Source organism: Salvia splendens, chromosome 2 (genome assembly GCF_004379255.2).
Source record: "Salvia splendens isolate huo1 chromosome 2, SspV2, whole genome shotgun sequence".
NCBI classification, from domain to species: domain Eukaryota; kingdom Viridiplantae; phylum Streptophyta; class Magnoliopsida; order Lamiales; family Lamiaceae; genus Salvia; species Salvia splendens.
The window spans coordinates 6,567,225-6,685,895 of NC_056033.1; the positions used below are offsets into that span (position 1 = coordinate 6,567,225).

Here is a 118,671-nt window from a genome sequence, read left to right on the forward strand (position 1 = left end):
AAGTATTTCAGTTTCCACTATCTCTCATCACATTCGTTAAATATGCATGTGGCAAAATAAGACATTAACGGAATGAGTATAAGTCAATAAAAATAGTAATAACACCAAGATATTCATATTTGTTAATTTTATCATGGTTGTTCACCGAACAACACAAGTCTAAATTATCAAGCAAGAGAGTTCTTGTAGAATTATTAACATTGATAAGTTTCAAGCTATTGCTATGCAAGCATATTATTGGTTTTAATGTCCATTTCTTTAAAACTTAGTAGTATTAGTTAAATTTGGATTCAAATTTTGATTTAACTTGAGTGAATAAGTATAAATTAATATATACAATACTTTACTTTTATTGAAATGGATTGAATTTTCAAAGTCGATGTTATACTCCTATACTCTAGTTCAACATGTACTTACCTAAGAACTATGTAGTACATAGTAGTACTCCTTACTTACCTAAGACGAAGTACAATTTTCAAAATTGCTTTCATTTTTAACAAACGTTCAGGTATATTATTTATGTGGTTCCCTCCATTTTAAATTACGACATCCATAGTCAAAGACTATTCAAAATCTGTCACCCTAATAAAAACATTCAAGTCGATAATAGTTGGTTGGCTGAAAAATCACATTGCAAATTTTCAAACTCAAAAGTCATTATCCTAAGACTGAAAAATCACATTGCAAATTTTCAAACTCAAAAGTCACTGTCCTAAGAGCATCCACAGTGGTTATAGCCCAGCAATAGCTTAGCCACAAACTTCTCCTGCCACATCATCAATACTAAAAATCCTCCTGCCACATCAGAAATAGCTCAGCCATAGCCTAACCATATCATAAATAGCACAGCCACATCACTAATAACACAATATACGGAATTTAATTTACGAGACAGTCCCCTGCGTCACCTGCGTCGCCGGTACGCCCCCCGGCGTCCCCTGCGTCGCCAAACCTCCCCCAGTATCATCTGCATATTGGGTGCCTAACCCCGCATCGCCGGGAACCCCCCCGGCGGACTCCCTCCGGTCGGCATCCCAGGTAGCATCTGCTGCCACGGGTACATGTTGTAGTACCCGGGCATCTGATTCCATCCGCCTCCAACGGGGATTGGGGGAGTTTGAGAACCGCTCGTCCCTGAACTAGGCTCGTTGTTCAGATCCATTTCTCGGTGTTGATCTTGTACAGAAATTAAGATAGAGAGAGTACTCATTAATACAAGTGGTGCGAATGAAAATGAAGTGCAAATCGCGTATATATAGTGTTTCAAAAATTAAAAATAAAAAATCCGATGGGCTATGCGTTGGGCGATCCAGGCGCTGCAATGGAGCCGAGCGGATCGCCCAGCGCATAAGCCCAGCGGATTTTGACCGCCTAGCGCTAGGCGAAATTGATTTCCGGAAAACCGCTCGGCGGTTTTCGGCTCCTCCAATGGTTCGCCTAGCGCCCGCCTAGCGCCGGCGCTCGGCTAGGCGGTGCGCTAAGCGCCATTGTGGATGCTCTAAACATTCACACCCAATTATGTAATCCTAGATTGGACTAGATAATTATTATAGAATTATTTGGATTGGATTAATTACATATATATAAAAACTCAATTTGAAGTTTTTAACCAATTAGGACCCGTTTTATAGGTGATAAACCAAGGTTAAGGTTGGTGAGACCCACCACAATCCAATGTTTGATACAATTTTTCAGCCTGGATAAATGCAATCCAAGGCCCGAAAAAAATTGCGGCGGCCCGCCAGGCCCGCGTGAATAGTGCCCGTTTTCACTATTGGGCTTAGTTAATGTGACCCACAAAATTTGTGGGTTTATTTTATCCTCTTGTGGGTTTATTTTATCCTACATAAATCCTACATTTGGCCCGAAAATTTTATCCTATATTAATCCTCTTGCTATAACCCACTCACTCTATAAAACGGGTCCTAGCGTTTACTCTTTTTATCAAAAGATAGATTCATGGATTTGGATAACCATTGACCAATCTGAAAATATCATTTAACAAAAGATGATTAATCGTAGGACAATTAGCTTAGATTGTTGGACCTATTAATACAATCGATCTAATAAGGCCATAAACCCTGATAACAAAATAAGAAAATTATAAAATTTTAAAAAAAGGTTTTTATAAGAGACTCAGAATTGCAGAAAAAAGGAAAAATCTCAGTCTCAGACATTCGCTGATTTTACATAATTTAATATTAAATTCACTTATTTTTAAAATATAGGAACAAGACATACAATTTCATCAAATTAATAGTACTCCATATTTTTATAATTTGCATTATTATTTAATAATGGATATTGGTGATTAACTGATTAATTAAAAATGTTTTTGTTTATCAGTTAATGTAACTAATTACCTTAGTATTATTAAAAACTGAGATTAACTGATGTAATAATGCACTATTTCTAAATAATCAGTAATTTAAAGTTTTATACGAATTCTTTTTAATTAAAAATAGAACCGTAATCTATTGAGTTACCAGCACACAATCCGAAATACTATGTAGCTTCTGCGTATGAATAAGTATAAAAACCAGAAAATTAAATATAATCAAAACATATTTTTAAAATAGCCTCAGAATTGCAGAATATAATCAAGGGAAATCTCAGTCCCGAAAGATGATGTAATTTGAAACTGATTTCATGATACGAACCTCTATTATTATTATTTAGTTTAGATATTATAGGGATTTAGCATATCTTTTTCTATATCTTTGTTTTCTTGTTCATTAAGTCAGTAGCATTATAAATAGGATAGACTGTTATCTTATTTATTCATTCAATCAATATATGAAATATTCATTCTTTTGGCTCAATTGAGTAGCAAACAAGAAACATCTCCTAAGGTTGCCGACGAGGCTGATCTCGCGCTCAACCGCCCCTTTTTGCCGTCCAAGTCACGACCCAACGTTGGGCGCTCGACAACGACGACATCTCGTTTCTTGATTTTGTGTGGAAATCGACGTTAAGGAGGACGGTCCTTAACAACTGGTGCTTTCATTGAGAGCTGACCCTCCCACCATCTCGAACCGAAGCTACACCGCTGCCCTACGGAAAACATTCCGCGCACAGCAACTGCTTTGGTTGTCGAGTCCCGCCTGTCCGCCGAGCTCTAGCCGCAGGACAACACTACTTCTGCAACGCCGACGGTCCCGCGTGCCGCGTCGAAATCAGACGATCATCATCCACCACAGCCACGCCTCAGTCCGTCAACATGTCATACGACTACGCCGGCTATCGACGTCGTCAATACGACTTCCCTCAGGTCACACAGCCATTCCGTCCCTACCAGCCGGCCCAACCTCGCCGTGTAACCAGTTGGGACCCTCCGAGCAGCCGGGTGGAAGTACTTCATCCGCCGTCGTGGCCTGATCCAGAATCACCATACGTCTCACACCACTTGGATCCACCTGATCGTCGCCCACGGCCGAGATACCAGCCCATCGGGTACCGCGATCGCGCGCAAGACGCCTGGCCCCGACACCGCGGTGGCTACGTCGAGAGGGGTAGCCACCTATCTGATCGCGGAGATCATCAGACCCAATTAGGATTTGATCGCTACCCGCCAACCGCAACGCAGCGGCACCGCCCAACGTGCTGGGACCCACCGGCTCAACAGCAGGACCGCGGCTATCCGACCGTTGACCGGCCCCGACGCTCGGAGACGTGCTGGGACCGACCTCGCCCTCGGGAGGAGGTTCGAGCGCGAGTCCAGCCCGCCTCCCACCTGCCCCGCTACTCCACCGAAAAGCCAACGCGGGACCTGTACAATCAGCCCGCGCGTGTGACCAGTCAAACTCCAGAGCAGCCACGCCTGCCGCTAATACGGGTCTCCCAGGCGGAGAAGTCAGAACGGTCCAGGTTGGGTCTCTGCTGGCACTGTCCCGAGAAATGGGTGATGAGACATGTGTGTAAACAACGCATTCTATGTTATGCGGATGATGGGGAGGAGTTTGAGGAGAACATTCAAGATGAGAATTTAGCCAAAGAGAAAACTGATAATACTCCCACGATAGTATTCGGTGATGATGTTCCCAATGACGTTATCGATGTTCACAATGATGGCGTCTCTCTTGATGTTCCAAACAATGAGTCCCCTGGAGAGTTCGTCAAGAACAAAGGGATGGTCAAGAACGACAATGAGTCACCGCAAGTGCTCATTGGGGTATATGATGAGAAGATTGGTGAAAATGAGAGACATTGCTAGAAGATAAAGAGGAGGATGGTTCTATTGGTGAAGTGGAGAAGATAATCGCCTCACTCAATGTTGTTCAAGGGTCATCCAAAAATGTTGTTAGAAATTGTTGGGGCTAAAAAGGAGATGGTGCTTACACCGATTTGCCCGTAATTGCTTGTGTCTATGTGGATTTGAATGTCAGTGATGTTTCAAGTATGAATCATCGATCAACATCGCTCGACAAAGATGCAAGGTTGATCCCTCCGAGTAATGACATGCCATGCTTGGGCATTCTGGGAGGCGTGGACAAACTTTTCGATTTGACAAGGAATTTTTCCGACAAAGTTGGGTCTCCTTTGTTGATTTTTTATGAAAGTGAAGAAGGGAGACGTTCATCTGTTCGGTGTGTGTTTGATCCAGGAGGAGATGCCTCGCTTAAGCGTCTGCTTTCAACTCTCCTTTTTGCTTCGTGGTTCTCACCTTGAGGACAAAGTAGATTTTAACCGTGGGGGAGTTGATACGAACCTCTATTATTATTATTTAGTTTAGATATTATAGGGATTTAGCATATCTTTCTCTATATCTTTGTTTTCTTGTTTATTAAGTCAGTAGCATTATAAATAGGATAGACTGTTATTTTTTTATTCATTTAATCAATATATGAAATATTCATTCTTTTAGCTCAATTGAGTAGCAAACAAAAAACATCTCCTAAGATTGCCGACGAGGCTGATCTCGCGCTCAACCGCCCCTTTTTGCCGTCCAAGTCACGACCCAACGTTGGGCGCTCGACAACGACGACATCTCGTTTCTTGATTTTGTGTGGAAATCGACGTTAAGGAGGACAGTCCTTAACAACTCTATCGTATTTATAATGCTACTGACTTAATGAACAAGAAAATAAAAATATAGAAAAAGATATGTTAAATCCCTATAATATCTAAACTAAATAATAATAATAGAGGTCCGTATCATTTCATCACAGGCAATCAATAAATCAAATTTCAGAAAATGAAAAAGAATGTTTTTCTCATGGCCAGTCCCAAGAGGTAATGGCGGCAACCCGCTCCACAAGGCGACAGGATATGACAACGCTCGGCTACGGAAATCTCCGGCGAGGCCGGAAATCTCGACAGAGCACAAGCTTGTTCTAGCGACGAATCACACTGAGTTATACGAATATGGAGAATTATTCGCCCCAATTTTCAATAAACGTCGCAAAATCAAGTTCAAATTAAATACTAAAAGTAAATCGATTGGAGAAAAGGAACCATCAGAGACCAAAATTTATCCACAGAAGCTTTGAGCTGATGTACGGTCCGCATCATGGTTTGAACTTCCTTTTAGAAGAAGATCGCATCATTTGGCTCCAAGTCACTTAAAAACACAAGCAATAGATCTGAAAACTCATTTGAAATGAAAATAGAGGAAAGAATTTATGACTCAGAAATTGTATCTTTAAATGTAAGTGAATTAAATAATAATTTTAATAAAATTTGTAATTATCTTTGGACTATTTTTTCTGATTATATTGCGATTAGTTAATGAAACGACATTCGTGTGACGTTGACGTGAATTAAAACATAGTCTCACACCAACACAAAATGATGCAGTAAGTTGCAAACTGCAAACTGCAATACAATAGCATGATGCAGTATTATTTGTTGGAGGTTACAGAAAAACATGAATCAATTGATTTTTAAGGGAGAACATGTGTAGCATATAATTGCGCAGTGTAGAGTTTGGGCAAGAGTGGGTCTCGCTAATGAGTGGGGGCAGACGCAGAAAATTATTATAGTAAGGGCTATATATTCTAAATTTTGTATGAGATAATACTTTTCCTATATTTTTCTTGTTTTGATCAGGGGTTTTTGTACTTCATTTTACACAAAAATATCAACAAAATCATAATGTTATATGCTAAAATAATAGTAATTAAAAAATGTTAGTTTGGGAAGGGCTTAAGCCCTTCCTTAAGCATATGTGTGTCTGTCCATGCTAATGAGTTAAAGTTGGCGAAACCGATACATATCATACTCGTCTAGATGGATCATATAAATTGAACAATGACAAAGTTACAAAATATGAATATGAACTTGCCGTATCATGAGGAGTATTGCCTGATTTAATTGGTGAGTGGATGGTTAATTACGCACTGCACTAAGAAGATGCTCGGTGGTGCAAATTTAAATGGTGAGCCATTTTATGATGGCTAGAGTTGGCTTTCTTGAATGGGATATTAGGCATAAATGGAGAATAAAGAGGTAGTGTATTTGATAATTTGATTATGTTTTATTACTGCAGAGACTCCCCTCTTTATATATGGATGAATACATGTGTAATTAAGGTACAAGATCAATCAAGTATCAATCTATGATATAATATCAATCAATTATCAATCTTCCTATTCTATTCTTGGAGCATAATTGTGGTCCATAATTGCCTTTATTCTTTGATATCTTTCCTTTCTCAACATTCCCCCTCAAGTTGAGTGGTGGGGTCTCCAAAGCTCAACTTGCCAAGTACGTTCATGAGGCTTCTTGAATTGACTGCCTTGGTGAGGATGTCGGCTAACTGTTCTTCGGACCGGACAAATGGTAGCTCCACAACTCCATTCACCAACTTTTCCTTGATGAAGTGTCTGTCGACTTCCACATGTTTTGTCCTATCGTGCTGGACCGGGTTCTCGGATATGCAAATTGTTGTCTTGTTGTCACAGTACAGTTGACTCTTGTCTTGTGTGAACCCAATTTCATCCTTCAATCTTCTAAGCCATAAAATCTCCATTAATCCACTTCTTATCCCTCGGAATTCGGCTTCAGCGCTTGACAATGCCACCACCTTTTGTTTCTTACTTCTCCATGTTACTAGATTACCTTCGACAAACGTGAAGTATCCGGCTGTTGATTTTCGATCGATTGGATTACTTGCCCAATCAGCATCGGTGAATCCATAAATTCCTCGGTGTCTATTCATTTTGAACATTATACCATGTCCAACTGTTCCTTTGAGATATCGCACGATCCTCAAAGCAGCTTCAAAGTGATCTTTTTGCGGTCGATGCATGAATTGGCTCACTACTCCTACTGCATACGCAATGTCTGGTCTAGTATGAGACAGGTAGATGAGTTTCCCCACCAGGCGCCGGTACTTGCCTTGATCTGCTAACTCGGCTTTCTCATAGATCTGCAGCCCATGGTTCACTAATATTGGCGTGTCGGCGGGTTTGCAATCAATCAAGCTTGTCTCCGCTAGAATATCCAGGATGTACTTCTTTTGTCTCAAGAAGATTTCTCATTCGGACCGTAGTACTTCTATCCCTAAGAAGTATTTGAGATTCCCCAAATTTTTCATTTCGAACTCTTGAAATAAGCTCCCCTTTAGTCTTTCTATTTCTTCCGTATCATCTCCCGTGATAATCATATAATCTACATAGATGATCAGACACGTGATTTTGTCCTCTCGCTTCTTCAAGAACAGAGTGTGATCGGATTGGCTTTGCCGAAATCCATATTTGGTCATGGCTTATTTGAATCTCCCAAACCAAACTCTTGGGGATTGTTTAATTCCGTAGAGGGTCTTCTTAAGACGACATCCATCCCCTTTTTCAAATCCCTCCGAGAATCCGAGGGGGCTTCCATGTACACCTCTTTTTTTAGTTCCCCATGTAGAAATGCGTTTGTTACATCAAATTGGTGAAGTGGTCAGTCCCTATTTGCGGTGACAGAGAGTAGCACTCGAATGGTATTCATTTTTGCTACTGGTGAGAAAGTTTCATCATAGTCAACTCCGTAAGTCTGTGTGTAGCCCTTGGCGACTAGTCGTGCTTTGTATCTTTCTATAGATCCATCTTGCCTTCATTTGATAGTGAACACCCACTTACATCCAACTGCTTTCTTTCCGTCTGGGATTTTGCATTTCTCCCATGTGCCGTTTCTTTCTAAGGCTCCAATTTCTTTCATCATCGCCTCTCGCCAGTGTTTGTGTCTCCATGCTTCTTCCACAGTACATGGAATCTCCTCTTCTTCATATAGGTCGGCCTCAAATGCGTGTGCCATCTCTGAGAGGTGTCCCTTAGTCAAGTTCACAACCGAGTACTTAGCTTTTCTGCTGATGATGTCGGGGCTATATCGTTTTGGTGGAACTCCTCTATTGGCCCTTGGAGGAAGTTTGTACCCTCCGAGTCCTTCGTTGATCTGTTCTTCCAATAGATCACAAATGTCTGACTCACATTGTGAGACTGTTTCAGCCTCATTATCTGTCTCAAGGTCAGCTTCGCCAACGCATACCAAATCAGTAGAAGTTTGAGGAGTACATACATGGGATACCAGTAGGGGATCTTCTTGGATGGTGTCACTGTTTGGTGCGGACTGTATTTCTTCTGCAACTTCTTCTTCTATTGGACCTTGAGTCGATGGGCTCGCTGAGCTATTCTGGGCCACTAACCAGCTTAGTGGTTCACTCTGACACTCCCCCTGGCCGCTAAGTTGGTTAAAGAAATAGTCTGTCTCAAGGAAATCGTAGTTCATAGTGGTGAACAAGTGATTGATTTTAGGGTCGAAACATCTATACCCCTTCTGTGAGATCCCATACCCCACGAAGGCACATTTTATAGCACAGGGGGCTAGTTTGTTTCGCTCATGTTTTGGGATGTGTACAAAGACTGAGCAACCGAAAACTCGAGGCTGTAAGGTCAAAGGTAATGGTATGTGGGCTAGTGTAGATAGAACTTGCATGGGTGTTTGCAGGTCAAGGGTTCTAGACGATAATCGGTTTGTCAGATAGACAGAGGCAGCAACAGCTTCGGGCCAGAAGTGTTTGGGGGTATTAGACTCAATAAGCATTGCTCTAGCCATTTATAGGAGGGTGCGGTTTTTCCTTTCTGATACGCCATTTTGTTATGGGGTGTATGGACATGTGGTTTGGTGGACAAGGCCTTTATCGTGGCAGAAAGTTTTCATTTTTGAGTTGACAAATTCCCCCCATTGTCCGAACGAAGAGTCTTTATGTTTTTCTGAAATTGGGTTTGAACTAGTGCATGAAAGTGACTAAAGTGTTCAAAAACTTCATTTTTCTGTTTCATAAAGTAGACCCAGGTCATACGGGTATAATCATCTATAAGGAGGAGAAAATATTTGAACCCTTGCCCCTCCACAGTAGGAGAGGGACCCCACACATCAGAATGAACTAGTGAAAAAAGAGAATCAACCCGGGTATTGTTTGATTTATATGAATGTCTATGGCTCTTGGCCAACATACAGGTTTCACAGTACATATCTTGACTAAATTTGGGAAAAAGGATTTTTAAATAACCTGTGGAAGGATGTCCCGAACGTCGATGCCAGAGCCAGGCCTCCCTATCAGTAGTTCCATGAGTTAGCAAAGCGGTTCCTCGTTGTGCTATTTCATCCACATAATACAGTCCGTCCCGTTCAGTGCCACGTCCAATAATTTCCCCTATCCTGATATCTCGTAACAGACAGAAAGTCGGTTGCATCAGCAAGGTGCAATTTAATTCTTTCGTCACGTGACTGATGGATAATAGTTTATGTGACATAGAAGGAACATATAAACAATTAGACAATGTAAGAGTCGATGACACTTTGACTGTTCATGCTCCTTTAAAAGGTGTAAATTCGCCACTGGCAGTTTGAATGCGGCTTTTCGGTGCCCTATGTATATTGGATATATCAGAGATATCATAAGTAATCGTGTCAGTGGCTCCACAATCAAAAATCCACTTGTCATTTTCTCTTTAGAGGAAATGTTCAAGGCATAGGATGCGGGTAAGTTTTCAAGTAGCTGGAAGCGATTTTTACAAGGTAAAGGGCCTGTTTCGAGATTTTCCCTAAGTCTAGGGGTTTTATTTGTAAATTTCTGTAGTGGAGTGGCCTGGTTGCAATATCTGGAAGTGTGGGGTTTAGTTTGCAAGTTTCGGGGTGTGATGTGTAATTCCCCAGGTTTTGGGGGTTCCTTTTTAGAGAGTATGAAAGGAGAAGGGTTTGAGAACAATTTCTCATACTCAAACCCTAATGTACCTGCCGTTTCCTCATTTTCCATCGACGAAATCGCTCCGTCTCCTCCTCTGGCGATGGTTGCGACTCTGGTTATTGCACCTCCTGTTTCCGAGTTGCCGCCTCGGTGGTTAGCAGCTCCCACGTTGCTCCCGATGACGGCGACCGGTTCTCCTCCGCCTATCGCCGCTACTGCTCGGCCATTTCCTCTTGATGGGGCTGGCGGTGGTTTGGTCTTCTTCTCCTGCCACCACTCCGGGTATCCATGAATTTCGAAGCAAGTCTCACGGCTATGCTTCTTTTTCCCACAATGAGAGCATATAAGTCTCGATTTGTCTTCTTCGGTCCGTTTGTTCTACCCACCGCCATTTCCACCGTCGCTCCATTGAGGATGGCTTCGATGCTGCCATTGATTGGTCACGGCCAGGACTGGTCCGATCCCTTGTGTGCTGGAGTCCTCCGTCTGGAGAACACTTGATCGAACGTCTTCTCGCCGGAGAATGGCATACGCCGCTTCGGCTGGGGGAAGTGGCTCTGTTCTCAGGATTTCCTTCTTGATGTTTTCGTATTTGCTATTTATGGAGACTAATAGCTGGAATAGCCTCTGCTCTTGTTTCTCTGTGTTGTATATGCCTATGTCTTCTGCGTATTTCATCGGATTTGGATGCCTTCGATCTATGGAGATCCATAGATCGTTTAGTTTGGTCCAGATCTCCTCCAGTGGCTCCTCCTTTTGCTTTAATGATTGCCTTTGCATACAGGTCGTATACTTGGATCTTGTCACTCCCACTGGCATATGTGACTTCGATGTTTACCCAGATGTCCCTGGCTGTTGGATATCGAGTCAATCGACTCACTAGCCTTGGTTCTACATTCTGAGTTAGCCATGTGATTACACAATGGTCCGCTTGTTGCCACCTTCCGAAAGCAGGATCGGTTTTTGCTGGGGGGTGGGACTCCAGTAATGTGAGACATCATCCCCCTTCCGCCAATTGCCGCTTTCATAAGGATAGACCGTTGGGGATAGTTGTCGCCATTTAGTCTTTCTGCAATAACTAGTGGCGAGGAGTCGATTCTGTATGGTGTTGGATCTGGAGTTATGGGATTTGTTATTTGGTTCTGGTTTTGTGCGATACTCACACGCATGAATTCGGCAAACATTCGAGCAAATTGCTCTGTTTCCGTTGGTTTTGGTGGTTCGTCTGACATGGTTTTGTTTTTCAGGGTCTGCCGGATTTTGGCTGGAAGGTCTGAGATTGGTCCGAGACAGTGATGAGACTACTCTGAGTCTCACCCCCGCTCTGTATCATCTTGAATGAGATATTAGGCATAATTGGAGAATAAAGAGGTAGTGTATTTGATTATTTGATGATGTTTTATTACTGCAGAGACTCCCTCTTTATATAGGGATGAATACATGTGTAATTAAGGTACAAGATCAATCAAGTATCAATCTATGATATAGTATCAATCAATTATCAATCTTCCAAGAATAATCTATGATATAGTATCAATCAATTATCAATCTTCCTACTCTATTCTTGGAGCATAATTGTGGTACATAATTGCCTTTATTCTTTGATATCTTTCCTTTCTCAGCAGGCTTGACAAAATAGGGCTTTAGTAGATTCTTGTGTAAAGTGATTACATGAAAGATGTTCATATACTTGCGAGAAACTGATCTTAGTATTTTGTGACTTACCAAAAATATTAAAATATTATGCATAGAGAATTGAGTGTTTGACAAGACGCTAAGAGACACGATTGATTGTTAAATGACGATTGAGGATGACTCATATCCATATGTGCACATATGATCGTGATAGAACTCTTGGGCGATGACATCACATCCTCTTCATAACAAAAAGTAAGAAGTTTGTACTTATAGTAAAATAGAAGAATTTATTTGTAAATGATTGTTAGTTCGAAGGACACATGAATTAGTTTTTGTCCCACTGTTTTCATGTCAATTGACTAGATTTTTCAAAACGAAAGCAGCGTATTCCATAACCTTTTTAGTTATTACCTAGTTACCATACTCTATAAATATTTTAAACTTCGTATTCAAGTAGTTATTTATAGTTTATAATAGTAAAATCTCTCTCCCCTCCGCCTCATATTGTTTACACTTTTCATTTTGTCATGTTTGGTTGTCGGGATTCTGTCTGGAAAAGTAATCTGATTTCTTAAAATTTAAATTCTTGTGTTTATTTCGGTGTTTAATCAATCTGGGAAAGTAGTCAGAATCCCGAAAACAATGAAAGTTAGTACATCTTTACAGAATTTTGAATCTTAACTTTTCTTAGCTATTCATTTTCCTAGTTTTGGGATTCTTACATATTTAATGCAATATAATAATATTATTATTATTTATTAATTACAATGTTATAAAAATAATTTAAAATTATAAATCATATTGAATTTCAGTATAATAAATAACTATAATTAAAATTATCATCATTGTAACTATGTTATTATAATATTTATATAATTGTTATTATCATAATAATAATAATAATTAATTTATTAAATAATTAAAATATAATTATAAAATATAAATTATATAATAATAAATACTAATTAATCATAAAATCATAATGAAATTTTAAATTATAAAATTTATTTAATTATAATATCAGTAAATTTTAATACTAATAATAATAATTAATTTATTATTATTATTATTATTTTCATTTATGATTATAACACTCCAAGTAACTATAATTATAATTATATTATTATATATTGTGATGGATGAACCATATTTAAACTACCCATCGTAATAATAAATATAATAATATAATTATTATCATTTATATTAATAATTTATTAAATTTTTTGTTATTATTTTTTTAATAAATTAAATAATAATAAGCATATTTTTAGTTTGGTGTTTAAATCAAATATGTATAAAATTTAAAATCATGATATTTTTCAAACACGGTAAAGTAAAGTTATTGAGAATCATATTCTCGGGATTCATTTTCCTAGGAATCATTTTCCTTACCAACTTTACTTTCCCGTCAACCAAACATGGGTTGTTCATTTGGAATTAATTTTTTAAGTATAATAGTTATTTTAAGTGTAATGAGAGATCACTTAATAATGGAATACTTAATTAACTCTAATCTATTGATTAAATACCCTAATTCTTACTTAAAATATAAATAATGTAAGTAGTTTGGGATGAGCCAAAATAGAAAAGTGCAACAAACATCTACCTTTCCTAATTCTACCATTAAATATGAAATCGTTCCATCATTAATTAATATATTACTCCTATTAATTTAACTAATATACCATCAGTGACTACCGGTCTAATCATACGTTCAATATGGTATATTAGTCATTTTATGAAATACTCCTTTATATGAAACTATGTCAAGACTGTCTTATTTACCAAAGCAACATCATAAAATTCCTATATTGACATTATTTTGCCTTTAAGCACGAAAACACTATCTCAAATTAACTACAATCTTATTGCAGCAAAAAAGACGATTCCTTCGCCTTGACAGCCCCCACACTCCGGTTCGACATCATGTGAGAGAGTTAAATCAGGGTACGCAATAGTCCGTTTAGGGGGAGGCCTAACCCACTGGCTGCCAGAAGCCCATTTTCCAAAGCCTCAATCTTATATCCACGTATATAGGCAAAATGATTAAATTTTAAATCACACTTGTGTAGTAGATGAAACCATGCATGATTGCGTTCTTATGCAAACACAACTATAATTTATTACTACTATGTTATAATGATGTTCTTAATTTGTTGCAATTAGGGGTTAGTATTCGGGTTTCGGTTCAGTTTTTTGCCAAAACCTAATTTAGTTCAAAACCCAAATCGAATCGAACCCGAAAAAAATGAAAAACCGAAACCGAAACCGAAAACCGAACTTGAAAAACTGGAAAAACCGAATAAATCGAACAACCCAAAAAAATTGAAAAAAACATACTCCAACCGAAAATCTAAGAATATATTAAAAGAATATATATATATATATATATATATATAAATAAAATAAAATGGATAATATATATGATATATATTAGTATGTAGTAGAATATATTAAAAGAATATATATATATATATATAATATAATATATTAAATTAATAGAATATATATATATATATATAATTCGATTTTTCAGTCTTTTTCTTCGTCCGAACCGAAAAATCAAAATTTTTGTATTTTCAAAACCGAACCGAACCGAACCGAAAACCCCTAAAAAACCGAACCGAATTTCAATTTGTCCATTTGATTCGATTCAGATATTCGGTTTCTGGTTTTTTTGCTCACCCCTAGTTTCAATTATAATTTAATTTTTAAGAGTAAATAGTACTAGGTGAATAACAAGTTAAGTTCAATGTAACTAAGTGATAGAACTTTTAGCCACATATTAAGTACACGTAATTGATACAAGGATATGTAAAAGATTAAAGGCCCATTTTGGTCCTTAACATATTGTGATTTTTTGATTTTGGTCCAAAACATTATCTTTTGAATTATTCGGTCCCTCACAAATAAAAACGAGTCACATTTGGTCCATTTTGGACGGTTCCGTCAAAAATTTGACGGTTAATGAATTTTAATTACATTTTGACCGGATTAAGTTAATAAATATATTTTATTAATGTCTAATATCTAATTAACCAAAATCTAATAAATTTATTTTGAATTTTGGAATGGGTGTTTTTATCAAACACTTGGTGTGCAACAAAGTTTGTACCACTTCTTCTTGCTCTCACCATTCCAAAGAAAACACAAAGTGTTCCACCACTCCAGATTGTTCACAACAGCACTACAGTTAAGCTGATTGTTCACCATTCCAGATTTTTCATCATCTCAAACTTCATTACTTCAATTACTTAAATTTTATTTAGAATAAATGTAAAATGAAAATACAGAAAATGAATTAATCAAATACTCTGAAATACTCCAACCCCTCCTTCGCCCTCCCATAAGTCATGGCCGCCGCCCTCCTCCTCTCGGCGCCACCAGCCTCATGCACCTCGCCTACAACCTCATCCCCATCGCCGTCTTCCTCGGTATCTAGCTCGCCCAGGGCCTCTCCTTCGCCATCACCGCCGTCAAATACATCAAATCCGAGCAAAACTTCGCCAAATCCAAATCCGCCGGCGAATGCCCCTAGCTCGGCCTCGACGGGCTCATCCTAGCCCTGGCCTGCGCCTCCTTCATCCTCCTTATTAACGGCTCTGGCAACGAAACCGAGTAGAAACCAACCAAGTCGATGACATCGAAATCGATTGACCAAATCGAAGGAAAAGTAGAAAAATCCCAAATTCATCACACCAATTCCATCCGCATTCCTTATTTTTTTTACCTCAAGCAATCAATCACTTCAAATTCGGTCCATTAGAAATCAATTTAATCAAAATCTTGAAGCATTCACGGAAGGAAAGAGTTCATAAAAGGCACAATTTCACTGATGATGAACTTGAGTCACTGTAATACTAGGGTTCTTCGTTGCGTCGCTGAAAGGGGAAGAAGGAAGAAGATGAAAGAGAAATAAAAGTGCTTATATACTTTATTGCGTGCCTGAAAGAGAAAGAAGGAGAAGGAGGAAGGAATAAGATGAATTGTTTATTTTCTAAATAATTAAAAAATGTAATCAATATACATAATTGGGTCAAAATTGGCTTAACAGTCGTTGACCGTTTATTTATCACGGCGCCGTCCATTTTGGACTGATTTTAGCCCGATTTCAAATGTGAGGGAACGAATAATTCAAAAGATAATGTTTTGGACCAAAATAAAAAAATTGCAATATGTTAAAGACCAAAATGAGTCTTTAGTCTATGTAAAATAGACTTTCGTCCTTCTGTCCTAGTATAAAGAGTCTGCAGCCGATTATTGCTGATGTCCTAAAATAATTTAAAAATGAGTAATCTGTTAATTTGAAAATTTAAACTATATACTATTGGGGAATTTAATTTAATCATACTAATTGAGACGAGATTTTATAATGATAAGGTGTCTTTAAAGTTCAAACTATTTAGTTGTGAATTTAATTTAATCATTTTTTAAAGAAGGCGGTGATATGCATTTATTAAATCTCTCACAATAGTCGTATTCGATATTTTTAGTCAATAGGTTTTTGTGGGTTAATTTCTCGGATCCCTAATCCCACTATATAGAAACCTTCTTTCACTCGCCCCGCCACCGCCGCCTTCTCACCGCCGATAGTAGCGCCGCCCCTCACGCGCTCCCGGCTCACTGCCGCGGTAAGCCTCTATTTACGATTTTACCAGTTAAGTGTAGATATTTCAGATTGTGTAGAAGAACTCGAATTCGCTGGTTGGCTTTACTGTTTTGCGGGTATTATTTGAAACACATTCACTTCAAGATTTTTCTTAGTTTATGTTATTACCGTTGATTTCTTATTCCTTCGTCAATGTTGTTTGATTCCGAGTATATACGTTCTAATATTGCCCAATCCAGGGTTTATGAAATTGCTGATTTTTATTTATTGTTTGGTAAATATGTCATTTGCTTTTGTGGTTGGAATGTTTGGTTTGTGACGAGTTATTGATTGAAGGTTTTGTTGTTGTTGTGATATAGGGAACCTTGTTAACTGTGCAAGATGGCTCATCCAGGTGGCGGTGCCGAAGCCCGTGCACGGTTCAAGCAGTATGAGTACAGAGCAAACTCAAGTCTTGTCCTTACGACAGACTCTCGACCTCGTGACACCCATGAGCCAACTGGGGAACCAGAGTCATTATGGGGTAAGATTGACCCTAAATCCTTTGGTGACCGAGCGTACAGAGATAAACCTCCTGAGCTGGAGGAGAAGCTTAAGAAATCTAAGAAGAAGAAGGAGCGGGAGCCTACACTTGATGCTGCTCCCCCGAGGAGCAAGAAGAGGCGTCTCCAGGAGGAGAGTGTCCTCAATTCCTCGGACGAAGGTGTTTACCAGCCCAAGACAAAGGAAACAAGAGCTGCCTATGAAGCCATGCTCAGTGTTATTCAGCAACAATTGGGTGGACAGCCCTTGAACATTGTCAGTGGTGCTGCTGATGAGATTTTGGCTGTTCTCAAGAATGAGACATTCAAGAATCCCGAAAAGAAAAAGGAGATTGAGAAGTTGTTGAACCCCATACCTAACTCTACTTTCGATGATCTAGTTTCCCTTGGGAAACGTATTACTGATTACCATGATGGTGGTGATGCTGGTGATACTGCCGTTAATGGAGATGATGGCCTTGACGACGATGTTGGTGTTGCAGTTGAATTTGAGGAGAATGAAGAGGAGCAGGAGGAGAGTGATCTGGATATGGTACCCGAGGATGAAGAGGAGGATGATGATGTAGCTGAAGTAGATGGTTCTGGGGCCATGCAGATGGGTGGGATTGATGATGATGAGGAACATGAAGCTATGGAGGGAATGGCATTGAATGTGCAGGATATTGATGCATATTGGCTTCAGAGGAAGATCTCACAGGCTTATGACCAAAATATTGATCCGCAACAGAGTCAAAAACTAGCTGAAGAGGTTCTTAAAATCCTTGCTGAAGGTGATGATCGTGAAGTTGAGACCAAGCTGGTGGTGCATCTACAATTTGATAAGTTTAAACTTATCAAATTTCTTTTGTGTAACCGGTTGAAAGTAGTGTGGTGCACCCGCCTTGCAAGGGCTGAAGACCAAGAGAAGAGAAAGGAGATTGAAGAAGAAATGATTGCTTTAGGGCCAGATCATGCTGCCATCCTGGAGCAGTTGCATGCCACTAGAGCGACTGCCAAGGAGAGGCAAAAGAACGTGGAGAAAAGCATTAGGGTGGAGGCTCGCCGACTTAAGGATGAAACTGGTGGAGACGGTGGCCGTGAGCGTCAGGATCTGGTTGACAGAGATGCTGATGGTGGTTGGTTGAAGGGGCAGCGACAACTTCTTGACCTTGACGACCTTGTCTTCCAACAAGGTGGCCTGCTGATGGCCAACAAAAAATGTGAGCTCCCAGTGGGTTCTTATAGAAATCATAAGAAAGGCTATGAAGAAGTTCATGTGCCAGCTTTGAAGCCCAAGCCTTTGGCTGATAACGAAAAGCTTGTGAAGATATCCGACCTGCCCGACTGGGCACAACCTGCCTTTCGTGGTATGAGCCAGTTGAACCGGGTCCAGAGTAAGGTTTATGATTCTGCACTATTTTCACCAGAAAATATCTTGTTATGTGCTCCTACTGGGGCTGGGAAAACAAATGTTGCTATGCTTACCATACTTCAGCAAATTGGTCTGAATAGGAATAGTGATGGGTCTATTGATCATAGCAATTACAAGATTGTGTATGTTGCACCTATGAAGGCTCTGGTGGCTGAGGTTGTAGGCAACCTTTCTAATCGCCTGGAGCCATATGGTGTCAAAGTTAGAGAACTAAGTGGAGATCAGTCACTGACTCGTCAGCAGATTGATGAAACTCAGATCATAGTGACGACCCCTGAGAAGTGGGATATTATTACTAGGAAATCGGGTGATCGCACTTACACACAGCTTGTAAAACTCTTGATTATTGATGAGATCCATCTTCTTCACGATAATAGAGGTCCCGTGCTTGAAAGTATAATTGCAAGAACTGTTCGTCAAATTGAAACCACCAAAGAGCACATTCGGCTTGTTGGGTTATCTGCCACACTTCCAAATTATGAAGATGTTGCAATATTTTTACGAGTTAAACTAGACAAGGGGCTGTTCCACTTTGATAATAGCTATCGTCCTGTTCCTTTGGCTCAGCAGTATGTCGGGATTACAGTTAAGAAACCTTTGCAAAGATTTCAATTGATGAATGATGTTTGCTATGAGAAGGTGATCAATGTCGCTGGAAAGCATCAGGTGTTAATCTTTGTGCACTCGCGGAAAGAGACGACGAAAACTGCTCGCGCAATTCGTGACACGGCCCTTGCTAACGATACTCTGAGTAAATTCTTGAAGGAGGATAGTGCAAGTCGAGAAATTCTCCAGTCTCATACAGAGCTAGTTAAGAGCAGTGATCTTAAGGACCTATTACCTTATGGGTTTGCGATCCATAATGCTGGGATGGTTAGAGCTGATCGCCAAATTGTTGAAGAGCTTTTTGCAGATGGGCATGTGCAGGTCCTGGTCTCCACTGCAACTCTAGCTTGGGGTGTTAATTTGCCTGCTCATACTGTTATTATCAAAGGTACTCAAATTTACAATCCTGAAAAAGGAGCATGGACTGAGTTGAGTCCTCTAGATGTCATGCAGATGCTTGGCCGTGCCGGAAGGCCTCAATATGACACTTATGGTGAAGGAATAATTATAACTGGGCATAGTGAGTTGCAATATTATCTATCATTGATGAATCAACAGCTACCTATTGAAAGCCAGTTTATTTCAAAATTGGCTGATCAGTTGAATGCAGAAATTGTCCTTGGTAGCGTACAGAATGCTAGAGAAGCATGCAAATGGCTCTCATACACTTACCTTTTTGTTCGAATGGTGCGTAATCCTACGCTTTATGGTTTGGCAGCTGATGTTCTGAACACAGATGAAACCTTGGAGGAAAGGAGAGCTGATCTGGTAAGCTTTAACATACTCTTTTCTTATCTCTAATATTTTGTTTTGCAATGTGTATTATATGGCCATTTATTTTGAGCTTAATAGAAAACTTAAATGCAGATTGCACCTTTTGTAGATAGGATAGGATATGATATCCTTGTTTTGCCTTTTCTGATTGCTCCTTTTTTTGGGTGGTAGACAAGACTCAGGAGGTTGAGGCCTTGTACTTTTGTTTCTCTAATTTGAGTTGTAGCAGTTTACTAAGATACTTGTCTTAGGAGGTGATGTGTATGAGGTTATAATACTATGTTAGCAAATCAATCATTTGAACTTGATGATAGTGTAATCATTATTGGGTCCAATAATAATATTTTACATGAATGAGGCATACTGCACTTGCCAATTGGTTGTGGTTTTGGTATTATTTACAGATCTATAGGCTCCCAGTGTCCTCCACTGTGGACCAAAGAATAAAAAGATAGTGTTACCTTGTTGAATTCTGCATGGTTCATTATGATTTACCTCAATAATATTCAGTATAGGGTTATTTGGTCTGTTGAACTTGTAAGGATGGCTTTTTGACCTGTTGATAATGTTTCCCCCTTTTCAGATTCATTCAGCTGCAACGGTACTGGACAAGAATAATCTGGTGAAGTATGACAGAAAAAGTGGATACTTCCAGGTCACTGACTTGGGTCGCATTGCTAGCTATTACTATATAACCCATGGGACTATCTCAACATATAATGAGCATTTGAAGCCCACGATGGGTGATATTGAGCTTTGTCGTCTGTTCTCCCTCAGTGAAGAGTTCAAGTATGTCTCTGTGAGACAAGATGAGAAGATGGAGCTGGTCAAGCTTTTAGACCGTGTCCCAATACCAATCAAAGAGAGTCTTGAGGAACCTAGTGCCAAAATTAATGTTCTTCTTCAAGCTTATATTTCCCAGTTGAAGCTTGAAGGACTATCATTGACATCTGATATGGTTTATATCACTCAGGTATACCTCTTTTCTTTCTTTACATTTCGTGTGTTTTAAACAGGGATGATCATCTTGTGCTTCTGTCAGTTACTAGTTCTAACTAACTTTTGATTGCTTTGCAGAGTGCTGGACGTCTGATGCGAGCCCTATTTGAGATAGTAGTAAAAAGGGGATGGGCACAATTGGCGGAGAAGGCCCTAAAACTGTGTAAAATGATAGGCAAGAGAATGTGGAGCGTGCAGACACCACTTCGTCAATTCCATGGTATTCCAAATGAAATCTTGATGAAGTTGGAAAAGAAAGATTTGTCCTGGGAAAGGTACTATGATCTCTCTTCGCAGGAGATCGGAGAACTTATCCGTTTCCCTAAAATGGGAAGAACACTTCATAGATGCATTCATCAGTTCCCAAAACTTAACATGGTTGCACATGTTCAGCCCATTACTCGCTCTATTTTGAAGGTTGAACTGACAATTACACCGGATTTCCAGTGGGATGACAAGATCCATGGCTATGTGGAGCCCTTTTGGATCATTATTGAGGATAATGATGGGGAGCATATTCTTCATCATGAATATTTTATGTTGAAGAAACAGTATATAGATGACGATCACACGCTTAGTTTCACTGTTCCTATACATGAACCACTACCTCCACAATATTTCATCAATGTTGTGTCTGATAGGTGGCTAGGGTCACAGACTGTTCTCCCGGTTTCTTTCAGACACCTCATTTTGCCAGAGAAATATCCTCCTCCAACTGAGTTACTTGATTTGCAGCCCCTACCTGTTACAGCACTGAGGAATCCAGCTTATGAGTCCCTCTATCACCAGTTCAAGCATTTCAATCCTGTCCAAACCCAGGTCTTCACTGTCTTGTATAACTCAGATGACAATGTGCTGGTTGCTGCACCGACTGGCAGTGGGAAGACCATATGTGCCGAGTTTGCTATTTTGAGAAATCATCAAAAGGGACCTGAAAGTACCCTGCGGGCTGTCTATATTGCACCTATTGAAGCTCTTGCAAAGGAAAGGTATCAGGATTGGAAGAAAAAATTTGGAGAGGGTCTTGGAATGAGGGTGGTTGAATTAACTGGGGAGACTGCAACAGACTTGAAACTTCTCGAGAAAGGTCAAATAATCATAAGCACTCCTGAGAAATGGGATGCTTTATCTCGACGGTGGAAACAAAGGAAGCATGTTCAGCAGGTTAGTGTGTTCATTGTTGATGAACTTCATTTGATTGGGGGTCAAGGTGGGCCAATCCTGGAGGTCATCGTCTCTAGGATGAGGTACATTGCTAGTCAGCTGGAGAACAAGATTCGCATTGTTGCCCTGTCAAGTTCTCTTGCAAATGCCAAGGATTTGGGAGAATGGATTGGCGCTACATCCCACGGTCTTTTCAATTTCCCTCCAACTGTTAGGCCCGTACCTTTGGAAATTCACATCCAGGGCGTTGACATTACAAATTTTGAAGCAAGGATGCAAGCCATGACAAAACCTACCTATACAGCAATTGTGCAGCATGCTAAGAATGGGAAACCTGCCATTGTATTTGTTCCTACGAGGAAGCATGCCCGTATGACTGCAGTGGACTTGATGACATATTCAAGTGTGGATAGTGAACAAAAACCATTATTCTTATTACAGTCTTCAGAAGAGTTGGATCCTTTTGTTGCCAACATTAAGGAACCTATGTTGAAGGAGACTATTCAGTTTGGTGTGGGTTATTTGCATGAAGGCCTAAGCAGTACAGATCAGGATATAGTGAAGACATTGTTTGAGACAGGTTGCATCCAAGTCTGTGTGATGAGCAGTACAATGTGCTGGGGAGTCCCTCTGTCGGCTCATCTGGTGGTGGTTATGGGAACACAGTACTATGATGGCAGAGAAAATGCCCATAGTGATTATCCAGTCACTGATTTACTGCAGATGATGGGTCATGCCAGTCGACCGCTTGTAGATAATTCTGGAAAATGTGTCATCCTTTGTCATGCACCGCGCAAGGATTATTACAAGAAGTTCCTCTATGAAGCTTTCCCGGTTGAAAGCCATTTGCATCATTATCTGCACGATAATCTAAACGCTGAGGTGGTGGTCGGGGTCATACAAAACAAGCAGGATGCGGTGGACTACCTCACTTGGACATTTATCTACCGAAGGCTGACTCAGAACCCAAACTATTACAATCTCCAAGGTGTTAGTCACAGGCATCTCTCAGATCACCTGTCTGAGCTCGTGGAGAGCACCATCAGTGATCTTGAAGCGAGTAAATGTGTTGAAGTCGAGGATGACTTTTTACTGGCTCCTGCAAATCTTGGCCTGATTGCTTCTTATTACTATATTAGTTACACAACAATTGAGCGCTTCAGCTCTTCTCTGACTTCTAAAACAAAGATGAAGGGTCTCTTGGAAATCCTGGCTTCAGCCTCGGAGTATGAGCAGCTTCCAATAAGACCTGGAGAAGAAGAGTTGATAAGAAGGTTAATCCATCATCAACGCTTCTCCTTTGAAAATCCCAAGTACACGGATCCAAATGTCAAAGCAAATGCTCTACTGCAAGCCCATTTCTCCAGGCAGACAATTGGAGGAGATTTGTCTTCTGACCAGCAGGAGGTGCTTATCTATGCAAGCAGGCTTCTTCAGGCCATGGTTGATGTAATTTCAAGCAATGGCTGGCTTAGCCTGGCCCTCCTTGCCATGGAAGTAAGTCAGATGGTAACTCAGGGAATGTGGGAGCGTGATTCTATGCTTCTGCAACTTCCTCACTTCACCAAGGAATTGGCTAAGCGGTGCCAGGAAAATCCTGGGAAAAATATTGAGACAATCTTCGATCTGTTGGAAATGGAGGATGATGAGAGGCGGGAGCTATTGCAAATCTCTGATACACAGCTGATGGACATTGCTCGGTTCTGTAATCGCTTCCCTAACATTGATCTGACCTATGATGTGCTGAACAGTGAGAACGCCACAAGTGGAGAGAAGGTTTATGTACAAGTCAATCTCGAACGGGATCTCGAAGGAAGAACTGAGGCAGGACCTGTTGACGCCCCCAGATATCCTAAAGCAAAAGAAGAGGGATGGTGGTTGGTGGTTGGTGATACCAAAACTAATCAGTTGCTCGCTATCAAAAGGGTGACTTTCCAGAGGAAGTCCAGGGTGAAACTCGACTTTGATGCACCTGCCGAACCTGGAAAAAAGACATACACACTATATTTTATGTGTGATTCTTATCTAGGTTGTGATCAAGAGTATAACTTCACTGTGGATGTCAAGGAAGCAGGATCTCTTGAAGAAGATGAATAGATGATGGTTCTTCCCCTGTTGGACATGGCTTCATCCTGTAAGCCCTCAATTCTTTACTAGTTTTGTGTTTCATATACACTTACAATCCTGTGAAAATCTCATCTCTTAACTTGTACATCAACCAATCTTAGTCACGTTGCATATAGAGGAAGTCGAAATCTGAGATCAGTTTCATATGCTTAGTGATTATGCTAGGCATTAACAGAATATCAACATCGCTTGATTCTTTGTTATGTTCTGCAGACGTGGTTGTAGCGGCGCATTGAATATGTTTAGATGGTGATGGAACCGCAGGCAGCTGTTGGAAGCCGCTGAAACTCAACTGAGTCTTACCTTGTGCACTTTTTTGTTTGTTTGAACTCGGATGGATAAGCAAACTTGTATGTATTATTCGGTTCTCCATTTGCTCTGTAACAAATTAGTAATCTGCTTTTGGCTTAGCCACTGGAGATATATATTAATGGAAACCAAGCTAGGGGGGAATCTATGCTCTACTGTTAGTCTAGACATAGTCTCACTATCAGAAATAGACCAGTTTATTCATACCTCTTTATTTGTCTCTTCGGTCGATAAGAGTGTCCACTATGGTATAGCTGCGGCTATAGCCCCCGCCGGGGTGGTCTCGGGGCTATTATAGTGGGGGCAACTTCCGCCCCGAGGCGGACGACAAAATTTGGGGCGGACGGCCATGCGGTGACTTTGGGGCGAGGACGCGCCTAATCCGGGGCGGACGCGGCAAATAGGCAGGGCTGCTATAGTGGTGCGGTGCTCGGCGCGCCGGTGGACGGAGATTTTTTTAATTCAATTTAATTCACCTATAAATATACCCCATTCCATTCATTATTTTCACACTATTCCAACTCTTCACCACTCAAACTTTTTCTCACTAGAATTTGTGGTCAGAAATGGACAATTTGTGGAAAGACACGTAGAATGCTCTGATTCAACAGGTGCAACACCAGGCCGCCCAGGAGGATGCGGCGCGCTTGGCGGAGGAGGCGGAGGCTGGGATCCCTCGTGTGATTACTCTTCGGCGGACCATCCAACGAGATCACGTTGGTGCGCACCAGCATCTAATGACTGATTACTTTGTAGATAACCCCCGTTTCGCTGATATGCGCATGACCACATCACATACCACACTCCAGGCCGATTTGATTGAAGAAATGTGGGCACGTAGGGGAGGTGGCGGCGCAATGTGAACACCTTTGTGATTTGCACTAGATTAAATTTCCGTTGTATAATTTTTCCTATACTTTAATACGACGAAAATTTAGTGTTTAATTTTAATTTCTTCACTATAGTCGTTTTCTTCTAATTACGTATAGTCCGATAAATTTATTCATAATTGTTTGAAACATTAAAATAAAAATTGATTATAAAATTTTGGGGCTATTGGACAAAACAACTGGGGTTATGGACAAAAACTGGGGCGGGGTTATTTGGTGTCCGCCTTATAGTGGACACCCTAAGAGTGTCCACTATGGGACCGGCGCGCCTATAGCCCCGGCGGGGCGGTCCCGGGGCGGACGAGGAAATGGGGGCGGTAGGCGGCGAACGGGCATTCGGCGAAACGAGGGCGAGGATGCGCCGGACGTCCTTTCGCCGCGGCTATAGGCGCGCCAGCTGTCCTCGGTGGATTTTTTAATATTTTTTAATTACCTCTATAAATACCACTCTCAACCACCTATTTTTTCACCATTTTCACACAATCCATCCATTCACTATCTACACTTTCACTCTCTAAAAATGCACGGTGGAGACGACGAATCACCCGACTCGTAGGAATCGGGCTATGGCGGCAATCCTTCACGGCCGTTGGCCGGCTATCATTCACAGCCATCGGGATATGACGGTTATCCTTCTCGGCCGTCGGGATAGGACGACTATCCTTCTCAGCCGTCCGGATACGGCAGGGCTCCGTCCTAGCCGTGGAGTTGGAGTCAATCTCCCCCGCCGTGGGCATCTAGTCCAAACCTTCCTCCATCTCAGTCGTGGAGGTCTTCTCCAACGCCCCCCATCTTTTTCAGCGGAATTTGAGTCGCTCCGCATTTGGAGATTACAGACCCAACCTCGACGCACTTAACCAGCCGCGTCTGGAGTCCCCTTTCCAATCCAGCCAATCTCCTTTCACCGAAGCAGATCAAGACGCACTGGATACTATGATGGGTCTGCTCACTTCCGGCGTCCCGGATACGCCGGCAGCACAGGTGGAAATGCACGTTCCGACCCGAGGCTCTGGCAAGGGCGCGGGCGGTGGCCGCAATGGCGGCACCCGTGGCGGCGGTGGCTCCGGTGGCGGCTCAGGCAACGGCGTCGACAGTGGCGGTGGCGAGGGCAGTGGCGTAGGCGGTAGCGGTGGCTCTGGCTCCAGACGGAGCAAGCTCTACACCAAAGCGGAGTCCATTGCCGTGGCGAGGGCGTGGGATGCCATCACATCGGACCTCGTAGTGGGCACCGATCAAACCGAGGGGAGCTTTTGGAGGCGCGTCATGATGGCGTACGACGAGTCCAAACCCGACGGCGCCGTAAAGCGCAACCCATAACAGATCCACAAAAAGTGGGGTAGGATTCTGCTGGGTACCAAGCGGTTCGCGTGCATATACCAGAACAACCTTCTCCACGCTGAGAGTGGCCGAAGCGAAACTGACGTGAGGGCCTTGTCGCTGGGCCAATACAACACGGAGGGCTGGCCGAAGTTCACAATGTGGGAGGAGTATCGAATCCTCGCGGATTGTCCGAAATTCAAGGCCATCTGCGCGCAAGAGGTCAATACAGCTCATGGGCCGAAGCGTACAAGGCACAACCTTGCCGGGGACTACAGCAGCGGAAGCGGCTCGCACGAGTTCGAGCAGCCCGACGAGCAAGTCGAAGAGCCAGCCGCTACACACACTAGGCGAGGACGGCCCCCGGGACAACATGCCTCTATCCGCAGCGCCAGAGGGGCTAGAAGGGCCTCCCGCCTATCGTCGGCCGCGTCTGGATCTCACATCCCCTAGCCCGCCCCAATCCCACAGCACATGGTGCAAGTTCCCCACGAGGTCTTGAGGGATAACATAGATTTGCAGTTGATGCCACAACTGCAGGACGTATGCAGCAAATACGTAGCCACCGATGACCCGTACGTCAGGAACATCTACAAGAAGCTCATCACTCGGATTGAGCGTCGGCTAGGGTTGGCTGATGATGCTCCTGGGGAAACCGCAGCCGACAGCAGCGAGGGAGGAAGAGGAGGAGAAGAAGAAGAAGAAGAAGACGACGAGGAAGCCGACTCGGTGTCGGAGTTTTTAGTTGTATTTTATTTTAAATATTCATTGTACTATAATTTTACCCTTTTGCAATACAACGAATATTCGGCCCCAATTACCTCGTTTTCTAATTATTTACACTGCGATGATTTTAATTATACTTGATTGAAACTAAAATCATTTTAAAATGAAATTTGATTATAAATTTGGGGGCCATTGGAAGTGTCCACTATAGTGACGGAACAAAATTTTTGGGCTATGGATAAAAAAACTGGGGTTATGAACAAAAACTGGGGCGGGACTAAGTGGACACCCTAAAGTGCCATATATTTATAGTTTTCGCGGCGGACGGAGAAAGTACTAGTATATACTCCCTCCGTTCCATTGTAGTGGGGGCATTTCTTTTCGGCACGGAGATTAAGAAAGTAGAGAGATGAAGAGAGAATAAAATAAGAGAGAGTAAAGTAAGTGAGAAGAAATGTGTTAACTTTTACTAAAAAGGGAAATGACTCCACTACTATGGAACGTACCAAAATGGCAAAATGACTCCACTACTATGGAACGGAGGGAGTAATAAATAGGGTGATTGTCACATCGATTTCTTACTCAATTCTTGTTTTTTACATGAATTCTGACTGCATCAACTTTCAATTATCATAAAAAACAGAATATTGAAAATTTATTTATTTAGACCCAAATTTCTTAAATATTTGTATAAGTTCGAACCTGTTATTAGTAGCCAACTAAATTAGTTTTATAATTATACTGAATTTATGGAGTTATTAGTTGTGAGGCAATTGCTTGATTTCATTCTAAGTAATGAATTGATATTTAGTTGCACATAAATTTTAGCAGTAGGATGTTTATACTAACCGAATATTTTTATATGACATACTATTGTGTATTATAACTCTTTAATGTATATACTTAATTTTCTTAGTTTTTAGTGGAATTATTATAGTATAGTAGTAGAATTATTTGTATTTATTACTATAATTTAAATAATATACTCCATCCAGTAACATAACTCCCAATAGACGACGATGCAACGGTGTCGTTTGAGGATAAACCATTCATTTGATTTCTTCTCCATCATTCTGAACACAGTAATCTGGAGAAAACTTCCCCTCCAGAATGAAAGCAATCACCCTAAACTGCCATCACTGCGTGCGATCGCGCTCTGCTGTTTCAATAATTCCCCCAGCTATGCGCTTTATTACTTCGTCCTTCCCGTTTAGTCCTTCCTCACTTCGGAATATTCCTCAAGTTCCCCTCGTTGCATTTGCAAAGAAGAAGAACTCTGGCTCGGAGCCAGTTTTGAGTCCTTCTATTACTGAAGAAGTATTTATGGATGACGACTTAGAAGAAGACATTCTGCTTGATGGTATTTATTTATTCTTCGTTTTAATCAATACTAGTAGTATAAGTGATAACCCCTATTTTTTTTGGCAAATTTATTTCATTTTGTGAATGTTAAGTAAAAGTTACTCTGTTGCATATATGTTGTGTTGAAAGAATTGCTTGTAACTGTGAATGTTGGAAGATTATTGATTTATGCAACGAATATTTATTGTTTAAAGGGTAAACTCTATTTTTTAGATTCATTTAGTCTGTATTTAGCTGGGTTTAGGGTGAAGAAATTGGTCTCGATTTTGTTTGTATTTGTGAAACTTATGGAATTCGAAAGAGTTCATATTTATGTTACTATATCATATATTATTGATTTGATAAATGCTGTTTTCTCTAGCAATGACACGTTACATAGTTTACATCTACTCTTGATCGTGCAGATGAGTTACTAGACGATGATGGTTATTTTGATGATGAGTATTTTGAAGAAGAGGCTGAACCATCGGTGGGTAACACTTGTTTTCGACTGTATTTCATGATTTATGTAGATGATGAAATCACGTGCTATACGAACTTTTTTCTTCCTTTTATGGAAATATTCATTCATTGAAGAAAAGGATTTCACATTTTATACGAAGCTCAAGCTACTTTTCCGTTTTCCTTTCACATTGAAGGTAGGGGATGGAGCTGGAGGTGGTGGAATCTCACTTGCTGGAACAGAATGGGATAAAAAAGCCTTCAAAATTGCTGAAGAAGTCTGTCTTTCATTTGATGGGGAACTTGGTATATATGCATTTAGGACGCAGCTAAATGCCACTATTAAAGTTCGCATAGAGAGACTTACTAACAAGTAAGAAATTATTAATCATGTTACACATGTATGCATGCATTATGCACCGTAGGTTGAAGTATGTTAATGTTCTTATTTTATTACAGAACGCCTTTATTTATTACACCGTCCTGTTAAGCATATCAGGTTATGACTTATGACTAGAGTAATGTGCTTCAATCTCCCCCAGACAGGGCTTGTAAAACATATGGGCTCTATGATTGAGATCTCTAGCCAGATTAATATTGTTGAATGCTTTCAACATTGTGAAGTTAGGCCAATTAACTTTGCTCCCCAGAAAAATCTTTCTTGTTAATTGTACTTCTTGGCTTTAAACACCACCGACCATTTCTTGCACATCCCATCCTTTACTACCAACTAATCTTCTTAACACAGTTCATTCTTTGTTCTGTTAATCTGCATTGTCTTTTCTATTCTATTTATGTGATGAAAAACCAAAGTTCATAAAATCCTTGAGGTTCATGTGTTCTCAGTTCATTCTAGTGTTTTATGTTATGTGTGCATGTGCCTGTTTTCACGTCAATATTATTTTAAGACCACTTTTCATCGAGGAATCATAAGTCGTTGTCCTGATAAAATTCACAGGTCTGGCTCTCCCAACATGACAGATATTGACGCTTTCACAACAGCATATAGAATGCGGCTTGATGAAGCCGAAGCTACTGGAGATATTCCTCAAAATATCTCTCTAGAGGTCATTTATCTCATCTTTTTCGTTCTTTTTATCACACATTATATAGATTACTGATTGAATCACGCTTTCAAATAAATGAGTACATCGTTTTTTACCCGTTCCCTCTAAATTTTCAGCAACTGCAGCCTGCCAAATGTTACTATCTCACGTAATATTTTGTAATCATATTGTGATCTTTTACTCTTGTTAGCGGTTATCAAGATTTAATATCCAAATTTCTGATCATCTAGTTATGGTCTTCATTTGTATGCATAGTGGTTTAGAATCCATGAAAGGCGAAAGCTTGTATCATCCTATCGATAAGATCAACAAACAACTTTTCTTTTTAACATTATCAACAAAATCTAGAATAACTTACCTATCATGATCTTTTCTTTTCAGGTGTCTTCGCCGGGCGTTGAAAGGGTTGTCCAGGTCCCTCAAGATCTCGAACGGTTTAAGGATCGTAACTTATATGTGAAGTACATAGCAGAAGTGACAGATAGTGGTTTGTCACCGGAGGTTGATGGCGTCTTTAGGCTTATTTCTTACAATACTGAAACGAGGTGCTGCACATGGGGTTTAGCAGATGTAAGGGTGAATAGAGAAAAATCTGGGAAGGGAAGGCCACTTAGCAAAAAGCAGAAAGAGTGGAGATTGAACACTCCTTTGGATTCACTACGGTTAGTTCGATTATTTTCTGATATGTAAAAATCACTCCTTTGGATTCACAAATGTACTAGTGTAAATGAAAAGTTGCTTTTCGAAACGACTACTGAAGCCATGTAGAACGGCTGCCGTAATTATATCGGTAGTAGGGTAGCGAGATTCCTTGCCGGGTAAGTTTTGACCCGCACAAAAGGCGAATGATATGGGCACTGTCTCGGAGAGAGGCTTTAATAAGACTGAATGGCAAGTAGGTGTAATTTTTTGGGTTCTTTTGGGTGCAACCAACGCATATCTTGAACTTTTCCATTTATTGTATTGTACTACAAAATAATTATGGGAATTTTTTGGGCTTCTTCATGTCCATTATCCCTTCTTTTGGGATAATTGCTACCCAATTTAAGACAATTTCTTATGGAAAAATGATACTCCATAAAATGTTTGACTTGGAATAAGTTTAAATGAACTCCTGAAAGTGTTATTAAAAACAAAATTTATAGTATTATTTATTGAAAATATTCTTTTACTTTTTTACATCTATAGATTTTGGATTTGGAAACAATATGTATATGTTAATGTAAGATTTATAGTAGTAGTAGTATAATCATTTCAAATTTGGACGGGGTCAAACTTTATAGATTTATTGTTCTCAATTTACTGCATATTAGTCTATTAGATAATAGCTCATCACCTGAAAAGTCATTAATTGTTATCCTTTTAAAAATATATTTGAATTTTGGAATGGAATCCTAAGCTAAAAACAACCATGTAGACAATTAAAAGTAGACTCTAAAAAGTTGGGAGGCTATTTGAATTAAAAATAATGTGTTAAGTGGGTTTTCCTTTTCTGCATTTACGACTAATTTATAGTACTATCGCACTAAAAGATTTCTAAAATTTGAATCTTTTCTTTTTTTGGATTAATAATTGCTTTCTCAAAGTTATTTTTATATACAATGGCTTCTTTTAGCGGCAGCACATCATTGGCCAATTTTTTTTTTTTTTTTTTGCTTTTTTCTGCATTCTAAGTATTTTTTAGTAATTTGCTTGAACACTTTTTATAAAAATGTCTGACTCATTATAATAATTTATGTAGCAGAAAGCTAAAGTATCCAATGATACTCTTTCTAACATGCACAAATCTAATGACTTGTATTAACTTCTTTTAGCATTTTATCCAATTTGGTTTTGGTGGCAATTGGATTTAAAATTTGAGATTTACAGTGACAAATCACAAAACTAATAGAGCTCGGTTCTTGTTTTTGTCGGTCATACTCATATGCTGAATTACTGTTTAGTGATTAAACTTGAGATAATTGCTAATTTGATACCTGTTTGATTACTTTGTTAGTAAACAAAATTGCAGGAAATTATACTTCAATTATCTGTACAAGTAGTACTACAATTTTACACGTCTATTTAGTTACTTTGTATTTCCTTAATTTCCTTTGTCATTTTAAAGAATTTTTCTATTGTACTAGTAGCTAGTAGATGCAACTACTTTTTTCCTTCTAAGAAAAAAAAATAGGGATAAGAAAAAGACAAAGAAAATTGATGTTAATACTTTTGTCTAAACATTCGACTTATATCATATGGTCCTGTGCTACATGTGAATGTAACCAAGAATTGAATTAAACTTTCACTCAAAAAGCTAAAATTGAAAAATACGTTGATAATAATGTGTTCATTTAACTTTACTATATTTTCTAGTATTATAAACAAGGCAGCAGCTACAACTTTAGCTTTTATGTGCGTGGACCTCACTATTCATGGCCAAGAATAATTAATTATTATTTTAAAATAATTTGATTAGCAGGTCACATTTTGTGAGTATGAGTTTTAAAAAATATACTTAAAGAATAGTGGATTAAAAAAATTAGTAGAATATCATGTTCACTTTTGTATATTAATTTTATAATAAAATGTGAGTAAAATGAGTTAGTAAAATATGAGACCTACTACCATTTATGCTAAAAATGAAGCGTGACAATTATTGTGGGACGGACCAAATTGTGAGTTAGTTAAATGTGGACCATATTAGCATCATTTATGGTAAAAGTGAACCAAGACTCCTATTCATGGACGGACTAAAATGAAAAAATGAGACTCCTATTTGCGGACGGAGAGAGTAAATTTTTGCTCAAATGATTGAAAATGTAGTTTTTAATAATAAAAGGTTCTACAATTAACTTAATTTTTCTGTAGTTTATATGACCATCCATTAAGATTTAAGGGGGATATATCCTTGGGTTGATAATGTAGAAATTAAGAATTGGGAGAATTTCTTTATGTTATTATTCACACTGCATTTACATGTTTATGTAGACATAGGAAGAATCTATACAAGGTAATATCCTAAACAAGGTAAAACGTGTATACAATCTTCCTAATTGCTTGTGATTGATTTCCTCCGATTTCTTCCTTGATTCCATCTAATCTCCTCTTTGATTTGTGCAGGAGATCCTCTGCAATCTTTCCAACACTCCCCCTCAAGTTAAGCGATGGGATTTCCGAAGCTTAACTTGCTCAAAACTTCTTGAAAGTTCTTGGCAGATACGGCTTTGGTTAAGATGTCAGCTAGTTGGTCTTCGGACTTCACATATGGGATCTCTACTATCTTCTCTTCGAGGTTCTCCTTTATGAAGTGTCGGTCAATTTCGACGTGTTTGGTTCTATCATGTTGCACCGGATTCTCTGAAATACTAATTGCGGCCTTGTTGTCACAGAGTAATTTGCATGTCTTCTGTGATTCGAGATTCAGTTCCTTCATTACCCTCCTAAGCCAAAGGATTTCCGTGAGTCCGCTTTTGATGCCTCGGAATTCCGCTTCTGCACTCGATAGAACCACTACTTTCTGCTTCTTGCTCCTCCAAGTGACCAAATTTCCACCAACAAACGTAAAGTATCCTCCAGTCGATCGTCTATCTACCGGATTTCCTGCCCAATCTGCATCTGTGTATCCATGAATGTCGAGATGTCCATTCTTCCGACACAATATTCCATGCCCAGCGGTTCCTTTTAGGTAGCGCACTACTCTAAGTGCTGCTTCCCAATGTTCGTTCTGTGGGTTATGCATAAACTGACTGAGTACCCCAACTGCATATGCAATATCAGGCCGAGTGTGGGATAGATATATAAGCTTCCCTACTAGCCTCTGGTATCTTCCCCTATCAGTTGATGATGCTCCGTTGATTATTTGAAGGCCATGATTCTGAACCATAGGAGTATCCGCTGGTTTGCACTCGAGCATTCCTAATTCCGTCAAGAGATCAAGGACATACTTTCGTTGACTAATGAAGATTCCTCTTCCAGATCTGAGCACTTCAATCCCAAGGAAATACTTGAGGTCTCCTAGATTCTTCATCTCAAATTCTATAGTCAAATGTCCCTTGAGATCGTTTATTTCATCTGTATCATCCCCTGTAATTATCATATCATCTACATAAATTATCAGACAGGTGATCTTTTCTCCTCATCGTTTGATGAACAAGGTGTGATCGGAGTTACTCTGCCGATAGCCGTATTGCTTCATTACCTCCGTGAATCTCCCGAACCAAGCTCTTGGGGACTGCTTCCTCAACTTGCACACCTTGCAACCTTGCCTTGTCCAAATTCTTCTGTGAAGCTCGGTGGTGCCTCCATATAGATCGAATCCTTCAATTCTCCATGTAGAAACGCATTCGTGACGTCATATTGATGAAGTGGCCAGTCTTTGTTTGCTGCAATAGACAGTAAGACTCTTACCGTGTTCATTTTTGCAACTGGAGAGAATGTCTCTGAGTAGTCAACTCCCTGAGTTTGCGTATACCCCTTTGCCACCAATCGAGCCTTGTATCTCTCAATACTCCCATCAGGTCTCCGTTTGATTGTGAAGACCCATCTGCAGTCAACTGTATGTTTACCATCGGGTAAGGAATCTACCTCCCAAGTGCCGTTCCGTTTCAGCGCTCTCATCTCGACGAGCATTGCCTCCATCCAGTCCTTGATTTTGAAGGCTTCTTCAAAGGTTCTGGGAATCTCCTCTTCGCACAGGGCTGCATGAAATGCCTTCGCCATTTTGGATATGTTGGCGTTGGCGAAGTTGGCCACAGAGTATCTGTTCTTCCTCCCTATCCGCTCCGGGGAGTATCTCTTTGGCGGAATTCCCCTCGTACTTCGTGGGGGAAGCACGTACTGTCATGTATCCTGATCAATAGTAGTATCTTCTTCCTCTTCTGTATTAAGTGGGTCAGGAACAATATCTGAACTGTCATGATTCGGACTAGAAGTTACCTCGGATTCCGTTACGGTTGGATTAGAGGAGCGCGGCGGAAGCGTTGTAGGGGTCGTCTCTGCTGACTGGATCGGCTCAGGAATGGTGCCAGCTTGCTCTGTTAGATCCGAATCAAAGTTACTTGGCACATACCACCGAAGGGAGTCGTTTTCTTGGGTCTCCCCCTGTCTCACACTCTCCCTCTGAGTCCCAAGGTGGTAGAAGAATTCGGTTTCAAGAAAGTTGCAGTGCATGGTGGTAATAATCCATTTGGTTTTGGGGTCATAACATCTATAGCCCTTCTGGTTAATCCCGTAACCCATAAAAACACATTTGATCGCACATGGGGAAAATTTATTTCTTTCATGCTTGGGAACGTGGACATAAACAGAACAACCAAAGGTTTTTGGTGGTAAGGATAAGACGGAGGGAATTTTGGTTAAGGTGGAAAGGTGATCTAGAGGTGTTCTCCGGTTTAGTATTTTTGTGGGAAGTCGGTTGAGAAGGTAAACTGAGGTGGCTACGGCTTCAGGCCAAAAAGATGGGGGTACCTTTGAGTCAAACAAGATGGCTCGGGTCATTTCAAGGATGATTCGATTTTTCCGTTCCGTTACCCCGTTTTGTTCTGGTGTGTGGGAGCACGAAGTCTGGTGAACTAACCCATTTTCGTCAAAGAACTTATTCATGGAGCTGTTTAAGAATTCCCCCCCATTGTCAGATCTGAGGATTTTAACAGACGTTTGAAATTGGGTTTGAATCATTTTATAAAACAGCACAAATTTGTTATACACTTCAGATTTATGTTTCATAAAATAAACCCAAGTAACTCTACTGCAATCGTCAACGAATATCACAAAGTATTTAAAACCAAAAGCAGTTCCTATAGGTGCTGGGCCACACACATCAGAATGAATTAGGGAAAAAACAGTGTCAACACGAGTATCATTTGGTTTAAACGAGTTTCGGTGGCTCTTGGCCAAAACACATGCTTCACACGAGAAGTTTTTCGGAACAAAAAGTTTAGGAAATAAGGATTTTAAATAACCCGGAGAGGTATGGCCCATCCGACGGTGCCAGAGCCAAGTATCTTGATTAGTGGATCCGTGAGCAAGCATCGCCGCACCATCTCGTCGAGCAATCTCATCCACAAAGTAGAGCCCACGATGCTCAGTGCCACGTCCAATAATCTTCCCCGTCCGGATATCCTGCAACATACAGAAGTTCGGGTGCATGAGTAGAGTACAATTTAAATCCTTAGTCACATGACTAATTGACATCAACTTCTGAGATAATCTAGGCACATAGAGACAATTGGGAATATGAACATTAGGAAAGATTTCTATAGTTCCCGCCCCTTCCACTGGTGTTACCCCTCCATTTGCAGTTTTTATATGTGACTTAGGAGTTCTATGAATTTCCAAGAAATCATTTCTGTCGAAAGACATTGTATCGGTCGCCCCACAGTCAAAGATCCATCCGGTGTCATTAACAACATCACAATTTTGGGCCTCAAATGCATATGATAAGTTTTCCAAGGGTGCAAATGAGTTTTGGCAAATGATGGGGTCATTTTCGCAATTATTGATAGGCTGGGGACGATTTCTAGAATAATTATCCTGATGGGGGTAATTTTCATAATTCTTAGGATTCTTGGACTTAATAGCAAGGGTGTGTGTATTAGGGTTAGGAATCGAAATCCCCAACCCTTTACCTCCTTCACCGCCGCCGTCCAATCTGAGAGCGGCTACCATAGCCTCGGCCGTCTTCCCTCCACCGCCGCTGCCTTCGCCTCGCCCGCCACCGTCGGTTGGGAGGCCACCGGCATCAGGTCTCTTCTCCTGGAATGCCACCGCCTCTCGATTCCTTTCTGTCTGGCTTCGGCCTCTTCCGCCGTTGGTCCCGATTGCGACCTTAGCCTCCCCGGCTTTCTCTTCCTCCCACCAATCTGGATACCCTACTAATTGGAAACATGTTTCCTTTGTGTGTTTGTGCATTCCACAATGGGAGCACCATAATTTGGATCTGTCCGGTCTGTTGTTTCCCCGGCGGTTGGCGGCTGAGCGCGGTATCGGTGGTTGTGCTCTGTTTTGCGGTGGCTGTGATGGGCGGTAATCACGCGCTCCGAACCCGAATCCGATCCCCGATGATGTCTCGGAACCGACGGTGATGGAGGTTGAATCGGATGCCGGCGACATGATCTTGAGTGGAGCCGCCTCCCGTTTCACCCATCCATACGCTACGTCGGCTGAGGGGTAGGGATCCTCCTTGAGGATCTCGCGTCGGATCCAGTCGTACTTCTCGTTCAACCCGGTGAGAAATTTAAACAGCCTTAATTCGGATTTGATATCTTGATATTGTGCTACTCTTTTGTCGCAGTAATTCACGGTTTTTTGAGGGCATCGATCGATGTCGATCCATGCCCCGTGCAGCCTGCTCCAGTACGCTTCTAATGTCGAATCTCCTTGCATAATCTTGCTTGCCTTGTCTCGCAGATCATATATTAGGTATGGGTCCGCTGAACTTGCGAACGTGACGGCGAGGGTATCCCACAGTGCCTTCGCCGTTTGATGATGTGCGAAGTCGGCGATGAGGCTGGTTTCCATATTGTCGATTATCCAGGAGAAGACTATTAGGTCTATCTCCTCCCAATCGGAATATCCCTTCTCCGTCGGTAGTGGTGGAGGTGGTGTTCCTGTTATGTGGCGGTAGCTCGGCCGCCTATGGACACTTTCATCAATCGTGCCCATAATGGATAGTTTAAGCCATTCAACTTGAAGGCTATGGTAACACTCTTGCTTGACCTGATTTTCTCGGCAATAGGTCTCGGCAATTAAGAATTGGGAGAATTTCTTTATGTTATTATTCACACTGCATTTACATGTTTATGTAGACATAGGAAGAATCTATACAAGGTAATATCCTAAACAAGGTAAAACATGTATATAACCTTCGTAATTGCTTGTGATTGATTTCCTCCGATTTCTTCCTTGATTCCATCTAATCTCCTCTTTGATTTGTGCAGGAGATCCTATGCAATCTTTCCAACAGATACGACTGTGGAAGATGCACGTGGGCCCTGTCTGGATATATCAGAATTTAAAAAAAACAAATTTTAAGCGGGAAGATACCTTTCCTCTTACACTTCTTTTTTGACTGGTCAGCCTCTCATAATTATACACACCCATACACGCCCCCCATCTCTCTCTTTCATCGACTGCGTCTTTTCAAACGTATTTTATACGCAAGTTTTTGTGTTCATTTGAAACTCAACACTTCTATAGCCCGATATGAGAGTGAGGATATTTTTTCAATTTCTAGTGTTTTAATAATTTTGGTATGATGAATGAGTTGATATAGCATGAAAGAGATTAATGTTTAACCATTGAGTTCCACTATAATGATAATGTTATCATTTAACAATTATTAATTTCAATTTTATGTTACTCTATTTTTATAAGAACACTTTTTTTTACATTTTGGTCCACCATAAATTTAATCTCTTTTATTTTAAATAACTTTTTTTTTCACATTTTGGTCCATCCATAAATTTAATAGATAACTTTTTTTTAATCAGGACTTAATTATACATTAATAATACTCTAATTACTTTTCTAAATATTTTTCAACATCTCTTCTATTTTATCAATAATGAATTATTCCTCGTGTCGTTCTAAAAGTCTCTATTACCCTAAAATTTTAGAAAAAAAATGTATGACTTCGAATAAGATCGAGAATATGTCACACTTTTCTTTTTAGTTTATACCATAAAAAATGTCACATTTAAATTTTTTTTTAAATTTCTTTTATAATAATATAAATATACATTTTTTTCAAATGAAATAACATTTCCTAAAATCACATATGTTATTATTAAATGTGACATGGAGAGACTAAGTTATTATATTGGATGTTTTAAAGAAGTTGAGTGGATGATGAGGCCTCCTTTTTCACACACACATCACACAGTGGGTGAGTGAGGAGTGTGAAATCCTTTTCAGCAGAAATGAAACGAGCGAATGAGGATATAAGCTAGAAAAGAAAATGACAACGCATATACGTGGTTCGGCCAAAATCAGCCTACATCCACGGGAGAACTCGAATGATTTCTATTAATATGGAAATGAGATTACAAACTATCAATCAACAAGAATTCACAACAAGAACACTTATCTTTCTCTTCTAGATCTCTCAAGAAACTCGACTTCAAGATCTATACAACGAGAACACCAAACACCGTGATATGCAGCTGAGAATTCGCCCCTTTGATCACTGAGATCTCTTATCAATCCTTGACTTAGATTGAACAACCGCAACTCTAGCTCTCACTTCTGTGTTTCTCTCTTGTTTCAAATTGAACTCTAAAATTGATTGCATGTGTGAAGAGTGATCAGCATATATACCCGAATTCTAACTGAATTGTGGGGTATGCGATCCCATGCATGCGACCCTCACGTGCACTCACATGCACCCTCACTTCAACATCTCATCTCGTTATGTTTTGATGTTGCGAGACGCATGTATCCAACAAGGAGGATGCTGTATACCACGTCCCTCTGCCGTTGTGGCTCAGAGCATTCAATTCCACTCTCTACTGAATTGTGATTCAATGAGATAACAACAAAAAACCCATTACTCCTGGCAGCAGAAGCCCGTAATTAACTCACGCAACTATGCACACACCTCTCTGTATCTATATATAGTATAGGAAAGGAAAAGAGAGCAGAGCCATTTTTACCCTCTGAAGAATTTCAGCTCTGCACTTTGATAAAAACGCCCCACCCCAGAATTCACGTGCCCTCTTTAGTTAAATAGCTCAACTCCTTAGCAACTCCCATTTCTTAAAGTTTGCATCTTTATGCAGAGGAAAGGCGGTTTCTTGATTTCATTTTTTGAGTCTGAGATGTGGTGGCTAGCAGCGGCTGTGGTGTTGGGACTGGTGGTTATGGCTTCCCGGAGGAGGATCTGGTAGTGAAATTGCCAGGCCAGCAGCCGGTGAAGTTCAGGCAGTATGCAGGCTATGTCGACGTGGATGTCAAAAATGGGAGGAGTTTGTTTTACTAATTTGTGGAAGCTGCTGATGATCCTCATCACAAGCCCTTGACTTTATGGCTCAATGGAGGTACATTTTGCATTTTTATCTCTAATTTTGTTTGCAATTCTCAAAGATTGATAGTATTTTTCATGTTTGCAGGACTGAATATGCTAATTTTTTAATTCCCCTTATTTTTCAGTTCTGTTTTATAAAAATTCTTGAGTTGAAGATGATGAATTGAGTTCATGACAAATGGGAATTTTTTGAAATTGTTGTCTTTCATTTTTAGTGTGAGAAGGAGTTTTGGTTGATGGACTAACTGTGCTTATTCTAGGCTATGAAGTAGGAGTATAAACCACTCACATTGAAGCACTTATTGCAGTGCTTTCTGTGTGTGTGTGTGTCTAGTTGTATGTTCATTCTTGGTGAAAAACACACCAAGTGCTTTAGGTGTAGGAATGTGTGTGTGTTTTGGTTTTTGGTGAAAACAGAGAAGTTTTGGTTGATGGAATAACTGTGCTTATTCTTGGCTATGAAGTATAAATCACTCACATTAAAGCACTTATTGCAGTGCACTGTGTGTGTGTGTGTGTTTGATTTTCACCACACAGTAAGTGTGTCTGGTTTTGTGTTCAGTCTTGGTGAAAAAACTCACCAAGTGCACTAGGTGTAGGAAGGTGGTGTATGTGTGTGTTGTTTTTGGGCAAAAAAAGCGTATAATGCAGTGGATCGGGTATTCGGGTGTAGTATCCAAAGGGCCATGAAGGATTCTCAAGAAATAGTTTTTTGTTCCCCTTGATCATATCTATGACCTTGGCCTTATTATGAAGAAATATGTTGGTTACAACTGTCTTGATTAATCACTTACTGAATCTTGAGCTTCCATTAATTCAGTTTCTGAGTTTTAGTATCTGTGTTGTTTGTGTTAAGGCCCGGGTTGCTCATCAATGGGAGGAGGTGCGTTCACGGAGTTAGGTCCTTTCTTTCCTAGAGGAGATGGCCGCAGCCTCCGTGCTAACTCAAAATCTTGGAACAAAGGTATGGCTGATTAAGCATCTTAAAAATGACAGATTCTGTAGACTTTTTATAAGCTAAACCAACAAATTCTGCTTCTCCTTTTGTATAGCATCGAATCTTCTGTTTGTTGAGTCTCCAGCCGGTGTAGGGTGGTCGTATTCAAATACCAGCTCGGACTACAAATGTGGCGATGCATCCAAAGGTAGCAAGTTGCTCACTGCTCTGCCTACTTCAATCTGAATCATGCTCCTACCGAATTAATGATAATCAATAAGAATTGCACGAGTAGAGTAGGACGGATAACTCGAACCAAATTTTATGTTCTATGGCAGCAATGGATATGCACATGTTCATGATGGGATGGTACACAAAGTTTCCTACGTTTCGAACCCGAGATTTATTTCTCATGGGTGAAAGTTATGCCGGTAAGAACTCTCTCATACCAAAGGAAAATTCCATATAGAAGTGATGAAGATAGTATCAGTTACTAGTATTTGTTCAAGCTTATCTTTGGTTTGTTGGAACAGGGCATTACATCCCGCAGTTAGCTATTGCTCTTCTCAACTACAACGAGCATTCTAAAGACTTCAAGTTCAACATCAAGGGTGTTGCTGTAAGAAGATACTTTAGCTGGATTTGCATTTTCTAAAATCTTGATTACATGTTAATCTGTTTTTCTTTGGCCAGATTGGCAACCCGCTTCTGAGGCTTGATCGTGATGTTCCAGCAACGTACGAATTCTTCTGGTCACATGGAATGATTTCAGATGAAGTTGGACTTGCCATTATGAATGACTGTGACTTCAATGATTATACATTTGCTAGCCCGCACAATGTGTCCAAATCCTGCAACGAGGCTATATCCGAGGCAGTTGAGATTGTTGGTGAATATATTAACAACTATGATGTTATTCTGGATGTGTGCTATCCATCTATTGTAGAGCAAGAACTACGACTCAAGAAACTGGTAAACTTTGAATCTTTTTTTAAATCTATGCCTCATACAACAATATGAATAACACTATACGCTGTTGCAGGCTACCAAGATCAGTGTTGGAGTAGACGTCTGCATGAGCCACGAGAGGCGCTTCTACTTCAACCTTCCCGAGGTTCAAAAGGCACTACAAGCAAATCAAACCAATCTACCTTATAGTTGGTCTATGTGCAGCAGGTAACTCTACCGATGCCCCCCTCTCTCTACCTTTGCTACGCGGATATGCCAACTTTTTCCATTTCCTTAAACTATGCAGCCTTCTGAACTACAACGAGGTAGACGGTAACATTGACATTCTTCCATTGCTAAAGAGGATCATTCGAAATCACATTCCAGTTTGGATTTTTAGGTAATACTACTCTTATTCCTCACCTCAGCAAGAATGTGAATTTTACACTCAAGAACTAACAAAAACTTTGCACATGATCCAATTTTTTGCAGTGGGGATCAAGATTCGGTTGTGCCTTTACTTGGTTCACGTACATTAGTAATCTCGCGTTCAAGATCACAGTCCCATATGGAGCATGGTTCCATAAAGGACAGGTGGGAGGTTGGGTCACTGAGTATGGAAACTTGCTGACTTTCGCAACGGTTAGAGGTGCTGCTCATATGGTGCCTTATGCACAGCCATCAAGAGCTCTGCACCTCTTCAGCTCATTTGTTCGAGGCAGGAGACTTCCAATGACTAAATATGTTGTTGATGATCATGATCAAAGTGAGTTTCATGATGTTGCTTTTTTTTGGTGTGTTTTGGATTTGATTCATAGTTATTTATGTTGAGTTTGATTTCTCCCCAAGGCAAAAGGGCCATTTGTAAGTTAGTTGTTGTAACAACAAAGGAAAAACATAGGAATGATGAATTAATGATGTATTTATTTTTTTGTGGAATGGATGGAAATTAACGTTGTTTCGGTTGTTCATTGAAGATCAGTGTGGGGTAAAATTATGTTTTTCTGTACCATTAAAATTAATTTATAATTAATACTAGTATATTTGATCTTTTTTCTACACACGAATATAATAAGTTGGCACTGTAATTCTTGAAGAATTTAGGAAAGGGATATGGAATTTAACCCACTGTCCAATAAGTGTTTATTTAAGTGAATATTGTATTTTCACAAATTCTTTTTTGGGATCATTTATTAATGTAGGAATTACATAAAATATTTAGATGAATGTAATATCTAAATACAAAATTTTGAACCAAACACCCTTAACTAATCAACTAGAAAACAAATAATTTATTCGTAACAAGGAGATATTAGTCAACTTGCCAGATGTATTAAAGATGTACCAAAATAATGATGAATATTTAATAATACATGTGATAATTAAATAAGATTAGTTGATATTAGCTGCTATGTCCTTTCAAAGAATGTTCTAGTTGTTGAATATCTTTACCACGGATCGGATAGTGAGATTTAGGAATGTAATCGTAGTACTCTTTTTCTCTCTCATCAATAGAAGAAATTAATCTAAACGTAATCTTAAGTAGTACTCTTTTTCTCTCACATCAATAGAAGAAATTAATCTAACTTACATTTTCTAAAATAATTACTAGTATTATTACAAAGTTTGTTTTAAATTTGGACAATGATTTAATTCGATCATAATTATCACACTCTCAATTTTAATCTAGTGGAAAATATTTACGTAGTGTAGTCACGTGGGATAAAAATCTTTTAGGAACGGTAATATTACTAAAATTTCAAAATAAGGAGTACATTTTTTAAGCATTAATTGATAGCTATTAATGATCAGAGATAATATTAGTAGAAAACTAAGTTAATCTTAAACAAAACGACAAAAGAAAAGTAAGTTATTTGACAATTACTTGGAATCTTTTGTCTTGAGAGATAATTTTGCATTAATTGCTAACTAATCAATGAAACTTCTCTAGATAAAATACATCAATATATCTTGAGTACGTTGATTAATGATTATATGAAACACCGTATTTTTATCGAAATATCACGGTACTACTACTTAAATTGATCACATTAGTTTTAAATTTAACCATATTAAAACAATTATAAATATTAAAAAGTTAACTACATGATTTTTTAATCATTTCAAAAGTTGAATTGGCAATAATAATGCTTTAAGGAAAAACTCAACTCGAATATATTGAAGTTAATTTAATTAGATAGCCATTAGCCAATCATAATAAGGGGAGTACCGTTCGGTGCATGAGGTTCAGAGCATCTGATTATACACCTTTGTACAACCCACCACATGTAATAGCGGTTGATAAAATCTATGATCTTCTTCTTCACTCCGACCCCATTTATTAGCTCAGATTTCCATTTCACACCTACTGTCAAAGAAAATTACCTAATTACCCTCACCATTCACCTTATTCTCCAGTCTTGCTTTCTTTCCTCAGCTGGGATCACACATTTCACACTTTCAATCCCAGTTTCTGAAACTGTAAGGATTCTTACATGTTTTCTTGATTCTAGCTTATGTTTTGACTTGGGAGACAGATAAAGTTGATTTCTTGATGATAAAAATTGAATCTTGCGTGCTACTCCTTGTGTTTTAGAGATGAGTGCCGTCATATACAGATTGTATTGGGATTTCTGTGGCTACTTGAGGCCAATGTTGAAAAGGGTTCTCAAATTCAGCAAGATGTTAGCTGGGAATTACAGCAAAAGCTCCATGTTTCAGTCTGTTACTGCAATTTTCATGTTTGGTTCCATTCTATGCTTCATTGTGGTGATGGGATCTAGCTATTTTTACATGTTTCCATCTTCTGAAACTGTAGTTGATACTGGTAGAAGTAGAGATGGTAATAATATGAGCAAGGAATGCAATGTGTTTGATGGGAAATGGGTGGTGGATGATAGTTATCCATTGTATAATGCATCAGATTGCCCTTTTGTAGAACATGGTTTTGATTGTGTGGGTAATGGGAGGAAAGATAGGGATTATCTGAAGTGGAGGTGGAAGCCTAAGAACTGTGAGATTCCAAGACTTGATGTGGGTGCTGCGTTGAAGTATCTGCGTGGGAAGAGGGTGGTTTTCGTGGGGGATTCACTGAGTAGGACGCAGTGGGAGTCTATGGTTTGTATGCTGATGAGTGGTGTTGAGGATAAGAGGTTTGTGTATGAGGCCAATGGGAATGAGATCACAAAGCAAATTAGGCATTTGAGTGTCAGGTTTGAGACGTTTAGTCTCACTGTCGAGTTCTATCGCTCTGTGTTCCTGGTGCAGCCGGGCGCAGCCCCCAAGCACTCTCCGAAGAGAGTGAAGGCTGTGCTGAAACTGGACCAGATGGATGATATTAGCAGTGAATGGATTGATTCGGATATTCTCATTTTCAATTCGGGTCATTGGTGGACGCGTACTAAACTGTTTGAACTGTAAGTCTATTCGTGCCTCGTTGCATTTGCTCTTGATTCTGTAATTTGATGCCTGTTTTGTATGTTTTTGTTGTCATTTTGCCACATTAGTACCTCACCCGTTCATTTTGAATCAGCTCCTGCATTGCTTATGGCTTTCATCTGCTTAAGTAAATGTTGTAATTATCATCTTAATAATATACTACAATGTGAATAAGTAGAGGAGTAGTATGCTTCAAAAGGTCTATCAAATTTTGCTGATGAAATGGACAAGTTAAGTTATTTACATTATCTTACAGTTTAGACTTAAACCGGTCCTTCATCCGACAACAATTTGCTCACTAAAAGGTTATTGAAGCTACTAAATCCGAAGAATAAACGTTACATAAGCAGATTGTGTGTTGGTACTTGGTATCAGCCAGAAGATGCGACATAACTAATCATAAGTTTGTTCAGAATCTTTTAGGAAAGCTTCAAACCGAGATTAGAGGTTAAAACGGACTTTGAAGCATTTCGATGCTAGGTTCTGTTTCTTTTAGTTAGTTATTTAAAAATTTATTATGAAGTACTTCTAATTTGCATTTTCAGACAGTGGCTGGTATTTTCAGAATGGTGGAAGGACGAAGTTTGGGATGCCAATAAGTAATGGCCTCAAGATCGCATTAGCCACTTGGAAATCTTGGGTAGAGAAGGCGGTGAACCCCAATAAGACTCGGGTTTTTTTCCGGACCTTTGAATCCTCTCATTGGAGGTTTGTCATAACATCTATCTATATATACTGTATCTACACGTATGCTATTTAATTACTATAGATTTGCTGCTCTATTATGAACAGTAGCGGATCGCGTCAGAATTGCAAAGTAACAAAGCTGCCTACTTTCAAAGCTAAAGGGAAACAGAGGAGTTCAGTATCTGATGCAATAATCAAAGCTATGAATAACGTGTCTGTCCCCGTAAAATTGCTGCACGTTACTCAGATGGGCGCCTCTCGGAGTGATGCACATGTGGGTTCGTGGAGTGATAATCCATCCGTTCCTGACTGCAGCCATTGGTGCCTCCCTGGATTGCCGGATGTGTGGAACGAACTCCTCTTCTCGTTTCTTCTCTCGAAGTAAAGAAATCTATCACAACTTTCTAACACGTGAGTTCGTTTTCTCTTTGATTTTTACCCCGTCCACACTTGCTATCGAGTTCACTACATGTTCTTCGTTTCCTTGTTTAGGCAATAGTAACATGTTCCTTTATTTTTCTGACCTCAGGTTTTATATACTACAGGTTGCCTTTGTTTCTTTATTGTCTATATTTCAAGTTCTTGTAGTCATGTGTAGAATGTATAACACATAAACCTTTCACAATGTACAATATATATGTGTGTATTTATATCGTTATATGGTGAGAGTCTGCTTGAGATTGTGATACATTTGTTTTTTTTAGAATCATATCTATTTTATGTTCTTATTGTTTCAATTGATGAACCCAACCCTATTTGGGGTTTTTTGCCTTATAGTCCAGTTTGGTACCCATGGAATCGGAATTCTATGGAATTCCCCGTGTGTGCAATGTGTATTGTGTGTGTGCAATGTCTTGTGTTAGTGTGTGTGTGAAAAGGATGCCCGATTTTACAACTATTTGGAATTTCGAATCGCATAATTGAATTCAATTCCAAACCCAAACATTGGATTTGGAATTGAGGCTTAAATTCTGACGTCAACTATGGTAGCAAATAGAGCCTTTTACTATTTTGTGGAACATTGGAAGTTTGTTATCCACTTCTTATTACACAATAAGACAAAGCTTGAAATGGGAGGCAAGTTTTTGAATTCTTGAAAGCATTGTAACAAGCAATCATAATTCATTACAAATATAAGACTTAGCTTTCTCATCAGCATTCAAAGAACTTCATCTACTCTCTTAGCTTTCTAAAATGGCTGCCTATGAATATTTCCCTTCTCCCCCTTCCCCCTTTGTCCACCCCATCGCTCCCCCACCACCGCTTCATGTCGTTCCTGCCCCACCTCACGTAGTTCCTCCTCCACCACCACCTCATGTTCATCCCCCTCCGTTCCACCCTGTTGCACCACCCCCTCGTGTTCCTCCACCATCTCCTGACAATGCTCCCACAGTGGTCATAGTGGTCTTCGCCTCGTTCGGATGCTTCTTCTTTGCTGCCTTCTGCTGCTTTGCTCTTTGGTGCTTTATGAAGAAGAGGAGAGAGAAGAAGAGGAGAGAGAAGAAGACCGGTGAATGAGACTGACAAGCATACTCAAGAAGAGATCATCAAGAATGTTGAGAAGATGGAAATGAAGCACTTGCACACAAATGCGAAATCTGGAGAAATTGAGGCTGGAAATTCTTTTACAATTTCTAGTACTCATCAAACTCATAATCTTTTGTAACACAAGCTTTGAAAGTGGCTGCTACTAAAATTTATGACTGCAATATTCAAAGTTTGATGTGTAAAAAGTGGTTTTTAGCTGTTATGCAATATAATAATTTGTTTTAATTTTTAATCTATTAATCATCATCTAAATAAATTCACTAGCCAGAGAAACTATATATAGATACTCCCTCTGTCCTACACTTTTAATAAAACACGGATTTTAATGCACAACCGGTAAAGTAAGGAAGTGATAGAAATAAAAAAATAATTAAAGTATTGTCATTGGAGAATAGGTCCCACCTCATTAACAAGAAAAAATTTAAAATTAAAAAGTGCATACACTTATGGGATGGACGAAAAAAAAGAGTACATACATTATGCTTTGTCTACCGTTGATCGACATGTTGAGTCACGACTCGTTAGCCATCTATCCACACTTATATATAGATTAGATAGGATATTCACCAAGTCAATATGAGACAGAATTTAGAGAATTTAACACGTACCCTCACGCGTGGGTCGGAATGACACATCGGATGATACGAGACATATCTTATTATTAAGTTAGTATTGATTTACCATATTTGTTGCTTATGATATTATTAGATTTGATACACTTTATTGTTAAGATATTATCGTATCCCACATATTATAAATATGTGTGTAACCTTTCATATTATTCAATCAATGAAATAAGATAATACGCTATTTTCTTTTCAGGGGCGGATGCACTTGGTGCTTTAGCTGGGGAGAGTAGGCTCTTTGTCGATGTAAAGTCAACAGAACATGTAAACGAGGAGGAGGTCTCGCAAGCGGTTATTTCCACCCGTTGTCAAGCTTCTCGAAATGGACCTCCTATTGAATTTCCTAGCACGGTCGAACGGGTTTTGGATATAGGCTCGTCCATGACTAGCATGGATTTTCACCCTGTTCATGAGGCTCTGTTATTAGTCGGGAAATTATCCGGAGATGTGGACATCTGGGACGTTGCTGCTTACAAGAAGCTGTTCAGAAGAGAATTTGTGGTCAAGTCGTTAATGGAGAAAATGGATAAAAATCACAGCATCTCCGTTAATCGTGTACTGGGGAGCCTTGATGGTTCTCTATTTGGGGTTGCATATTCAAAAAACGAGTTGCATATGTATTATAAAAATGGCAATTCATTTGAGAAGAAATTGGAGATCGACGCACATATTGGTAGTGTGAATGATCTAGCATTCTCTAAAGCAAATAAAATACTTAGTTGTCATAAGCTGTGGTGATGACAAGTTGATTAAGGTTTGGGGTGCGGCAAGTGGTGCTAAACTGTATACCTTTGAGGGCCACGAGGATCCCGTGTACTCGCTTTGCCCTGGTTTGAAGAGAAATATCCATCTCCTGTTTTCCATTTCCAAGTGGTGAGATAAAAGTATGGTTATTCGATAATGAAGGATCAAGTGTGGCTTATTGTGCTCCCGGTTCCTGTCGTACGAGAATGGCTTATGGCAATAAAAGGGTGTTTTGTGTGGGACGGAGGAAAACGGAGAATCCTACCTTGTTGAATGGAATGAGAATGAAGGAAGACGTTCAGCTGTTCGTTGTGCGTTTGATCCAGGAGGAGACGTCTCTCAACAATTTTTGGCTTTCAACTCTCGTCGTTGCATCGTGGTTTCCACCTTGAGGACAAGGTGGATTTCAACCGTGGGGGAGTTGATACGAGACATATCTTATTATTAAGTTAGTATTGATTTACCATATTTGTTGCTTATCATATTATTAGATTTGATACACTTTATTGTTAAGATATTATCGTATCCCACATATTATAAATATGTGTGTAACCTTTCATATTATTCAATCAATGAAATAAGATAATACGCTATTTTCTTTTCTTCTACAATTCAAAACCCTAGTTCTTGTCGTTGTTGATCGTCGGGCAAAGGTTCCCGCGACTTCACAGAGGAATTGATCCTAGTTCTTGTCGTGTGCGATCGACGGGCAAACGTTCCCACGACCTCATGGAGGAATTCGTGCGAGGTTAAGGAGTACGTCCTTAACATCGGACTTCCATCACGTGGATAGGCAAAAGAAAAGATAAAGAGATCAAATTCATCATCTACTTGGACCCGTGCTCTGATACCACGTGGAAAACACTTAAAATGCTCACACACTCTTCATAACTATCAAAGAGAGACAACAGAGAGGAAATTGGGAGATTTTATTATCGAAAGAGAGTTCTCCAAAAAGTCAATCATAAAACCTGAGCTAAGACTAACTAACTAACACAGTCGTTACCAACTGTCATGACCAATGGTCATCTTCTTCTTCTCCGCCTCTCAGGCCATCCGCAACGCTGTCACTTATCCGTCTCTTAACCGTCTCATCTCTTCATTATTCATGGGTCTCACTGTACTTTTCATCTCATCTCTTAACTAAGAGACATCACCTGCAACCCTCCATCTCTTAACCATCTCATCCCTTAACTATTCATTCAATTTCATTTTTTATTTTTATTTCCAACAAATTCAATTAATAAAAACAGACTTTATTAAATAAAATAAAATTACAATTTAAAATCCTAAAAAAATATAAAAAAACACATAATTAAAATCTAAAAAAATAAATAAAAAAGACATAATTTAAAACACTAGAAATTAAAAATTACACACTTAAAAACTACTCCGCCGGCGAATCATCCCCCGAAGGCGGTGGCGGTGCACTCATGCTACCTGGAGGCGGAATACCAATTTGTCTTGCCAGATACTTAATTCCGGCAAGATGGGCTTGATATTGGGGAGGCGTCATGCAGGAAGTGTCAGCCATCGTGACGACCAAATACATGGACATTAGGTTGTTCGAGCCCGAGCTCGCCTGGCTTGATTCGCCTCGGCCCCTCCTCCCTCTAGCCGCCTTCGTCTCCTTAGTCCCTTGTGGCCGACGGCGCCCACGGGAGGACCCCCTGCATCGGTGGCCTTGCCCTCAACCTCCTGTGAGGCAAACTCTTGTGCGGCGCTGCTTGAACCGCCCTCACTAGACGAGTATTGACCACCCGCCGTGTGCTTCGTGCATTTCGAGGTCGAGCCTGTGCTGGACTGGACACCGCCAGCCCACCTTTCCTCGTCTCTGACCACCTCCCAAACATCGACATGTTTGAATTCTTTGTCGTTGTCGTCAAAAAAGACTCGCAAAGCCGCTCTCAGAATGTCGGCCCCACTAGCTCCGCTTTGGTAATTCGTTGCTTCATTCTTGTAGATCCGCAAAATTTTTTGACTTCTCTGTCGACTCGGTCAAAATGACTGCGGAGCATCTTCAATAATCTCGTTATAGGCGTCGCTGACCTTTTCCTAAAAACACTTCCGGGTTTGTTGATTCTCGACGATGGAATCGTACGAGACGCTGACCAGGCGTTGTACAGGGCCATCGTGTTCTTGCGGCTGTATGGATGACGGCCTACATCCTTCTCCTCCTCAGCCGCCTCCTCCTCTTCTTCCACGGCATCGAATGCGCGAGCCCTGGAACTTCCACCGTCTCTTCCTCCTTTCGGATTGGGTTCATCCGGATAATCCTCCCTAATTTGGGATAATCCCTGCGAATACCTCGGGGCGGAGGGACGAGCGTATGCATCCACATCAAAATGGGGTGGTTGGTACGCCGCCGGCGTCGACGAACCGGAACCGGAACCACCCAAGACATTGTACATGCCCCCCCAGTCGCCAAACGCGTTTATGTCAAAGCCGCCAGAGTTTCCGTCGCCGGACATTTTGTGATAAAAATTGGAGAGGTGAGATGAAAATTGGAGACGAAATGGAGATGATTTGAGGCAAACTAGATGTGTGTTTGTGTATAATGAGGATGAAAGAGGAGTATTTATAGAATAAAAAATAAAAAATAAATAAAAAAATAACCATTGAGCGGTCATATGACCGTTTTTTAATTTTTTTAATTTATTTTTTATTAAAATCAATTTTTTTTCAAAAAAATGATTTATTGCGTCAGCGTGACGACGCCCACTCGCGGGGCCGGCGAGTGGGCGCCACGCCTAGCGCCAGCGCGCGCCACGTGGCGCTGGAGCTTGGCGAGCTGGCGCGCCAACCGTCTCGCTGGGACGAGACGCTCGCCGAGACCGGGACGAGACGCGGGGCTGCGCCGTCTCAATGCCGTCTCGTCTCGCCGAGACGAGATAGAGATGGCAACGAGACGCGTTGCGGATGGCCTCAAGCTTCGTTGCATAAGCTGAGTCACACTGCATTTCTCTCTTTATCTTTCACAAAGACGCTCTTGATAGAATGTCAGGCAACGTTAGTGACAAAGCAAGATATTTCTATGTCAAAACATAAACTAAACTCAGATTTATATATATTTAATAAATCTTTAAAAATTCTACTCTATTGAAATTTCTTAACATTATTATTGAAGCAAGATTAATGGAGATATTTCTATTATTTAAAAATAAAGAGACACTGGACACAAATTTCAAATTCTCAAACTAATGGAGATATTTCTATTCAACACGAGATTTAGAAAATAGTGCTAAGATAACTGAGTGAGTTAACTGAAGAGAAAGAAATACTACTGCTACTAGTCTATAAGGCCATCCACTACGTTGTCTCTATACCGTCCCTTAAACCGTCCCTTAACTACTATTTGACCTCTATTTGAGGGCCACACTGTCCTTTTTTCCTCCATCCCTTAACTAAAGGACGGAACCTGCAACGCTCCGTCCCTTATTCCGTCCCTTAATTACTATTCATTCAATTTCATTTTTTATTTTTTTTTCCAACCCAATTCAATTAAAACAAACACACTTTATTAAAAAACACACAACATAAAAAAACACACAACATAATTTAAAATAAAAATTTAAAGAAAAATAAAAAAACTACTCCGCCGGCTAATCATCCTCCGGAGGCGGTCGAGGTTGAGGGGGAGTCGGAAGGCCAAGTTGTGCTACCATATGCACAATTCCGTTCCACCAGGCCGTGAATTGGGCGTACGAGAAGCGGGAAGTGTCTGCCATTGTGGCGGTCATGTACGCCACCATAAGTGTGTCCGAGCCTCCCCGCGAGCCCGATCCCGAGGCCGGCTGGCTTGATTCGCCTCGGCCCTTCCTTGCTCTAGCCGATTTCGCCGCCTTCGTCCCTTGAGGCCGACGGCGCCCACTCGCCGATCCTCCAGCATCGCCGACCGTACCCGCAAACTCCTGGGATTCAGCCTCAGGTTGGCTGATGCCCTCAGCGGTGTCACCACCAGACGAGTATTGGCCACTCGCCGTATGCTTCGTGCGCTTCGATGTTGAGCCCGAGCTGGAGCGGAAACCGCCGGGTCACGGTTCCTCGTCCTAGACGGCCTGCCAAACATCAACAAATCTGAACTGATGACGTTCGTCCTGGTAGTAGGCGCGCAAAGCGGACGTCAAAATGTCGGTTGTCGTGGCGCCGCTTTGGTAGCGCGCCTCTTCGGCCGAGTAGATGCCGCAGAATTTTTTGACCTGTCGGTCGACTCGGTCAAAGTGAGAACGGAGCATTTTAAATTTGCGCTTGCGGGAGCCTTTCGGCTTTATCTGGTGGTAGACCTCGCAGACCTTTTCCCAGAAACACTTCCGGGATTGTTGATTCCCGACGATGAGATCATACGAGACGGTGATCCAAGCGTTGTACACCGCCAGCGTTTCGAGGTTGTTGTATGGATGTCGGCCTAGATCCTCTTCCTCTTCTTCCTCTTCCTCCTCGTCCTCGCTCGCCTGGGGTTGTACACCGCCTCGGCCACCTCCACCGCCTCGGCCTACTCCCGGCGTGGGATCAACGGGAAAATCCTCCCGGATCTGGGATAATCCCTGCGAATACCGCGGGGCGGAGGGACGGACATATGCATCAATATCAAAATTGGGTGGTTGGTACCCCCCGGCGTCGCCGAACCCTGGGTCCCCGGCGTTGACGAACCGGAACCGCCCAATGTGTTGATCATGGTCTCCCAATCGCCGAACGCGTTGAGATCTCACCCGCCGGAGCCGGAACCGCCGTAGTTGCCATCGCCGGACATCTTGAGTTGTTATATGAAAATTTGAGAGAAAATTTGAGAGAAAATTTGAGAGAAAATTTAGATGATAGGAAGAATAGATGTGTAGTTGTGTGTGAAATGAGGATGTGTTTAGGAGTATTTATAGAGTAAAAAAATTAATTAAAAATTAAAAAAATAAAAAAAAAACAAAAAAACGGTATTATTACCGTTAGAAAAAAAATTTCTTTTAATTTAATTTAATTTTTTTTAAAATTCAATTTTTTAAAAAAATATATTTATTGCGTCAGCACGTGACGACGCCGGGTCGCGCCACGTCGCCTAGGCGCGTGGTGAGACAGCCCGTCTCTTGGCTCGACGGGACGCGACTCGGGACGAGACGCGGGACGGCGCGGGACGGGACGGGACGGCGAGCTGCAACGAGTCGCGCCGGGGTCCCGTCTCTCCGGGACGGGACGCGAGACGCCGGCGAGACCCGTAATGGATGGTCTAATTGAAGCAAGGATAATGATTCATTTAAATTGGCGCATCAGAATATGTAAGACGGTTAATGTTGGATGAAAAGAATTAAGTAATTTTGTTTTCACCTGAGATTCTTATCTAGGTAAGACATAGTGTGTGGGATGGAATCATTGGCCACAAATTTCCTCGAGAATCTATGATTTTGTCCACATTGTAATTTCATTTGGCTATCGTGTCACAGAAACATTTGTTGCGTCGTTATCCCATCCTAAACCATGTTGTATATTCGAATCTGAAACCTTTGTTCCCACAAATACACGAATTATTAATTGTGACGTGTATGTATGTATATGTATGAAAATGTAATGTATATTGGCGTAAGCAATGAATCCCAATCAGATTTATTGCGGTACCAAACCGTTTGTTCCCTCCTTTATCAACACCCCATATGCTTCTTCCCACTCTCACCGGATCGGATTTTCCCCATTTCAAGAAACAATTCACCTTTTCACTCCTTTGGGTAGCTCATAGCTCTGTTCCAGCTTCTTGCATTGGTTGGTTCAGGCTCACTTCATCACTTGTGCGTGAATGTGTTTACTGATGTCTTACACCTGTCTGTAGAAATGCCCAGATGAAGGGTGATGGGTTCTTGAAATTTAGAGAAAAGATTGCTTTTTTATGTTTGCAACAATGAGAATATGTGCTGAGTATGGGAGTTTTGAGTGATCAATGATCATAGTTGATTTTTGGGTATAATAGTGAATTGGTATGGTATGTTTTCTCACTTTGAGTGGAGTCTGTGCATATTCTGTGGTTGATGAGGTTGGTGGTGGTGCGTGATTGACCGTCAGCTTTTGGGTTTCCTTTGCTTTGTTTGTGGTTTCTTTTTCTTGCCTTTGTTGGTTCTTGGTTGTTTGGCTTTCTTGATTTTTGGTCTAGAACTAGTTGTCTTCTTGAACTCATAAGCATTTTGCTATAGTGGGGTAATATAGAATTATATTTGAAAATCTTGAGATAATTAAATTTGTTCAAAGGTTTCCCCATTCAGTTTTATTGCAATATGATGTTTAGAATGGATAACAGTTACTACAATATGATATGTATGCCTCATTTTTACAGAATGCATTTTCTCCATCAATAACATATCTTTCTTGATTTTGTTTCTGTGAAGAGGGGGATGTGATTTCCTCAACTATTTGCTAACAATGGAGGATTTGCTATTGCTAAAATGTAAGTTAAAGCTGCCCATAAGCTCTAATCCACGAAGCCTGGGGTTATTTCCGCGTGCTCAACTACATTATCGAGGAGTCAGAAGCTATGAACTACACTTAATGAAGAGTATCTTGTCAAGCCAATCCATCTGTAGCTCTAGGCTCAAACCAGTCTCTGCTGTAAGCTCTGACGGTGCACATTCCATAAGTCGGGTACTTTTAGTGTTGAAATCTATCAATTTCGTCTCTGAGATATTTGCTTCCAATTCTTGCTGAGTAATGATTGCGATGAACTTAGGAACCACTGCGTGTGAAGAAGCTCAAGACCTTTGAGGAATGGGACGCGGCCACAGCAAAATTCGCTGGAGCTGCAAATCTACCCTTTCTCTTACTGCAACTGCCTCAGATCATACTCAATCATCGGAATCTGATGGCAGGGAATAACTCCGCACTTTTGGCTGTTCCGTGGCTGGTGAGAGATTCATAACATTCCTTACTATTTTGAGCATAGATTCATCACTTTTGTTTGCAGGGTATGCTTACTGGATTGCTCGGGAATCTCTCTTTGCTCTCGTATTTTATCAAGAAGAAGGAAAGTGAAGCCGTGGCGATCCAGTTGCTAGGAGTCGTATCCATATACGTGGTGATCTTGCAGCTGGCTGTAGCTGAAGCTATGCCTCTTCCTCATTTTGTGGCCACTTCGATAGTGACTGCATCCGGTTTGATCATAAATTTGTTGAAACACTTCGATTTGCTTAACAATGGAATCTGGAAATCTTGGGAAGAATTTATAACCATAGCAGGGCTATCGGCACTTCCACAAGTAAGGAAACTAGTTATGCTATAAATTTGTTCCTTGTGTGGTCTTAATTATGTTATGGTGCAGGTCATGTGGTCTACTTTCGTCCCAATCATTCCAAACACTGTATTCCCAGGCTGCATTGCCCTTTTCACTGCAGTGCTCGTCGTTTCTATGGTATGCTTAGTTATATATAGCTCTACGGGATTTGAAGGTCTTCTTACCATCATCGTCTGACTTTTTAGGCACGCATGGGGAAACTGTCGAAGAAAGGTGTAAACATTCTCGGATCAGTATCCGGATGGACAGCCACGCTTCTCTTCATGTGGATGCCTGTTGCACAAATGGTTATATTTCTTCTTCCAAGATGCATACAAATATGACTTCAATCTAATCTTTTTGTGATTGCTTTTCCAGTCGACAAATCTTCTGAATCCCGAAAACATGAAAGGTCTGTCAGCCGTGACAATGTTGCTGGCCATGATTGGCAACGGCCTGCTGATCCCACGAGCACTACTTACTCGGGATTTAATGTGGTATGCTTGTTACACTCGTTATCATCATCAACTGAGCCTCCGGTTGTGACTATAATCTGTCTGCAGGTTCACTGGTTCGACTTGGGCGTGTGTTTTCTACGGGTGGGGTAACCTCGTCTGCTTGTACCGGTAAACTAGTCACACTATGTTATGTGGAAAGCAGTGTTTTTGTATGGTTGAAGTAATGAAATTTGGTGTTGTTTCAGCTTTAATAGTATTAGCTGGGAGTTGTTCTTGGTTTCAACTCTTGGGTTTCTTGGTTGGATAGGTGAGTTTTTTGTCCCATTTGATTTGTATATATATATATCCACATATTATTGTCTTAATTGTTGTTGATGATTAAGTTTGTGTTGGGACAGGAATTACTTTGTGGAGAGATGCACAAGTGCATGGACACCACTCATCCTTCACTTCTTTAAAAGATCTCATTTTAGGACATTGATGTTTTTACAATGCTGATTAACATATCTACCAAATTATCTGTTTATAGCAAAGCGAATAAGGTAGAAGACACATGTTGTAAAATCTAGTTGGGTAGAGTGATTACTTGCATGTGCTTACTAATAAAATAATTGATTTATCTATTTGGTCTGTTTTTTGTTTTTGTAATGATAATAGATGGAATGGTTTTTTAGGCGCTTTGCCTATTTTAATAAGCAAAGTGCCTAAAAACCCATCAAATTTTGATTTGTCATGCAATTTTAAAATACAAGTAAAATATCATGAAATTTAAATATATCCGTAATCATCTTTGGCGAACAAATTGGGCTGATGATTGATATCCAGGAAAATCATAAATCTCTCATGTTATAAATCAACTATTTCGAGAACGAAATCGAATGAAGGGAAGAAAATTTCTAGAAAATTAAAATAAACAAAATTGTACCACATATACTAAATCAAGAAAGACCTATGGCTCACGTCAAATTAATGGCACTATGGGATTATCTAATCCCTTTGATTATAGAATCATATTCTTACAACAGTTATCATATCATATCATAAATAGAAGGTAATATTAGATCATCCTCGAAAAATCACGAGGACATTTAGCATAATATTTAGTGAAAAAGAAGTAAAGATAAAAACATGTGACAAAATATTCTCACGATTTTTTCAATTTTAGGTAATTGATTACGAGTTTTCAACTTAGTTATGGTTTTAGTAATAAGTAGCAAATCAAGGCAATTTGTAAACTTGTTCAACAAGAATATATTCAATTAGAATAAAAAACAATTAATGCAAATCGGCTAAAAGTCATCCGACAACGTAAATTAACATAATTGTACAATAGCTCAAAGTTTTACTAACATAGTAGTATTCGCACCAATGTTGGAATTTGCTTGTAGCACAATAATTTCTTCAAAAATAAAAGATTGTGATATAAGAATATGTGTAGCGGAAATGAGAATATGGAAAATTAAGATCAGATTTTACTTTAGGATCAACTTGTTTTCAAATTTATTCAATTTTTTATGTCAATAGATATACACAACTCATATTAATATTAATGATCTAAATCATCTAAAAATTAGGAAATAATCACAGGATAATCATGAATATAAACCAATAAAAGCATGAATTATTTACCAAATTATGTTTGAGGGATCAGTGATGTTTTCACTATATAATTTACAAATACAATTACTAAGCACAAACTATGAAACTATAGTTCTTAGGCTCCGCTGACCGTTATCATGGACTAGATCACTATATTTTCAAATTTTACTATATTCAACAAAAAATATATTTTCTGATAAATTTAGAAAATAAAGTCTCTTATCGATATTTTCTTTCTGCCCCATGTTTGCACAGGTTTGACTAATATACTAAAACGACAGTTACGAGTTTATTGTAAAAACCATTGAAGCACAAAGGATTTATGGGCAAGTGGTATTTCATTTGCATGGACCCCACCACTTCGTCATCTTTTTTGAGGCCAAGCCATGTGATCTAAAAAACGGCAAACTTAATTTAAGTAAATGTTATCTATAGCAAAATATTTTTAATAGGTGAAGTTGTAAAGATTAGGAAGCTGCATACGAGGTAAGTATATAATTGTATGTGAGGTTCTAGATAGTGGAGGAAGTATCTAAAGGTTGCATTGTCACTTTAAGGTAGTATTGTAATAAACTAAATTTATATACTTAGAAAAGTCATATAATTAATGTCATGAGGGCCACATCAAAGATATTAACAATAAACCCCACTTTGATTAAATTAAAGAAAATCAGAAGTTAAAACAAACGGCAAAAACCAGACCACTAACCCAACCAATCATATGAAACCAATACATGGATTCGTTTTAGCCTCTTGTATTCATTCTTTTTTTCAAATTTTAATAAATAATAATTTAAATTAAGTGGGAAAGATTCATCCTTATTCGTCACACTGGCTTAGTTTACTTGTATAAATAGCCGCCAACAGCAACCCAAAAACTCATCTTTCATTTCTACTTTACTAAGCAAAACTACTTCCTTCAAGAAACATTAATCTGAAATGGCAACTGTGGGTAAAGTCATCAAGTGTAAAGGTATGATCTTTAGTTTAATTTGCTCTACTTTTGATCTTCATTCATTGGAAAATAATGAAAAAGATCCTATCTTTGATGTTTTTTCAGTATCATGTTTGTGTTTTTTGGATTCAAGAAGCTATAATGAAGTAAAGGGCCTTCGATTTATTCATTTTTAACACCTTTTGTGTATGTGTGTGTGTGTTTGAAGCTGCTGTTGCATGGGAGGCCGGGAAGCCGCTGGTGATTGAGGAGGTGGAAGTGGCTCCGCCGCAGAAAATGGAGGTCCGGATTAAGATTCTCTACACCTCTCTTTGCCACACCGATGTCTACTTCTGGGAAGCCAAGGTAACTCAGATCCAACCACTCTCTCTCTCTCTCTCTCTCTCTCTCTCTCTCCCCCATGGTGTAATTGAATGATTTATTTCAGTCTCAAGATTCAGTCTTTCCTCGGATTCTGGGACATGAGGCAGCAGGGTATGTCTAATTCCTAATAAAGTTTTGATCTTGATGGATTCTTGAATTTTCTAGCAACTTTTTAAAAATGCTTATGTATGTGTGTATAGGGTTGTGGAGAGCGTGGGAGAGGGCGTAACGGAGGTGGCACCAGGCGATCACGTGCTCCCCGTGTTCACCGGGGAATGTGGAGACTGTGCTCACTGCAAATCCGCCGAGAGCAACATGTGCAGCCTACTTCGAATCAACACCGAAAGGGCAGTCATGATCGGTGATCAAAAATCAAGATTTTCCATCAATGGAAAACCTGTTTACCATTTCCTTGGCACATCCACATTCAGTGAGTACACCGTGCTCCACGTTGGCTGTTTGGCCAAGATCAACCCCCAAGCCCCTCTCGACAAAGTCTGTGTCCTCAGCTGTGGCATCTCCACAGGTGCGTGTTTGTGTGTGTTTTTGTTCAATTGGAGGATGTGAAATGAAAGTGATGTTGGATTTGTTTTGGTGTTTTAGGGCTTGGTGCTACTTTGAATGTTGCAAAACCCTTCAAGGGCTCTTCTGTTGCTGTTTTTGGGCTTGGTGCAGTTGGACTTGGTGTATGTTATTTCAGACACAAAAACCTTGTTGTTTTCAAGCATGATCACAAGAGATTGGGGTGGTTTTGAATTTTTTTTTTTGTGATGTTTTTAGGCTGCAGAAGGAGCAAGACTGGCTGGTGCTTCTAGAGTGATTGGTGTGGACTTGAATCCTGCTAGGTTTGAAGAAGGTGTGCAATTTAGCAATTAATTAATTAATCAAATGCATTTGCTCAAAATTTGAAGTGATGTGTCTAATGTTAGTGTATGTTTATGCAGCTAAGAAGTTTGGTGTGACTGAGTTTGTGAACCCTAAAGACTACAACAAGCCAGTCCAAGAGGTTTGGTTTTTTTTTTCCGAATTAATTGCCTAGGCCTCTACTTTGATGTTAAATTTAGTTAGTATAGCATTTGATTCTTAAAGTTTTTGGTTGTGTAGGTGATTGCTGAGATGACTGATGGAGGCGTGGACCGGAGCGTTGAGTGCACCGGAAACATCAATGCCATGATCTCAGCCTTTGAATGTGTCCATGATGTAAGTTATACAACATACATACACACATGTTTTGCAATTGATTTGTAGAATGACAATGACGATGATGATGATAGGGATGGGGAGTGGCGGTTCTTGTTGGAGTGCCTCACAAGGAGGCTGTGTTCAAGACTCATCCAGTGAACTTCTTGAATGAGAGGACTCTCAAGGGGACTTTCTTTGGGAACTACAAGCCTCGTTCTGATCTTCCATCAGTTGTGGAGATGTACATGAACAAGGTGAGTAATGATCTAGTGTTATTAGATATAGTGGAGTATATACTCCATACTGGAATCATGAATTCATGAAATAATTGGTTGGAAATGGTGCAGGAGCTGGAAGTGGACAAGTTCATAACACACACAGTGCCATTTGCAGAGATCAACAAGGCCTTTGAGCTGATGCTTAAAGGGGAGGGGCTTCGTTGTGTTATTCGAATGGAATGAACCAGCAAGATGATGAGCATGATGATACAACTACCCCTTGTTTAAATATTGTTGCCTTTGATTTTCTATGTATTTTCTTCTATCTTTCTGGTTGGTTGTATCGTCTGAATAATGATGATATGAAGTAATATTTCCAGATTGATCTACCTGTTTTTTGTCTATATATGTTCAAGTTTAATTAAACATAATCTTTTTTATGAGTTTCATATCGAAATCATAGAATTAAAATAGCAAAATTGATGTATATTTTATTAGATAGAAGTAACAGTTAGTCTCTATGTAAAAATACCAATATTGTTATAACAATAAGTTGGACTAATCAATACTACTACTATAACATTTCAAACACACAGAAATTAAACCAAATTGAATTGGAACTGTACATCCAGATAGATGTACACAATTTTGTCTTTTATTACTGGAATTTTAGTATGTAAAGCAGATGTTTTAAGTGGTAGCATATGACAATGTTGAGCATTCAACTAAGTGAAACTACTTATACAATTGAGCATTCAACAAAGTGAAATATAGTAGGAGTACTCCACTAGACTAATAGACTAAACTAATAGTAAATCATAAATATACAGCAGCTCCGATTAGGTAAATGATTTTACTAGGCAAATGGCTACAACAATTCGAACTTGTCAGATTCTCTATTCTTCCCTTTGTTGTAGTAGCAGTTTCTGCATTTCTTGCCCAACTTAGAAGGATTCGATTTCATTCCCAACACCTTGTTGCCATCTGCCAAAACATTGACCTCAGGTGATCACCGGATTCAGCTTCGTCTTTCACGCTTGAACTAGTTTCGCCAATGATACCATGTCTAAGATCTTGACGTCCAGTGTGTCGTCAACTTTCACGATTCCATCAGTACCGTCAATACCAATAAGCTTCCCGGTCGCCCCACGGTGCGCACCTCCCATGATCTTAATCTTGTCCAACTTCCTTGGTGGCACTACCTCAATTTCATTGGGAAGGGCAGTCACCACATCACCATTACCGCTTGATCCAAGAGCTATCTTAGACGAGCCATCCTAGAAGATTAGAAAAACGGTACCATAAGTAACAGTTATGAATATCATCGTGTCCTCCTCCATATGTCGACTATCATTTATTCCGGACATAACAAAATTTAATAATCCAAGGTAAATGATGAAGAATGGACTACCGGAAGCACTTCTCTTATAACTCCTGGAGTAGTGTCATCACCAGGCCTCCGAACATTGACCAAAATACCGGGTAGGAACCAAGGCCCTTCACTATCTGCACCTGCAATAGAGCAGTCCCATAGATTGTAACAAGATATTAACACAACTGCAAAAACTTCATAAGTAAGCGCAAAAAGAAAAAAAACAGTTATGAATGAGAGATATAATGACAAACCTACGACAGGCGACATCATATCCAAGCCACCACTTCCAGGTGTCATCGGCTGCCCACCAGGTGTCCCAGGTAAATATGCAGAACTTGGAGTCATTGGAGGTTGTCCACCAGGAGTGGAGGGCAAGTAAGGACTTGGAGCATTTGCTGAAAAACGAACACAATTTCAAGTCAAACAGAATTCCTACACTTGTGTGCCGAGTGTAATATGATGAGAGTAGTGCTGAATCACCATAAGCAGATCCGCTATCTCTCGGTGTGCCTGCCTCATTGTAATTGTTACTTGGGGTATTTGTCCAACCAGAACCAGGTGTAGGTGCTTCATATGCTCGTGAAGGAGGACTTCCTGGCTGATAATATTTAAGAAATTGTTACACAATGAGAAAGTAGCAAGTTGACTTGTTATAATGCACCAAGATATACCTGATATTGTGGACTTGTGCCCCAAGAACCAGGATTTCCATCTTCCCAATTGTCCCTGATATTTAATCATTCCAGTTCCATTAACATACAATTGAGAGCAATACTGATTCAAATTATTAAGCAAGTAGATGGAAAGTTTGAAAATATAATTTCCTTGACAGAACAAACTCATTGTAAAGCATAAGCCCAAAACTTTTAATCACAGTTTATAGATTTTCAATAAGATGCATTAAAATTAGTTTCATTCCACACTTCACGACAAATACTTTGATATAGATGCATCTTCTTTTCAAGAAAGAATACCTTGGTGGACTCATTGGTGTGTACGGATTCCATGCTCGGTCACGCATAGGTGTCCTCATACCATCATGGTAAGGAGTTACTGCACAAGAATTAAGGAACGATAGACATCAGCAAATAGCCACACTAAAATTGCAACTAGGACCAAAAAATGAACTATCATAAAACATACCTCCAGAGTCCCTCATAGGAGTCATATATGGATGCAGAGGAGTGCGAGAAGGATGCATCGGGGTCTCACTTCCCATACCATACCTGGAAGTTTCCCTGGTGAAGAGAGCAAATCAGAGCTTAAAACTAAGGACCTAAAAAATGCAAAGACCTACAAAATTCAAAGTTATCCACTCTTACCTGGATGGCGTAACATTGACATTATCCGAAATATGACTACGATCAACTGCAAAAGGCCCAAGGTTGCCATCAATCGCTATGATGCAAAAGAAATAGGAAATCGGAAATGAAAATAAAAAAAAGGGCCAGGAAAACCATTTCCCAAAAGGGGGACTTGCCTGCAACAACCTTCATCTGAGATTCTAATTCAATCCGAACAGTGGTACCTTTGACATCTTTAACACGTCCCTTGCAACCTTTATAATGGCCAAGACGAATTTTCACAGTGGCTCCTATTAAAGCATCATGGCCTCTTCCACCTCCTCTTCCTCCGACTGTTCAATCAAAATTATCAACTCATGAGAAGTGTGGAATAAACTTTATCACAAAACTGTGGCCAAAATAAATCAGTGAGCATCAAATGGAAAAGAACACATGAATAATGTGATATGTAGGCGACCACATTAATTTTATCAGCTTTGAACCTTAGAAGTACGGGTACCACAGCCACGGTGATAATCACACCACAGGAAGACCCACATAGACGAGTTCGATAGTCTTATATGCATGCAAATTACTTACAATTGTTATGACCACCATAACCACCTCTAGGTGGTCTCATGGGGGAGTGGGGAACACGTGGTGGAGTTCTCAGATGCGAAAATTTTGATGTCAAGGAATTGCCCTGCATAAAAGGCATTGTCAATAGATGCAACCAAGCAAATGAGCAAGTAGAATGTCAAATGGGTGCTTGATAACTGATAAGATCCATACATTCCTTTCACCATTCGCCCGTGATCCACCAACCATCATACAAGAGTCCGATTTTACGCAAATAAAACCAGCATGCTCAAGGTGATGCCGATCATAAATAAACAAAACTCCTTTGTAGATATGTTCAACTGGACCCTGTTTTCCCTGGAATGAGGCAAAATAGATATGGAGTAAGCAACTGGATAAGAAGGAACCAGGAGACAATAGTTTCCCAAATTTTAGACAGTCAAACATCGTCAAGTAACAACCAATAAAGTTGAAGACAACGCACCTTACACGGACCATCAAGAATTTTAACAACGTCTTTCACAGACAGTGTATTCTTGTACCGATCTTTAGCAAAAATCTTCTTGTCAACCTTGTATTTAATCTCTCTTAACCTCGCAAGAGCGACATCAGGTCTCTCTGGAACACCCTTAAGAACCTGAATTGCAGCCAATACTAGTTAGGAACAATGAACTGATAGTTTTCAGTTTTCACTAACTTCTTGTTTTGAGACACTCACCTGAAAGGCTTCACTCTCGACTCGTATAATAACACCAAAACTATTGTCACTGCACAAATCATTGTCAATGAGTAAAACCTAGAAGGAGAAATATGGAAAATTAAAACTGCGAAAAAATAAATACAAAACTTACTCGAGCACCACAAGATCATGGAGCTCATAATCACCAATCTTAGTTACACCAGATGTTACTTCAGAGCTCTCCACAACATTGTCCGCAAAGACACGTATCTACGAAAAAACAAAACAGGAATGACATCGGCACATGATCAAACAAAAAAATTATAATAGAAAGATAGTTGCGTACAAGTTCCTTTGTTGTGTCTGAGACTAAGTTCACCACATGACCTTCAACTGAGACAACCATACCGGTTGCACCCTCTGTAGCACCAGACACGACCTTTACATGGTTTCCAGGTTCAAAGTACTTACAAAGGTCTTTGTCGCTAATAGCCAGGGTTTTCTAGAAATCAACAGGTGAAACATGGTAAATTTCTTTCTAACAATTGCCATGATCCGCATCCAGAGATGGAATTTGAGATATTGCATGAGCAAAAGTATATTAAATTTACTCACCGGAAGGCCCTTTTCATTTGGTTTAATATGAACAGTATCTTCCTCGACCTTCTCCACCCATCCTTTCAAGTTTCTAAGATCTCCCTTGACAACTATAACCCTATCACCCTTCATAAAATGACCTTTCTTTCTGTTTGCAAATAGTGTAGACAAACTTGACATGTCCCCATCCCCAGTTTCACCAGGTTGCCTAAATTTTTCGAGTTCATCAAAGGTTGGTTGAACATTCTGAGTGCTGAGTGATTTTAATGAGACATTTTTATACAAGAAACCGTCCTTGAACATCATCCCTTCAATTTTTTCAAAATAATCACCAGTAGCTGGATCTCTTCTACGTTCAACTCGTATATGAAGCTCTCTGGAATTAAGAAGTTAAATGATATTACAGAAGTTTAAATAGAAATCAGGGATGAAGTAAATAGAAGAAAGTAACTAAGCAGCTATACCTAGCTTCATCAATATTCATAAACCGTGCAGGAGGAGTAAATGCCTTCTTCTTGGGGACTTCCCTCCCTTCCTGAAAGCAGGCCAATATGTGCTTGTTAATAAAAAGGTCATTTGTAAAAGTTGCATGCTAATTTTATATTAATATTAATATCATATCACCAACAATGTGTAAAGGTTTACAAGTTGCAAGAGGAAAAAATACTCTCAGATATTTGACAAATAACCGAGGAAGTTCTCTGATTTACAAAGAAAAACGGAATAAAGGAAAATCTTAGTCAATTACCACAGTCAGTCCCAGACTAAATCCAACTACAAATTACAGATGCATACCAATTTGTTAGACAGGGCCTGCAAATCAATCCTAGGAATTACTTTCACAGTGGCTCTCTGCCGCACATTGTCCACATCAACAACCTTGCATTTAAGAAACCAAAGCAAAGTCTCATATATATGCTAAGAAACAAAAGAAAAAATGACATATAAAGAAAACAAAGGTTCCAATAACTATATATACCTTCGCAAGATCCCCTTTATAAGTACCAATCTTCAATCTGACCCAGGTATCCCTAGAAATATCAATTGCTTTGCTTTCAACTGACAGAACATCTGTCATCTCCTTGATTGGGACAAGCATTATTTTACCCGTAAATATATTGCGCATACCCTTAATAGCCTGTATTGGATCACGCAAAAAATCTCTCATTTATCACCCAAACTAGATCAGCCTAAACTATGTACAATCACAAAATCAAGACTAGTACAGCTATAACAGAAAGAGAAAGCAACTCAGCAGATATACCTCCTTCACATGAGCCTCTTTATCTGCCTCTATGTATATAAAATTTTTTAGGTGATCAAGTGCTACGGCAGATCTGATTTGCAATTCAGGTCCTCTATCTATGCACTTCTGCATAAGACAAACAGCCACCTCCCTTTCACGGCCAATCTGCAAAGCACAATAGGTAAATCAAATTAGACAATAAAGAGCTCAGATTATCCATTTACACTTATTTTCTACTAAATCCAGATATGACGGGTCATCCCATTATCATACCGCACATTTCACCATCCATAATTTGGGATCCCTAACAGAAGGCAGTAGAGCTTGCTGTTCTACATCTGTTGCTTCCTCGTCATATTCAACATTAAGGCTCCTTGCATATCTTTCCTGAATTCTTCTTTCAATCTCCTCAACATCCTCTTGCTCATCCTCACGTGGAAGCAGCGGACGACGATGCAATCTTCTATCATCCTCATCAGGTATATCGGCTCCTGGATCAATGAAATCTGTATATGCAGGCAGATACCAAAACATAAAGATAAGTAAGCCTGCTAAAAGCTTCAACAAGAAAATTGTAAGAAAAAATGGTAGGATTTCAAATAAACTAGTAGGTGAAGTGATACAGAGCACAAGTCATCTTTATAAGACTTCCGTTTCCAGGTCCAATTTACAAGTGTTGATCTCAGCACAAAGTGGGAAGACAACTGCTCAGAGGAGCAAAACACAGAGAAAGTTGAGAGATTGTGATGGATATTAGCTGCAACACATAGGACCAACTATATCCAGAAATAACCCAATAGTGTGATCAAATTCACATTCATAGGAAGTTTTAATAAAGTGAAATATATATTCTCCTAATTACTATATTCTGTTACTCACTTACTCTACATTAACAAAAAGAAGACAAATAATCTAATACCACATAGCTTAATCAAATGCATTGTAGCAAGACTAAACGCGACATATCGTCATTTAAATCTGAGATCAAATACCAATCTCATCGGGTTCTAACTATTTTAACATAAATTACCTAACCACTTTAATCCAGGAGCCTAAGTTGTTTTATCTCCTAGTCTCCCAAGCAGAAATAACTGTACTTTCTCAATAATGCAACATGTGGTATGCATTCACAGATGTTCATAAACTTCTGATACAGATGCCAATAGCCCAAAATAAAAACCCATACGCATATATGAGGAACTTTTGATGGGAAAGAACCTAAAAATCACAATAAGAAAGGAAGGAAAACTGGCCAGGGGATGTACTGGTTTCGTGCAATAAAAGTAGAGGCCCCAAATCTAGGAAGAAAAAATAGAAGCACAAATAGAAGTCCAACTATCAAGCAATTCAGCTCTAAATCTTCAAAGCATTATGCAATCACAAAAACTGCGTTCTGAAATCGTTTATACCAATATTTTATAGTGTTTGCAGCTATTAGATGACAAGAAATTGGAAGGGCCAAAAATCAAACATTTCAGAGTGGGGAGGCTGCATATTTTCAATTGGTTTGTTCGAATTCAAATCAAATCACCATTGCAGATTAGGTTGCATATGAAACAGATAGAATACAACCTATCCCATCAAAGAATGGAACTACATATCCCAGTCTTAGTTCGTAAAATTACCCCCCAGGATGGTATAAAAACCCTATTTTTACTACTGCTCTTGGCCAAGCTGCATCATGCCATCTCTCCCTAGATTTCAATGTCCAGGACAAATTGGCAAATCAACTAGATACCAAAATCGAAATCAACAATGAACCCAATTTCTACGCAAGGAAATTAAGGAAGAATCATACTAACCGTCATCCCCTTCCTCTTCCTCCTCTTCCTCATCCGAATCAACCTGCGCCTCCAAATCGAAAAAATTTGAGGCCCCCTTGTGGCGCTTCCCTCCTCCTCCTCCTCTTCTTCTGGCGCCGCCTCCGCCGCCATAATCCTCATCGTCGTCGTCCTCCTCTTCATCTTCGTCTTCGTCCGCTTCGTCGTAGATGAAATCCGATGTAGTCCTCTTCCGTTTGACCTTCCCCCCATCATCGTATCCGTCGGCCTCATCATCCTCTTCGTCTACGCCGTCGTATTCGTCGTCTTCTTCGACGTCGTCCTCGTATTCGTCTCTGCGGCGCGACATCGCGATTGGCAATCAGAATTCGTCCCGAGCGATGATTGAGAGCTTGTGAGGAATTGAATTTGATTTGGAGAGAGTGTGGCTGTGAGATATATGAGTTTTCGTGAGAGGTTGCTGGAGTGTGAGACACAAAAAAGCCCTAGAAACAGGCACGGCTTTGAAACGACAGAAAATTGATGAACTTCGAGTTGATGCCTACATAATCTAAATTTTACTTGACTCAGTTTCTTTTAAACTCCGAATTTAAGTACTCCATATTTTATTTTTTCCTATGAATAAAAATAGTTCAAGTAGAAAGTGTTCGGTTTGCAAGATTATATCCCCAATTAAATATGTAGTCTATTTGATTCATGAGATTCAATTAACTAACCCATATGACCAAAATAATCTCACAACTCTATCCTATACTATATTTTAGTATTATTTTATTTTAGAAACCGAACACCACCATAAAATATTCTTAAATTTTTAAATAAATTTATGTTGACTTTTTTGTCAACCTTTCCTCGGACGACATTCATCTTTGTTTGTCGGTGTGCCTATCCCATCCATCGATCGCTTCAAGCGCAACTATCTCCGCTCGCAAGTAACCATGATTCATCGATGCTTCAAACGCTAGTTGCCTCTTTTCTACCATATCACAACCTCCAAATTCGGATTTGGACGCGTAAGGTGACACCCTAGGTTTGGACGCCTAGGTGACCCTCCCTGCACAACTCTAGGATTGGTGTACATGAGTTTGTGGAGTAATTACTACTTTAGGTTAGTTTCCATTTCCTAGTTTTTTATCAATGACGGACTCAGAAAATCCAATTCATGGGGTCGAAAAATAATTAATAAATTTAATATAGTATTTAAATAATTTTTAGTATATATTAGAAGAATTTAAATATTGCATTATTTTTTGTTTGGCAAAGTAATTAATAAATGCGAGTAACATATTTTTGAAAATAGAAAAAACACATTAATATTTCATGTATCATTTATATCATCTAAATATGTTTTTGCTAACGTTAAAGTTTACTGTTTAGTTTTATTTGTAATTTTACAAATATTATTATTATTTGCAACTAAAGAAAAATTAAACTCAAAATCAAATCAAATTAATGAATCATACTAATTTAGTACTAGTAATTAACAAATTTTAAAATATTTTACACGAATTTACTTAGACTCTAATGATAAAATACAATTTAAACTAATCAAGCACATCTTATCTTATTAATTAAATTTACACTTAAACAAAGAAAAAAAAGAACGCCGCATTAATCAATATTAATAAAAGTACTAAAACAAAATTATTAGAGCACTGCGTCGCTCTTCTTCTCCATTATCGTCCCTTCAATTTTTTCAAGAAGCTTATTCTCCTTAGTTAAATTATTTCACCTCCCCCGGTCTCTATCTTTCTAATTCTCTTCCTCTTTTCTCTTCCATGTCAACGAAGCAGCCATAGCGTGGGGTCGGAGCTGGAGCAGCCCTGGTTCGACGGCCAATTCTGGGAGGTTCTCAGAGGCAGGGACGAAACCAGAAATATAAATTAGCCGATGCTAAAATTTAATAAAAAATAATATTATTTAAAATAATAATAATATTAAAAAAATAATTTATTGATATACCATACAGTTTGATTTATTGTTTCATTCAATTTCTTTTTTAAAATAAAAAATATGCAATCAAATTTAGAAAACCTAATATTTTATTTGAAATCCGAAAACAAGTGATCATGTAGTAAAAAGTTAAGTTAAAATATGTATTACAATCAAAATATATCTATAAAGGAATATTAGAATAAAAACTAATGTATCTGTACAAAAGAAATATTAAAATAAAAAGTTAAGTTAAGATGTATTTTATTTAGGTATGTCTTAATTGGATTTTATATTTTTTCAAATAACTAAAAATAATTCAAATTACAAAGTCTATAAAATTGATGATTAGTTCATGTTTGTACTCAAAATATTTTATCTATGAAATTTTAAATTAAAGGTAAGGATATTGAAAATATAGTGTGTGCAAACTTTATATTCTTTTAAGAATGAAAATTTGGATAATTTGGTGACAAATTGTCATGCTCATGATTAAAAAGAAAAATAAAATGTGAAGAAAAAAAAAAGTAAATTAAAAGAGGAAATCAAAATTGTGAAAAAGAATTTATGCTCGGCTGCATAGCATGTGGGATTTAATTGTTGGGTTTTTTTTTGTTTTTGTGTTTAATTGTTTAAACTTGGACTTGTTTTATTATCATAAAATTCTATAAAAACAGCCCAATAAATATTATATAAAATTTAAGGCCTAATAGAAAATTAATACTCCAACATGAGTTCAAGCCCATTTTCCTTCATCTTCTTCCCCAAATCTGGCGATTCAGCTTCTCAACTTTGAACACATTTCGCATTCGGTGTCGTGGCGTCGGGGCGGAGGGCGACCATGGGTAAGGAGGTTCCGGGACCAGCCAAGCCCCCGCTGGAGCGGTGGCTTGGCCGCTGATAGTTCCGTCCCTGCTCGGAGGTATTCACGGACCAATGGTGGGGTCGGCCGACCCCACCTGTGCCCGTCATTGCCAGTGACATGCCTGATGTCGACGATTCAATAGACACTCTGATATCAAAATTTGTAACCAAGGGCCTTTCACCTCAAGACCTTGTGTTACTTAGTGGTAAACTTATATTATTTATTTTTGTCATTATTTAAATAGCTAGCTAGCGCTAATGAACATACTATTCTGTACACATGCAGGAGCTCACACCATTGGAACAACGGCATGTTTCTTCATGCCGAGGAGGCTGTATGGTTTCAACTCCACAAGTGACTCGGACCCTCGGATCAGTCCTCAGTTCTTACCGGAGTTGAGGCGCACGTGCCCTAAGAACGGGGACACCGGTGCTAGGATCTCTCTGGATCCGGTGACCCCAGGGAGATTCGACAGTCAAGTTATGGACAACATCAAGACAGGGTTCGCCGTACTGGCCTCGGATGCGCAACTGTACAACGGTAGCCTGACCAGAGAGGTGGTGGATTCCTACGCCGGAGGGTCTCGGTTCGACGGAGCGGATCACCTCCCCCACATCCTACACCATTTGCTACCCCACTAATAAAATAGCGACATGTGTTTGCTCTTTAAAATATTAAAAAACAAGCAAAATCCTATGTGGCACCTTCCTTCACAAAATCGTATCAACACATTCATCTTCCTTTTTTACTGATAATCTCACCTCTTAAACATCAAAATGACGCCGCTGAAAAATCCAAAGCAGCACTACCACCACGATGCCTCCGAGCATCACTACTAATCGCTAGCCACCGGAATCCCCCATCACCTGGCCACCTCTGCCTCTCTCTCTCTCGTTCCCCTTACTTGTCCCTGCCTATAAGCTCCAACACCTCTCGGATCCCCTGCAAATCGCCACCGGCGATTCGATCTCCACCAAATGGCAGCCACTTTCCCCACTGCCGCCTGATTGGTTGCTCGGATTCTTCTTCCGGCACCTCATCTCACAGATATCCCCATCCAGTCCGTCGTCAACATCAGGAAGCTCGCCCTCCTCGCCGCAACCAACTACGACTTCCTCCCCGGCCTATCGCAATCCCTAAGTTTCGGTCTGCTCTCGGGAAGTTGAACGCCTGGACTGCAGCTTGCTGCCCCCACCCCCCGCTGGTGCACCGCCGGGTCGGTTGGAGATTTAGAGAGTGCGACGGTGGAGCAGTGGTGGCTGGACCGGGGTGAACAGCAGCGCTGCACGACGAAGGACCAGGCGGCAGCGTGTGCGGGGCGACGAATTGGAGTTGCTGTTCGGTTGGGACAGTGATAGAAGGAGAGAAAGACGAGAGGAATAGGGGACGGCAGCGGCGGCGAGAGCTGCTGGACGCCGGCGACGGAGGCGGCACTCTGACCGGATAGAAGCATGACCGGCCGACACTGGCGGGTGAACTCCGAGAGCTGGAGGTTGACGGCGCAAGAAAAAAAATAAGAGAGTAGGCGGAGATTTCACTAATTCGAGGATTCTGGTCGAGAGAGAGAAGTGCAGGAGGTTGTGTCAAATTTGAGAAGGAATGGTGAGTTAGAAATTGCTGTAAGAACGAATTTGAAGAGGCAGAGAATCACGAAGAAGTTGCTGTTGTTGACTTCTGGAAAATGAATTGGACTTGTGGCTTTACATAATTGGATTTTAATGGATGTTGGGGAAGATGGCAACTAGATTGGTCGGTCCTTTTTCATTTTTTAGGGCGTCAATTTGATGTTCAAAGATGAGATAATAATCCAGTGAAAAATGAAGATGAAATGTCTGACGATAGTATATACGATTTTGTGAAGAAGGTGGCACGTAGGATTTTGCTTGTTTTTTAATATTTTAAAGAGCAAGCACATGTCGCTATTTTATTGGTGGGGTAGCAAATGGTGTAGGATGTGGGGGAGGTGATCCGCTCCGCCGAACCGAGACCCTCCGGCGTAGGAATCCACCACCTCTCTGGTCAGGCTGCCGTCGTACAGTTGCGCATCTGAGGTCAGTACGGCGAAACCCTGTCTTGATGTTGTCCATAACTTGACTGTCGAATCTCCCTGGGGTCACCGGATCCAGAGAAATCCTAGCACCGGTGTCCCCGTTCTTAGGGCACATGCGCCTCAACTCCGGTAAGAACTGAGGACTGATCCGAGGGTCCGAGTCACTTGTGGAGTTGAAACCATACAGCCTCCTCGGCATGAAGAAACATGCCGTTGTTCCAATAGTGTGAGCTCCTGCATGTGTACAGAATAATATGTTCATTAGCGCTAGCTAGCTATTTAAATAATGACAAAAATAAATAATATCAGTTTACCACTAAGTAACACAAGGTCTTGAGGTGAAAGGCCCTTGGTTACAAATTTTGATATCAGAGTGTCGATTGAATCGTCGACATCAGGCATGTCATTGGCCAGGTTAAGGTTTGAAACCCTTCTGTCTCTTCTTCCAGTTTCAACTTCGTAAACCGGACCTCCAGCCTACACACACAGTACAATCAGTTTAATTTTGAATAGAAAGTGATATATATTACTAGTAGAGTTAATTACCAGGGCAATGGCATCTCGAGCGGCCATGGCGACAATGTCGGCGCACGAAACAATGCCAGGGCACTGGCTCTCGATCTCCCCAAAACCACCGAGACCTAGATGGCCGGCGGCGAACCTCTCCAAGTCATCGGCTCCGTTGTCAATAAGGATTGAGCCATCGCAACCCTGATCAATTAGTGTCCAAAGTTAGCACAAAAAAAAATTTAACGAGAAGGAAATTAGGATTAGATAAAGTACCTTGACGAAACAGTCGTGGAAATGCAGACGGAGAAGAAGAGCGTGGACTAGTGAGAGTGGCACCTCTCACCACAGACTCGACAATGGATTCTGCGTTGGGGCATGTGTTGGAATAGAATCCTACTTCTAGTGGTGCTGCTTGGGAGAGAGTGATGCATAATAGGACACAAACAGAGTGGAGAATATTACTCATGGCTTTTCGGTCTGGGTTTGAAGATTGTGTTTGGGTTTTGAAGATTTGTGTAGGGTTTGGAGGGTGTGCATGTGTCTTAAATAGAGTAGTAGTCCATGCAGAAATTTACCGAACGAGCTAAGTAATTTCTCAGAAATTTCCTTCTCAATTATTACACTTCTATCTCAGTAATTCTAAATAATAATGATTAAATATGAATGAAACAGATTTGATTTTAAAAAGAGCATGTTAGGTTGCTGTACAAGAAGTTAGGCACAAGTGATGGATTGGAATCCGAAGGGGTTAATTCGCACTTAGGTCTCCATGCAGAAATAGACCTATTGGCTAGCGATTAATGAACAAAGTTCCAATGAGTAACACTTTTACGTATACTGCATTTCCATAGTACTAATACTTACTACTTCTTTGTGACTAGGTCAAATAAAAATTAGATTATTCTTTGCAAATGCAGTTTAAGTGAAAAGCACTACATTTTCGTGTAATGTCATCTCACACTATCCTTTTATACTGAATATTAGTGTTAGTAGTACTAGATTTCATGATTAATTACGAAACAAATGGGGATAAAGGAGTATCAATGAGAAAGCGATCGCCACAATTCTCATTATTTTTGCATCTTATCAATTATTGTAACACTTCAGTTGCCATTTTTTCGTTTCTTAGGAATTATTGTAACACTTCATTTGGTGTTGGGACAATTACGTGAAAGATCATTTCAATATCTTCTTATAATATGAACGGATATGAATGTTGTACCATACTCTTCAATTAGTTACTACTAATTGGGAAATAGAGTAATAAAGAGACAGAGACCAAACTTCTAGTGATAATTATCGGCTTTGTATTTTACTATATATTCTCTTATAGTACAATAATTTCATTTAAACTTTATTAAGTATCTCTCTTGTGTCCAAAATAAATACTACGGAGTAACTTATGTAATGTGGAATAAATGAAGTAAGATTTATAAATATGAACTTAAAAAATCATCACAAGCCAAATGTCAGATTAGTACTCCTATAAATTAAATGTAAGTACTTGATAATTCATTAATTTTGATTTATATAATACAAAGAACATATTATGTCATTACGAAGTACTCCCTCCGTCCAGCAATAGGAGTCCCGTTTTTCCGTTTTGAGACGTCCGGGAATAGGAGTCCCGGTTCTACTTGCCATATTTGGACAATTTAATTACCCACCCCCTTCTTACTAATTTACACAATTGCCATAAAAAAACACCCCCCACTCATTCTCTCACCCTCACTCTCGGTCTCCCTCATTCTTCTCTCCCAATCGCCGCCCTCCTCCTCCTCTCCCAATCGCCGCTCTCCGTGGAACCCTAATCCACGCCGCCTCTTCTTCATCCTCCAAATCGCCGCCTCCTCCTGCTCACATCCTCATCCGCCACCTACGAGGACCGTCTTCTTCTTCTGTTTTTTGTTTGGTTTGTTGGTTTTGGAGTTGAAATTGAAGAAGTTTTGGGTTCAATTTTTGTGAGTCATTTTCGATTTTGATTTGCTGATAAATTTCGATTTGGATTTTGTCCGATTTTTTTGGGGTTTAATTTTCGTGTTTAATTCTTCATTTTTGTGTATAAATTCTTCATTTTCGTGTTTAATTCTTCATTTTCATGTTTTAATTTGCTGATAAGTTTTGGATTCTTCATTTCCCTCAATTTTTTTGTAGAGGGAAATTTGATTTTTTCTCTTTGTACTTTGAATCAATAGCAGATGTAGATTTTGTATGTTGAACATATTTCAAGCTAATTTGATGAATTATGATTTGAAGGATTTTTGATTAAGTTGAGTGTAAATTTTAAATTCAGTTTTAAATTGTGACTTTGGCATATCCTTGAAACTCCAGTTGTGAATTGAATTGTTGGATGCATATTTTTGGCAGCAAATTTCGAATTTTGGAAGCATATTTAATGCAATTGAATTGAATTTTGGAAGCATATTTAATGCATATTTTTTGGCAGCAAATTTCGAATTTTTGGAAGCCAAAAATTTAACACACTTGAGGTGGGTCCCAAATTCCACTATCACACACCATTTATTACACACTCCAACAATTTTCTTAAAACCCGTGCCATGGAGAAATGGGACTCCAATTGCTGGACGGAGGGAGTAGTAGGCAAAAACAGAGAAGACAACTAGTAGTCCTATTAATCATGGATGGGGATCGTCTGCTGCTCCACACAAAGAAATAAAATAATTAGAGAAATAAAATAAAATAAATATATATGATTGAGAATCTTGAGATAAACACTTAAAATATTCCATTTAGCTGCAGTATATTACGATTCAGATTCAAATACAGAAATAGTATGATGTCTGACGTAGGGGACTGCATGGATTGAATGACACGTGTCGTGTCATCGCACCTTACTCTTCACTAATTTTAAAATTCCATTCCACCAATAAATTAACTCACTCAACTGACAGCCGACAGGCAATAGAATATCATCACTCGGAAAAAACACAGCCACCAATATCGATGTCGGCGGCGGCCTGATTCACGGCCAAGAAGTCCCATAACCGGACAACAAATTATTAATGAATATGAATGCTATGCGGCTATGCCATACTTCAAAAGTAATAATGATGACAGTCAGACAGAGACCAAACTTGTGTTTGTGTTTTAGACCATCCACAATAACCGCCCAGCGACCGCCCAGCCGAGCGCCGGCGCTGGGCGGTCTATTGCAGCCGCCCAGCCGCTGACTGGAGAGAGAAACCAAGCAGCGCTGGGCGGTGGCGTGGCGCTGGGCGGTCGGCTGGGCGGTCCTTTCGGCGCTATTGCAGCTCCCGGATCGCCCAGCGCACCGCCCAGCGCGAAAATTAATTTTTTTTTTCCGAAACACTATATATACGCGCTTTGCTCGTCATTTTCATTCGCACCACTTGTTTTAACGAGTAGTGAATTGTCACTCTTTTTTATTAATGTATTTTTTTTTAAATTAATGTACTTTTTTTAATTTATTGTACTTTTTAAAATTTTAATAGTATTATTAAACTTTTCCCGTATATGTCTCGTAAATTAAATTCCGTATATTGTGTGATTGTTAATTATGTCATTTTATATAATTGTTATTAGTGATGTGGCTGGGCTATTTATGATGTGGCTAGGCTATGGCTGGGCTATTTATGATGTGGCAGGAGGATTTTTAGTGCTGATGATGTGGCAGTGGCTGGGCTATGACTGGGCTATTGCTGGGCTATTCCTATTATGGATGGTCTTAGGAATTGAGTTGACCTAAAGAGAAAAAAAAAATAGCATAATGATGACGAAGCATATTGAGTTTGGTATAAACAAGTAAGGGCAAAATTACTATGTATATTTAATTTCAGTATACATTTATTTATTTTATTTACTTTTTTCTATCTATACTTAATTTGTCTCTTTAAATTAATGGAAAAATCGAAAATTATTATTGACAGGCTCAGGCTCTAGTATTCTGATAAGGCGGTTGCCAACTATTATTTCATTTTATTTGGCGGTTGCCAACTATTATTTCATTTTATTTTTCGAATCCCACTCTACTTTTTTGAACAAATTAGTATTGTCCAATCCTAAATTTCTACTTAATTATTCTAAGTTGATCTTTTACATTTACCACTTCGTTGCAATTGTAACGTAATCATATACTGGTACTTAATACTAGTAACTGATAAGTACATTAAAAGAGATAATTAAAAATTGGTAAATTATAGGAGAAATTATAAAGTTTGATCAAATCCTAACCAATTCAACAACTTTCAAATATAGCCATGTGTATTATAAATTTGGTATTTTTTTCAATTATCTTGTTGATTTGAATTTGGAAAAAATGATGTATGATTTGAAATTTACCCATACCATTGCCTTAGTTTTATGGTAAAAATAGGGATGTCAATCGGGTCGGCCCATCGGGTTTCGGGCCGGCCCTACTCGGGTTGCGGGTCAATCGGGTGCGGGCTAATCGGGTTGTGAATTTTTTCGGGTTGTAAAAGTTCAACCCTAACCCTAAAAGCTCGGGTTTCGGGCTAGCCCAGCGGGTTAATCGGGTTGCTACTGATAAGATTTACATGCAATCAATCCAATAAATAACGATGAAAATTAGTTATATTCATAAAATGTAAAATATTTAATTATGATACATTTGAGATATATGGTCAAACTCAATCATAAACATGATCAAATACTAATATTTGAGATATTTCGATAAATTTTAATGCATGTTGTAGAAATTTAAATATTTTTTTAAGTGAATTTGAAGTTTTTAATTTATTTATCAATTATTATATTAATAAAAATTCAATATATAATTTGTATATTTAATATAAAATTGAAAGTTATTTTTTTAGTTATCTATATTATAAAATTAATCAATAAAATGTCGAATTATGAGTAAAAAATAGAATAATAGAAATTTTATCGGGTTTTCGGGCCAGCCCATCGGGTTTTCGGGTCTAGCCCTAACGGGTCGCGGGTTAATCGGGTGCGGGCTAATCGGGTTTTAATTTTATCGGGCTAGAAATTTCCAACCCTAACCCTATAAATTTGGCGGGCTATTCGGGTCAGCCCACGGGTTGCGGGCTACATTGACATCCCTAGGTAAAAATGCCTTTTGTTTTTCTATAGTACGGATTCGTTGCACTTTCTTCACATACATGTATTCACTTCCATCAGAAAAAGAAAAAATAAATAAATAAAAAGAAAGCCTATTTGATATAATTGTTTTAATAGAAGTTAATGATCATGAGTTTGCTTCGAAGCAGACTCACTCATCTTATGTTCTCGAATTCTGAAATTGATGTGGCTATTAGAGCATGCGCAGCGGTGGCGTCCAACGCCACCGCCGTCCGCGCCAGCGGCGCGGATGCCATCCGCCGCCGCTGCGCTCGCACCACTGGCACGGCGCTGCTCGATGTATCGAGCACGTCCGTGCCAGCGGACGCACACGTGGCGCGCTCCCATTCGTCAACGGCATAGCCGTTGTGTTTAAACATTTTTTATTTTTTTTAAAAAAAATCGGTTTTTTATTAAAAAAACCGATAAAAAAAAAAAAAAAAAATCACTTCCCCAAAAAAATATATCCGTTTATAACCGTTTTTTACACCTTTTTAATTTTTTTTCCATTTTGTTTACCCCAAAAATACACACTTTCATCTATAAATACCCCCAATTTCACCCCAAAAATTCACATCAAACTACACAACTCTCATCATCATTCTCCAATATCCATTCTCATCTCCATTCTCTCATATCCATTTTCATCTTCATTCTCTCATACCCTACAACATCACTATGTCCGGCCAAGACGATAACCCTTCGGGCTCCCACGGTTGGAACCCCGAATGGTTCGGTTCACAACCGTTTCCTAGTCCGGAAACGGAATATTCGGCCCCTCTTCTCACCCAAGATTCGGGCGTTCCGGGTGGCTACCGGCCATACCCAATCGACGATCAAGGTGCCTCCGAAGGGCGCTACGGGTGGACACCGGAGCCTAGGCCTCGCGCCCCTTCCCAAATGCCGACTCCTCCATCTCGCACCGGTGTCCGCACACCGTACTCACCGGCAGAGATGGAAAGATTGTTCAAGGCGTATTTGGAAATCTCCGAAGATGCGGTGGTTGGAACGAACCAATCCGGCGATCACTTTTGGTGGCGCGTCTCTAGCCGGTACAATGCAAACCGGCCGCCGGGAACGATCGAGCGCAACGAGAGTATGGTGCGCAACTGCATCGGCCGAGCCAACGAAGAAATTGGAAAGTTCAACGGCTATTTCATCCAGGAGTCCCGGAATGCCGGGAGCGGCCGAAGCGAGGTCGACATCATCACCGCCGCGCTGAGCACCTACCAATCCATGAACGGTAAGTCGTTCAAATATCTTAACGTTTGGCAGGAGACGCGGACGCACCCGAAGTATAAGGGAGGCATAACATCCTCCTCTAGCGGCTCCTCCAAACGATCAAGGTCGGTAGCCCTATCCGACTCCGGCTCGGAAGAAGTGGCTAGCCAACTCGCCGGAGCTAACTTGGGTAGCCCCGACGCCGGACCGAGCGGTTCTCAACGCCGCCCCCAAGGAAGGAAGAAGGCGGCGGCCAACCGTCGTCGCGGCTCGACTCCCGAAGCCACTCCCGAAGCCGCTCCCGCTCCCTATGTGCCACCTCCACCCCCGAACAACTCGCTGTGGATGCTCTTAAGCCAACTCAATATGGCCGATAGGTCATCTATGACCCCCACGCAACTTGAAACACACGAGACCATGATAAAAGGTCTCCAAAAACAATTGGGGTTGATCCCGCCGGATGCGTAGTCTTATTAGAAGTTTAACTATGTAATTTTTAATTTTTAGGATTTTAATTATGTAATTTTTAATTTTAAGGAGTTTAATTATGTAATTTTTAATTTTTAGGATTTTAATTATGTATTTTTTAATTTTATTTGTAATTTGTAATATTTATTGTGGTTTTTAAATGGATTTTAATATTATGGAAATGTTTTTGTTTAATTGAATTTTATATTAATTGTGCTCGTCCTTGCGGAAGAGTACAGATGTGGGTGTTGTGCTCTTGCCAGAGAGCAGGCATGAATAGTACCGCCCGGGCCCACAACCGTGCCGCTGGCAAGAGCACGGTTGTGGATGCTCTTATGTTACTCCTTCGTAAGTTGGATGTATAATTGACAAATCAAGATTTGGAATTACGATTTTCTACATATATTTCAATTATATACGGCCTTCCACGTGCATTGATATTTTTAAATATATATATATATATATATATATATATATATATATATATATATATATATATATATATATATATAAGGTCTGTTAGGCGGAGATTTTTTAGTTTAATTGAGAATTAGGATGCATTTTCAGCCATTCACCCACAACATTTTCGAAATGTTAACTGCAAATAGATTATGTCAACTTTGGGGTATTATCGTCAATAGCATGTACATCAAATGTCAATAACTTGCACGTCAAATGTCAACAACTTATAGTTGACATTATATGTGTATAGTTGACATGAATTATATATAGTTGGCATTATATGTGTAGTTGATATGAATTGTATATGTAGTTGACATTGATTATACACATAATTTGTCAAGAAGGAAAGATTGCAGAGAATCATCTATTCCAGAAAGAGGGCACAATTAACGATTAATTAATTAGTAATTGATCCTACTAGGAATAGATTTATTCTCTACCATATTTACATCATCTCTCTACCTATAAGAGGATGAAAACTTTGTACAAATTATACACTGAAATAAGAAACATGATACCATCCTCATACAATGCCTCTTCTTTCGATTAATCCCTCCATTGCAAGATGGCATCAGAGCGGGTTCCATACTCCATGGGACTCAGAAACAAAGTCATCATCGCCCCTAACCATTCTCGGCCTTTAGCCTAATCTTCTCCAAACCAAAAACCTGCAAATCAGCAACCCAAACCATGTCAGACTCAGAACCAAACACCCCCAAAAAAACCCAAACCGAGGGCAGCCAATCTGCTGCCTTTCCACCCGAATTCGCTGCACAACTTGCGGCATTCATGAAACAAAATTTCAACATGCCGCTAGAAACCAAACCACCGAAAATGACCCAGCCGGTTCAACCAGACCACCCCGAGAATTTCGGGGAAGTCTCTGTGAAAACCAAACTGAACGGAGACAAATATCCCCTATGGGTGACCCTCATGAAGCGAGCAATCGGGGGAAAAGGATTGGCCTCTCACGTAATCGGAGTTTCAAACCCTCCACCGATCGATGATCCCGGTTACGCAAAATGGCAACAACGTGATGATACGGTGTTCAATTGGATCATCAACAACCTCGAGACGAGCCTGGTCAATGAGGTGTCCCGATATGAGACGGCAAGAGACTTATGGGACGGACTCGCCACCACATACGGGAGTGGCTCAGACCCTGTCCAGATATGGGATCTGCACCAACAAGCATACGACATGAGACAAGGCACAATGACTCTGGAGGAATTATGGAACAAATTCCAAGATTTGTGGATCATGATTGACACCCGAGATCCAAATCCCATGAGTTATCCGACAGAGATCGAAAAATACAACCGGAGGGAACAAAGATTTCGGGTATACCAATTCTTGCGAGCCCTAGATCACAAATACGATGCAGTCAAAAAGAAGATAATCAACAAAGACCCTCTCCCCACAGTAAAGCAAGCATATGGAATAATTAGAAGGGCAGCTATCAATTCGGGAGTCCTCAAACCTGAATCGAAGGAGCCACCGATGGGAGGCATCGGCGCCGGATTAGCCGCCATAAACCGACCACCGCCGCCAGGCTACTCCTCAAACCGAAACCGAGCAGGAGACGAGGACAAAAGCCGCCTCGTTTGTTCCCACTGTGGAGGAAAAAAACACACCAAGGAGGGGTGTTTTCTTCTAATCGGATACCCCGAATGGTGGGACGAGATGAAGAAAACCAGAGCAGCAAGGGCGGCCAACCGAAACCAGAACCGAGGCGGTGGCGGTGGCAGGAGGAGGCTGGCCGGATGCTACCACCACCGGACCACACCCAAATAGCGGAATGCCGGCGGGCAGCAGTACCACGCCGACGACCCCATCGGGAGCGACAATCGGAAACGGAGGGCTCGGAGCACAGCAGGCCGAAATTGGATCGGGATTGGCGGCTAGGGCTCCTGGAGGTAAAAGGGATTTTTGGTACCCAAATCCCTCAAAAACCCTTAATACATCCCATACTCCCCAAATCTTTCCCTTATATGAAATCTACCCCAAACCTTACCCAAAATTAAGTTTCCGACCCCATATGTCATTTATGTGTCGGTCTGCCCCCCAAATTCCTAAAAAATTGCAAAAAGAACCCCATGAACAATTGAAACCTTGTTTTAAAGCCCCAAGTGGTGAAATTTCCTATACCGAGCCCAATATCGAGTGTAGAAATGCCTTCCAAGCGTTAGCCGACCTACCTACTATCCCAAATATTCCCGAAAAACAAGGAAAAATCGACCATTGGATATTTGATTGTGGAGCCACCGATACTATGTCCTATGATGCCTCTGATTTTGCCAATATCTCCCCCACACAAAAATCCTATATACAGACCGCAAGTGGAGATTTAGCCCACGTTCAAGGGGCTGGCTCGATTACCGTTTCACCAGATATAAAGCTGTCTAATTGTCTATATGTTCCTTCGTTGTCTCACAAATTGATATCCGTCAGTCAAGTAACAAGAGAACTTAACTGCAACTTACTAATGCAACCACAATTCTGCATTTTACAGGATACGAAGACGGGGAGGATAATTGGGCGTGGCACTGAACACAAAGGACTATACTATGTAGACAGGATGGCTCAACCCGGGGCTGCAATGCTGACTCACAGGCTGACAGACAAACAAACTTGGATGTGGCATCGTCGGTTAGGACACCCATCTCTAGGATATTTACGCCTACTTTTTCCAAACCTTTCTACTTCAGATAGTTTAAATTGTGAGACTTGTTTTTTGGCCAAAAGCCACCGACACTCATTTAAGTTGAACAATACTCGTGTGAAAGAACCTTTTTCTTTGATACACTCTGATATTTGGGGGCCTGCACCCATTACTGGTGGGAATGGATTTAGATACTTCTTATTATTTGTGGATGACTGCACTAGAATGTCTTGGGTATATTTCTTGAGAAACAAATCTGAAGTTTTCGATAAATTTGTGATTTTCTACAACCTTCTCCAAACACAATATAAGCAACGTATCCAAATCCTTAGGTCCGACAATGGGGGCGAGTACATTAACTCAAGAATGCAAACCTTCTTTTCTGATCACGGTCTTGTTCACCAAACCACATGTGCCTACACTCCCGAGCAAAATGGGGTAGCAGAACGGAAAAATAGGACTCTCTTTGAAATGACTAGGGCCCTCCTTATTGAGTCACGCACACCAAAATCTTTTTGGCGCGAGGCGATAGCCACCTCAGTCTATCTACAAAACCGACTCCCCACGTACATCCTGAACTTCAAAACTCCTCTCGCTACCCTATCCACCTTCACAGAAATACCATCCTCCTTGTCCCTCGAACCCAAAATTTTTGGATGCACAGTCTTCGTCCACATTCCCAAACACGACCGCTCAAAATTCTCACCATGTGCAGTCAAATGTGTGTTCGTCGGGTATGGGATTAACCAAAAGGGCTACAGGTGCTATGACCCAAAACACCGCCATCTCTACACCACCATGAACTGTGACTTTGTTGAGACAGAGTACTTTTATCACCACCTTGGGAGTCAGGGGGAGACAGGTACTAGCGACTCCCCAAGTTGCCTCTATCCCACTACAACCCCAAAACCACCCTTTCTTGAACCCCTAAACAACCCAATGACAGGCCAAGACCCTGGAGATGGTCCCACAGCGGAGGATAGCAATATCATCGAGCCATCCACGACGTCTCATAGTCAGCACCCCAATCTATCCCCACCGTCTTCCACTCCTGAGGTAAGTCCCAGTGGTAATTCTCAAGTTAACGAGACTAACAATGTGAGACAGGACGATGATGAAACTAGAAGTCAGGGAGAGGCCAGTGAGGGAACTACAGATGAGGATCAAGGGGTGGATGCGGATACAGGATTGTACAAGCTACCCTATAGAAAGACGAGGGGAGTCCCACCCAAACGGTACTCCCCAGAATGGAAGGGTCGAAAGTCCAGATATCCTGCAGCCTATACTGTGATTGGACAGCTGACTGAGATGGCCAGGGCCTTCGAAGCAGCCCTATATGAAGATGAAAACATACCGCGCTCTGTCGAAGAAGCTATGAAACACAAACACTGGAGAGCAGCAATGGAGAAGGAAATGGAAGCATTGATGAAAAATCAGACATGGGAGAAACACGTTTTGCCTAAAGGGAAAAAGCCGGTAGGATGCCGATGGGTGTTCACAATTAAGCGCAGAGCAGATGGATCAATCGAAAGATACAAAGCCAGATTGGTAGCCAAGGGATACACTCAAACGTATGGGATAGACTATGATGAGACCTTCTCCCCGGTCGCTAAGATGAGTACTGTAAGAGTGCTGCTTTCCCTAGCCGCATGCAAGGATTGGCCATTACACCAATTTGATGTGACCAACGCTTTCTTACATGGAGAACTGAAAAAGAATGAAGAAGTATACATGGAAGCTCCTCCGGGCTATTCTGGAGAGTTCAAGAATGGAGAGGTCTGCAAATTAAAGAAAACTCTCTATGGCCTCAAGCAATCTCCGAGAGTATGGTTTGGGAGGTTCTGCCAGGCTATGACTTCCGCTGGATTCAAACAGAGCAACTCTGACCACACATTGTTCTTAAAAAGGAGAGGTGACAAAATTACGTGCTTGATCATCTATGTTGATGATATGATTATCACTGGAGACGATGAGGAAGAAATCGAGAATTTGAAGAGAAGCTTGTTTCAAGAATTTGAGATGAAGGATCTAGGAGCAATGAAATACTTCCTAGGGATCGAAGTTTTGAGATCAAAGTATGGCATATTCCTTCGTCAGAAAAAGTACGTTCTAGACCTATTGGCAGAAACTGGCCTACTTGAGTGTAAACCAGCAGAAACCCCGATCATACTAAATCATGGGTTGAAGATTGAAGAAGGAGGCAAGTTAGCTGATAGGGGGAGGTACCAGCGCCTGGTCGGAAAATTGATCTATCTCGCGCATACTAGGCCAGACATAGCCTATGCAGTTGGGGTAGTGAGCCAGTTCATGCACCAACCCCAAGAAAGTCACATGGAGGCAGCATTGAGGATCGTGCGGTACTTGAAGGGCACGACGGGATATGGGATCCTACTTGAGAAAAGGGAACATTTGGAGATCGACGGATGCACAGATGCCGATTGGGCAAAGCAGCCGATTATACTGCGACAACAAGGCGGCGATCAGTATCTCCGAAAATCCAGTTCAACATGATCGAACCAAACATGTAGAGGTCGATCGTCACTTCATCAAGGAGAAGCTAGACAAGGGAGTTATTGAGCTCCCCTTCATCAAGTCAGAACACCAGCTAGCAGACATTTTGACCAAGGCAGTCAACACCAAAGTCTTCAAGGAAGTTCTAGGCAAGTTGAACATCGGAGATGCCGTTGCTCAACTTGAGGGGGAGTGTCAAGAAGGAAAGATTGCAGAGAATCATCTATTCCAGAAAGAGGGCACAATTAACGATTAATTAATTAGTAATTGATCATACTAGGAATAGATTTATTCTCTACCATATTTACATCATCTCTCTACCTATAAGAGGATGAAAACTTTGTACAAATTATACACTGAAATAAGAAACATGATACCTTCCTCATACAATGCCTCTTCTTTCGATTAATCCCTCCATTGCAAGATAATTGACATTATATGTGTGTAGTTGACATGAATTGTACATATAGTTGACATTATATGTGTGTAGTTGACTTGAATTATATATGTATTTGACATTATATGTGCGTATTTGACATTTAAAAAAAAAGATAACTAAATGTTGAATCTCACTACTCACTACTCACTACTCACTACTCACTATTCACAACCGCCATCTTCTCACTCTCCCCCCTCACATACTCCTTCTCCCTCTTTGGTTTTCTCTCACTAGAAACCGCCGCCGTGCCGCTCCCTCCGGCGATTGTCGGAGCCAGATACCACCCGATCGACGTGCACATGATCGCAAACGACCGGCCATAGATCGCGAGAAACACCAAATCAGCACCACCATCACCGGGAAATAGAAATGAGGCTGTTTCAGATCCTCAATTTTCAAACTCCCCTTGCACCTCAGCGATCTCTTCTTCCTCATCGATTTCTCTCTCTTCGCCTCAATCGCCGGCGCCTCCTCCGCGATGCCGAAACTGCGCTGGTCGGTGAAATTCTTCGCCGATTTAGGCGGATTTTTCTCCTTGAGCTTGACGACGATCGGCTTAGCGACGTCAGAATCGCAGGCGTAGACGAATCTGACGAAGGAGATCTCTTCGGATCCTCTCTGCGTATAGATCTTCTGCTTCTTATCGTCGAGATCTGCTAGGAGCGCGTAGAATTTGTCGAGGCCTCTGTCGGCGTAGGGATTTTTGCTGCCGCTGTCTCTCCCCGAAATTCTACAGAAGCTGATGCTCCGTCGCGAGGAGGTGTTCCTCGCCGGATCGGAGACAACGAGCAGCACGATCGAGTGGGCGATGGTGGAGCACCTCCGCTACCCTGCGGCGAAGGAAGAGCTCCGCCGCGTCGTCGGAGAAGGCAATAGATTCGAGGAAGCGCAGATCGACGATCTGCCGTACCTGTAGGCGGTGGTGAAGGAGACACTGCGGCGGAGAAGGAGCCAGCCTCGGTTTCATCGTCGAAAGAATCTGGATTGGAAGATTGGGGATTTGAATGTCTCCTCCATGCAATTACCTTTCTGTCATTTCATAATAAATTAATCTAAAAATATTGTTCATGTGCCAAATTCTGGACCACTCATTTAATCTCAATTTTTAATTAGGCTAAAAAAATCTCAAGGATCACGACGTATAAATAAATATATTGGCATTGGATGTTATCATATGTTACATCAGTAATATTATCCACCATTGAATTGAAGTACTATATAGATATTTTCACTTTAACTGTATTGATATATTTGAGAGTACGTATATCGATGTTTGTGTATATACACACACTTTGGTTTATACAGTCATGTTATGAGTAGATTAGTCATTAGAATGTGATACGTTGATTTATTCACTCCCGTATGAATAGTATTGATCTATTTTGATCTGTCGTTTTTAGTTTTACATGTTTTTCGCTTATGTATAGATATTTTTTGAATGTGTATTGATGGATCCACGAATTTCTGATGTTAGTAAATGCTGGTAGAGAATAAAGACTACGACACAAAGAATTTACGTGGTTCGATTTACTGAAGTAAATCTACGTCCACGGGAAGAAGGGAGGGCAAGATTGTATTGCTTGATCTGGGATTACATCTTACAACACAGACTTGCTATATGGTATTTTATCTCTAGAGAGCTTAACCCTGTCTATCTGATCTAAGTCCTATTTATACATTGAACTAGGATCGTGGTTTGCAGCCCCACTAACAAGATCGTGGGTGAGCAATAACTGCTCAATAACTGCTTCGTACCACTAAATAGATCGTGGGTATAGTGGAGGTCGTGGAGGCCTTTCATGAGTCCACTAACTCCTAGTTCGGTCGAATGCTGAGACCGAACTGCTGGACTTTACTGATCAGCTCTTGCCGATCTGAGAGGAGAGCTTGACTGGTTGGCTTTTACCGAGCTGTAGGCTGAGTCCGAACTCTTTGGTCGTGCCGAACTCTTTGGTGCCGAACAGATACTCTTTCTTGGGCTCTGGGCTGATGGGCCGTCACTGTTATTGGGCTTGCCATTAGGGTTTAGTTCGTACCCCATCACTACCCCCCCCCGAAAAGCGAAGTGAATCACTTCGGCGAGGTGAGTCACTTCGGCATTCTGGATAACGGTAAGGGGGAGGCTGACGTCAGGGGATGTGCCTTGCGCGTGCCTGCATTAAATGCGACAGTAAAATCCGGCCGTTGAATCCTGAAAAGGTGGGATTCGAAACAGCGCAACGATTTCGAAATCTTTCCCGAATCTGATAAATATGCTCTTTCTTCCTCATTTGAACACTTTTGCTGTTGCGTCTTCTATACTCTCTCTTTCTCGAGAAATTTTCTTCCGCTTTCAAGAGCTTCTTCAGACTTTCTTCACGTTCAAAAAGTAAGAAAAATGTCTTCTTCTTCTTCTTCGGAGTCGGGTAGCGGTAGGAAAGGCGGTAAGGGGTCTTCTGGCCGGAAAGAGTCCGGGGAGAAGACCGTAGAGTATTTCCATAGTATTTTGAGTAAGGATACTGTGATATCCCTACCCGAAAAATACTTTTTTCCTGGGGGGAAGGCGGTGGTACCTGACGGTGATCATAGGGCTGACTCCCCGCCGGAGGGTTACGCCACCGTGTACGAGGCCAGCTTAGAATGCGGGCTTCGTTTCCCCCTCCCTTCTGCCTTTATAGATTTACTAGATTTTTTTCAGCTTCCTTTAGGCCAGGTGACTCCGAACTCTTGGAGGCACTTGTCGGCCTTCGCTGCCGAACTCCGTAAGTTAGGAAGGGATTTGTCTTTGAAGGCGATCCTTAAATTCTTTCAATTTAAGAGGAAGGGGTCTTGGTTTTACTTGATCCCTGTACAGCCCTTTAGGGCCTTTTGTAAAACGAAGTGGCCGAAGTGGCAAAACCGCTTCTTCTACTATGATAGGACCGTGGCTCCTAGTTTTCCCTGGAGAGGGCCGAAGTCCGTTATCCGTCATCCTCGGCCTGAACCGTTGGACGAGCTCGATGGCGAGCTCAACAAGATTCCCATAGTTAGGAAACAATACACGGAGTCTGAGCTCGTCAAGGGCGACGTCGTGTTCGACATCTCGTCTTCGGACGAAGAGGCCGAGGGTGAGGATTTCTCTTTATCTTTATGCTCTACTGCTTTAACGAAGAAAATCTGACTTTGCTTTCTTGCTTTTTGGCAGTGTACATGCTGAATAAGGCTATCCGAAAGTCCTCCGAGCTTGTGGAGCCGGAGAGGCAGAGAGCCCCTCGCTCGGCGTCTGAAGCCGAGAAGAATCCGAAGAGGCAAAAAACCTCTTCTTCGGATCCGAAAGTGCCGGAGTCGTGTTCGGCTAAAGGGAAGGGGAAATTTCATGAGTCCCCAAGAGTGCCGGGGAAAGACCTGGTCATCTCCGAGGTGGTTGCAGACATCCCGGAACACGTCCCTGAGCCTTTTCAATGGCCGACGAATTTTGTGGAGGCAAGCTTTCTGACTTGGCTTCTTTTCCACATTTTTTGATGGCCATTTTGTTGAGTTTTTTCCTTGTTCATCTTCAGAGAGCCAAGCTCGTCTCCGTGGAGCTCTCCAAAGCATCCCACGACTACGAGGAGATGCAGAAGAAGTTGCATCTTGCTCGTAGTCTGGCCGAACAGGCTGAGGCCAAATTTGAGAGGGCCCGAGCTGCTAGGATCTCGGCTCAGGATGAAGCTCGGTCAGCCAAAAACCAGCTCATCATCCTGCAAGAGCAGACGAAGCACCGGGAGGCTCAGAAGGAGGCTGCCGCCGTGGCTGCCCAGGGGGAGGCTCTCCGTGTTTACACGGAGAAACTCTTTTTGAGCAGCCAGTTCTCGGCCTTTGTCGGTAGTCTGGTAAGGCTAATTACCGATAAGGGCGAGCAGGGGGCCGACGTCGTGCTGCCTCTGTACAGCCGAGAGATAGCAGCTCGGCTTCAGAATCTGCCGCTCCTTGAGGAGCTCGCTTCATCCTCGGTCCTGCTTTCTGCAGACCGAGTCCGGAGTTGTCGAGCTGATCGGGACGAGAACCTGGAGGCTATCTTTGCCTCCGTGGGACCCGTTTCACCCGCTTCGACTTACAACGGAGAGGGTGAGGCCGAGTCGCTGGAGCTGGAGGCCGAAGTCGAGCGGGCCGGGCATCCGGAGAAGGAAGCCGATCAGGAGGCGGAGGCGAGGCCGGCAGGATGCGAGGCCGAGGCTGAGGTAGCTCAGGAGAAAGAAGCTGAACCAGACCAAGGAGCCGGAGACGAAGCTGGCGGAGTATGATTTCGTCTCCCTTCTCTTAGTCTAGTTTCTTCCTTGTAAAATGGCCTTGAAGCCCTCCTAGTGTAAAAATTTTCCTTGTGAATGAAAAATTCTCTACACTTGTCTTCGTATAGCTTTTCGTACTCGCCTTTATTCCTGTTGTATTTTACTATCTGCTCGGTACAGCTGCCGAACTAATATAGCTGCTTTGTACTCAAGGAGATGGAGATACTTCACTGGAAACGGCTGTACTCTTCGGCTTTAGACGAAGCTGAGAAAAGAGCTATAGCCGATCAGACGAAGAATGACGAGCTTCTGGCTCGTTTAGTGAAGCTGGAGGCCGATAATAAGGACTTAGAGTCCGATAAGAAGGATCTGGAGGCCGAGCTGAATACGACCATTGCTGAGAGGACTGCGTACGAGGATTACATCCGTGTGCGCGGGGGAGTGACCATATCAGATGTTCAAAGTCGAGTTGACGAACTGTGGGAGGAATATCATGTACTCCGGAGGAACAATGCGCTGGAGAGCTCGGCTTGCCAACAAGTTGTGAAATCATTGCGGCGCTGGGCTTCTCGGTACGACATCATTCTTTCCCGGCGTCCCTCAATCGAGAGATTCCTTAGGCATTTCCCGCCAACAGATGCTCGCACTCCAGATCAAGCCTCTGGTTCCCTTGTTCAAAATCCTACTCCAAGTCAACAACGAACTCCGGAACAGCCGGAAACGTCAAGACGAGAACGGGCTCAGGAGCAACCGGAATCGTCAAGACAGGGACGGACTGAAATTCGCCGAGGAGTTGTGACTATGAGCGAGCAAGATCAGCAGATGCTTATTGCAGAGACTCTTCATCGCCGAGGGGTTAGAGCTTCTGGGGCTCGCGGAAGAGGTGTTGGGTCGAGGATAGCATCTCGTCGACCTGCTTATTCTTCATCTGCTCGGAACAACCGAACTCGGCTTCCAGAGGATTTTGCAGATAGGTGGCTTAACTTCAGCAACCCTGGACAGTAGAATAGTCCTTTGTAATAGCGTAACGCCATTTTGTAGGGTAGCGGAGTTGTATGCCGAACAAGATTTGAAAAATGAAATTTTGTTTTCGCTTCTAACACTGTATTTACAGCTTAGCGAAAAAATTTCATCGTACTTGTCCTCGGTCTTATGAAGTACACTTCTTTGACCGGACTTGGTCCTTGGTCTTATGAAGTAAACTTCTTTGACCGGACTTGGTCCTTGGTCTGATGAAATAAACATCTTTGACCGGACTCGTCTTTGGTCTGATGAAATAAACATCTTTGACCGGACTCGTCTTTGGTCTGATGAAATAAACATCTTTGACCGGACTCGTCTTTGGTCTGATGAAATAAACATCTTTAACCGGACTCGTCTTTGGTCTGATGAAATAAACATCTTTGACCGGACTCGTCTTTGGTCTGATGAAATAAACATCTTTGACCGGACTCGTCTTTGGTCTGATGAAATAAACATCTTTGACCGGACTTGGTTTGTGTTCTAATTCGGCGATTTTTGTCGCCGGGATCGAACTTTCCCTTGTCCTAATTCGGCGAGTTTTATCGCGTGGATCGGACTTTCCCAGTTAACCGAAGTGGTCTTATGCAGTAAACCTCTTTGACTAGACATGGTCGTCCCCGGTCTTATGAGGTAAACTTCTTTGACCGAACTTGGTCGTCCTAATTCGGCGAGGTTTATCGCGTGGATCGGACTTTCCCTTATTGCAGTTCGTTTCAGACGAAGTGCTTATTTCTTAAGCCGAATTGTGGTCTTGTATCTTCCTGAGAAGCTTGGACTCACAATCGTTGGCTTATTGCAGTTCGTTTCAGACGAAGTGCTTGTTAAGCTGAATTGCGGTCTTGTATCCTCCTTGGAAGCTTGGACTCACAATCGTTGGCTTATTGCAGTTCGTTTCAGACGGACTGCTTGTTAAGCTGAATTGTGGTCTTATATCCTCCTTAGAAGCTTGGACTCACAATAGTCTTTAATAATCGATCTAAAAAGGGGATCAGTCTTTAAAGAACGATATACCTTGGTACCATTTGTAAGAGACGACAAGCACATAGAGACAAAACACATAGAGAAAAAATGAAAAAGACGAAGGAAAAAAACTTTAAACATTTTTTTAAAAAACGACAAGTAAAAGGTACAAGTAAGAAACAAACAAATAAAAACATATACCCCTATGACCGAACTAGACACGAGACGGACTGACCGGACTTTTGTCTCTTACAAGTGGAACTTCTTGAGGTTGGAGACGTGCCATGTTCGGGGTACTTGTTCTCCTGACATGTGAGTCAATTTATAAGACCCTTTGCCGAGGACTTCTGACACCCGATATGGACCCTCCCATGTGGGTTCGAGTTTGCCCAGCTTTTCTGCTCGGCTTACTTCGTTGTTTCTCAAGACGAGATCTCCCACTTGAAATTGAAGCTTTTTCACCCTTTGGTTATAATACCGGGCTACTTGCTCCTTATACTTGGCTGCTTTTATGCACGCCAATTCTCTTCTTTCTTCGGCGAGATCTAGTTCTGCTCTCAGTCCGTCGTCATTCATTTCTGAGGAGAAATTTAGAGTTCGGGGACTGGGTACGCCGATCTCCACCGGAATTACGGCTTCAGTGCCGTACACCAGACTATACGGAGTTTCACCGTTGGAGGTTTTGGGCGTAGTTCGGTAGGACCATAGGACTTGAGGGAGATTTTCTACCCATTGTCCTTTGGCTTGTTCTAACCGAGCTTTTAACCCTTTCACCAGAATCCGGTTCGTTACTTCCGTTTGTCCGTTTGCTTGGGGATGGGAGACCGAAGTGAACCGCTGTTGAATGTTCAGCTCTTGGCACCAATTCTTGAACGTCTTGTCGGTGAACTGAGTCCCATTATCCGAGATGAGGATGTGGGGTATGCCAAATCGGCACACTATGTTCTTCCAGACGAAGTCCAATGCCTTTGAGCTCGTTATCGTAGCTAATGGTTCAGCCTCCACCCACTTCGTGAAGTAGTCCACGGCAACGATAAGGAATTTCATTTGCCGAGGAGCTTGAGGAAGTGGTCCCACTATGTCTATGCCCCATTGCATGAAAGGCCAAGGGCTTTGCATAGTGTATAGATCGGTCTGCGGCATCCTTGGGACATTTGCATGAATTTGGCACTTCGTACACTTCTTGACGAGCTGCACTGCCTCTTGTACCATGGTTGGCCAATAATATCCCCATCTCAGAACTTTTTTAGCTAAAGCTCTGGCTCCGATGTGGCTACCGCACGATCCTTCATGGACTTCTCTGAGGATGTAGTCCGTCTCTTCTGGTCCTACGCACCGCAATAACGGCTGGAGGTAAGACTTTCTAAAGAGGACTCCTTCATGAAGTTCGTACCGAAGTGCTCGGCACGTGATCTTCCGAGCTTCTCTCTTATCCTCGGGCAATTGTCCTTGATCCAGATACTGCAAGATCGGCGTCATCCAGTTCGGCGAGCTGGATACTGAATGTACCTCGGCTTCATCAATGCTTCGATGCATTAATTCTTCCGCCTTTGAGCTCGGATCTGAGGCCAACTTACTCAAGGTATCTGCTCGGCTATTTTCCGCTCGGGGAATGCGGATTATCCGAAAATAGGAGAAACTTCGGCTGATGCTTTGCGCTTTGTCCAAATACTTCTTCATTCTCTCGTCACGAGCTTCACTTGTACCCAACATGTGATTTACTATGACTTGTGAATCACAATGGACTTTGAGAGATTTGACGAGCAGACTTTGCGCTAACTGGAGTCCGGCCAGGAGGGCTTCGTACTCGGCTTCATTATTAGTAGTGGGGAATAGGAACCGAAGTGAGTAGGCTACCTCGTGTCCGTCGGGAGCGACAAGTAAAATACCAGCTCCACTTCCCATCTTGTTCGAAGCTCCATCTACGAACCCGCTCCAGCAGTCCGGCGGCTCTACTTCGGATTCCAAGGGCTGTGCTAGTTCGGCACTGGCAGAATTCTTCTGTTCGGAAATAACAGGAATTGCTTGATCGAACTTCGCTTCTGCAAGAAAATCTGCCAAGGCTTGTCCCTTGATGGCTTTCCGAGGTAGATATTCAATTGTGTGCTCTCCCAACTCTATAGCCCACTTGGCGATTCTGCCTGATGCTTCTGGTTTGGTCAACACTTGCCGAAGTGGCAGATCAGTTAAGACGCATACCTTGTGAGCATAGAAGTATGGCCGCAGTCTCCTTGCTGCATTTACTAATGCCAGAGCAATCTTTTCCAGAGGTTGATACCTGGTTTCTGGACCTCTTAATGCTCGGCTTGTAAAGTAGATGGGAAGCTGCTTTAGGCCTTCTTCTCGTACAAGCACCGCGCTGATGGTTTGATCCGATGCCGCTAAGTATAAGAATATTACTTCGGCTTCGGTTGGAGCAGAGAGAATAGGAAGCTCGGCTAGATAACTTTTGAGCTCGTCAAAGGCCTTTTTCTGCTCGGCTCCCCACTCGAACTTTGGTGCCTTTTTCAACACCGTGAAGAACGGCAGTTGCTTTTCGGCTGCTTGAGAAAGGAATCGATTCAGTGCGGCTAGACATCCGGTTAGCCTTTGCACGTCATGTATGGACTTCGGCATCGCCATGTTTTGAACAACTTGAACTTTTGAGGGGTTTGCCTTGAGTCCGTCCTTTGAAACCCAACAACCCAGAAACTTTCCCGAATCTACCAAAAAGGTACACTTTTGGGGATTAAGTTTGAGGTTGGCTTTCTTGAGCACGTTGAGAGTGGACTTGAGGTTGTGCTCGTACTCCGAAGTGCTTTTGCTTTTGACGACTATATCGTCAACATACACTTCGACCTCCTTTCCAATCAGGTGCCGAAAAAGCTTGTCTACCATCCTTTGATAAGTGACTCCGGCATTCTTTAAACCGAATGGCATCTTTTTATAAGCGAAAATGCCGAAATCAGTAATGAAGGCCGTTTTTGAAGCGTCAATCTCATCCATTAAAACTTGATGGTATCCTTTGTACAGATCAAGAAAACAAAAAATTTCAAAGCCTATCAAAGCTTCTACTTTTTTATCTATGTTCGGAAGGGGATAGCAATCTTTGGGACAGTGCTTATTTAGATCGGTGAAATCTATGCACATCCGCCATCCTCCTTCCTTTTTCTTGATCATGACAGGATTGGCCACCCACGAAGGATACTTCACTTCGAATAACACATCCGCCTTCAATAATTGACGGACTTCGTCATGGATGACTTGACTTCGTTCTGCCGCAAAGAGTCTTTGCTTCTGTTTTATCGGCCGGACCGAAGGATCAATATTTAACCGATGAGTGATTACCTCGGGGGGCACTCCGGTCATGTCCAACGGAGACCATGCAAAGACGTCTTTATACTCCTTGAGGAGCTGGATGGTTTTTTCCCGAAGTAGAGGCGTTCCCGCGAAGCCGATCTTAACCGTTCTGGATGGATCGTCTTCGTACAGCTGAACTGTCATCGAGTTCGGCTCCGGTATGACTTCGGTCATCGCCTCTGACTCCGGCTGCTGTGATTGCTATGCTTGGTGGTGCCGATCTGACTGCTCGGCACTTCTAAGCGCAATTTGCAGACATTCCTTTGCTCTCTTTTGGTCACCTCGGATGACCGCTATCCCTCCTTTAGTAGGGATCTTGATGGTGAGGTGATAAGTGGAGCAAACGGCCCGAACTGTGTTGAGCCAGTCTCTTCCCAGGATGATGTTGTACGGGGACCGAGCTTTCACCACGAAAAACTCAATCATCGTACTGGAGCTAGTAGGCGCTTTCCCCACCGTGATCGGAAGGCTGATAATACCTTCAGGGCGGGTGTCCTCCTGGGCGAAGCTCTTCAGGGGAAGCGGAGCCGGACTGAGCCGAGCTGGGTCCACTTCTAGTTTGTCAAAGCACTCTTTAAAAAGAATGCTAACCGACGCTCCTGTATCCACAAACACCCTGTGGATCAGTTTGTTTGCCACTCCGGCTTGGATGACAATGGCGTCTTGGTGAAGAGAGATGGCCGGGACGGGATCAGCAGCCGAGAACGTAATCACTTCGTCCTGCTTCAGCCTTTTATGCGTTGGCTCCTCTCGATTGGAGCCTCTGCGCTCTGACTTTAGGGACGACTTGGTCTTCCCGGCAGGGAGCGCGTCAATAGTCTGGATTACTCCATCATATTGCGGCTCGTCATCGTCTTCGGGATCCGGCTGCCTTTTCGGATCCTGAGGAGCGCAGTTCGCACCACTCTGCTTTTTATTCTTCTTTGGCTGCTTGCTTTGGTATTTTTTCAATGTCCCTGCCTTCACAAGAACATCGATACCTGCAGCCAAGTTTCTGCACTCCTCAGTATCGTGACCGTGGTCTTGATGGTAGGAGCAGTAGCTATCCTGTGGTCGGCGCGCGGCTGATTTCGTCATCCGCTTTGGCTTTTTGAATAGGTCAGAGTGCAGTTCGAAAATTTCCGCTCTCGGCTTGTTCAGCGGTACGAACTGAGCGGGCGGCTTCTCGGGATTGAGACGAGGTCCCAATCTGTCTTGCACCGGAGCCCTTTGAATTCTTTCAAATGGAGTCCGGCGAGGATGCCCCTGATCGCTATGATCGGGCTTCCTTCTGTCTCCTCGGGTCGATGAGCTGTCTAACGACCGTTTGCGACGGTCTGCCTCATCGGCCCGGGAGTACTGGTCCGCAATGTCCCACATTTCCTGAGCTGTCTGCGGACCGCACTCAACGAGCTTCCTGTAGAGAGCTCCGGGCAGGATTCCATTTTGGAATGCCGAGATGACAAGCAGATCGTTGAGATCGTCTACTTGCAGGCATTCCTTGTGGAATCTTGTCATAAAGTCGCTGATTTTTTCGTCGCGACCTTGACGAATGGAAAGCAGCTGAGCCGAAGTGATTCGGGCTTCCGCTTTCTGAAAGAACCTCCTGTGGAAGGCATCCATTAGATCTCGGTAAGATCTGATGCTGCCCTGGGGGAGGCTATCGAACCACCTTCTCGCGTTCCCGATGAGCAGCTCGGGAAACAGCTTGCACATGTGGACCTCGTTGAGACCCTGGTTCGCCATGTTATATTGATAGCGCCCCAAGAAATCGTGAGGGTCCACGAGCCCGTCGTAAGTCATCGACGGAGTTCGGTAGTTCTGTGGTAGGGGAGTTCGGGTGATGTCGTCCGAGAACGGAGTCTTCAGTGCTCCGTACACGGCGAATCCGATATCTCGTCGGTATGGAGGAGATTGAGTTCTCCTGTGATTCCGGTACCGAGGAGGAACTGGAACATGTTGGGGACGGGGATTCTTTCTCCTGGGAGATGCGACACTACTGCGGTAGTGACTTTCTTGTGCGGAGGGAGAAGGAGAATCCGCCGTTTTCGTCTCCGGCTGCTTTTGGCTTTTTTGCAGGAAGGTTAAGAATTCCTCCTGCTTCGCCGCCAAAAACTGCTTGACAGCCTCATTCAAATCGGGCTGCTGGGAAGACTCAGTGGGACGATTTTTGGAGCGGCTTGTTCCTTCGCCATGAGAACTGGTGGTGGATTTATCCCTAGGCTGTTTTCCAGACCTATGGGATGGATTGGCTTCCTCCTGGTTCTCACGGGCAGGAATACGGGTACTCTGCGATCTGGTATGCATTTTTTGGGTGGAAAAAATGGATCAAAAATTCGCTTTATCACAAATTTTGTTCTCTGTTTCCCACAGACGGCGCCAGTGATGGATCCACGAATTTCTGATGTTAGTAAATGCTGGTAGAGAATAAAGACTACGACACAAAGAATTTACGTGGTTCGATTTACTGAAGTAAATCTACGTCCACGGGAAGAAGGGAGGGCAAGATTGTATTGCTTGATCTGGGATTACAGCTTACAACACAGACTTGCTATATGGTATTTTATCTCTAGAGAGCTTAACCCTGTCTATCTGATCTAAGTCCTATTTATACATTGAACTAGGATCGTGGTTTGCAGCCCCACTAACAAGATCGTGGGTGAGCAATAACTGCTCAATAACTGCTTCGTACCACTAAATAGATCGTGGGTATAGTGGAGGTCGTGGAGGCCTTTCATGAGTCCACTAACTCCTAGTTCGGTCGAATGCTGAGACCGAACTGCTGGACTTTACCGATCAGCTCTTGCCGATCTGAGAGGAGAGCTTGACTGGTTGGCTTTTACCGAGCTGTAGGCTGAGTCCGAACTCTTTGGTCGTGCCGAACTCTTTGGTGCCGAACAGATACTCTTTCTTGGGCTCTGGGCTGATGGGCCGTCACTGTTATTGGGCTTGCCATTAGGGTTTAGTTCGTACCCCATCATGTATAATGATGGAGTATATATAATAATTTAATGTATTGATATTGGAAGCTATTTCGATACATCAACTTTAGTTCTTTACTAATCGATTATATATTGATACTTTCAATATATAATCGGGAATTATTATATTGATACAATTTGGTCTATACGGTCACATTAATTGGATCAAAACGTGAGACTATGTTGATATATCCACTTCCTTTGGACTTGACTTCTTCAATTGCCATGTTTCTGACACTCATGATTAACACACACAACAAACATCAGTATATAGGGAGTATATGTTAGGTACTCCATCCATTCTATAGTAATAGAGTTATTTTATCATTTTAGTATATTCCATAGTAATAAAGGTGTTTCCCTTTTAGTAAAAGACAACACATTTCTCCACACCTACTTTACTCTCTATTACTTTATTATCTCTTCATCTCTTTACCTTTTATTTTCCACTTTATTCTCCCTTTACTTAACTCACCTAACACAATTTTTTTTATCTCCATGCCGAAAAGAAATGCCTCAATTACTATGGAACAGAGGGAGTACCATTTTTTAAATTCACTCTAAAAATATTACTAGTACAATAATTATTTCTTGATGTAACATCTAATCACGCCAACCAACGACGTGTTCTTATCACACACAAACAGCCTATACCAAGAAACAAGACTAGTTTTAAAATTTATGCTACGATTATAATTTTCAATTAATCGACTAACTGGAATTTTAAAACTTATGTACTCAAAATTGAAATATTTATGATCCATAAAAGTATTGAAATGTATCATATATAGTCCTACACTAAATCACTAATTATGATCAAATTATTTTATTCTTAATGCTTTCTTTGGTTGATCTTTCTTGATTTTTTCATGATTAAATGATTGATTTGGATTGCCTTATTCATTATGATTTTCTATGTAACGCATTGCTGAATTGTTACTATATAAGAAGTCAAATCAGCGTAGATAATCTACAAGGCAGGAACTAGAATTGAACACCATGAATCGTATCCTAATTATATTCAGGGCATTAGCAATGTGACGTCCTAAGGCGCGTCACGTCATCATTTTTTTAATATTTACAAAATCCATACGAATTTTTAAAAAAATAATACATTAAAATACGAATTTCAAAAACTTCATTTCATTTAATAAAAATTAATACATTACAATGCGAATTAAAAAAAAACGCAAACTCAGCGACGGCGGTTACGAGCCCACACTTCTTCAATCATGTCGCTCATGAGCTGCGCATGCTCCTGTTGGTTGTGCATTGAGGCCTGTCTAGATAGAACCTCTTCGAAGCCTAACGGTAACCCTCTATTGGGTGTGTCGGTCGATGTGCCGGAAGAGCTAGATGCACTGTCGTCTTCATTCCAGTCGGTGATGCTTCCGCCTTCACTCTCGACTATCATGTTGTGCATGATTATGCACGCATATATGACATCGGCGATGACTTCCTTGTACCAGAAACGAGCCGGCCCTTTCACAATTGCCCACCGTGATTGGAGCACCCCAAATGCCCGCTCGACATCCTTCCGCGCCGCCTCCTGCTTTTGTGCAAATAAAACCCTCTTCTCACCAATTGGGCAACTGACCGTCTTTAGGAAAACTGGCCACCGTGGGTAGATGCCATCGGCCAAGTAGTACCACATATGGTATTGGCGTCTGTTGGCAGTGAACTCGATGGCCGGGCCGTTGCCGTTACATTGGTCGGTGAAGAGGGTGGACGAGTTGAGGACGTTGATGTCGTTGTTCGACCCGGCTACGCCGAAGTAAGCATGCCAGATCCAGAGCCGATGGTCAGCGACGGCTTCGAGGATCATCGTCGGGTGGCTGCCCTTGTATCCACTTGTGAATTGGCCTCTCCACGCCGTCGGACAATTCTTCCACTCCCAGTGCATACAGTCGATGCTCCCGAGCATCCCGGGAAACCCGTGCGCCCTCTCGTTCATCTGCATCAGACCCTGGCAATCAGTGGCTGTCGGCTTGCGCAAATATGTGTCGCCATAGGCCTCTACTATCCCCCGACAAAAGCTCTTCAGACACTCGCGGCCTGTAGTCTCCCCACAGTGGAGGTACTCGTCAAAAAGGTCCGCCGTGGTGCCGTATGCCAACTGACGAATAGCAGTCGTGCACTTTTGCAATGGTGTAAGGCCGGGTTTCCCGATGCCATCCTCCCGAAACGTGAAGTATTCATCACGTGAAGACAATGTACGAACAATGCTGAGAAAAAGGTACCTCGACATTCTAAACCGGCGGCGGAAAACAGTCGGGCCCCATCGCGGTTGATCGGCAAAATAGTCTTCAACCAGACGTCTGTGAGCTTCCTGGTGGTCGCGTCGGACATACGACCTATGTCGAATAGGCCAATGGACTTGCTCAGCCGCCGCTGCCGCCGCCGCCTCCTTCTCGCGCTGCATTTGCGCATAGCATGCCGCCATGGCCTCTTCAACGGCTGCATCTAATGCTTCGTCAAGCGAACCACCGGATTCAGACGAACTAGAACTATTGGTGTCGCCGAGATTCATTTTGGTTGGATGTAGAGAGAGAATATGTAAAGAGATAGTCGATATGTTCGTATGCACAACTGAATGAGAAAGAGAAACGAGATTTAAATAGAAAATCAAAACCGCGTGCCATCGTCCGCGTCGATCGTCCGCGACCTCCACAATGGGGCGGACGATGGCGCGGACGATGACCATCATCCGCGACAGCCGCAATGGGGCGGACGATGGCCATCGTCCGCGCTATCCTCCGCGACCGAAGTATAGGGCGCGACTATCGTCCGCGCCCTATGGCACGCACCCGTAATGGGTGCGGACGATGGATGGCGCGGACGATGCGCGCCATCGGGCGTGCCATCGTCCGCCCATTGCGGATGCTCTCAGTGGAGTAATGGTAGGTGAGTCAAATCGCGAGATCGATCCAACAAATAACCAAATTAGTGACACGTGCTATGGTGTTGTAACTCGCAATGGTTGCTTGGAGTTTATTTTGTCTTTGTTTTGCTTTAAAACGGATTTTGAACCAGTGGCTGATACAGCTTGTTGCCGTTATTATAGGCAACTTGGTGACGATTGTATAACACTCATGGCCAATGAAGCAAAGGCAAATCTTCGTTGCAGAAGAGAAACGGGTCATATTTATGAGAATGCCCACCATCTTAAACAGTTTTGCTTAAATCTCATACTAGTGTCCATCACCAATAAATATTTGAGAATATTTGTTTGTTTATTTTATGTTTTCGGTTCAGAGGCAGAATTTTCTAATTTTTTTAGTATTCCTCGTTACTCACTTCTTAGAAGCAAAAATACAAGTCCAACTATCGATCAATTCAGCTCTAAATCTTCAAAGCATTCTGAATACACAATAACTGCATTCTGAAACCGTTTATACCAATATTTTTTAGTGTTTGCATCCATTCGATGACAAGAAATTGGAAGGGCCAAAAATCAAACATTTCAGAGTGGGCACATAGCATTAATTGATTGGCCCAGCAAAAAAGACAAGGCCCAATATATAATTATTACACTAAGACGTCGGACCCAGTACCCTTGCCAATGTAGCAATGACCGTTATGTGCAGTGCGAATTTCAAGTCAATCTGACATAGACGTAGTGCGAATCAAATACACGTAAATTATTCAATTATTAGGGTTTAGCCTTATATCTAGGTATGCCAGAATGAAAGCTCGATTTGTAAGCATTGTGCGAATTTCAAGTCATTCAGAGAACGTTTCCGTTCCGTTTCGGCATCTTAAATTATGACAATCATATTCTAGAACTCTATCTTCGTGCTCTCAAGCTTGCTAAAACACACTCACTCCTTCTTACACCCTGCCTTCTCTTATGATTTAACATCGCGGTGTTACGCATATTGTATCATCTAAAATTAATACTACTCCCACTCTCACAAGAATATGCACTCTTTTCTTTTTAGTCCGTCCCACAAGATTGAATATGTACTTTCTAATTCTGGAAAGTTTTTTCTCCAATGTGGTGAGACTCATTCTTCACTAACAATTCTTTAATTGCTTTTTTTCTCTACCTCTCTCTTACTTTAACAGTTCTACATTAAAACCCGTTTTGAGGGCACATGCGCCTCAACTCCGTTAAACACCGAGGATGGATTCGAGGGTCCGAGTCATTTGTCGAGTTGAAATCGTACAACCTCCTCGGCATGAAGAAACATGTCGTTGTGCCAATGATGTGCGCTCCTACATGTGTACATAAATCATTAGCTAGCTATACATGTTCATTTAAATCATGACAAAATAAATAATAGTATCAGTATACCACTAAGTAACATAAGGGATCTTGAGGTGAAATGCCCTTGTTTACGAATTTGGATATTAGAGTCTTGATTGAATCGTCGACATCTGGCATATCACCAGCGAGGTTATGGTTTGAAACTCTTCCATCTCTTCTTACGGTTTCAACTTTGTAAACCGGTCCTCCAGCCTACACGGACATAGTATATACATATGTTAATAAGCAATAGTATTAGTTTAATTTGAATAGAACATGATAAAGAGTAGAGTTAATTACAGAGCAATGGTATCTCGAGCGACCATGGCAACAATGTCAGCGCACAACACAACGTCGGGGCACTAGCTCTCGATCTCCTGCTTGGCCATCTCAATCAGCCCAAAACCACCGACGCCTAGATGGCTGATGGCGAACCTCTCCAAATCATCAGCTCCGTTGTCAATTAGGATTGAGCCATCGCAACCCTGATCAATAAATGTCCAAAGTTAGCACAAATAAAAAAAATAACGAGAACGAAATTAGGATTTATGAAACTACCTCGACGAAACAGTCGTGGAAATGGAGACGGAGGGTGTGCGTGGATTAGTAAGTGCGGCTCCTCTCACCACAAATTCCACAATGGATTCTTTGTTAGGGCTTGTGTAGGAATACAATCTTACTTCTAGTTTTGTTGCTTGCGAGAGAGTGAAGCATAATAGTACAATGAATACACAAACAGAATGAAGTGTATTCATGGCTTTTGGGTTTGCAGCTGAAGAAGTGTTTGAGTTTGGGTTTGCAGATAGAGTGTTTGGGTCTGCATGTCATCAATAGTAGTCCATGCATGAACTATTGAATTTATTATTAATAAATTAGTTACGGGAAAGTGACATTTTGTGTGAGTAGCTTCTCTCACACGGATTCCACAATTGACTCCGCATTATGGCATGTATAGGAGTAGAATTCGACTTCGACTTGTGCCTGCGAGAGAGGACTCATGGCTTGCAATTGCAGAGAAAAGAAGAAGAAGAAGATGCTGGGTTGAAATTTTGAGAAATGTTGCATATCTTATATACGTGCATTTTTCCATTTTGTCTAATTATATTATTATTTTAGGAAAGTGGCACTAACCGACCGTGTAGCATCTCATTATATTTATATCACTTTGAAACGAGTAATACTTTTTATTTCTTTGTGACAAGGTAATAATTAAGATTATTAGTATTTGCTAATGCAATTGAACTCAATTAGTGTTTAACACTATGTTTTGTGTTGGGACATTGCAAGTATGGAATTAGAAACTAAAGTAGGTCAGGTGTTTAAAAAAATTATACATTAATAATAATATTATTAAAATTTTAATTAAATACTCGCACGGGATAGGATGATATAATGATTGTGTTAGAATAACTTGAAATTCGCACGGTACTTGCAAATCGAATTGAGAAGTCATTCCAATATACTACGATATATATGAGGCTAAACACTAATTATTTAATAATTTTGTATGTATTTGATTCGTACGATGACTTGAAATTCACACGACATTGTAGATAAAAGGCTAAACCCTAATAATTTAATAACACACGAGATGGGTTAAGCCCGACATCTTTTCTCACAACTCCATCTCTCTCCCTATTTCTTCTTCTCACAGACGCAGTCACGAACGTAAGTGTAATGCCCCGAATCTTGTTTTTTTTTTAAAAAAAAGAAAAGCTATTATATTTTTGGATATTTATATGAGTATTTTTTGAAATTATTTAATTGTCAAGTGATTAAATGTAAACGTTTTGACCTAATGAGTTTGATTTCCAAATGTGTCTACTTGACCGAGGATGCGCCATAGCAAATTAAATAAGGTCTAAGTGCTTGTTTTTTTATTCATTGGTGAAATTAGTAATCGTAACAAATTTGTAAGGAAATTGGAAAAATAGAGACTTTTATCAATGCCTTTTATTTTAATTTTTATTTATTTCTCATATGTGTGTATTGATTACTTTAAACTTTTCAATTTGCTACTCCATCCCTTCTTAAAAAAAATAGATAAACTTATAAATAACACGGATTTTTATTGTCCAATTGATAAAGTAAGTGAGAGATGGGAAAAAGTAAGAGAGAAAATGAAAAGTAGTAGAAGTAGTGTTAGTGGATAGTGAACTCTACATTATTAACGTAATTGGTTAAAATCTTTTCTTATTTACACTTGGTCTAATTTTAGGGGACCGCAAAAAATGGTAAAATTTATCTATTTTTTGAGGACGAGGGAGTATTAAATGATCTATATTTTCATTTTTGATATCTTATTTTGACTTTGATCATTTTTAATAAAAAAAAGTCATAAATTCTACTAATTTAATTTTTATTTTAATATTTCTAAAATTTATGTTGGACCAAAATGAATATTATAATATTATTTATGCGGATATAAAATGATTTAAATTAATTACTGTACTAGTTTTTTGTATTTGTGAAGTTCACAAATGCATGATGTGATATTCTATCAACATTTTAGGTGCATCACTCTCCATAAAAAACAGTCTTAGTTATGAATAACATAGGTTTTAATAAAAATTTGATAAAGTAAGAAAATAAATGAAAAAAAGGTGGATAAAGTAAGAAGAATGCATAGGTAAAGTAAAAAAAAATGGATAAAATATGAGAGTAAATTTTTTTTAGAATGAAACTATATTTTATGGATATCTCAAAATGGAAAACTAGACTATTTTTTATGAACTGGAGTATATATATTTTTTTATTGTCGATTATAATAGATAATAAAAAAAATTAAGCAATAATTGAAATCAAATTGGCACCAAAAGTTTTGGTTCCTGACATTCAACTAATTGAAGTGAAATTTAGAGCATCTCCAATGGCGGACGTCCGGTCGGACGTGCGCGACGGGCGACCGGGACGTCCGCCATTATGGCAGGGGAGGTCGGATACGGACGTCCCGTGAGGACGTCGGGTGTCCTCGGACGTCGGCGCGACGGGCGGGCGGACGTCCGCCATTGTGGCGTAGGTCGGACGTCCGATTTTTAAATTTTTTTTAATTTTTTTAAACTCTATATATACGGCTCGTTGAATTTTATTTCATTCGCACCACTTGTGTTAACAAGTTTCTCTCTCTACATCTCTAATTTCAAGTATATCTAGAATGTCTAGATGGGCGTTAGTCAAGGGTCCTGCACGGCAGTGGTATATTCCCAACATCGGCGATGTCATGTACGCATGTATCATAATGCACAACATGATTGTCGAAAATGAAGGTGCGGAACTGACTCAGTGGACCAATGAAGATGATACGGGTGCAGGTCCAAGTCACGACGTGGCCACCGCGAATGTGAATATGGGGGTACCTCATGGAGAGGTCGAGCGGATGCGTGCATTTGCCGACATGCGGCAAACAGATGCCCATGTTCGACTTCAGAACGATATTATCGAAGAGGTTTGGATGCGGAAGGGTTGACGTTGATGTTAGTACTTTTTTTTGTTTTATCACTATGTAATTTTTTTTTTCAAATCATGTATGTTTTTTTTAAATGAAGTTGTTAATTTTTCCCGTTCGTATTCGTGTTGAAATTTTATTTCCGTAAACGTAAATTGTTTTATTTGTGAATTTGTGATTTTTTTTATTGCGGGAAGTCCTAGTGGGAAGGGCGATGGGAAGGCCGGATTGTGAAGGGGATGTCCTAGTGACGTTGCAGTGGGATGGGAAGTCCTAGTGACGTGGCGGGAGGTGTTTTCGGGATGTCCTAGTGGATGTCTGAGTGGGACATCCGCCCACTGGAGATGCTCTTAGATGATTGTGGAGTACAGTAACATTTTATTTTGACTATCCTTTTAATTAGTCGTCACTACATTCTCTCTCTCCGCAAATGGCCACCATAAATTCCGGCAACAAAACAACCAGATCACACTCTCACCACCACACCTCCTTCACCCGAGTTCACCACTTCGCCGCCCTAGCACTCGTCGCCGCCACCTTCTTCCTCACCAGACTCTTCGACCACTCAATTGCTCACTGCTCCAATGCCTATCACTACACCACCCCCGACGAAACCGTTCGATCCCGAGGCTATGCTAATTTGAAGATCTATGTCTACGAAAAGGACGAGATCGACGGATTGCAGCTGCTCCTGTCCGGGCGCGATGGGAAGATTTCTGCCGACGCTTGCGTTAAAGGCCAATGGGGCACCCAGGTAGCTCTATTCGATTTGAATTCCCAATGCCTAGCTATGAATTTGTTATGCTTGATTCTATATGATTGTTTGACGTGAATTGTGAAATTTGAAAGAGCTAAATGTGAAATGTTTACTCGATTAGGTTTTCGTGATTTGGCAAAATGATTGGGGAATGTTGACTGTTTTTGTAGTTTAGTTCGTAGTAGATTTCGTTGGGGAAGCATGCTTACAGGTAGAGCTGAATCGAACACTTATTGCTGTTGTGTTTGGATAAATGAGAGCAGTTCGATATCCTGAGGTGCTTTTATTATTCAGCATGAACAATAATCAACTTATGTAATAGTAGTAATTGTTTTCCTTTTCTCTTTCCCCCTTTTTCAATTCTTTGCATAGACAATTATACTGAGTTTTGTGTAGACAGGAATGGATTTTTCCTGTATATTGGTCCTTATTGTTTAGCTTTGCAACTTTTATGGGTTAAAGGTTTGCTATGTTCTTTGGCATGCATTCATGGGTGTCACTGTTAACTTCCATGTCATCAATCAATAAACCAGCTAGGGTTTCTCTTGTACGTGGTGTATTATTGAACAAAGTGATTGACAATGTTATAGAGAAGTTGAGGATAAAATAACTTAATTGTTGGATAAGTGGAATATAGCTACTTCAGCAATTTCGAAATATGATTATGCACTTCATTGCATGGTTAGTATGATATGTTATAAGTACGACTTCTTGCTGTCATCATGTAGTTGTGGTGAGATTCTCTGTTGAAGTGTGGAGAGTGGAGACCTGTTTCAGTTTCACGTGCTTAAGTTAAACTCAGACTCCTATGTATAGCTAAAGCTGTTGTCCACAACTATTTGACTCCTTTCTTTACACTTAAATCTAAATCTATTGATGATGGAGAATGCGAATCTGCTCTTTCAGAAGGAATACTGTAATTTAATGCTCCCTGTATGTTTGAAATTGAAGGATAGTTTGAAAGAGGATTCTAGATGATAAGATAATGACACTACTGGATGTGATGAAAAATGTCTCTCTAACTGTTAGTAATAAATAAGTTCCTAATGCTTTGGAGATTTAAATTTGTATATTTTCTTACTAAATTTGCTGAGCGTCCACTGGAAATGGATTACCTAACCAAAAACATGGTAGCACCTATGTGGAAATGATATTTTGATTTATCACCTGCTATCAAACAATATTAAGGAGGCGTTTACTTTGGTCGGAGATATGATTTACTTTATATATAGCACTGAGTAATTTGAATGATTATAACTTATAAGACAATTACAAGCTTAAAATTTGTTTAACCCATCAAAGAATGTTGTGTATTAAGCCTATACTAATTTTATCTATCTAAGTTATTACCCAAAGTAAACATCATTGGAAGAGGATTTTCTTTGCGGCACCTCATGTAGTACTTCATTTTTTGTCTAATTATTGGCTTCCATTTAGGTTAAAATACATAGGTTGCTGTTGCAATCAACATATCGGACTAGAAAGAAAGAGGAAGCAGATCTGTTCTTTGTTCCGTCCTATGTTAAATGTGTTCGAATGATGGGTGGGCTGAATGACAAAGAGATCAACCAAACTTATGTCAAGGTAATAGATATAACCCCTTATCAGAACATGGGGACTTCATGAGAGATCATTATCATGATATAATTGTTGTATAAAGTAGCAATATTTGGTTTCAGGTTTTAAGTCAAATGCCATATTTCAGGTTATCTGGTGGCCGCAACCATATTTTTGTATTCCCAAGGTATGATTCTCTTATTTCTGGTTATAGTTCGTAAACTAGGACTGCTTGAGTACCATTCATGCACATATAAAAATAATTACATTTGCTGTTTTTGTCTATCCATATGTTATCAAAAGGTATACAAAAAACCAATGATATTCCCAACAGTTATTGGTCCCTTGCTTAAATGTTAATAATCGCCGATTATGGATTCTTATCCTCTTGAGTTGCAGATGCAGTTCACTAGTAATACTTTTCTTAATGTTTTAAGCTAAACTTATTAAGCTTTTGCTGCTTTCCCTATCTTAGTATCTTAGTAGTATAATAGAAACTGGAAACCACGTAGATTCTGAGATGGAGAATGAGCAAAGTTTATGCTTTCTGCCATGGGCGGACACACATGTGATTAGGGAGTGGCTTAAGCCCTTCCCCAATTAATTTTTTTATAATTTTAGTTATATAACATTATGATTTTGTTGGTATTTTGTGTAAAATGAAGTGCAAAAGCCCCTATCAAAACAAAAAAATATAGGAAAATTATTATCTCATACAAAATTTAGAATATATAGCCCCTACTATAATAATTTTCTGCGTCCCCCCTGTTCTGCTGTATCTTTTTCCTATATAACCAGACAAAGGGAAGTTATATTGTTTTTGATGTTTTACTCCATTGCAGCGGTGCTGGAGCTCACTTGTTCAAGTCTTGGGCTACATATATAAATCGTTCCATAATTCTGACTCCGGAGGTACATTTTTATATATTTAATTATGCTTTTCTTATTCCTACATTTTAATACATTTCACTTTATGTGAAGCTATGCTTATAAAGTGCTAGGATATGAAAGACTGAAAAATGGCTGTTTCTATGCATGACTTGGAGCATCTACACCGATAGAGCCACTTCAGTTTTTCCAATTTCCATGCATTAGACATGTATATTTATTATCACAGTAGTTGATTCATTATATCATCATGTTATTTCATGTATTTGGTATGGATCGGGAATCTCTTTTTTGCATTTGGCCTCCACTCAGACTTGGTTTTAGAGTTTTGCACAAAATCATGTAAAAATCAACATTTTTGCCACCTTTCATTACAAGAAATGTCATTAATGACTGATGTATGTTTATGTTTGTATCTTCTCGATAACGCAGGGTGACCGGACTGATAAGCGAGACATTAGTGCCTTCAATACATGGAAAGATATTATCATACCCGGGAATATTGATGATGGGATGACAATTAATAATCCAAGGCTTGTTGATCCTTTGCCTTTATCTAGGAGGAAATATTTGGCAAATTACTTGGGTCGAGCACAAGGAAAGATTGGTCTTCTTCGATTGATAGAACTTGCAAAAGAATATCCTGATAAGGTACATCTTCCATTCTTCTTTCTGACCAACATCTTTCTTTATTTTTATTATCATCATCAATATAAACTTCCCTAGGATTAAACTATGGAAACGGTAGATCTGGACAAGGCTACCAGTAGCTTAGTGGTTGGTGGAAATAGTTTTCTTTCGTTAATAGATGTCAAAAGATTTCTCACTCAACTTATTTACCGGCTTTTGCATCTCTTTGAATTCTTCAAAATCCTATAAACAATACATATATAATGGACTAATAATTCTGACCTTAAAGAAAAGGTAATGGAAAATGAGAAGAGTTCTTGACAGTTAATACTTAGTAGAAAATCTTGGTCAAAGCTGAATAAATAGGCCTATAATGTTGATTAAGAAAACCACCTCTAATCTAGCACCTTGATAAATTTCATTCCTTGTTAGAAGCTTGTTACTATATATTTTGATATTATGTTCCATTATCATTGCAATAATTCCATTGAAAGATATGCATGTGTGATCCTATTTACAGTTGGAATCTCCAGTGTTGAAATTCAGCGGCCCAGAAAAACTTGGGAAAAGGGATTACTTTCTACATCTGCGAAATGCAAAATTCTGTCTCGCTCCACGTGGAGAGTCATCATGGACACTTCGCTTCTATGAATCATTCTTTGTGGTCCGTATCTACATGTTTCTGTTCCTAGTGTGTATAATGTACAAATACACAACTATCCGAGCTCATTGCTGCTGTTGTTTTGCACTGAACAGGAGTGTGTCCCTGTTATCCTATCTGATCAGGTAGAGCTACCTTTCCAGGATGTAGTCGACTACTCCCAGATATCAATCAAATGGCCATCCACTCGGATAGGGAAAGAACTTTTGGATTACTTGGAATCCATTTCAGGTCATATTAGTGTGGTCTGTTGTGCTGCTTTATTTCTCAAAATGCGCCACTTTTACTATTGTCAAACAAAAAACTTGTGTTTCTCTCCCAGATAATGAGATAGAAGAAATGATCGCCCGAGGGCGGAGAGTGAGGTGCTTATGGGTGTATGATACAGAATTGGAATCATGCTCGGCGTTCAGTGGAATTCTTGGGGAGCTTCAGAAGAAAGTGAGGCAATTCCATCAGTCAGCAGAGACGTTTTGGCTGCATAATGGAAGTTTAGTGAGTAGAGATTTGGTGGAGTTCAGCAAATGGAAACCACCCATGCCAATGGCCTTAATTTTATGGTAAATATACTTTTTTTTTGTTTTTCTCTAGTGTTCGTTACACTTTCTTCACATCCATATTCATCTTCGCCAGGAAAAGAAAAAACAAACAAAAAGAAAGCCTATAAGTATTTGTTTCAATAGATTTTTATAGTACTACTACTATTTTTTACGTTTATGCAAGTCCTAACATTTGTATACTCCATGTCCACTAATCATTTGTTTACATGTATCCCACAAAATTAACTTTTATAGGTAGTTGGCACTCGGTAATTGTTTGATATGGTTTAGAAGTGTGGTGAGTTTAAGAGCATCCACAGTGGGACGGATGTCCCGATGGACATCCCGATGGACTTCCCAAAAACACCTCCTGCACGTCATAAGGACCTCCCACCGCACTGCCACATTATAAGGACATCCCACTGCACAATGACGGACATTCCCAAGGACATCCCGACGGACATCCACAATAATAAAAATTCACAAATTCACCAAATTAAACAATTTACGGAATTAAAATTTCGACACGAATACGGACGGAGAAAGTGCAATGATAATTTCATTAAATAAAAAAAATAAAAAAAGAACATTTCAACAAAAAAAATACTCAACAAATTACATTGTAAATATCAACGACGACCCCTCCGCGTCCATAGCTCTTCAATTATATCATTCTGGAGTTGAATATGGGCTTATCGTTGGCGCATGTCGACAAATGCACAGACTCGATCGGCCTCTTCATGGGGTATCCCCATACGTACATTGGCGGTGGCCACGCTGTGGCTTGGACCGGCCGCATCAACATCATTATTGGTCTAATCAGTCAATGCTGGACCTTCATCTTCGACAATCATTTTGTGCATGATAATACATGCGTACATGATATCAGCGATGCTGTCAATATACCACAGCCGTGATGGACCCTTCACTGCCGCCCATCGAGCCTAGAGCACACCAAATGCCCGCTCCACATTCTTGCGCGTTGCCTCCTGACGACACGCAAAATAGATCTTCTTTTTCGTCTGTTGCGCATCTGATCGTCTTCACAAAGACGAGCCACATAGGGTATATCCCATCCGCCAAATAATAGCACATATTGTGCTGGTTGCTGTTGGCGACATAACTGACGGCCGGACCAACGCCCATGCACTGCTCGTTGAAAAGGGGCAACGATTGGAGGACGTTGATGTCGTTGTTCGACCCGGCTACTCCAAAATACACATGTCAAATCCATAGCCGGTAGCTACCGCTTCAAGGATCATCGTGAGATTCTTGCCCTTGAAACCGGTAGTGTACACCCCTTTCCAGGCGGCGGGGCAGTTCTTCCACTCCCAATGCATGCAATCTATGCTGCCCAACATTCCCGAAAACCCGTGCTAACTCCCGTGCATATCCATCAGAGCCTGGCAATCTTCGGGGGGTAGGCTTCCGAAGATACCTATCCCCGAATATCTCCCTAACGCCCTCACAAAAATACTACAGACATTCGCGGGCAGTCGTCTCGCCGACGTGAAGGTACTCATCGAACATGTCGGCCGCACCTCCGTTTGCAAGCTGCCTGATTGCGGCAGTGCACTTCTGTATGGGCGTGTGGCCGAGTTTACCAACCGCATCCTCCTTCATCCTGAAATACGAATATTGACGCTCTAAAGCGCCCACGATACACAGAAATAGCGGACGGTGCATCCTAAAACGTCGCCGGAACATGTTCTCCCCAAACCGCGGTTCCGGAGCGAAGTAGTCCTCATACAACCGACGGTGTACATCGATATGGTCCCGGGGCACTATAGCTCGACGATGGATGGGTCGAGGTACCGCCGGCTGCTGCTGCTGCTGCAACGCCGCTTGTATCAAGCGATTTATCTCCCTGGACGTAACGGCCCGCAACTCTTCTTTAATTCGCCGGCGTACGTCATCAACACCCCCACCACTACCACTATCCATTTTGGATATACTAAAAGAAACGTAGAGAGAGAGACACTCGTTAAAACAAGTGGTGCGAATGAAATGAAGTTCAATGAGCCGTATATATGGAGTTTTTTTTAAAAAAAATTAAAAATCAGGACGTTCGTCGGGAACCCGCAATGGCGGACGTCACGATGGACGTCGTCGGAAATCCGCGGAACTCCAGTGTCCGCAAGCGACGTCCGTGTCCGCCGGTCGCTCACCTAATGGCGGACGTCCCGCACGCCGGTCTGACGTCTGCCGGGACGTCCGCCGCTGCGGATGCTCTAATACTCTCTGATAGATGAGAATTGACTGATATTCTGTTATGATGTGGATGAAGATTGTCGTTATAATTGTGTGCTGCTAGTTTTTTTTTTCCTTTTTCCTCATATTCTGTTAGTTTCAAGATTGAATGTTTGATTTTGTTATTTTTGGTCACTACTATTTTTTTCTTTGTACTGCTCTTGCTCTGCTATCTCGCCTTTTTTGGTTTAAGCGTTTTGTAGTACTCCTACATATATTTAAACATGTACAATGACGCATTAACACATCAAACAAATCTAAAGAACAATATTAATTGAAGTAATTTCACTCTTGGAACTTGGAATACAGTTTTGCAAAATACTTTAATTATTGCCTCATTGTCCTCTATTTTGTTCTAAAAAAAACTTTTGAGTAAGATGTAGTAACACAAGATTGTGCACACAAACTAATTTTCAATTCATCATTCTACCAAAGTTTATTGTCTAATTTGGAAAAGATTCCTTTGGTATATGTAGCCACTGGGATTGGTTTTCCCATAATTTTGACTTGAGTCCAATTTTTTGGGACCATCAAATACTGTTGTATACTTTAATTTGGCATTCATTAATCTTTAGCAATGGAAACCTTCCTAGTAACAATTTTATAAAATGTTGTGACACCACCATCCAATGCCTATGTCTCACCTAGTGATTTGCTCAACCATAACATATCCACTAGAATCAATATGTGTATAAGACTATAAGTGTGCATTTTCATCCGATTACAATTGTTTATATGGAGTATTATTGTAGATTTAAAAAAAGTTATGAATTTATAAGTGATGATATGCACATGAATTTTGTACTAACAAGTGGGTTGGGAGAAAAGTCATGTCCCCCTATATTTAGAATGGTAGATGCATGGTCCAGATCATGCTGTAGATATATTCATGTAACATCTTACTCTCAGATTATGAAGATATATATTCACTGTCTTTTCATTCTTACTTCAAACTTTTTCTTATATTATCTCCATGGTTCATCAAATCGGTGAATTCGACAGAGTTTCGATAATCACAAGGAGACATGATCCAAGTTTTATCTTCTAATCCACAATCCAAGTTTTAAAAAAAATGAGTTTTTGACTTCATTTTCTGATAAGTAACTCTGTTTCTGATCAAGTGGGCTTGAAATAGTTGTGCCTGTTAACAACTACGAGCAATTAAAAAGCCAAAGAGCAGCGGAATGGCTGAAGACGTTTCAAGGCAAGTTTTCAAAATTTCGCATTTGTAATGGCAAATATTTATTCGGTAATTGATAGTAGTTACTTATAAAAGCATAAAAAAAATAAAAATAAAACGGATGAGTTCTTTTTTCTTTTGAGAGGGGGAGCTTATAAGCTATTGAAATTAACTTTGTCTTGTAACAATTTTATGTTCCCTATATTTTTTATTGAGATAGTCCTATATTTATTATTAAGATAGTAATGATTGAGATGTGAAATGAAAATTTAAATCCTTTTCATTTCTTCGTTTTTTCCCTTTTGACAAAACTCCCAATGATTTTAGCGGATGAAAAGTAAATACATCCAAAAATAAAGAGATAAAACGATAAGCTGTGCTTATATGATAAGCCATGTATTATTGTATATATGAGTTGTTTATCATATTTATTTTTGGATCGTTTCATACAGTTAAAGTTTTTTTTTTCCCTAAAAAATGTACTCCACTCTTTCTTATTTTAGTATCTCCTACTGTATTTATTCTTTCAAAACTCCCCACCTTTATTTTCTTCTATTTTGTTCTCACTCAACTTATGGAGTAAAAATATACTTATTTTTAATTTCTGAGCCTGAAAAAAATGCTCCTAGAAGGAGTATTTCTGCATATATTTGTCTATTATATTTTTTTTCTTTTATATATACACAAAATTAATAAATTAAATAGTTACTATCACGCCTAATATCGATTGTCCAAGCATCCATAACTTAATTCCATTCTTTTCGACAATATATTAATAAAAAAAGTGGATACTGTCATACTGTATTTAACATAACTCATTAATTCTATGTACACTTTCGCATCGCATGTATAGATTGTACCCTCATTAGCTATTTATGTTGTTATTCAATTAAATAAAATTCTTGAGTAAAAAAAGGACTTACAATAATATATAATCACTTTGTTTGGAATGAAAATCATAACAAATTTTCAATTAAGTAAACCACCAGAGACAAAAATGACAAAAAAACAAAATAGTAAGTAGTGAAAATATAGAACGTTCACTTTCCAATCATCTGCAATCAATTTATTGTCATATCAGTGGGCAGAATATAAGAACTAATTAAATTTTATATAAATATATATGTCTATTTCATGATAATAGTTCGTAGTAGTGAAAATTACAATATGCAATGACGTGAATATCTAGCAACTTGTAATATTTGAAATTAGGCAAAATCTGATAAAAGTGATAGGTCAAAATAATCTAAAAATAACCTAACAAGATAGTATAAAACATGTTTATGGTTTTTTTTACTTTGCCAGTGAAAATATTAGAGCACACGCAACGATGCCCTTTCCTATGCAGGTTCGTCCCGCTGGGACGGGATGGTTAATGGATGCTGTTGTGGGTGTCCCATCCCATGAGGCTTCTCGGTCTGGAGGGCTGTCCCGTCCCGGCTCTTAGCTTATTTAGGTTGGAATCGTGCTTGGTCAAATGATTTTGACTAATAATACAAGACATTTAATTTTGTGAAATTAAATGTAATAGTATCGATCTACGTTCCGAGTACATGACAGTAGTATATTCATTTTCTCAAATTCAATTCCTGGTGAGTGAGAAATAATATATTAAAGTTGGTCACAATAAAGCTAGAAATGAGCTATGAGAAAAACTAAGGGATGAATTAATTGAGTGTTAATTATCCCACATCGGGGATGATAAACTTCTTTGATGAAGTATTTAATAAGATGAATTATTATGTGTAATAATTATCGTGGAATAAGATGGGTGACAAAGCCCACACGCGCGCGCCGCCGCCACCCATCCGCGAGCCGCGCACAGGGCGTCGTGTGCCTTGTGCCTTGGCAATTTGTCTTTGGGCTGTTCTTTGGAGCTAGTCGTAACTCCACGCTATCCCCGACGGACCCCGACTCATGGTGGTCCTGGTCCACGTCATGTCCCCGACGGACCACGGGAGACAAAAGGTCCCCGCTGGACCCCGATGCATAACGGGAGACAAAAGGTCCCCGATGGACCCCGACAGTCCATGGTGTATCCCGTCGTGTAATGTGTCTAGATGCATCGTGTCTCTTCAGCTCCCAACGGCTAGTGCACCAGTCAGTAACCCCCGGTGGTTACGATCAATGGCCTTGATGACAGACATTATGTCTGTTGACTCCAGCAACCCCTGCGGGTGGACTTGGCCTATAAATAGGCATGCATCCATTGCATTCTACACACACAAACTCAAGCATTCTTGCATACACGCTCTCTCCCTCTCTGCATAATCTTCCCGTTGAAGCTCTGCCCCTGTCTTACTCATGTTCGCTGGAGCTCTGCTGCTAGCGGTGCTGCTACTTCTTAGACGAAGCCGTTTTATCTTTGGGGACGACATGCCAAACCGAGAGCACTACCGGGACGTATCTCGTCTTGCGGAAAGAGGACTCCTCGACTCGGCTTACCGCTTTCCACAAGTTTTTCCGTGTAATTTTTCAATTGTTTCCGTGTAATTTTCTCCTTGTTTTTTCCTTGTAATTTTCGTCCGGCAAGTTTGTATCTCAAAGTTCAATATTCGCAAAACGAGATATTCTTGCCACTAAAGGAGTTTACACACACCACCTGAACTCAATTAACACCTTTGCTTGGAGATGTCGACTGACCCGTCTACCGCCGCTGCCACCGTTCCATCCACTGTGTCCCCCCGTTGCACCCGTCAACACGTCGTCGAACATGATGATGATTCCGACTCATGGATTTTCAACTTCTTCCTCAACAACCCCTTGGGTGTTTGATAACCCCTTTGGGACGGTTTTCGGATTCACATCGAGTGGATCGGTCAGTTCCACTTTCAGTGGTTCCACTGGATCCTTCATTGGGTCGAGTGTTGGGGCCTTCGGGCATGACACAGGTGTTGGATCCTTCGAGGTCAACATGAGTGCTAGCTCCTTCGGGGGCAGCACGGGTGCCAGATCCTTCGGGGTCGACACGGGTGCTGGATCCATCGGAGTCGGCACGAATGCGGGGGCCTCCATGCTCCACGCAAATATGGGGGGTACTGTGCCCCAACCAATTGTTAGCTCCTACGGGGGCAACGGACTTGGTCCCTTTCATGGGACAAACTCGGCACCAATAGCACCAAGGATGATGCCACCCGCCGAAAAGCCATCTAAGTTCACGGAAACGGAT

General features: G+C 40.8%; 8 protein-coding genes and 3 pseudogenes across 14 annotated transcripts; 8 read left to right on the forward strand and 3 right to left on the reverse strand.

The window, feature by feature from the left end:
* The first annotated feature begins 16,303 nt into the window (after positions 1-16,303).
* On the forward strand, positions 16,304-24,497 carry LOC121785767 (DExH-box ATP-dependent RNA helicase DExH12-like). The gene is made up of 5 exons (XM_042184201.1): positions 16,304-16,443; positions 16,781-19,748; positions 20,338-20,727; positions 20,832-24,051; positions 24,258-24,497. Exons 2-4 carry the CDS (start codon positions 16,803-16,805, stop codon positions 24,012-24,014), a joined length of 6,519 nt encoding a protein of 2,172 aa, XP_042040135.1. The 5' UTR covers positions 16,304-16,443; positions 16,781-16,802; the 3' UTR covers positions 24,015-24,051; positions 24,258-24,497.
* Positions 24,498-28,306: 3,809 nt separating this feature from the next.
* Positions 28,307-30,938, forward strand: LOC121761216. Its single transcript, XM_042156837.1, has 5 exons — positions 28,307-28,646; positions 29,053-29,117; positions 29,287-29,462; positions 30,048-30,156; positions 30,538-30,938. The coding sequence occupies exons 1-5, from the start codon at positions 28,397-28,399 to the stop codon at positions 30,844-30,846; spliced, it is 909 nt and encodes a 302-aa protein (XP_042012771.1). The 5' UTR covers positions 28,307-28,396; the 3' UTR covers positions 30,847-30,938.
* An 8,630-nt stretch (positions 30,939-39,568) lies between these two features.
* Positions 39,569-42,993, forward strand: LOC121772261 (annotated as a pseudogene).
* A 1,365-nt stretch (positions 42,994-44,358) lies between these two features.
* LOC121785777 (protein trichome berefringence-like 7) lies at positions 44,359-46,827 on the forward strand. Of its 4 annotated transcripts, none has more exons than XM_042184221.1 (4): positions 44,362-45,460; positions 46,032-46,190; positions 46,275-46,580; positions 46,699-46,827. In XM_042184221.1, exons 1-3 carry the CDS (start codon positions 44,643-44,645, stop codon positions 46,552-46,554), a joined length of 1,257 nt encoding a protein of 418 aa, XP_042040155.1. In that variant the 5' UTR covers positions 44,362-44,642; the 3' UTR covers positions 46,555-46,580; positions 46,699-46,827. The 4 variants fall into 4 exon arrangements, with proteins under 4 accessions (XP_042040171.1, XP_042040155.1, XP_042040164.1 ...); XM_042184230.1 differs by having other exon boundaries at positions 46,715-46,827; XM_042184237.1 differs by having other exon boundaries at positions 44,359-45,460; positions 46,278-46,827.
* A 536-nt stretch (positions 46,828-47,363) lies between these two features.
* LOC121772270 (protein TRACHEARY ELEMENT DIFFERENTIATION-RELATED 7A-like) lies at positions 47,364-49,081 on the forward strand. Its single transcript, XM_042169298.1, has 2 exons — positions 47,364-47,679; positions 48,540-49,081. The coding sequence occupies exons 1-2, from the start codon at positions 47,364-47,366 to the stop codon at positions 49,079-49,081; spliced, it is 858 nt and encodes a 285-aa protein (XP_042025232.1).
* Positions 49,082-54,617: 5,536 nt separating this feature from the next.
* On the forward strand, positions 54,618-57,405 carry LOC121785803 (maltose excess protein 1-like, chloroplastic). Of its 4 annotated transcripts, none has more exons than XM_042184272.1 (10): positions 54,618-54,829; positions 55,447-55,699; positions 55,785-55,958; positions 56,019-56,309; positions 56,373-56,462; positions 56,531-56,632; positions 56,703-56,818; positions 56,888-56,950; positions 57,028-57,089; positions 57,181-57,405. In XM_042184272.1, exons 2-10 carry the CDS (start codon positions 55,481-55,483, stop codon positions 57,261-57,263), a joined length of 1,200 nt encoding a protein of 399 aa, XP_042040206.1. In that variant the 5' UTR covers positions 54,618-54,829; positions 55,447-55,480; the 3' UTR covers positions 57,264-57,405. The 4 variants fall into 4 exon arrangements, with proteins under 4 accessions (XP_042040206.1, XP_042040190.1, XP_042040182.1 ...); XM_042184256.1 differs by having other exon boundaries at positions 54,624-54,855; positions 56,703-56,821; XM_042184248.1 differs by having other exon boundaries at positions 54,626-54,829; positions 56,703-56,821.
* A 1,788-nt stretch (positions 57,406-59,193) lies between these two features.
* On the forward strand, positions 59,194-61,488 carry LOC121785827 (alcohol dehydrogenase 3). Its single transcript, XM_042184285.1, has 10 exons — positions 59,194-59,354; positions 59,545-59,681; positions 59,764-59,810; positions 59,900-60,225; positions 60,303-60,385; positions 60,480-60,555; positions 60,644-60,705; positions 60,804-60,899; positions 60,974-61,135; positions 61,229-61,488. The coding sequence occupies exons 1-10, from the start codon at positions 59,321-59,323 to the stop codon at positions 61,340-61,342; spliced, it is 1,137 nt and encodes a 378-aa protein (XP_042040219.1). The 5' UTR covers positions 59,194-59,320; the 3' UTR covers positions 61,343-61,488.
* Positions 61,489-61,708: 220 nt separating this feature from the next.
* On the reverse strand, positions 61,709-69,194 carry LOC121785835 (putative transcription elongation factor SPT5 homolog 1). Its single transcript, XM_042184298.1, has 22 exons — positions 68,661-69,194; positions 67,132-67,364; positions 66,877-67,023; positions 66,592-66,750; positions 66,408-66,491; positions 66,077-66,147; positions 65,631-65,988; positions 65,362-65,517; positions 65,188-65,285; positions 65,055-65,103; positions 64,821-64,973; positions 64,550-64,693; positions 64,358-64,460; positions 63,955-64,110; positions 63,797-63,842; positions 63,618-63,712; positions 63,449-63,527; positions 63,146-63,200; positions 62,955-63,072; positions 62,726-62,869; positions 62,511-62,611; positions 61,709-62,376 (listed from the first exon to the last, which is right to left on the reverse strand). Exons 1-22 carry the CDS (start codon positions 68,986-68,988, stop codon positions 62,131-62,133), a joined length of 3,123 nt encoding a protein of 1,040 aa, XP_042040232.1. The 5' UTR covers positions 68,989-69,194; the 3' UTR covers positions 61,709-62,130.
* A 2,946-nt stretch (positions 69,195-72,140) lies between these two features.
* On the reverse strand, positions 72,141-74,496 carry LOC121769367 (annotated as a pseudogene).
* Positions 74,497-103,421: 28,925 nt separating this feature from the next.
* LOC121772277 lies at positions 103,422-104,350 on the reverse strand (annotated as a pseudogene).
* Positions 104,351-107,439: 3,089 nt separating this feature from the next.
* LOC121785841 (probable beta-1,4-xylosyltransferase IRX10L) lies at positions 107,440-112,272 on the forward strand. The gene is made up of 8 exons (XM_042184311.1): positions 107,440-107,794; positions 109,235-109,381; positions 109,477-109,541; positions 110,197-110,266; positions 110,675-110,893; positions 111,393-111,536; positions 111,629-111,764; positions 111,856-112,272. The coding sequence occupies exons 1-8, from the start codon at positions 107,471-107,473 to the stop codon at positions 112,095-112,097; spliced, it is 1,347 nt and encodes a 448-aa protein (XP_042040245.1). The 5' UTR covers positions 107,440-107,470; the 3' UTR covers positions 112,098-112,272.
* The last annotated feature ends 6,399 nt before the right edge of the window (positions 112,273-118,671 follow it).

Coding starts and splice junctions, on each gene's coding strand:
- LOC121785767 (XM_042184201.1), top strand. CDS start 16,803: ATGGCTCATCCAGGTGGCGGTGCCGAAGCCCGTGCACGGTTCAAGCAG. Junction 19,749..20,337: donor AGGAAAGGAGAGCTGATCTG/GTAAGCTTTAAC, acceptor CCCCCTTTTCAG/ATTCATTCAGCTGCAACGGT. Junction 20,728..20,831: donor ATATGGTTTATATCACTCAG/GTATACCTCTTT, acceptor ATTGCTTTGCAG/AGTGCTGGACGTCTGATGCG.
- LOC121761216 (XM_042156837.1), top strand. CDS start 28,397: ATGAAAGCAATCACCCTAAACTGCCATCACTGCGTGCGATCGCGCTCT. Junction 28,647..29,052: donor AGAAGACATTCTGCTTGATG/GTATTTATTTAT, acceptor TTGATCGTGCAG/ATGAGTTACTAGACGATGAT. Junction 29,118..29,286: donor AAGAAGAGGCTGAACCATCG/GTGGGTAACACT, acceptor TTCACATTGAAG/GTAGGGGATGGAGCTGGAGG.
- LOC121785777 (XM_042184221.1), top strand. CDS start 44,643: ATGAGTGCCGTCATATACAGATTGTATTGGGATTTCTGTGGCTACTTG. Junction 45,461..46,031: donor CGTACTAAACTGTTTGAACT/GTAAGTCTATTC, acceptor ATTTTCAGACAG/TGGCTGGTATTTTCAGAATG. Junction 46,191..46,274: donor TTTGAATCCTCTCATTGGAG/GTTTGTCATAAC, acceptor TATTATGAACAG/TAGCGGATCGCGTCAGAATT.
- LOC121772270 (XM_042169298.1), top strand. CDS start 47,364: ATGGCTGCCTATGAATATTTCCCTTCTCCCCCTTCCCCCTTTGTCCAC. Junction 47,680..48,539: donor GAGGAGAGAGAAGAAGACCG/GTGAATGAGACT, acceptor TTTTCTTTTCAG/GGGCGGATGCACTTGGTGCT.
- LOC121785803 (XM_042184256.1), top strand. CDS start 55,481: ATGGAGGATTTGCTATTGCTAAAATGTAAGTTAAAGCTGCCCATAAGC. Junction 55,959..56,018: donor TTTTGGCTGTTCCGTGGCTG/GTGAGAGATTCA, acceptor TTTTGTTTGCAG/GGTATGCTTACTGGATTGCT. Junction 56,822..56,887: donor CTTACTCGGGATTTAATGTG/GTATGCTTGTTA, acceptor ATCTGTCTGCAG/GTTCACTGGTTCGACTTGGG.
- LOC121785827 (XM_042184285.1), top strand. CDS start 59,321: ATGGCAACTGTGGGTAAAGTCATCAAGTGTAAAG. Junction 59,682..59,763: donor TCTACTTCTGGGAAGCCAAG/GTAACTCAGATC, acceptor GATTTATTTCAG/TCTCAAGATTCAGTCTTTCC. Junction 59,811..59,899: donor CTGGGACATGAGGCAGCAGG/GTATGTCTAATT, acceptor ATGTGTGTATAG/GGTTGTGGAGAGCGTGGGAG.
- LOC121785835 (XM_042184298.1), bottom strand. CDS start 68,988: ATGTCGCGCCGCAGAGACGAATACGAGGACGACGTCGAAGAAGACGAC. Junction 64,461..64,549: donor GGGCGAATGGTGAAAGGAAT/GTATGGATCTTA, acceptor CCTTTTATGCAG/GGCAATTCCTTGACATCAAA. Junction 62,377..62,510: donor TTATAAGAGAAGTGCTTCCG/GTAGTCCATTCT, acceptor CTAATCTTCTAG/GATGGCTCGTCTAAGATAGC.
- LOC121785841 (XM_042184311.1), top strand. CDS start 107,471: ATGGCCACCATAAATTCCGGCAACAAAACAACCAGATCACACTCTCAC. Junction 110,894..111,392: donor CAAAAGAATATCCTGATAAG/GTACATCTTCCA, acceptor TCCTATTTACAG/TTGGAATCTCCAGTGTTGAA. Junction 111,537..111,628: donor TCTATGAATCATTCTTTGTG/GTCCGTATCTAC, acceptor TGCACTGAACAG/GAGTGTGTCCCTGTTATCCT.